This window comes from Melanostigma gelatinosum (assembly GCF_949748355.1).
Source record: "Melanostigma gelatinosum genome assembly, chromosome: 2".
Classification (NCBI taxonomy): Eukaryota; Metazoa; Chordata; class Actinopteri; order Perciformes; family Zoarcidae; genus Melanostigma; species Melanostigma gelatinosum.
The window spans coordinates 16,295,595-16,439,773 of record NC_136635.1 but is presented as its reverse complement, the minus strand read 5'-3'; the positions used below and the strand labels follow the sequence as shown (position 1 = coordinate 16,439,773).

General features: G+C 42.0%; 3 protein-coding genes across 13 annotated transcripts in view; 1 reads left to right on the top strand and 2 right to left on the bottom strand.

Moving 5' to 3' along the window:
* The window catches only part of fam189a1 (family with sequence similarity 189 member A1), a gene marked incomplete at both ends in the record, with an annotated part of 81,378 nt that extends 25,644 nt beyond the window's left edge, over positions 1 to 55,734 (bottom strand). Inside the window, 2 exons of the mRNA XM_079284131.1 lie at positions 22,726 to 22,782; positions 55,486 to 55,734. Of these exons, the coding sequence (XP_079140257.1) occupies positions 22,726 to 22,782; positions 55,486 to 55,734 (306 nt within the window). The remainder of the gene's footprint in view (positions 1 to 22,725; positions 22,783 to 55,485) is intronic.
* On the top strand, positions 10,237 to 11,125 carry LOC306791002 (uncharacterized protein; the record flags this gene model as incomplete). The annotated part of the gene is made up of 2 exons (XM_079287590.1): positions 10,237 to 10,252; positions 10,647 to 11,125. The coding sequence occupies exon 2, from the start codon at positions 10,718 to 10,720 to the stop codon at positions 11,123 to 11,125; it is 408 nt and encodes a 135-aa protein (XP_079143716.1). The 5' UTR covers positions 10,237 to 10,252; positions 10,647 to 10,717.
* Positions 55,735 to 58,180: 2,446 nt separating the features above from the next.
* tjp1a (tight junction protein 1a) lies at positions 58,181 to 101,262 on the bottom strand. Of its 11 annotated transcripts, none has more exons than XM_079291191.1 (30): positions 100,976 to 101,262; positions 85,014 to 85,070; positions 83,885 to 84,009; positions 83,659 to 83,761; positions 83,199 to 83,541; positions 82,915 to 83,021; positions 82,068 to 82,236; positions 81,791 to 81,926; positions 77,552 to 77,691; positions 77,033 to 77,138; positions 76,682 to 76,832; positions 74,740 to 74,848; positions 74,409 to 74,628; positions 73,033 to 73,217; positions 72,733 to 72,828; positions 71,782 to 71,808; positions 69,717 to 69,799; positions 69,172 to 69,382; positions 68,321 to 68,421; positions 67,885 to 68,235; positions 66,726 to 66,977; positions 64,717 to 65,529; positions 64,472 to 64,554; positions 64,203 to 64,376; positions 63,904 to 64,010; positions 63,448 to 63,692; positions 62,774 to 62,910; positions 62,467 to 62,687; positions 62,145 to 62,288; positions 58,181 to 59,906 (listed from the first exon to the last, which is right to left on the bottom strand). In XM_079291191.1, the coding sequence occupies exons 1-30, from the start codon at positions 100,997 to 100,999 to the stop codon at positions 59,812 to 59,814; spliced, it is 5,115 nt and encodes a 1,704-aa protein (XP_079147317.1). In that variant the 5' UTR covers positions 101,000 to 101,262; the 3' UTR covers positions 58,181 to 59,811. The 11 variants fall into 11 exon arrangements, with proteins under 11 accessions (XP_079147317.1, XP_079147322.1, XP_079147323.1 ...); XM_079291196.1 differs by having other exon boundaries at positions 62,184 to 62,288; XM_079291197.1 differs by having other exon boundaries at positions 62,205 to 62,288.
* Positions 101,263 to 144,179: the final 42,917 nt, after the last annotated feature.

Below are 144,179 nucleotides of genomic sequence, written 5' to 3'. Positions count from 1 at the left end.
TCAAGAGATAAAAAGAACAGCAGGATTTAAAAAGCTTCCCAAATTGCCTCAATGGACATCTTTTAGTCGATGTGGAAAACAGCAGAGTGGAACCAATTTTTTTTTTGTTTTTTTACAGTGTTGAGCAAACCACATCTCATATTTGTTCCTTTTATTCATATTCAATTCAGTTCTTTCAATGCCATTGCTTGAAACAGCATTTCTTAGATGTGCAATCAAATAAACACAACACAACGTTAGAGCACAGTGATGAGATGCATTTAATTATCACCACGCACAACACATACACATACACACAACAAAGAGTTGAAAAATGGGTTGAAAAAAAACTGTATCTGTAATCCAAATTACAGCCACAAATAAAGCTTTTTTTTAATTATTTACACACCTCATTTCAATGGTCTTCTTTCAAGGACGTGATGCTAAACAATATAGGCACAAAAAAAGATTATAGATCATAAGATGTGATCAAAGAATACAAAATATAGAAAACGTAGTAGAAATGTAATGTAAGAGTCTCAGTGAAGACGGGGTGTAAATATAAATAGTGATGTGGACGATGATATCTTCCCAGTAAAAATGTATAGCATAGCACTTTTCTCGTCTTCCCACCACTCAAAGTACTTTAACACTACATGTCATCATTCATCACCCATTCACACCAATTCATACACTGATGACAGGGGCCACCGTGCCACTTTCCCATGAGGACATTAACCAATCATTCATACCCATTCATACACCGCAGGATCAGCCTCCAGGAGCAATTTGTGGTTCAGTGTCTTACCCAAGGACACATCGACATGGACTAGCGGAGCCGGGGATCGAACCCTAACTAAGCTGAGGGGACCTTTGTCATCATGCTTACAATTTGATTGGTTGAGGTCAGTTGGAAATAAAGAGCAATGTCCCAAATAAAAGCTGCAACTGCAGCAACTATACTGTAATTAGACACAAAACGGAAGGAACAAACGGTAAAACAAGTCAGAAATTGCTGCAGAAATCCGTCACATTCATGCCATGGTCAGAATACGGGGGCAACGATCAAAACCATCAGAAATGACAGAGGTATTGTAACGATGCGGCAAAGTAGCACCACACCGCCTGAAGCTGAGTCACTTAGCGGACACAGTTCACAGTGAGTGAGAATCACAAAGAAGCTTCTTTAATCACCCGCATCTTCGTTCTTCCAGCTGTTAAGAGTGAAGTTGGTTGATAAAGCAAAGAAGCTCTGCTCTCACTCTCATTTGAATGCCTTCTTGGCAGAGACACAGTGTGAGAGGAGAGGAGGTGATCGGAGGAGCAACGGGGACGCAGGGTGGCAGTGCTAATGCAAACTGACCAGAGGTGACAGGCAAACTGTGACCAGAGCAGAGAGAAAACACTTATGAAGCACACACACACGCACGCACACACACACACGCACAACCTTGCTCTCTCTCTTTCAGCTTGCCTGGTGTATAAAGAAATAACACGCACACTCTTTTTTTCAGGCTGGCAGCGATGTTGCATTAGAGAGGCCACTTTTCAACACTCGGGGTGAAGCCTCCATGTTGGCAGGCATCATCCCTGCCTAAGTGTCCCCGAGCAAGACATTTCAGCCCTGTGCACCAGGTTTGACACGGCTCACATTAGCAGCTCATGTTGATGGTTAAGTATACAACATTTACTGCTGAGTTTATAATGAAAGAATAGTACTTGTACCTGCCTACTTGAGCAAGTCTCTTTGATTTGTTTCTTCACTTAATTAACCAATTTCATAGAATTTGTACTTGCCAAACAGCTTTCACTGCAACAAAGAAACAGCCAAATGTATAATCGGCAGACAACGTGGGATTGCATCTGAATTTAGATGCTGTGGTAGTTATGACAACTAAACGTGCCTCTAACTTCTGTCACATTTCTGTCACCAGAAACACAGTTGAATCACAGTTGGAGTTAGATGAACTCGAACACATTCAGATAAGCATCCACACACTGAGCCAAAAATAAACTTTAAGATTCAACAAAGGATGCTGGAAAGATGCAAAAGCAGGTTGCTTGGCAACGGGGAGATATCTTTTTCTTGGCAGAGGACCAAAGAAAATGTCTTCAACCAAACCCAAAGCTTCTGTCTTTGCCTCTTTGTCCTCCGTGCCTACAGCCACATCACAGCAGTGCCCCAATCTCATGGCAAAAATCTGATTTTGTTTCTTTTTTTCTAATCCATTTAAAATGTGGAAATGCCCAAAACACCAAATACACAGTTCTGTGTGAGCTCGCTGGTGGAACTTGGGTGAAATAGCAGCTTTATGAGGAGGGAGGTAAGTGTGAGGTTTTCACTGCAGTAACTAATTCCACAGTGACGCTGGATGAATTGAAAATGCACTCTTTCAGTTTTCCTTTGGTTACAATTAAAATATCTGAGTTATAACATCATGTGAAGAAATACTGAAAATGAGGGCTAGTAAGCATTTCAATAATCAATCTACAGGGTGAAAAGGTTGCATCAAGCTGATTTAAACCCACATTAATATCTTTTAACATTGAGCTAAAAACTGTAATGTACAGGGACGCCCGTAGTGCAAAAGTCTGTAGCTCTACAGGGCTTTTCAGCCTCTTTTAGCTCATTGTTTTGGTTTTGTGGCCTGCACATTTATTGTTTAAGTCCCAGCAACATCAATCAGAGGGCTTCTATGTCCAACAATAAACCCACAGTGTGCTAACTAACGAGGTGAAGCATCTAGCGAGCAAAAGACCAGAATTATTTTTCTGAGGAGTTGGTGGAGACCAAACCGGAGTTAAAACAGAGTGGCTATTGGACTACAACTGAATCCTAGTGTTGGTCTGTTTCTGCTGGGTGTGTAAGTGGGTCGGCAAGTTGGTGGTGGTTATTTATAAGTCAACTTGTTTCGATTATTTTGTATCCAAACATGCTGACTCCAATATTGTGCAAGAAATGACCTCCCAAAAGTTACAGGTAATGTTACGTTGAATTTTTTTAGTCTTCTTTCGTCATGCCTGCCCAAAATGTGAAGCACAGTTTGATTACATGCATGGTGACTGCCTCTCCATCACCTTCCTCTCAGCCTTCGTCGGCTCACACATTCGCAAACGTATGCACTTTTGTTTTTATCTCTGTCTGTCTGTCTGTCTGACACACACTTCCTGTCTGTGTTTTCCTTTAGCGGCTCCTGACAGGTGGTCCTGCGGGGCCCATCTCTGTTGGCAGTCGGCTATATCTCCCACAAAAGCCTTTCCATCTGGGTCAAGTCAGAGATTAACAGGCCTCTAAGGAAGAGGAGAAGCACACACACACACACACACAAAATGCAAAGCAGTGGCAGCGCTGGTGTGTGCCAGTCATCTGTGCATCTGCGCATGTGTGTTTGACTGCTGGCTGTATTGTATGTGTGCATGGGTTGTGCATTTGTGGGTCTACATGTGCACTTACAGTTCTAATAAAAAGCAAGAGCCTGGAGCAACAACAGTCTCTTAACCGCTCAATTACACAAGATGGTAGACGGCAGTGGCTTGAATTAACAGAGCTGTATTGATGCTCCACAGTACAAACTGCTGATGAATAGTATCAGAAAATCTGCTGCTGGATTGTTGCCAATCACTGAATGAATCATCGTCATTTAATGAAAAGAAAAATGTAAGACGAATGCTCGGCTTGAATTCTATGTACTTTTGCTCTTGCTGTTGGCATCCTCAAGGATTTCAAGAGAATAAATGGAAATGAATATACCCTGTTTCTCAGAGTGCTTTTTAATTTGTGTTTAATAAAATCCTAATTCAAAAGCATAGTCTATAGAGGATTTGATTTTGCTCTTGTGGGGTCATATGATCAACATGAAAAGTTGAGTACACACTATGAGGGAGTTTAGGTGCTTTCCATTAAGTTATCATGGTAGAATGAGACAATGACAACAAAAGGAATGAAATTAATGAATGACAAAAAAAGGATTTTTGAATTGTGTGTTTATGCAAATAACCACTATAGATTATATCAAAGACTATAACAAAGTGAAAAGGTAAAATGTATAATTGCTGATGGCCTACACTGACTTCAGAGCAGTTTAAATCATTTTTGGGAAAAAATTGTCTGGAGCCTTGTATACCAGCTGCAACAACAAAAACATCTGTATCGGCCAATACGGATCATCAACTATCGACAATCAGTATTGTGAAAAAATCGTGATACCTTTTTGAGCAAAAGGGAATACCATCGCCCTATTTCTCCGTTTTCTCTTGTCATGTGCACCAATTCTAAAAAAAAAACAGACAGCCTAGTTTCATGAAAAATCCACCTTTCCAGTCGCAATATACTCCTTTAAGTTATTCATTATAATGATCTACATTGCGTCTGGTATTTTGGGAGATGAGTTGCTCTGATATCTCTGTACACCTTCACTTGTCAAAGGGATCAATGGCTTCAAGATTGTTTGTAGCTTTCCCGGACTACTTACTCTTACCAGTCTCACGGGAGCTCTTCCTTTATTCATCACGAACAATCAATTCATGGAAGATGAAAACAAACTTCAGCTCGAATATTATTTACACTTTCAGCTTTCATTTTCTCCTGTCAATGCGAGACAGGCAGTGAAAATCAATGTTGCGAATCACTGCTGCCCTATGACAGCTTCTTACTTTGTTTCTGTGTCTACCTTGAGAGATATCCCTCAGAAGCTAACTGTTCTTCTGAGACTGGCATGCTGGATGTGCAGTATGATGAAGCCTATAGTGCTCTCGGACGATGTTCATTCAACATAGCAAACATTGCTATACTCTCCGGTCTTCACATCGTGTCCTTCGCATGAAGATAAGTCGAGCAGCAGCAGTAACAGTAAGTAGTACATCTGCTGTGTTTTGTTTCTTATGCCGTTTCTGAAGCCAGCACTATAGGAACAAAGCATCACGCTCAGGTTCATGACCATTGCAGTTTGTTGTGAATTAGACGGTTATGGTATTATGCACAACTTTGGTAATATATTTTTCCGTCAGGGAACTGAACTGCAAATTAAACATATCCAAACTGTTTTTTATTCATGGAGGCTGCCGGCGTTGAAGAGAGAATAGATACGTTTCCCTTTCAGTTCAGTTCCACGTCGGAAAGGGTTGTCTGACGCTGTTGCTGCTGTGCTGGTCCTCCTGTCTGCTTGTCCAAATTGGAAAACGCGCCGACCACCACCTACTGTAGCAATCCACTGTGGGAGCATTATGATCAAAACCGCTTTCATTGTGCTTCTGTTTCCTATAAGCTATTCATGAATCGAATATTTATTTCTAGCCTCAGAGGGCATGATAGTGGTGGGTGTATAAACCACAGAACATCCCTTATGTTCACAAACATCCAAGCCAGATATATTTTCAAAATACTTCCTGATATCATGTACCTTGCGTCTAACTCCTCTGTTTACACCAAGAATTACGGTACATTCCACACTTTTGTTTGAATGAGATTTCTATTAAGTCACAAATGATTAAATTCACTTAAAGGGGTGAGAAGCGGAGAAGGACATCAAAATGATTTAGGATTAAGGATGAGTCCAACATTGTCTGTCTGGGGCCAAAACACAGGGGCCCAAAACAATAAGTTAAACCACTTATTGCTCAGAAACACACACGCACACAGGCACACACACGCACACACACACACACACACACACACACACACACACACACACACACCTACACACACCAATATGTTTGTTCTACAGAACCAGGAACAGAGGCTGCTAATGGGCTACTTTCATTCCTAATTACAGGATGAATTTGTCCATTTAGGCCTGTATGAAAAATGCTCAACTATTAGAGGGCAAAACTGGGTTGGACAGACGTACCGTCTCCGCCTTTGCTGGTCTGACAGACAGCCTTGTAATCAATCAATCATTTCATCATCAATCAATTAATGATTTAATAAATTGATTCACTCATTAATTGAATGCTAAAAAAAAATGGCACGAACAAACTGTCGTTTTGATTTTTCGTTGTTGTGGTGTCTGACCATAAATATTTACTCAAGCAGCATAGAGATCTCAGTTTCTTCATCACAATCAGTCAGTGTGCCATCTCTCTCTCTCTCTCGCTCTCTCTCTCTCTTCCTCCCTCTTTCATCAGCTGCATTCATATTTATGGCCTGGCAGGGTCACAGGCTGTCACAGAGAGCACCTCATAAAGCCTTTCACCGCTGTCCTGCCGGCCCTGCTGTAGTTATGTGATCGTAGTGGAACGTCTACGGTTATCATGTGTATGTGCTGTCAGTGATTTGTGTGCATCGTTAGGGAGATATTTGGAGATGTGGGGAGCATGTGTGTGTATATATAAACGTGTGCCGTGGTTGTTAAAACAAAGAGGGAAGCTGTTGCCCTCCTGACCATGCAGTGCAAGCTCTGTGATGTGTTATAAGCAGGCAACAGTGTGACGTGCTGAACAGACGGGCTCTGGACTCAGATTTATCCCCAGAACATCTCCAGCCATCCGCATGTCACTGAAATGGTCCTGTAAATCACACACGCTCCTTTTGTATCCGATATAAGATAAACAAGTGCACACACAGGCATTTGTCAAATGAAGCTGTCGTGGAAGTTCAACCAGGAGGGCCAAAACATAGCGCTACTCACAGATATGCCAAATATTTCTCCACAGCCAGTTAGTTATATCCACACTCTTCCTGAGTTTATTCCAGAATCAGTTACTAAATATCACTTTCTTTATATCTTTATATATTTCACGCACAAACAAACTAAATTCTTACAAACTAGTTTTGTGTATTTTTGCATTTGTTGGACAAATGTCAGAAAGGTGTTTACGGGGATGAACAGATATATAAATATGATGCCTGGAACACATGAAACTACCCTCCAACCATACAGAATGTAGCTCAAATTTCTATTTCAGTACAGTACTTGAGCAAATGTACTTCGTAACATTCCACCATTGGTTTATTAAATGTGATCTCATGGGAAGGAGTAGAATGTTAGTTATTTAAGGAGGGACAATATCCATTAATGAACATGAGCACTTGAGCCCATCATTTAAAAGTGCCAGATTTAGCCAGGCACATTTTCATCTGGCAGGTATAACCAGCGTGTGATGTCATGCATTTTAAGCTTTTTGCATGTCATTAAACGCAGTTCTCATTCGCAGTTCTCATTTTGTCCAACCCATCCGTCCCGACCTCCTCCTTACACACATTTTCTCGCTCTTTATACATCATCTGACTTCCAGAGCACTCGCTCTGAGCGTCTATTGCAGTGACATGAAATGACTCACGAAAAGCAAAAAATGTGTAATGATGACAACCCAAAATGACTTTAGACAGTTTGGTGAGACCAGGCTGGTATATGCTGAAGGAATCCGTAATAAATCATCTTGTTTGTCATTAAAAAGGGCAGATCACTCAATCATATATATCTCCCCATGCAGTGGTGTATAGTAACGAAGTAGAAATACTTCGTTACTGTACTTAAGTAGTTTTTTTGGGTATCTGTACTTTACTTTACTACTTATATTTCTGTTTACTTTTTACTTTTACTTCACTACATTTTGCAAAGAAAACTGATACTTTTACTCCGATACATTTCCCCTGAAACCTTCGTTACTCGCTACAAAATCAAATCTATCTTCAGAAACAAAATGAATCACGAGAGCAGCGTCGGGGACTGTGGTGGAACACAGACTGCAAGCCAGCAGGTTTGGTGAATCAGTGGTCCTAGCAGCAAGTTAAATCATTGGTTAATCACGTTAATGCGCAATTGCAAACAAGTGCTCTCAAAGCCGCGGTGTTTTGATTCCCAGTGATGCCCAGGATGCTACATGCTATAAGCTAGCGAGCGACTACATGAGTAGAATTCCACTCTACGATGACTGATTTCATGATGGAAGCAGAAATGGAAGCACCTGCTACTCCCGCAACAAACGACGGTGGTGACGAAGACCAACACCCGTGGATCGCTAGCGAGTTAGTGAGCTGAGGAAGTGTTGACAGTTGTGCAGCACTAGTTGGCTAACGTTAGCTATAGCTGTATACACGGATTGACAGGAGCCGCGAGAGCGCAGCATTCGGGGAATTCTTCGCAGCTGTGTGCAAGCTGTCTGTGACGCTGAACACACCTCTACCTGCCTCAGCGGCCTGTGAAAGGATATTTAGCATCGCAGGACGAGTCTTCACCCAAGAAGAGAGAGACTGAATTCTCGCAATTTTGAAAACCAACTTCTTTTGAAGATGAACAGGACATGTTTCAGTTTCAAGTAATGACTGTGTTGCTGCTTTAGTATTGATCATGTTTTGATATTTGAGTCATGTTGTGGATGATCAGATGGAGTTATGATGGTAGCAGTCGCCCAATTGCAGATTCAGCTTGAGCAAAACCTTTGTCTATTGTGTTTAAATCAGGCCCATAGGAGTTTACAAGGCAGGCGTCCTTTCTCTAAACACTGACCTGATGCATCAAGTGGATATGTTTTGCTGAACATAATATTATGCATTGGTCCTCTACATCCTCTAGTCTAATGAGCAGACTTATAAACGCACTGTTACAACTCCTTCATAGTGTCATATTGCTTTACGGAGAATTATGATGATAAGTTCATCGTAGATGCAAAAGTATACTTATGTACAATATATTATGTTGAACATTGTTGCTCCTGGATGGATCACAGCCAACCCAATTATGTTCAACACAGCTCCATGTCCTTGGTCATGGTGCCACAGAACTTAAAAGAATAAACTTCATCATTCTCACAATTCTGACCCTTTGCTTTTTTATTAACAGCATTTACTTGTACTTTTACTTTCAATGAACAGGTTATGATGTTCATTTAATGTTCAGGTTATGAGGTACATTTAATGTCAGAAAATTACTTTTGATACTTAAGTACTTTTGTACTTAAGTACAATAAATATCAGATACTTTAAGACTTTTACTCAAGTAGTATTCTAAGAGGTGACTTTTTACTTTTACTTGAGTAGTTTTCCAGTAAGGTATCTTTACTTTTACTCAAGTATGGCTTTTGAGTACTTTATACACCACTGCTTTTTCCCCATCATAGAAGTGCTCCTGTTAAGTTATTTAAAAAATATGAAATTACAAAGGTCACTCATTGATCTGATATAAAAAGGCAATTATGGGATTGTGAATGAATGACTTCATAACAATGCCAATCAAATCAATATATAGAATATATTGTGTGTTTGTATATCCAGTCTTTTGATGTTTTGAAGAAAAAAGAGTTTTTGTGCAAAACTCTAGTCTGTAAAACCGGTGTGTATTGTGGAAGTAATCCTTTAACACCAATTAACACTCACACCAATTTTGCTGTGTAGTAGGAAAGGGAAGCAGTACATGCAAAGAAAATGGTCCACCAGCTGCCACTGTTCTCTTATATACAATATGTGTTTTATTTGGTTTATACTCTAGTTATTTTTATTATCTTTCAGTGCTCTATTATTCTGTACAGATATGAGTTGTAAACATTCCACAACCTGTCTCTGCTTATTCTAATGTGTATGTCATAATACATACTTGAGAAAATAATTCATATTTCTCTCTTTCTGTCTTGACCACGCGCTCACGCAGTCGCGCACCGCGCGTGACTAAATGCCATGGCAACAGACGCGACCGAGGTTACTTAAGGCCTCAGAACTTTGTGATCGCTCACTCTGCACTTGGACCTGAGAGCCGTACTGTGGAGAGCCTACTCTTTGAGTTTCTAACTTCTTGAGAAAAGCTACTTGATACGAACCTTGTTGGAGAACTGAACTACTGTCGCTGAACAACAGAAGCACCTGAAAGACCTCCAGCCGTCTGACAGCAATGGCCCCGCAGCTTCCGCTGGACTGGACGTGGGACATCGACATCGCCGACCTTCCAGGTAAGATCACTTTGAGATTTATTTTAGCATTTTTCTGTTGATACGTCCCCTTAAATCCTTAAAAGTGTTGTCAGTTTTGAAATCAGTGAAACGTTTTGAGTTTAAAGGTGAACAGTTGACACTATATTATCAGGCCTGTTGGAAACAGACACGACTTAACGACGTTAAGTCACGACGTTAGTCGATCGTCGTGTAAAATGATTATTTAAAAACACTGTTATTTTGGTTATTTTAACATTAAAATGTATATTTCTGAAAATAGAACGTTTTCATACAATGCTAAATACATGCTTAAATTGGGCACCATGGTAACGTACGTTAAGACTTAACTACGTATCGTAATCGGACGTCATGACGTAATACGTAATCAAACCGGGACACACTGCGACGCTGAGTGGGTTTATTTTCACTGTTGAAACATGAGTTATTGTAGAAAAAACATCTGCTCCTTTTCCTTCATCGTATTGCATCAAATATTTCTTTGACATTGAACATTGAGATGCGCTTTGCTCGTTGTTGTGGTGTTTTATTTTGGAGGGACAAGAGAGCGATCTGTTAAGTAACTGTACGGGACTGCATCTGCGCGTGCTGCGTCCTGCACTATGTTTGATATTATTGTTAAAATATTAAAAGGCACAGCCTCTTGTGTGTTGGTGACACTTGTAGTGCAGTCACAGTTGGTTTATAGATGCCGTTTTTTCTAATTTAATCTTTGATTATTGCTCAATGTAATCCAGAAATATTTCATGTGTTGAGAAATCCTTACAGTTTAAATGTTTCCCTCTCAGACCTGAACGGCGTCCTACCAGAACTTCCTCCACCAGACCCTCCTGCACCAGAGCCGATCTTCGGGATCTTCATGCTCTTCCCCTTCGACGAGGGAGTGGAAGGTGAGTTCCAGGATGGTGATGATCAGCTCTTCCCTGCAGGTCAGTGGCCTTGGCACATTGCTGACGAGGAGGAGGGAGGCGTCAGGTATGTAGAAGAGGAAGAAGAGGAATCAGAAGATGACGACAGACAGTCCCCCTCATTCAGAAGATACTGGCAGCCGGCTGAAGAGGAAGAAGAGGAAGAAGAAGAGGAAGAGGATCGCACGGAGCAGGTAAGTCTGAAGAGGCAGAGGGACGGTGAAGACGACCAAGACGACGCAGCAGCCTCCACTTCAGGCATCGGCCCCTCCCCAAAGAAGAGCCGGATAGATGACGACACACAGTCCCCCTCACACAGAAGATACTGGCAGCCGGCTGAAGACAGTGACTCGGATTGAGACCGGCAGCCTGTTTCCTGCAGGATTGTAAAACCTTTGTGTCTGGCAGCACTGATAAAGCACCAGACAGCCTTCCCTTGCGTCTGGCGGGGTTGGCGATAGGTAGCATCCTGCAGCAGGGCTTTAAAATATCTCTTTCATGGATTTTCCTTTTAACTAATTGTTGATGCTTGGAGAAGATGCGACGGCTGCTTCGTGGTCCCTTTCCCGCTGGCCATCGTCTCTCCCTCCCTTTTGGTGTGGAGCATCCTGAAGAGGCTCCGCCCCCGGTCTTCCAGGGGTCAGAAGAGTCCACCAAGAGGACCAGGGAAGAGGATCGCACGGAGCAGGTAAGTGTGAAGAGGCAGAGGAACGGTGAGGACGACCAAGAGGACGCAGCACCCTCCACTCCAGGCATCGGCTCCCCCTCACACAGAAGATACTGGCAGTCGGCTGAAGACAGCGACTCAGATTGAGACCGACAGCCTGTTTGCTGCAGGATTGTGAAACCTTTGTGTCTGGTAGGACTGATAAAGCACCAGACAGCCTTCCCTTGCGTCTGGCGGGGTTGGCGATAGGTAGCATCCTGCAGCACGGCTTTTAAATATCTCTTCCATGGATTTTCCTTTTGAGTAATCGTTGATGCTCGATGCAGAAACTAGAGGTAAGTTATTCTGTTGTGTATTTTTATTCATAAAGTCTAGATGTCTTTACCAGACAAAGGTAAGTCAACACTTCATAACAACATTAACACAGTTAATTCACAGTTATTCAAAGATTGTTCATTTTACTCACTCTCTCTATTTATAGTTGGGTGAAGGTGGCTGAACCAGACAGCGCGATGGTAAAAATTACTAATGTTGAGAAAAAGTTTTTTACTCAGGTATCGATGGCTGTAACACAGGAGGCAACATCCAGGATCTCCTACAACAGAGAGGATGTGGTCACTCTGGACCACAGGACCAGATGAGAAGGATGGATGACCACAGGACCACCACAGGACCAGATGAGAAGGATGTCCCACTCCTGAAGCAGCTGAGAGTGGACGTCTTCCAAACCATCATCCCAGGAAGACCCAGACCCACCACAGACCACTGAACCACTCTCAGCATGATATTTCTAATGTAATTCAAAATGTATAACAAATGTATAACAATTAACATACAATAAATATCGTTCAACTAATAATTGAATGTCTTTTTGATTTTCATTTGACTCAAAGGCATTACTGTTGGTACTGTTAAGTATTGATGATCATAACATTACATGTTGATATCAATAAAATGGTGAAAGCTTTAGATTACGGCCGGCAACGTGCAGCATTATTCTTCCCAATTTAATTCAAACCTAACCAGAAATAATTGAAATCTTAATAACGTATAACGTAATGATACATACTTGCAGCTGCAAGGGAACAAGATGTGACGTTAATGAATAAGGGGGAAACAATGTGGGAACTTAATGAATTATTATCACTTTTTATAACACTGCTGTAGTTTATTTAAAAATGATCAAATAGAATTGACCAACACTGGAGAGCCACAGATGATAACAAAATAAGGAACTACAAATAACTTCAGTGGTGTATAGTAACGAAGTAGAAATACTTCGTTACTGTACTTAAGTAGTTTTTTTGGGTATCTGTACTTTACTTTACTACTTATATTTCTGTTTACTTTTTACTTTTACTTCACTACATTTTGCAAAGAAAACTGATACTTTTACTCCGATACATTTCCCCTGAAACCTTCGTTACTCGCTACAAAATCAAATCTATCTTCAGAAACAAAATGAATCACGAGAGCAGCGTCGGGGACTGTGGTGGAACACAGACTGCAAGCAAGCAGGTTTGGTGAATCAGTGTTCCGAGCAGCAAGTTAAATCATTGGTTCATCACGTTAATGCGCAATTGCAAACAAGTGCTCTCAAAGCCGCAGTGTGTTGATTCCCAGTGATGCCCAGGATGCTACATGCTATAAGCTAGCGAGCGACTACATGAGTAGCATTCCACTCTATGATGACTGATTTCATGACGGAAGCAGAAATGGAAGCACCTGCTACTCCCGCAACAAACGACGGTGGTGACGAAGACCAACACCCGTGGATCGCTAGCGAGTTAGTGAGCTGAGGAAGTGTTGACAGTTGTGCAGCACTAGTTGGCTAACGTTAGCTATAGCTGTATACACGGATTGACAGGAGCCGCGAGAGCGCAGCATTCGGGGAATTCTTCGCAGCTGTGTGCAAGCTGTCTGTGACGCTGAACACACCTCTACCTGCCTCAGCGGCCTGTGAAAGGATATTTAGCATCGCAGGACGAGTCTTCACCCAAGAAGAGAGAGACTGAATTCTCGCAATTTTGAAAACCAACTTCTTTTGAAGATGAACAGGACATGTTTCAGTTTCAAGTAATGACTGTGTTGCTGCTTTAGTATTGATCATGTTTTGATATTTGAGTCATGTTGTGGATGATCAGATGGAGTTATGATGGTAGCAGTCGCCCAATTGCAGATTCAGCTTGAGCAAAACCTTTGTCTATTGTGTTTAAATCAGGCCCATAGGAGTTTACAAGGCAGGCGTCCTTTCTCTAAACACTGACCTGATGCATCAAGTGGATATGTTTTGCTGAACATAATATTATGCATTGGTCCTCTACATCCTCTAGTCTAATGAGCAGACTTATAAACGCACTGTTACAACTCCTTCATAGTGTCATATTGCTTTACGGAGAATTATGATGATAAGTTCATAGTAGATGCAAAAGTATACTTATGTACAATATATTATGTTGAACATTGTTGCTCCTGGATGGATCACAGCCAACCCAATTATGTTCAACACAGCTCCATGTCCTTGGTCATGGTGCCACAGCACTTAAAAGAATAAACTTCATCATTCTCACAATTCTGACCCTTTGCTTTTTTATTAACAGCATTTACTTGTACTTTTACTTTCAATGAACAGGTTATGATGTTCATTTAATGTTCAGGTTATGAGGTACATTTAATGTCAGAAAATTACTTTTGATACTTAAGTACTTTTGTACTTAAGTACAATAAATATCAGATACTTTAAGACTTTTACTCAAGTAGTATTCTAAGAGGTGACTTTTTACTTTTACTTGAGTAGTTTTCCAGTAAGGTATCTTTACTTTTACTCAAGTATGGCTTTTGAGTACTTTATACACCACTGTCCCCATGTTTCTTTCTTAAGATGTGAGTTCCACTGTGAGATCCAGGCACTATTTTGGGATGCCTCACATTTGAAGCAAAATTGTTTGCCTGTGAGGATACCTCTTTGCCTCAGGGTTGCCTTGGTGACTGTACGAGCTGGCGCCTGACAAACGCTGCAGCAGTGTTGGGGTGGCAACACATTCCAAAGCTACAAAACACCGTTGTGTATGCCTACTTAGATGATATATACGGTATTCTTAAAAATGCTGTATTCTAGCAAACACTTGTAAAAGATTGGATTGTTATTAGACTGGCAAGGCATATGCATTTGTTACTTACTGCCTTTTTAGTGATTAAATGTGCATGATTGTGCTTACGTACATAAGGGTTTAACAGTTTTAACAAAGATTGATTTGCTTATTTGGCTCACATTGAGAGAGTCTATTAGAAATAATGAAATCTGCTTGCTGTAAAATGTCCTAAATGTCCCCGTTGGTAGCTACGGGCCTGTAAGTACAGCATGTGCATGTTTATGTATCCAGCAGGAGGTAACATTGATAAATGGCGTGAGAAATATGGGGGTGACAGAACATGATGACAGCCTCTAATCTTTGAAGATCCAACATGGATGATTGTTTTGAGGTTCCCAGGCATGTACGAGCAGGCAGCAGAGGGATGAGCATATCCCTCGGATCAGGCCAGAAGCACTCTCCGGGTCCAACCTGTCACTCACATCTTCTGATGTGGGTGAATGCTCTGTGTTGGTGCTTCTGGAACTTAGAGCAGGTTTTGATACTGTAGATCACAGCATCCTTCTGAAAGGCTTAGGCCTTGATAAGATGACAGACATTGTTTTATATGTAATGTATGTATGTGTATATGTATGTGGATATAGCCATGACTTGCGCAGCTCCAGTGCGTGGCAGAGGACAGACAAACAGTAATTACTTTGCTTTACTTTCGTTTTACTGCATTGCACCTTTAAAAAACAAAGTAAAAAATTGATTTACAATAAAACTTGATGAAAGTTATTTAATAGTTACAATAAATGCTGTAAGAAAAAAAGCCACGTGAAAAAAGAGTCTTAAGAATACATTTAAAGAAGGTAGTGAGTTTGCCAGAATTCTAACACATTATCACATTAGCCTTGAAAATCATAATACCTTTAGAAGTAGCCCATAAGACTTGACTGCACACTTTACTATTTGGTGTCATTTAAGCTCATTGAGACTGAGAAGCTCTGGCTGTTTTGCACACTTGTCTGACTGCCTAGACTGGATGGCTTTTTACAGGTAAACCCAGATAAAACCAAGGTCCTTGTCATTGCTTCAGATAGCATAGCGTCCAAGGTTGCTCAGTGTATTGGGTCCCTCTCCTCCGCTGTTCAGTCTAATCTTGGAAATCTCTGCGTTATATTTGATTAGACTATTAACGTTACAGTATATCCAGCAGAAAAGGTGAACTGCAGTAAATGAGCTGCAGCCTGTAAAGGCCCGCCATTGCTGCTGCACACAATGCTGGTTGCTTCTTTAATCAAAGTTTGTTCATATTGAATGTGTTGTGTGTCCAAATTGCACTATTTCAACACTGCTCATCCTCAGTTTCACAGAAATACACCTGCCAAGTGTGATGATCGGTTCTCGAGATATGCGAAGGACGCACCCACATACAGACTCGGGCCTGTCGTATCACCACCTGAGCTATCGGGCTGATGATTCACACTCTTTATTTTGACTTCCCTTCAAGTTCAAGATTCATTTGAGCTTCTGGTTTTCAAAAATAGATCCCTGCATGGCCAGGCACGTGTGTATATCTCTGACCTGCTCCATCCTTGTATCACCGAAGTGATGGATCTGACACTGTGGGACGCTCTTCTTATAGACACGCAATGTGCGGCCCCTGCTGATGCCTTCAAACTGCAGCTGTAAACTGACCGTTGTCTCAGCTCCTTAAGGTCTTTTGTTGCTAATGTTTCAGTGTTTGTTAAAAAACAAGACCATAAAAACTGTAAAAATAAACAATGCTACTCTTTTGGAGCACTTTGTGACCTTGCTCTCCGAGAGATGCTACACTAAATAAAGTTTTCCATGTATACTGGACTTGTTTTGGCCAGCAGTTCTCAGTTCAATAAGTGCTGGTCATGACTACGGCAATAATTAAAGTATTCTCAAGGAGTCCGTGGTGTTATGAGAGCTGAAAACAGGTTGAAACACTCTTGGGAACGTACAACATAATCTCATTTCCATTGATAATACTGAACAAAAGAGGCCAGCACTGAAAAGAGATTTCCCCAGCAGAGATGCAGTTTTAATATTCTCGGGGCGTGCGGTATAGGTCGAGCATGAACTTGCCATGAACTTGAATTCATTTTCTGACTGTAACGCAAAGCAAAATGAAACACCCTCTAGGGTTATGAAGAAATATTTCCTCTGCTTGTTCCACAAGCTCTACTCAGCTGGTAGGTCTTCAGAGACATGCATACATTCACATGGTCTGTAATCTTCCAAAGTTAACTGATCAAAACAATACTGTAAATAAGAAATGCTCTGTAAACAGTGTGTTCTTATTATCCTAACAAGGTCAAAGTCAGACTAAGTATAATGAAGGTGAGACCTTAATGAAACTATAATTAGATTTTTCACTGCATTTTGCAAAACATCCACATGACATCTGGTCACATGTTAACGCTTTCAAAGCAGAACAATAACAAAGCACGAGAGGAAAAGTCTGTAGGATTCATCCTCGTGAAACAATGAATGTCTGTACCAAATGTCATGGCAAACCTCGCAGTAGTTGCTGAGATATTTCAGTCTGGAACAAAGTGGTGGATTCACTGGCAGACTGTAATACGTAAATATAAAAAAAGTATGATAGCCTGGCTAAAACGTGCAGCTCAAAATATGTTTTTTGCAAACATTTGCATATTGAGTAAACCCCAGTAGCAATGTAACAGAAAGCAGAAACAACAGCATATTTAACAGCGTTTGTCTCTATGTTCCATAAACAACACTATAGTTCCTTTGGCCATTGGAATAGTTTGATCAAAAACACTGTCCCTTTGCGAATAAGCTCAACAATCGCAGTCCATGCAAACAAAGTCAGTAGTGCAGACGAGCACTGTCTGACATCAAGAGCACGGTTCAGCTTCACAGCCCTGCTCAAAACACGAAAGGACAGCTTGCACTCACATCCCTGTGGAAACATGAATGTGAAGTAGCTGCTCGTGTTAGTCTCTCTCACTGCCTGGCACCAAGTGCAGTGACCGTTTCACCTCAAGACTGCTGTGCCTCTCCATTATTTAAATCTCTCCACGCTACACTTCAGTCCAGAGAGGTATCGGGTCAGTCCAGTGTACGCATCGCTTTCTTTTTCTGAATGAAACAGCCAATATATACGAACTAAACTGGGTATATATTCTTAAAGGAATAGTTTAGAGTTAGAAAGATCAAATACCCTCAATTCTGAGAATTACTAGAACTAGAGCTAGAATAGGTTGTGTTTGAAATCACGATTAACTAGTGGTGCAACGGATCATAAAACTCACGGTTTGGATCATCGTATCACTGATCAGAGTCACGGATCGGATGAAAGATCGAATCAGCACAAAAGAAAAAAGGAAGCAAATATAACTTTTTTGCCACCTATACCAATTTCTGATTGTTGATGATCCATATTGGCAGAACCAGATCCCTTTGTTGTTTTGATTATACAGCTGGTCTACAAGGCTCCAGACTATTGTTGTTGCCCACCGTCCATAATAAACATTTCAACCGCACTCTGAAGTCAGTTTAACCATCAACAATTCCAAATGTTCGATTTTATTTTGTTATTGTCATTTATAGGTTTTTTTTCTTCATAACAACAATGATGTATTATAAGCTGCTTCGAGCTAGCTACCTTTGCCCAATACTCATTTTCACTGAACAGAACCTGAATGCATCATAATGTAAGTAAACGTAACTTTAATTTGCGGTGCTGCTAACCTCACTAGCTCTTCTCCTGTCAATTTAAACACGGATTACATTATCAGATCGGCGACTAAAAAAGTCTGATTGCCAAAGTCCTGATCTCATATTTTACTGAATATTGGCGGATAATGATGGTCAGTAAAACTATATTTCACACTTCCGCGCCGAACCGTGAGAGGGGATCCGTACGGATCGACAGTGGTCCGTTACACCACTAACTGTATGGTACACTGCATTTAGCCTCTGCCATTTCATTTGATTGTAAAATGTACTTTATAATGGTCGCATTTCATAGATTCAAAAATGGCAGCTCGAGTTGAGCTCCAAACTCTCTTGAGTTTGCGTACAGATGAAATAGAAGAGATGCAACATGTTACAAGTTAATTCAGTGTTGTTGGTATGGTATGTGTATTTTTGAACAGAACCAATGAAAATGTTTCCCCCTGCTTCCAGTCTTAATGCTAAGCTAAGGTAATTGCCTCTTGATACTATCTCCTCGTACACTGCTCGGCTTGAGAGGGAACAAATTGTACAAAAGCAAAGAAAATCAAGAAGATGATGTTCTGCTACGGCTGGTAAGAGCTGCATTGGAGTTGCAGATGTTCAAATATAATTAACTGTAACTTAAACACGTTTAGAGGTATGTAGAGACATTTGCTGTGTGCACTGTACACACTTGCACTTCAATGTAGTAATCTCAAATAGTTTCATTGAATTAAATGTCTGTTAAGTCAGTGTATCGCCAAAGGATGTAAGACGATGGTGATGGAGCCTATGGGCCACTGATGAAATACTCTACACTGCAGACCATCTCTGTCCCGGCAGGGCAAACAAGGACTTAATGCCCTCTAACTGCCCTGTCTTTCTGCCATGTCTTTCTGTCTCTCTCTAAACACATAATCCATCACAGTCACAAACAGCAGCAGACTGCAGGTAGTCGTGTCTTTCTTCTGCCTCAGAGTGATATGGGGTAAACCTGCCACGGCATTAACGAAGCACACTCGACTGGCTCGGAAACTACAAGATAAGGTCGAAGAGTAGGATTTCCTCCAAACATGGACACAGTGTATTTTCTCATTCCATAGAGAAAAATATAGCAATTTATCTTTGATGTGGAGTTTACAAGGAAAGTTTGGGGGATTTCATATTCAACACATCTTCTCTCCCCACAATAGTGCACCTGTTTTTCCCACTCTGGCATGAAAGCATCCAGTCTCCAACCATCAAAACATTGCACTCAGTGTCATATGCTGACTGCAATGTGTCAAAACCAAAATCATATCTCGCATTTTTTATTTACAACTCATATCAGTATAACAGAAATCTCAGAGTGTTGTGGACACTTTTGAATATATTAAAATACTGACAGTATTTATTTCGATATTTTATCCCAATTGTTTTAGAACTGCAACTGAAGATTATTGTTGTTATTTGATGAATCAGTTAATCATTCTGTCTATAAAATGGCATCAAACAATAAAACATGCCCATCCAAACATAAGGAAATAGAAAATAATAGAAATCCCACTCTTACACCTGTCCTTTCACTATGAAGATACAGCTAGTAGCAGGTTAGCTTAGCTTAGCATAAGGACTGGAGTCTTGTCGTTTCTGTAAAGTTCTGTAACCTTTGGACAGATTCAGGCTCGCTGTTTTCTCCCTGTTTCCAGTCATTTTGCTAAGCTAACTGGCGGGCTCTAAATCCGCTGTGATGTAATGGACAGATAGGAGAGTGGTATCAATATTCTTATCTAACTCTGTGCAAGGAAGCGAATGGACATAATACAAAAAGCAAAATCCTCTGTCAACTGACTAGTTGAGTAATTAACTTATTCTGTTAGCACTACATTTGTTAATAGAGTAAACTCCTAAACTGCCCAGATGGTAGGACTAGCCCCTAGACCTTGTTTTTATCATTCAATACTTTGATCTTGAATAAGTCAGCAAAGAAAACCAAGTCTGTAACGCACATGCTTAAACGGTTTGGAGAAACTCCAGCTATTACAAATCACGATGCAGAGCATGGCCTCCCACAGTTGGCTGGTGGGTTGGTGCAGGATTGCCAGGCCTGAAAGCATCCAGCCGGTGTATTAGTCACCTGCCTGTCAGTGCTGGGTCCAGGCCAGATATGGAGAAGCTTGACTGTCAGCACTGAACATTACATGCTACAGTCACAAAAACCACACCAGATATTACCTTTTAGACCCCTCTTCAGAAAGGAAGCAGTGGCTACCGACTGACATCTCTATATACTAGCAGGCACACACTATTCTGGTAAATTACTCATGCTTTTTAAAGAAAGAGAGGTAAGCGGATTTAACTATTTTACAGTGCACACTGTGTGACCAATTTCTGCTCACACCTCCAATGATAGGATCTTTCCTTTGATCCACAAGAGCAGAAATGATTCCGATCCCTTTCTCTGTTGTAACATCACACAAAGGCAAAGACGGGGAGGGGGAGGGGAATATAACTGTGAAGGGATGCAGAAATGTGTAGCAGGCAAGCAAGGTGATAAAACTAAAGGGAGCGAGACAAGTGAGATGCAGTGAGAGGGGAGGGGTACAACCATGATGTGGCGAAGCAGTAGAAATAAGATGAGATTATTTATGGCATTAAGAGAGCATGAAATAGAATCAGGAAGGGGCTTGTTTGTGCTGCACCCACATCCTGATCTTTAAAGGACAAAAAGACTGACAGGATATGCAGTCAGAGAGAGATCATCTTCAGTCACAAGGAAACCACATTTGCCCCTCTATCTCTCTTTGTAGTTCAAAGGAGGGGAAAAGTATGATTTATGTAATTTATGTAATTAAAGGTTTTCTGGCGATATTGTGGCAGAAAAATGACTCTGGAAATGTTGGAGAGAAATGGAGAGAAACATTTCCCCACTCAGACGTAAAGCAACAGAGCAAGATTTTGTTATCTGGTTATTATCAAAAGTAAAAAGCCTTCACTTTCACTCAGCAAATTTAACATGACAGTTTCTTATGACTTTTCTGACGAAAGCACTCTTAAATTAAAAAGAGGTTTCTTAAGCTAGTTGAGAGAGTAGATCCTAGATGTCTGCAAAGCAGAGACGGAGCTGAACAGACATCGTCAGAGACATGTCTGATGAAAATACACAAGCTGAAGCAACATGTATGATTCAAAATAGGCTATTATTTGCATTTGATTTGACCATTTGACAGGATGTTACAATACGTTTTTGGCGTTCTTGTTTTTTTATCAGGTGTACAAACAACAACAGCGGTCACTTTCCATACAGCTTCACTGTCTTAATTGTCAATTTCGTACTGAGTTATTAATGGTATGTGATTTACAGCAGCAGCCGGTATAGGGAGGAGTTGAATATAATATCTAAACTGTCAGTGAGCAAAAACAATAATGCATATATATACATGATACAGATAATGGTCTTTGGTCAATTTCACCTGTTAATTGGCACTGCATACCTTCAGGAATTTGAGGGAGTATGAGGGCGTAGCAAAATAATTGTGTGTTATTGCTCACACCCAGCGAACAAACGTTTTTACTCAGAGAGAGAGAGAGAGAGAGAGAGAGAGAGAGATAGAGAGAGAGAGAGAGAGAGAGAGAGAGAGAGAGAGAGAGAGAGAGAGAGAGAGAGAGAGAGAGAATCTATATATATATATATATATTAAATATATGCAAACAAAAAGAAAACCAAACCAAAGCAGGAAAGAAATGATGTCTGCTCGTAGAGGAGAAACATCTGTCAATCATGTAGAAAGGAGAATTTAGCACCACATTGCATACAAATCAGTGCCAGCTTCTTTGTTATTTTCAGCCATGATAAATTAAAAAAGAGGCTTAACATCAGATGTCCGATCAAAAGCAAGTGGTGGGCTAAAGCTACACGGTAAACCATATTCTGAATTAGTAACACAGTTCAACGGTTTTTCATCTGTGCAAGCACTGAGAAGAAAAGTGTAAACTGCGAAGACTTGGAGCTGACTTTGCTCTTGTAGTTTCCAGTCCAGCGGCTGTGAAAACATACAACACTGGAGCTGTGATCCAGGGATTTTAACACAACCTGAACATGCCACAACTTTGAAACCGTGTTCACAGAGATTTACAGTTTCTATGGCTGCTAAAGTGTGACCAAGGTTGTGTTTAAGACATCTTTAGCACTCTGTCACATTGTATCAATAAACTGAGATGACAACTTCAGGTCTATTTATAGGCTTAGAGATACTGTATTAAATCAATGATTCATTTTAAAAAGTAAGTAATGATTGTAATGCATGTGTTTGCTACAGCATAGCAGGGTATCAAATACAGCAGGTAAAATGTCTTATCAGTGTCGTGATTTGTATGCTGGTGTAGTGTGTAAACTAATATATACAGTATGTGGTGATTGTAACAGAAAAGAAACAAAGTATCTGTTTCAGTGTGTAAATATGTGTCCCGTCACATCTCCTCTCTTGAGTATCTTGAGTGTGGGCGTTCAAAGGACACTCACCACAAGAGAGAGCGGCCTCTTCCATGACACCACTCCAATCAGTCCAGAGAGCAGCACCTGGGAGAGAAGACCCAACAACAGATGCTGTAAGAGGTGATTGATACAGACAAGTATACGAAAAAACAAAGATGGATATGTCTGACGAGAAATTCCTATCAATAATGATAGCATTGCAATCAACAAGATAATTACGGAGATCTTGGAAATGAGTTTGATGGTGCAAGAACAATGAGCAGTCAGGTGATCTTACAGGTTCCATATATTTTATGCTAGCAGCTCGGGATGCTAATGTCGGTCCACCAGATTGGTCTGAATCGATTGCCATTCAGTTTGGTATCATGACATTCACCATTCCCAGAAAATGTGCGCTACTGACTTTGGTGATTCCCTGATTTTTCATCTCGCAGCATCTGGTCAAAATGACGCTTTGCCCAACACTGGACCGTTCCCATCACCCATAGCTGAACTTTGTCTTTACTGGTAATTAGCAACGGTTAGCATGCTAACACAATAAACTAAGATTGTTGAACACAGTCAACAATGTTAACTTCTGCATATTAGCATTGTCAGTGTAAGCATTTGGTATGCTACGTTAGCATGCCACGCACAATTCACCGCAGTACTATGCATGGCTGGAGTGTGCAAGAAGGTGCCCACACAGGACGCATTGGCGCACAGCCATCGGAGAATAAATCAGGCACTAGACTTTCTTTCTCTAATGAAGAGAGAGAGCACAGTACAGTTGAAACGTCAGAACTATTGAAGAAAATCCCTTCCCTTCCCATCACCCCAACTCCCTCTTTTGTAAAAGTAAACAAAGACACATGGCAAAATGATTACCCAACTGTCTGTTGTAAACATCCTTCACAGTTTAAAGACCAACTTCCTGGCTTTGACATACGATACTCTCTGTAGATGAGCATGTACAAGGTTGAAGGTGAACAAAAAGTTAAATGAGGGATTATTACTAACATCTCAGGTTCCCTCACTTTCTGTTTTACCTCCAAATGAAGTGTTTTGCAGAATCTGTTGGCTTGCTTTAATGTTGTAATGCAATGAATGTTCTTAATTGTTTTTAAATCTCCTTTTCTTTTGCCTTGTGTTTTGATGCTTTTAATGGTTTTATGTGAAGCACTTTGAATTACCTTGTTGTTGAAATATGCTGTACAAATAAACTTGCCTTGCCTTGCTTATAGCCTGTGTGATCGTCTGAGCTCCCTCAGACCTCACTACTGTGCTGTGACCATGTTCTCATTTACTTTTCGTAAGTTCAATGTTATTAAAGCAACTAAAATCAAAATTGTCCTATAAAAATCAGGGCTAAAGAAAACTGAACGCAGTGAGCTCTTCTAGGACTGTAATGTGCCTCAGTGCCAAGTTACATCTTTTCACAGTTGGTTAGCTGTTCTAAAGTGTCTCCAGCTTCTTACAAGTGTGATTCACGCCTCACACAACTTGATACTCCATACAGGAAACTGTGCACGTACTTCTCATTTCATTTGACTGTCAGGGGCTAAAAAACATCATATAGGCTGCTAAAAGTATACAGTTTAGTTCCAGTGTTGACTTCATGGATATTCTGTGTTTCTTGACTTCCTGACATATGCCATTTGTTTGTGATACACATCACAGCTCAGACTAATAGGCTCCTTTAGTCACAATCTGAACAGGAAGATGAGTTCAGGACTCACCTCCCATATGATTTGTTAGTTACGGGAAAATGTATTCATTTAGGAAGTCTCACTAAGATCAATCGTCCTGTTACAAGATAGACATGAAAACAATCTCCATTCTCCACAAGACATCACAACAGGACAATGCAGTCACACAAAGCAATCATCTCACACACACACACACACACACACACATTAAAACAGTCACAAATATCAGTTCATTAAAACCCTGAGAGGAATTCATGTCTCCAACTTCAGTTTGTTTTGCAGTTCATCTCAGCCGAACGGTGGAAATCCAGTTCAGAGTTGGTATGACGAACTTTTACAGCTAACATGTGCAGTGACCTGGTGTCATGTTGGTTACGTTTTAGCTCACCAAATTCTTAAGTTTGTCTAATCGTACAATGTATCAATTCGATTTTCATTGACAGCATACAGTAGGAGTGCAGACAGCAAAGCTTTGTGCTCTGCTGAATATGCTTTGAGGAATAATGTACAGAATAAAATGTCCATGATTGCGACAGCAGTTGTACATTATACCTGTTTTCTATGAGATCCATAGATCTTCCATTCATCTATCACAGTGGGCTGCAGGCTATCCTTGCACACATTGGGCCAAATATTTACTGCAAGAATACTTAATCCACAGATATAAAAGAATAATAAAAGTACACTGTAAGAGCAACACACTTAAATAATTCCTGTTCGTTTAATGTCCTGCCAAGAAAATTGACATGCAAAAGACAACATTGAAAAAGCCCTGTAGCAAAGCGTAGTGATACAGACGGCAGCAAAGGAGGAAGTCAGGTGTCGTTACTATAGCGTGACAAAGTCCACAGAGGAGGTGGATGGTGACCGCTGTTAGTTTCAGTCAACGTGAGTTTCTGTTGAACGTGACGACAATCGTCCCCTAACCTCAACCAAGAGGTTGTTCTTGTAACCATGACAAGAGATCCCTGACTAACCCTGATTTCCCCCTCAACCTGTAGCCAAGTCCTTTCTTGTCCCTAAATCGAACCAACCCGTACCTATAGCACAGTGGCATAATAACACTGATTTATCTTCCAGCAGTGATTTGTAGCGGTTTTGAGAGCCACAGACAAACGATGCCGTCCTGCTGATGAGGGCGTCAGATCAGAAAACACTCCCATGAGTCCATCGAGCTGGCATGGACACACGGTGTATTTTGTCCTTTAAGTCGGAGGACTTCTTGTGTTATTACCATGGCGACTTCATCGGGCTGTCTCTCAGGACTTATTGACGCTCCAGGTTTTTCCATTAGCACTGATTTGCTTTTAGATTTTGTGCTCCATCTACCTGGAACCAGTTACCCTTCCGCTTGATGCGCTGGCTGAAATGAAACAATTCGAGCTATCTGGACTCATCTTGTTGTGATGTCTGAGCTTCCCTCTGATACGTATTACTCCCATGTTGTTATTGAGCTGTCCGTTTGATTTAGACCGTCTGTTTGACTTTTATAACTTCGTCACACTAACGCTTTTTTAAACGAGATGCCTGATTTAATTAAATTTAGATTAAAAAGAACAACCTAATGATTCTCTCAGCACGCTTCACTCTGGGCATGGTGTTGCATTTTTACAGTGCCTGCTTCTCTAGGTGTGGATTTGCGTATCATCGACATGTGTGTGAACAAAGAGTACCGGACCGCTCTATTCCTCCATGTTCTCTCTCTGTGCCTTTCACCCTTCTTCACCCTCCATTTAACGCCAACATGCTCTCCCCATTCCCCCACCGAGCTCTCCTCCTTCCCTTCAATTTTCTTGATATCTGCTCTCTCTCTTCCAGTTTTGCCATCTTTTCCTTGCCAATTTCTGCCTGTATTACACTCCATCTCTGTATTTCTTGCTCCTGCTCGGCGCCCACTCAATCACGGTGTATTTCTGCACTTACACACTCACTATCCAGACTTCTCACTTCTATTTCCCTCTCCATCTTGTTCCACTCTCTAGTCAACCGTCCACTTCTTCACTCACCTTGATACCCACAGGACCTGGCGAATGGGGTGTCAATATTTCATGTGAGCAAACACACACATTTTTAGGACACTTTCGGGGACATTACATAAACTTACATTCATTTCCTGGAGATTTAACCTAACCAGTGCTTGCCTGACCCTAACCCTTACCCAAACCTTAACCACTGACTCAAAGATCAGCAGTTTCCAAGTCGGGGACATGACTTCTGTCCTCAGTTAACTGGTCTTTAGTCAAAAATGTGTCCTCTGAACTATTAAAAAAAACATCAAAGCCATACATGTGCTGTGTTTGTCTTTTTTACTGAGATTTAATGATAATAGAAAGATAAAATTGATACAAGGGTGAGACCATATTCTTTATTTTCATATGTTAGTTGCAGTCAAATCCACACAGTCATGCTTAGATAGCAGAATAAAGCCCGTCACCCTCTAATGTCTGGTTGTGTTGCAACTGCCAGAGACAATTTGTGTCTATTCTGGCTGGTGTGCCAGTGTCCGCTGTCTCTTATTCTTGTCTTTGTCATTAAAAGCTAGGTCTATTTTTGTCAAAGAACTACTTTTTCCTTTGTTTTTTTTTATTTTAAACACATCTCCTCCAAAGTCTGTGAGGAGAAGGAGTGCTACAGTTTTCCTTTTGCTAAATACATTTTTTTGGAAATGTAGATACAAAATAAGGATTGCAAAACAAGCATAGAACAGCCACAAAGTAGAAATGCTGCTGCCTACATAAACTGCAGCAGCCAGCAGGAAACAGAGGCCTGCGTTACTGAAGGTATTCACCCTCTCCATGCAATGCGACAAGGAGTTCAGAGATGTGTCACCATTAGCCCTCTCTCTCTCTCTCTCTCTCTCTCTCTCTCTCTCTCTCTCTCTCGCTCTCTCTCTCTCTCTCTCGCTCTCTCTCTCTCTATCTCTCTCTCTCTCTCTCTCGCTCTCTCTCTCTCTCTCTCTCCTGGCAGCAGAGAGAAAATGCATTCAACAGTGCACAACCAAGGTTGAACTGAGCTCCTATCATATTGCAGTTTCTGGTTACTTGTCCAACTATTTCAGTCTCAGCAGAGATTTCCATAACTATGCAACTTGAGGTTGCTCAACTTATATTATTCCTTTTAGGAATTCAGAAGGAATACCTCAAGTGAAAGAGTGTGTCAAGCCCAAAGGGATTATTTCTTGTCCACCACATCTCACTCTGTTATTCTGTTTTTAACATCATGACTCTTATCGCATTGATGTAGAGGCATGGAGCAGATGATGTGCCCTCTTTTGTGAGTACGAGCAAAGAAACAGAGTTAACATTGAAGCACACTGTTCCTTCAGCCATGTTGTCATTTGTTGGCGATATCAAGGGTGCTATCTTACCTACAGCACGCATACAGCACACACACACACACACACACACACACACACACACACACACACACACACCCTCACTCACTGATGGTTGAATGATTACCAAGGCAGCAGAGACTAAATGTAACTGAAATGTGGGGAGGCTCTTTCTCTCTTTGTCTTACTCTGAGGTTTTTTTTTCTCATGCCATCCTTTTCTGTCCATCTCCAGTGCGCCCACATATACAGTGTGAAGGACTGTGTGTGTACCTGTGTGCACATGAGTTTCTGTGTGTATCTGTGGTTTGAGGGGAGAGACAATGTGAGAGCAGGAACCATGTGATAACTTTGCTGGTTGTCAATCATTGGAGGCTTTTCCCCTTGGCTGCTCCCAGAACAGGATTAACATGAAATACTTAGCAGCATTAGTCACTGAAACCTGGGCAGCACACACCCACTAACATAGTGAAAAAAATGCTGAAGCATCTTTCAACGTGTTCGCATATTTCCTGGTGTCCTATCGTCATTTTATAAACTTTTCACAAGACATTGACAGACTGATTAAAAACAACAGAAACAGGAGTAACAGGGCAACAAATTATGCATTCACAAGTCTGACCGTAAGCAGGACTATTTTTAAAGATAATATAGTAGAAGCACTTCCATAAATGGTTTTGAGCCTGGACCACAGAACAGCTGTTCATCAGTCGCTGTTGGTACAGTACAGTACATGAGGTTAAATGGTGATGAAAACGGTCAATAAAAGGTTTTTAAATACAATCTGTACAGTGTACCGTAAATATGTCAGAACTGAGGTGGAATGCTATCTAAATGTAGTAATAGTTGCATTCAAGGTGAGATGGAAATTTAAGTTGCCAAATCATGAAACGTGAAAAAATGGTTTGGCCATAAATAAAAATAAATCTGGAAGAAATGAAAGTTTGGTTGGATCTGGTATATTTTAAGGAATATCTTGAACGAACTAATATTTTCTAACAGAGGGTTTTATGTAATTAATAATTGGCTCAAGAAAAAAAAGTGAACACTGTGAGAAATGTGTTCAGGAACAACAAGCTTTAATTTCAGAGTTGGATAACATTTAATCTTTGATGGAAGTTAGTCAGCGGAGCAGGATGTTCACATCATTTAGCATATCAGCTTAAGTGACACATAGATGGAGGAAACAACTTAAAAATGACAGGCGATTTGATAAAGCGAGTGAAAGTTTTAACTGCAGCGCTTCTGGACCAATATGAAACTATTCGGATGCTCTCTGTGTATCTATGACTCTGTACTCAAACTGTTTCATTCCAGAAAAAAAGGCAGGTGAGCCTTGTTGGATTCCTGATGGGAGAAACCAGTAAGTGATGAGGCGGTGCAAATTTCAGTCACACACACACATTCACAACCCAGTAAACACCGCCAGTATCAACACCTGCATTTTGCTGTGGAAGAAGAAAAACATGGAAAGATGTTTCGATATTTGTTGTGGAAACTAAAACAAAAATCTAAATCAAACAAAATGTGCATGTGAATGAGTGATGTTTTCCATCTCACAGTACAGTACGTTATTTTCTGTCCCTGACACAGAGTTTCATGAGGTAATGATTAGTGTTGTTAGGTGCACTAATAAAATGCAAAAGTAGGACTTAGGAAACTTGTTTGAATTAAAGTTATCGAGTGATTCTGGAGACTTCGGTGACCGTCACTTGTGCACCGCAGTGGTTTATAATCAAGTATGTCATGACCAGGATGAGGATTAGCACCTCAAAGTCCCCTCTTGCTTAGGTCTCTTGAGTGACAAAAGAGAATGAGATTGACCACCCGTTGGTAAGTGGTGATAAAGCAGTGAGCTGAGCGGGTAAACAAAGCTCTCACTGTCTTCTTCAGTCTGTGTACCAACCCACAGATTTGGAGTATTGACTGAAAGAATGAGCTGCGTTTGTGTTTGGTCTTCGTTCAGAATAAGGAGCTCAGTGATGGAGAAGATCGATATCGACGGACTTCTCTTTAACTTTAAGAGGAGTCAGTTAAGGTGGCTGAGACACTTGTTCAGGCGGCTTCCTGGACACCTCTCTTTGAATATGTCCTCTACTCTACTACTGACTAGGAGGAGACTCCGGGGCAGATTCAAGACACAGTGAAAGGTCTGCATCTGGTGAGCTCTTAGGAAACCCCCTGAGGAGCTTCATGGGGAGAAAGACACGTGGGCCTCTCTGCTCTGCCTTGTTGTAAGAACTTGGCACTGATTCGAGAAAAGTTCAGATCTTTTCTATTTGTTACATATTTTCAATCACATTTTGGTGGAAATTGATGTTATCGACGACGGGAAAAAAGTTTCTTCATGATAAATAGGTTCTTCACCATTTGTTCTGTAGAAATTATTTTCTCTTTCAAATAGACATTGTCTCTGTAGTTTACACTTTGGCAATTATACAGTTCACTAATTGGCAGTAGAGTCGGTCATTAGTGCTGACATCTCCAAATTGCTGACTTGTTTGAATAAACTGATTATTTTGTCTGTTTTCTCAAGTAAACGTAAAAGTGCTGCTCACTGTGTATTTGTGATTCCATACACTGTTGTTCTACGCACAAATGACATAGAGAAACTTGATTCAGCCCAACTGCTATAGTATGCCAACAAATACAGCAGTAATTGGTTTACTGCAAGAAGGAGATAAAAACAGTGAGTTGAAGTATATCCAATTGGAAGAGCCAGTTGGCATTTCATAATTAACTCCTGTAGTCCTAATTTGGTTAAAGTCCACTCCGTGCAGGTAGACTATTTTAACAGTCTTCCAGATATGCAGACATGCAATAGATGTCAGGTAGAGAACAGACAATATGGAAACCTCTGTCAACAATTCATTTTTATTCTGTAATTGTTTCTAAGCTTTTGTGAAAATAATTTTCACATCTCATTACGTGTCGTTTCTTATGAAAAATCTATTTTCAAGTGGGTGAATAAACAACCTCTTCCTGCTAATATCCAAAGTGAAGACTTCCATAATAACCACACGACAGTGCAGGTGCTTGTGACTCCATACTACCGATGAGAAAAGAAAGATTATGCGAGTGCTGAAACTGCTACGGATTTTACCGAAATCACGGCCTCGACCCATTCTTATTCATTTATGCAGGGCGCCAATCAAAGAAGCCATTACTGGGAGTGATGGTTTAGAAAGCGGGAACGTTTCTCAAACATCATCATTGCCAACATGGATGGAGCCAGTGCGGTTGCCCTGGTAACCGCAAACTGGCCATTTGCCAGGATCCATAATGATTTCCCATCAGCTGCTGCTCTGAGAGGTGCAGGGACCCTCGCTGGTTCAGACAGACTGACTGCACATGAATCCCCACGCATCACACACACACACACACACACACACACACACACACACACACACACACACACACACACACAGATATGTTATACAAGCTCACATTCTGTAGAAACCCTGTCATCCATGTTAAAACTAAACACTGGAGCCAAAATAAGCAGACCTCTCTGATACACACAAATGCTGCACATACTGCCACGGAGTCAGCTCCTCTCCTGCTGCTCTTTTTCAAGTGAAACATCCCCTTTGATTTCCTTTCCCTTGCGCTTGATGTTGGTCAAGAGATGAAAGTCCTTTCTACAGAGTCAACCGTTCCGGTCTGAGCTCTTCCTTCTCCGCAGCCTCTTAGCACGGAGTAAAAACATGAGTGAAAGTGTGAGTGCACAGTTTGGTGTGAGTGCATGTGTGTGCTTCTGTACGGGGAAGCTCTCCATCCTGGCCTTTAATGAAATGAAGAGCCGCTGATGAAATGGACGTCTGTAAGAGAGCTGTCTTCTAAGAGTCTGCTACATGCGAGTGTACAGTATTGTTGTTATGATTTATCTCCTGCTCAAACAGCTTATATTTTCAAATTTCTTTTTAAAAATGAAACATCTCATTAATAGTCTGATAATCATCCTCAAACACGTGCACACATTCATGTTCCCCAGACGAATTTGTCCGATACTTAAGTCGACCGCCCACCTGTCTCCTGTTCTATTCTGTTACCGTACACATTAATATACTTGGTGATTGATTAAGAAAGTCAATCTGGGGGTTAAGTTTTGCTTTTGAGCAAAAAGGGCGATTTAGTTTTCCATCAAAGTCTTCATTGGTTATGTGAAGCTGCATCAAAGTCCACAAATTTAAAGTCCGATGATATTCTGACAAGTTCACAGCGGGAAAAATAATGAAGCTCTAAATGTGGAGAAGAATTGACCACTTGTGTTTAACCTTGAAGATTTTTTTTCTCTGTGTGTGTGTGTGTGTGTGTGTGTGGATGTCCCCAAATGAAGGACACATGGAGATGAAATGCAGCATCAGGGGATCTGAACTCCTAATACTTGTGTGACAATTTCAGCTTCCAGAAACCTTAAAGTAACCGTTGCTGGCCATGAATGAGCAGCACAACATGCGTCCGTATATGTGTGCATAATATACCCAGTAAGTGTGAATCTCAGAGCGCATGTGAACCACACTGTGTGGAGATCACGAGATGTTTGATGCTGCTGTACAGAGTCTCTACACTGCAGCCCGTCTAACTGGAGCTCATGCTGACAAAGCTAACAGACAGACATGTGCCTTTGGCCTCCTCGTGTTCCCGCTGTTTCACCAACAGCAGCAGTTTTCTTCCCCCAACATCCGTTTCCTACAGTATTCCCTTTTCTCTCCCACCCACCCATCTGCTCTTGCCATGCCCCCCTCCCCCCCATCTTGTATATCACCGCTTCGCTTCGGAGCTCAGCACCTCGCCGCCGTTGCCATGGAAACAACGGAACAACAGCAGGTTGGCTACTGCTGCTGCCTGGGGGGGGGGGGGGGGGCATGGCACCTCAGCCACCCGCCGCTCCTCTCACTCATGGAGGTCTGTAGTACCTCTGGGTCTGAATGTGAATCAGAACGGAACAATAGCATACCAGAGGGGAGAACATGCATTGTTGTTATCAACAGTGGTGTGCTGCAGCCTTAACAGCAAGACAGTCGGTCAACGTGGCATGAACTGGAGAATACAATATTTACAAGGTTCCATTAAATAAAAGATAAGCCCGTTAAATGTAATTTTAGCATTTGTGTTTGGCCAGTAAACGCCGGGTTCCTGGTTGAAATATAGATGCTTGCTTTCCATAAGGTGGAGTCTAACAGCCCCGCCATCATAATGTAGATACTCATTAAATCCATAATAATGCATGTCAGCGCCACTGTAAAGGGACAGATGAATTGTAAAAATGCATGGTTCACACTTCACCAGGATAAAGCTGAAAGTATCCTTTGACCACGTTATCACTGTCATCATCATCATCATCCACCTCATCTACACGGAACATGTTTCAGCCACGTTTTTCAGTTGTTCACCTCATGCAAGTTCTATTTCAATCAATACAGCCGTCTTCAAGTTCATATTCTTCCGTTTTTACCTGTGTATACCTACAATGATTATGTGTCCTGCGTAGACACTCATGGTGCTGCTGCTCTGCCGAGTGCGTCACTCTGCTTTTGCTACGTGGTCTGTGTAAGCAGGGTGTAAATATAAGGAAGAGGGTGAAACCCCTGATATGCAACCCTGTGTCTTCTTTTGCATTCATTAGACAAACGGTAGGTAGCTGGCAGGCAATAAGAGGAGAGAGGGGGGCGTTGTGATAACATGGTCTCTAAGAACTCTACGAGCACATGCTATGATGGAAGCAAGAAGACAAACTAATATATTTTGCATTAACAACATAGTGAACCTCATGTTTATGTTTTGCAAAATCTGTTCTCTGTTATAGGAAGATATTCCAGTTTTAGCCAAAGATGAGTATGTGTTAATCTGCCCCAATGCATACACTTATCGATCTTCCAGGTACACACACACACAAGTGCATGGGGCTGCATGTGAACAGTGCCACTTGTGTTGCAGAGAGACAAAAGAGGAGAGGCTGCATGGCGACTGTTCCTGATTTAGCTCTCTCTCCGTCAGACTCTCCGTATCTTGCACACAGGCCCGTCACACATGCATGAGCACAACACAGTTACACACGGAGTGCCACTTGTCATTTCACAAGAGCTTCTTTGAAGCTGCACGAAATGAATATGGAGTATGGAAAAAAACAAAAAAACATCAATGTCTTCCTTTCAATTATCCAGATATGTTTGCACCTTACTGGCTGCATCACGGGAAGGAAAATCGACGCAAGACACGTTTGGTTGTTACATTCTCACTGTAGAGAAAATCAACACAACATATCTACACAGAGAGGGTGTAAATACTTACCGTAACTACAAAATACTTCAAATGACAGACAGATGACAATATCTCAACCGTCCCTTCTGATGGTATGATGCACTGCTCAGCTTCAGAGAGAGGTTTGTAATCTATACTTCACTTTGAGTGCCATGAGACAGTGACAAGTGTTGACTATCTGCTGTATTTCACCACTCTGGTAGTGAAAATACCTCTCAGGGATTCACATAAAGCTGTGCGTGTGTCCCATGCATGAGTATTAGGCTGCTATATTATGCAGGAACTTGCTTTTCTTTTTTTTTGTTGTTTTCTTGAAGACAAGTTGTTGTGACAGTTGCTGTTGGAAATGCCTCGCTACACCTGGGATCACAGGCCTCCCACTCACTTTAGCATACGTGTGCGTGTGTAAGTGCATGGATGTTAAGTGAGAGACAAAGGCACCTGGATGTGACACTTACTTACCAAAATGTAACCTTAATCTTGTGCTCAAAGTTGTGGATGGGCACTTTTTGGGGCCTCAGCGGTCATAATTCAGGAGTAAAGGGCTGCGGCTCTCAGCAGTCTGCAGCAGTGAACCGGCCATGCATCCATCCTGGATACAGATGCAGTGACACCAACAGCTGAATCAGGCTTTCAGTTCTGTGCTGACGGGATAATCTGGCCCTGCAGCCAACCACATTTGAAAGGAGAGCGTGGCAGACTGAGTGTGTGTGTGTTGAGTTGTGGTTTGGTGGGTGTGTAGATTGTAACCTCTCATCTGCATCAGCCTGGCTCAGAATCTGAACAAAATAGCCCACAATCTTTTCCTAAATATTTCAAAGTATTGTTCATGTACACTGAGAAGTTATGTCCCAGAGTGCAGCTGCACATCTTTGTAAATCTTTGACTGAATCTAAACAAAGTTTTTTATCATATTGCAAACAAAACCTTCTGCTAATGAGGGATTTCTCTCACCCGCTCACAGACCAGGAGCTTGAAATATCCTCAAATATATCTCTCTGTCTGAAGCATTGCAGCCCCAATAAATGGTGTTTGGCCACTGACTTACAGCCAACAGCACAATAACTTAATTCAGCTGTACCTCAACAGGATTTACAGCACACATACACACAACTAACACCTCTTCTTTTTACACATACTGCAGCTGCCCTTACAAAGTATATAATGTTGCAGGAAGTATGCATTCAACTGGGACATACTAAAACATGGCACCTTGAACTTTGACCCTTGTGCTCCTTAAATGAATCAGCTGAGCATGTATGCTCACAGATTTAAATCATATAAATGAAAACAGAATGAGTACGGTCTTCATTTTGTTCTATAGGATCTGAAAGAGTTTTCCCATCTGGTGAACAAATTCTTGACTGAGGCCGGCTCATCAGACACTTAACTGCTATTCTCAGTGCTGGTGGGTAACCTTGATGTCTCTGCAAGCACAACACCCTCCAATCATTCGAATGAACTAAGACAAACACCAAACTGTCATTCACAGGGAGGCAGCTGAGCAACACTTTCAAGTCAAGAGGCAATTAACGCTGTGAAAGGCCTCTGTGAATGATTACAACCACAAGCTCCGTTCAGTGGCTTTTAATGACGATGATAGAACACAGAGACGAGTTCTCCGTGATGCGCCTTAAGCTCATTGTACCGGGTTGACTGTCTGAGTGTCTCTGGCCATGATTTGAAAAAAAAAAAAAATGTATTCGGGTGACACTTACAGGATGACTGGTTGGTTTTAGATGCTTCCATTTCTGGGCACAAAATTCCCACTACAGAGTAAACACATGTAAATAGGGATGACTGTACTGAACGGAGGCAGCTGGCATCCGTTGGTTTGTTTCACCATGATTAAAGCTAAAGGCTGCTACTTTAACCAGTTAATCAGGCCTTCATGAGCACACGTGTGTCGTGTTGGTTCCGCTACATTATAGAAAAAGCTTTAAAAAAGCTAAAGAGCTTTAAAAGAGTTTCAGCTCATTGTCAGGCCCAAAACTTCACTGTTTTGGTTTACGCATTTGCATTTCGTTTTCAGCAATTTTGTTTTGCATGTATTCACGCTGTACAAATGTAGACATATTTCTGAAAAAGCAAATTTTCTCAGTGAGCAGCGGTCAAGCCTTGAGCCCCAAAAATGCATTTGTTGGCACCATGTACATCAGCCTGCTACATGCATACGTACACCTGCCTTGTATTTTAACTAGGAAGCTAGCATCCCCACGACATGCTCTTTGATTCATTTCAGAAGCCGCCACATTGTTTCTACATACACAGACTGAAATAGCTCATGCAACTAATTTATAGCAGTTTTTCACTTCAAATGTTCTGAAAAACTGATTATTTTCAAAGATAAAAGTGAGGATAATCCTTTAAAGCAGTTTAAAGGAGGCAAAAACCACATACTATACAGAGACATGCAGTCATTTTGAGCAAACCCTGCACACTTTGTCTTTTTTTTTGGAAACACAAATAGACACAAAATAGAAGCTGATCGAAATGTTGCCAGAGTTTTAACAGCCAGCTCTAACAGAGGGGGTTGTGAGATGTTTTCCCAGCTCACTATCAGAATAATTGTACGACAACACCCAAGAAAAGCATGCATCACACGAATGAACACACTCAGCTTCATGTGACCGCATGTTCTCCACACAGCACATTCATCATTTCATCAAGGAACGCGTGATCAAATGAGGAACGCTGACTCCCAACTCGCTGAAGATGTCCAAGCACAATTATCACCCAGGAATGTTAGTTACACAGCGTTACACACAGCTGAAGGAAGATTAGAAATATAACAAAGAGAGCAGCTGAAAGCAGACGAGCAAATGTCTGCCTCTTAGATATCTCTATATTTGATCCACTGGGATGTATCGGTGTGAGTTTGTGTTTGAATGCATATCTCAAATGTCCTCCGAGAATAACTGGAATCATCTCTATTTTACCCTCCTGCCAAGCTCTCAGTTTTACACAGAAATACATCCCTTTAATAAATCTGCCATATCATATTGCTTTGAGAACGCCCTGAGGGCAAACATCCTTTGCCAAGCAGTGTGATTTATGGGTTTTTTTCTCAGGGGCAGTTTTTATCGAGCACAAAAACATTTTGGCAAACTCTCATTTGTACTGCTGACATTTGTTCTCGTGGTAAAACTTCAGGTTACAGCCCGCTAATTAAAGTGTAATTATTCAGTATATATGGGGTATAAACACTTAGTGGGTATAATGTGCAGGTAGAAGGGACACTTAGAAGGGCTATGCAGACCGTAAAATAATGTGCGTTACCTTTCCTTATTCATTGTACTTTTTCCCTTTTACCTCCTAGTATGTGCAAAATATTTTCACTGTGATTTGATGGTCGTAATCAAAAGTATCATCATTTTCTTTACTATGTACAGCTTGATGTAAAAGGATGATTCGGTTTCCCCCTCTCTCTGTCCCAGACCATCCCCACCTTCCACCTCTGAGGGTTTTAGTTGGATTCAGTCGCTGTTTAGCTGTTTTGTTTGTTGTTCATGCAGTGCGGTGCATTGTGTGGAGTCAGCATTGTGTTTTACTGTCTAGCGCATTTCTGCCCCCATTCATTTCTGTCCCACCACAATGTTGTTCCCAAAACACCCAAATAAAGCGTTACTGAATGCGTAAGGTAAATGTCACCTGACTTGCACACACACACTGCATCCGAGAGTATTTTAATATAGTCAACACCTCACTGCTAATGGAGAGAAACAGCAGTTGGCTGCAGCTGCACTGATGACAATACTAATATATCCCACCTACAGGAACTCCAACTGAATACCTGGACAAACAAAGTACAAAGAATACATGTACGTGTACTCCTGCTGCTTTGAATTATGAACGGCATGTTGGTAAATGAATGCACAAATGAGCCCCCACACTTTCATTGGTCATACATTTTCATTCAATATTAATAGGCTTTCACCCACACACTAATCATTAGCATATGAAAAGAATTGATTAACAGTCAAGTATCCTCGAAGTGAGGACGTCCTCTCTTTTTTAGAGTCAACAGCTTCAGAATACAAAATCTGAAAAAAGGTTAAAATTAGGGATGCAAAGATACTAATATACCAGTATCGGCTATCGGGTCACCGCATGCACCCAATACCACTCCGGCAACCTGACGTGAACCTCTGATGAATTCAGCCGCGCAGCTGCAACGATAACCGGATGCACAAAACAGGTTAAATCCATGACAACAGATTGTCCTCATAGTCTCCACTCCATCATCTAGTTGAGCTGCGAGGTTGTCTGCATGCCATACTCATACCCGCCCGGTAATGTCAGCGAGTGTGTGTCAGTGAGTATGAAGTTAACAGTAATGTTACAGCTGTGAACAAAGCAGTGTAGTGTGTGTAAAGTGTATTTGTCGTTAAATAAATGCCCCTGTGGAGACCCAAGCTTAGTTTCCCAGTCAGCTGATGATCAAAGTGAAGATAATTAACGCTTTTAAGGTGGACTGACCTTTAAGGTGGACCAATGCTGTTCTCCTTTTGGTGACAAGCTGCTACTCAGAGTTTTGCTCTGCTTTTTTTTTAATATTTATTTTCACTGTTTAACTGACAGTTAAACGGTTAATTATTAACATCCATACTGCAAACTGTGCTCTGTTTGTACCAGGAAACACAACGTTGAATTTCAAATCGTCAGCATCAGAATCATGTTGTGTATTTGATTTGTTACAGACATAAAGTGACGAACATCAGATGAAAATTAAACATGTTTTCAAAGTTATTGTTAAAACTGTAGTATTAAGTACTTATATTAGTACTTGGTATCAGCAAGTATTCAAATAGTCTTGGTTTGAAACAAAGTTTTATCGGAGCATCCCTTGCTTAAAATACAACATTTTATCTGATTTAGGTACTTTTTCACAGGGCCCTGAATGAGGTCGGTGTTAGGTATAGATTCAAACATCCATTCGCATAACACAGAGGGAACCGAGCACCGTGCAATGGATCAACACTAAACCTAAAACCCCCTCAATTGATCAAAGTGGCCCCACAAATCAATGTGGATTACTTTGGGAGAGAGCATTGCTCACGTGGCAGTGCATTTCCATTACCACACAACAATATTGGCCTTTTGGGAGGCTGTGGTAATTTTATCTATTGATCAAATCACGGGCAAAGATCATATAACTGTGTCTTGGTTTAGGCAATAACTCACAACAGAGAAAAGGTGAAACCATCATCTCTGTGTGGAAAACAGCATATAAACACAGGCCCGCACACAAACTCCGCACAGCGCAAACAGACCCTGGGCACACAATCACATCACTGTAGAGGTCAGACCAGACTCAGGTAACATATTGTCAAATCATAAAGGGATTATCCCTGTAATCCAAATGGTGAACACCTCCACCACAGCAGTGGGTGTGACCTTGTCTGATGTCAGTGCAGCCGTCGGTCTGCTGAAAACTTCGAACCATCTGTGAAATTCGGATTAAGGCAAGCAATTTAAATGTATACACTGTAAGCCTTAAAATAATAGTTTGACATTTTGGGAAATATGCTAATTCACTTTCCGGCAGAGTGCTAGATGAGAAGATTGAGCCCACTCTCAGAGAGTGCTTTCAATCTTCTCTTACTTTGCAAAACCTTAAAAAAAATCTTAAATCAATCTCCCCTTGTTCTTTGTTTCTTACAAATACAGACCTTTCAGCCTCCACTCGCCTGTGAAGAAAAATCCAGCGTTAATCACATTGAACCCCAGAGTCATTTTGAGTATGCACTACTCAAATATTCCTCACCTTGACATCTCACTCTCTAACACAAACAACACCGACTTAAATCATGTGGGAGTGCCTCCTCGGTGCGAAACTCAATAAAAAAAAGAGGAGGGGGGTAGTTCTTCCGAAACCCCAGCACGGCCTTGGATGAAGAACAAGTCAATGCCACATGAAGAGAATCGATGCATTGAGCGGGCGTGTTGGAGACCTGCTGCTCTTCATTTGCACTCCTCAGACTGAGGCTGGGTACAAAGAAAAGGCAGCCTTGTTGTTCAGTGGAGAGCACATTTCAAAATGTTGCTGGAGAGAAACAGAGAGCTACTAGGAATTTAAAAAAAAACACTGTGGATGCGAACATCAGCTGACCTTGGAAAGTGTCACAGCGGGGAGTGCGAGAGTCCGACACACTGCGATGTGAGGCTGCTAATAATGGGAGTCCTGTCGACATGTCTTACACTCTCCTGTTATTCATCTCACGCATGAATACACATTTGCTCCTCTCCACTTAAAAATCAACGACAGTTTTAATGAGGAATATCTACGATGGATGCTGCCACAAGTGAAACATCTTTTCTCTCTTCTATTACTAAACTGTCTTATTGCAAGAGCGATAGTAAGAGGGAAAAGTCGGAATTGACATGACTGGCACAAACATTATTACCCAAAAGTCAACACAAAATCCTGTGCGTCACATAGAGTATAAAACACATAATGCTGTGACAAAACGTGAAGACCCCTTGTATGTATCTGCTGGGACTGAGCAGTGCTCGGGGTGTTGCTCCACAGCAGAGTTGCACAACTGCTCCTGCTGCAAGTTTTGTTTGAGTAATTTGTGTTATTGGAGTAAGCACTGCAGGGCTACGCAGACAGCACCCTAATTAAAGGTGCTTTAGCTCATCCCCTCTGTGTTCTGCAACACAAGTACAGGAAGGTGAGATATGCAAAGTCTAAGCTCCTAATGCCACATTGGTGTCATATTGTTCAGACCGTGATTACAAGCAGCCATATCTGAAATAAAGTGTCAACGAAGCCACCGTCACACTGGCAGTTATATCTCAATAAAATCCAATATTAACTCAATTACAACCCATTCATCTCAGTCACAAGGAGCGGTGCAGTTTGTATCTGGTGTCTCTTGTTAAACTGCTACACAAACGCAACACAGCAGAAGTAATTCAGGGTTTCTAAAGGGTGTGACTGTGGACATGATGACCATCATTAGATTATCGACTTGTCTTACGATGTATGGACATGACCATCATTTTTTATGACCTCGCTATTGCCCGTTGTGTTTACATGTTTGTTTGTTTACGTAAGAAAGTCACCAACATTTTAGCCGACATGATGCCAGAATAAAGGGTTTTCACAGCCGTTATAAGACTTGGACATTTCGAACACGTGTTGGACATTTTTTGTGAAAGGAACCAGAAGGTCCGGTTTATTTATTTAGGAAAATTTAATATTTCTTCACATTCCAATTCTAATGTGAGAATATTTTTAAGAATTAAGTTCTTTGCTCTTTTAAAAAGGGTAGACTTCTTTATTATGCTATTCTATCATTATATTATAGTGGAATAAAATAGTCTTCAAACGACAATAACAATATTTTTGGGACAATGTATCATCCAACAAAATGAGTTGCTGTCACAGGCCTACTGGTAACCATCTTGGAATAATGTGCAAACACTTCCGACCTGGAATAACGGGAGGTTTTCCTGTCGTTCCCATCCTGTGTGAATACAGCATCGTTCATTTAAGTTCTAAATGTTGAATATTTGGATGAAAACTCAAAACCTACATCCATAATGTTGCACTGAGGAGTACATTCTACCCAAATGTAACAGAGCAGATTCACAATACAAACACATACAGTGTGTACATTTTCATCCCCCTTGAAAAGGTTCACAGTTGAACCAGCCTGAATAAAACGGGGGTACAGATACTCGTCTAACGGCAGCTCGTTGATTGAAGGGCCCGGTGGTGCAACGCTGCAGAGACCAGGGTTCTGTCCCCGACAGTGGTGCGTCCAGCCTCATCGAACACAATTACTTTTGTTCACTGGTGAAGCTCGTGCTGCAGCACTAGCGACTTGTTCCGGTTGGTCAGTCTACAACACTCTCTGCTTCTGTCTGTTCCCTCCCCAAGACAAGAGTGGGAGTCTGCAGCAACAAGGACTGCAGTGCAGACAGAAGTGATCCCTCCAAACTCAGGAGCAAAGATGACAATGCAAATAAAAGAAAGGAAAACATGCTAATTTGATCATTGATGCCTAATCATATTAGAATTGTTTATAAAGTAATTTACTGTAATGCTTCTGTAGAGGTTACTGCAGCAGCAACAACCTTTCGTTCAACTCTGCTCTGCCTCTTTCTGACAGTGTGACATTTGGATCAAATCATCAATAATTGTCATGTTTCAAAGGACTGCTGCCCTGCAATGTTTGAAGCCCACAGGTTCTCTGTTGTTTTACAACTCCAGCTGTTCAACGACGCAGGCTGCATCATCCCCACAAATACAGACTCATCAAACACGCTCCGAGGTCTCCTTTCATGTGTTGGAACCTCGATCCAGCACCACGTTGATGTTGGACGATTCTGCAAAACCACAGTACACAATTATTCCTGTTTTATGTCTATCAGGGAAGTGACTCATAAGTCGCTATTGCACAAATGAAAGAATCCAAGTTAAACTTTGCCCATACAGCCAGACAACGAGACTTTATCATATTTTAGTGCGTTCGAATATTCTTCCCATATGAATAAGATTAATTTAACTTTAAATGGACTAGAAAACTCGTGCAAATAGACAACACACAAAAAACATCTTAACCAGGAAACAACAAAACCAAAATACAGATACAGACAAGTGACAAATCACACAGAACAAAGCAGAAGTGATTCACAAAACAACACGACTTTGCTGGGAATCCGTTTCTGCACATTGATGCACATCAATTGGTGAAGATGTTTTCTTCATGTCCTTGAGTGTTTTCAGTGTGTTGAGCTCGGTGAGAAATATTGAAAAACAAATTATCGGTCTGAGAAAGGACGCAAACTTCAGTCTCAGGCATCCATGCCACAGAATCATCCAATGTCAATTGAATTCATAGAGGGAAGTGTTTTTTTATGCAGTATCTCACACTGACTAAATATCTGAACATATTGCTGGGGGCAACCAACAAGTCCCTCTCGAATGACGATGGGGAACAAGCTGTACAGGAAGACCGGAAGAAACAAGTAGCAGCTCCAAAGATGGTGCTGAATACAGGCCCGGCCTCACACTGATTTTTTTGTCCGGACTAACTGCTGTCCAGGTGCTCAGAAAGTGCAGGAGAAGCCCACGAGCTGTTGCACACAAACACACATTTAAACTGGAATTGTCAAAACAGTGTTTTTGTCCTCCAGTACCAGCTAATGAGAGGGATACATAAGCAAGAGACACGGCCAGACTCATTACTCCACAGAACCACAGCTGTAGTCGACTTCAACCAAAACATTTCACTCGCCCTCCTCGTTCTGCTAACAGAAGTCGCTCTTCGGAAGCCTTTGTTGTTCCTGCGTTTTCATATTTATTGTTCTCCCTCTCTCAGCAGTCATCTCACCCATGAAGACGCTCTTATCCTCATGTGCTGCAGCTCGTTCCCTTTCTTACACTCGTTTCTTCTTCCCCTTAAATCTTGTTTCATTAGGCAGCAGAGAGAGCGAGAAAGAAAGAGAGAGCCACTCCCCCATCCCCCTCATTCCCTCACCTCCCTCAACTGATGCTGACTGGTAACAAGCTGTCTCTGGCTGCCATAGTAACCAACCATGACGAGGTCCTAATCAAAGTCGATATTGAATTAGAGTACTGCTTCTATTTCCACAGTTAGAGATAGCTTGTCATCGTATCAAGATGCTTCCATTTCCATCCGGGATCAAAAGCTTGATTTGTTTCACTGTTGCAACAAGTGATTTTGTAGGTGTTAGGCCTCTTGTCTGTCTTCATCCTGTTGCTGATTGTTGACTGTTATTTTCTGCAGCACTTGAAAGGATCTGTTATGTGATTGCTATCTTCATTGATTGGAAGCATTTTGACCTCTTAATGTCCTGCAAGCTGGAGAACTGTCCGATATCATGTCCACTACTTATTTTATGACGGATATAGGATTTTAAAAAGAGTAACACTGTAGAAGACGAATTGAAAATGTAAAATGTGTTAATGTGCAAACATCACCTCTAGAATAATGTTTCTCACATTATTATCACATCACAGAGATTTGTTAAGATGTATTACCGAACTTTGCACATCAGCACAGCACACTTGGGGATATTATGTGCTCATTTTGAAAAACAAAATGAAAAAAAGTACTTTTTAATTATCGTTCATCTGCTGATTATATTCTTGGTGAATCGTTTATTGTACAACACGTTACGATTTGAAAAAATACTCTTCTACAATTTCTACGAGCCCAAGATGACATCTTCAAAATGTCTTGTTTTGTCGCTCAAACAGTTTTAGACCCAAAAGAGAGTTTACAAATAAGTGATACAGAGACAAGTAGCGAATCATCACAATGGAGGAGCAGGAAGTGTTGCCTGAAACAACGAATCGATTGTCACAACAGTAGCTGACTGATTCTCTGTCGATCAGCTGAGCTTTTCAGTTCTAAATATACCCGGACACAGTTTTCATGCAGCGGGCTCCCTGGTTCTCCTCCCTGCTAAGCACAGTTGTCGGGTATTGATCACTGCAAAAAAGCTTGTATGCAGCATATTGTTAGGTTTTGCACTGCAGTGCTTGGGCCTGCCCGAATAAATAAGGAGGTATTAAAGTACAAATGGTTTGCTGATGTGTTTTTCTGTGTTTCACCAAACATTAAGATGAAACATGGCAGTTAGAAAGTGTAGAAAGAGGAATTTGTGAAACAGAAACTCGGAGGGGAACCAACCAAAAAAACTCATTCCAGGTTTCTACGACAGACGTGTGCAAACTCCTGAAACCTGAAAGTGCCAGAGACGTTGACTCTAGTGCCAGCTGAAACATGGATCCCACAGAGATGCAACCTCCAGGGACAGAAATGGGCAGCGAGTCGGATCAAAAAGAGTGCAGATTATGTGAGGGTGTGTGGGGGATGAGGCATGCTAACCAAGCTGAAGGGATGCCAAAAGAAACACTCTGAGCTGGAGAGGAGGAAGAGGGAGCTGAAATATCAACCTGAGGGAGGAGCTGATGGCCCGGGGGGCGGCTGGCCTCCTTCATGCTGAGCAAACACCCACAGATTCCCCATCATCCCCTGCAGCGTGGGATCCAAATCAGCAGCAATGCCCCTCTTACTTTCTACTCCACTCCCTTTTTCCATAAAGTCTCTCTTCTTATTATTTTACAAAGCATATTTCATCAAATCCAAATCGAAAAAAAAGAAGAAAAATCAACTTGTGAATTAAGAGAGAAAAAACAGAAACTCCCTGAATCCACTCCTGCCCCAGGACAGTTTGAAAATAAATGAGCTTGTACTAATGTTTCCTTCAGCAAGAAACTGATTTTTCTCTGCAATATCATTCCAATGCACCACAGCAAAGATAACAGATATGGAAAGATGCAACAAGGCTAGTAAAGCACCTAATAAGGGGATTGATATTGTTATTTTCTAAATCTGAAAAAACAGTAATGCAATCCCTGTTGATAACGCAGTGATTATAAAGAAAACCTATACACGCGAGGTGAGCACAGAAAATAAGCTCCCCTCCTGTCTTTTCTGGAGGCTTGTTGCATTTATAAAACTCCCTCTGAGGCTCCACATAAAGGCAGATGTGTTAGACTGTCAGATCAATCAGTCCGTCCTCTCCTTCATCATTGTTTGTATGTCTCTCACACTCACACACACACACAGAGGGGCATGCAGGCATACAAAGTCCTTGGAAATTGTCCAGGGATTAACTATTTGGCCCGTCTCCCTGTTGCCAGTCTCATCTGTATCGATGAAACAACAGGCAGAGCAGGCCACGACGAGGAAATGCATCATTCAGGCTATTAACAATGAAAAATGACTTTAAGATTATGCTGCCGCACTCCACCAGGAGACAACAGCGACTACATTACAGGTGACAAATCTGATCACAGCTAGCCGCTGACGGACTGTTTGTGTGTAATGTGCAATGTGTTTTCTCCTGATCCAGTGACCTGTCGTTGGCCATTAACTGCTGTAAAGGTTTGACCTCTGACCGGGCTCGTTTATCCAAACAAGACATTTCATCCTCGTTACCCACTCCCACCAGGAAATTGGTGTATTTGTCTCTTAATGCGGTATTGTCGCTGTACTTCAGATGATATAGAGAGACGAAGTATTGACGTAGCCTCCGGCCGTTCCAGCAGCTTCCAGCTAATTCAATGAAATGTCTTAATATGGCTTTTTTCTTTTCATCAACCTTCCTGAAAGAGTGAGATGTGTTCCTTGGTATTCAAGGTCTCAGTGGTTCATACAATCTGGTTGAACAGCATCTAAGACGTCTGACGTTGAGAGAAAAGCGTTTGTATCAGATGGCAACAATCGAAGGTAAGGGGAAAGTCTGCTCTCACAAAGTGTCACGATGTCTTTTCAATTGATGCATTGATATAAACTTAGGTGGAAACACCAGATATTTAAATGAAAAAGTTGCAATATTGCAAAAGCACGTTCTAGGCTGAAGTGGAAAAAGTTGTCGTATTGATGAAACAAAGCGCAACGAATAATAAAAATAATGTGAAGCCTGCATGAAGCATTTGACGTAAAGATTTTGCTCCGCTGAGGAAAGAGATGCAATGAATCTGACATCTGGACAAGCACTTACCGTAGTTATATATACACTCAGGGCTTTACTGTGTTCTAACTTATATGCGTATCTATTCTTGTTATTTCAGTTTCAACACTTTACCTGATTTGACAAAGTTAAACAAAGATAAATTTGTTAGCATTTAGAAAAACCACAGCTCCCATAAAATATCATCCATAATAACCGCTAATGCTCTTTATTCAACTTTTTGATCTCTGCTGTCTACAACTCTCCTTTCTGTCTCTCTCCGTCTCACTGCGACAGCCACTCAAAGTCTGCAGAAAAAGGCGATGTGTAATCTGAGCGATGGTTTGGAGTTTCATGGAAATGTTAAAAATAGAAATGTTATTAATAAATAATATGAAAATAACAATCGGAAATGATGAAAACATTCATCATCCCTGTCTGGACAGCCACATGTTGTTGAGCAATGTTGCGCTGCAGGGCTGCATTTTTCATTGACTTCATTTAAATTTTCACAAATGTCAGTGTGACTTTCACTCTGGTTCTTAATGTTTAAATAATTTTTTTTTTGTGCTCAGACTAAAATTTCTTGTAAACAGAGTTTATGTATGAGCTGAAACGCCTCTCAGATTTGTCTTTAGGCTCTCGATGTATCTTTTCTCACCGCTTGATTCACCTCTTAAAACAGCTTTCAGCTCAGCCGTCGGCTACATTCCGAGGGACTGGGAGACAAACCGAGAGTAAGATGATGAAAAACATGGAAGAAATGCTGTTACACTCTTCTTTCTTTCCGTTTCATTACAACGGTGTGCATCTGTCTTAATACACACACACAACCACCTTGTTGCTCAGCAGTGGCGGCTGGTGGAACATGTTCTAGGTAGGGCCATCTTATCAATTTCAGCAAACATCCCAGTATGATTTAATGCAAAAAAAAATGTAAGAATCAAACGCGCATTATTACTTGGCAGTCAAATATTTAACATGTATTCCAACACGAAAACAATCAGTAAATAACACTTATATAATATAATATAACATGTTCATTTATTGAGATGCCCCTATGGACCTTGTTATAGGAGGTAAAGATCAGGAGAAGTAAACATGAAGTGTAATTATGAATACTGATGTTAAATTAAGCTGTGATGAGTTTTCACTGTTAATTTAACATCTCTATTACATGTTGATGCCTCCATGACCAAGTTAAGCAGATGAGACTGAGGACAACTATGTAGAAGAAAAGATGTTCACTTTGCCGATTATGTAGCTTGACAGAGTTCTCATTTGTGTCCTGGTGTTCTCATGTTTCCTTACCTCCTCATCCCTCACTCCCTACCCTGGTGTTCTCATGTTTCCTTACCTCCTCATCCCTCACTCCCTACCCTGGTGTTCTCATGTTTCCTTACCTCCTCATCCCTCACTCCCGTAACTGTCCGTGCTGGATCCGTCCCCGTTGTTTTAAAAAGCTAAATAAATTATTCGCATAACGTCATCAGCTAGCCAAACCTGTCTTGTGTACAGCTAGTAGTGAAGCTTCGCATGTACTGCTTCCCTTTCCAGCGAGTCTGCTGTCTGATTGTGAGGTCAGGCTGATCTGATATCAGCTCTTTGGCTGCAGAATCTCCGCCAAAGTTATCCTCTCAAACGGGTCTTGGAGGAGGAGTGCTCGCGCTGGCGCGGGCGCACGCCTGTAGAGACTTCTCCTGACGAGAACGCGCAGCTATGTGGGCCTGATCGTTCTGGCCCCACTCTGAATCTATTTGAGGGCGCTGATTGGCTAAATTGTATGTCACTCATTTATATCTTGAATCAGCAATTGGCTAAACTGCTTCATAGACCCGCCTCTTTTGGGCCAAAACGATTAGGCCCCCCAAGCTGCGCGTTCTCAGAGTGTCGTGCACAGACAGAGAGCACGAGCAGAGAGCACACAGGCAGAGAGGACGAGCAGGAATAACATATATTTTGCGCAGATATCATATTTTACACACATTACTGGGTACATTCCATAGTTCAAAAACACAAATATTGACAATTTGTATAATTTATGATTATTATAATTTTTTTTGTGTGGCTCATGGTGGGGCCATGCCCCATGGCCCTCTATTGACCAGCCGCCACTGTTGCTCAGCTGTCGAGGGTGTGCAACCCTCCAGCTCCATATATACAATTAAATACACAGAAGCACACACTCACACACCCCTGACCTGCCCTCCCACATGTGCACACACATAAAAGCACCATCCAACACAACACAGCTGCTAATCATAGAACAAAGGGAGGCTCCAGTCAGGCTTTGCCATTGATCGGCTGTAGAAAGCAGCAAGGAGGCATGACAGTCAGCTTTGTTACATCAGGAAGAAGTTACGGCTCAATAGCAGGTACGGGATGGAAGTCAAACACTGTCTCTTTCTGGTGATGGCCTGTTGCGGCACGCCACTGAATAACTCTTAATATATCTATATCTATATCATAAAGGAGGAGGAAGTGGATGTCTGCCATTTCACTGGAAACTAAAACTCTCAAAACAGTCCAGATAAAAGACAAGTCTGAGTCACAAAGCTTCTCTTTTCTGTTGGATTTGACATGAACACACAAAGGCAGAGTAACTGTGATCACAGGTGCTGTACAGTTGCAGCACCTGTGAGTGTTTTCCTCAATGCAACACCCTCATCTTCAAATAGCTAAACCTCATGACAGACGTTTGTCTCTGGCCGTCTTCCTCGTTGCCCTGTTGTCTCTGCTCTGGTTTCCCTGCCTCCCTCTGAGCTCAGTTCAACCCTGTTGGCCTTTTCTGTTCAACAGTCTGCAGGCAGACCTGCTGGCGGCCTGGTCAGGGCTGTTTGTAAAGAAGTGCAGCATCAAGCATTCTGTCAGACACGTCCCGGGCTGCGGGTCAGACCAACACACAGACACACCATAAACAAGAGCCGGCAGAGGAAAGAAAAGGAGGATTCATGACAGATCAAAGAATTGTATCATGCATTCAACACATGAACAAATGTCCCCAAACATGACCCATCCTTCTCTTTCTCTCTATATCCTCCTACGTGTATTTTCAGGGTCAGTTCGGGTCTAAAAACGTCCATAAAAAAAAAAAATCGACTCACATCAACCAGCTTCACTCTTCAAAAGATCAAAAATAATTGTGCTTGTGTTTTTGTGTGTGTGCATTAGGGTGTGTGTGCGTGTATGAAGGCGTCTGTGAATACAAATGGGCGAGTGTGCAGAGATGCAATGTGTATGCACACGTTTGGGCCATTGTGGGGTATTTAAAAGATCCTCTCTAGACATGTTTTCAGTGCTCTGCATGGAATAATAATTCATGTCCGGTATGGTTTTTCCACAAAAAAGTTGAATACATTTTGTAAAATCTACTCCATCTACCTCATTGAAAAAAAACCGAGAATATGATAAAAAAAAGTATTGTTCATTAACAAAAGTTAATAGTAGATTGTAGGTTGCATATTTTGTGTTTTGGGACAAAACAAGATATATGATGTCACCTTGTGCTCTAGCTCAACAAGATGAACTGTTAAACAAACAACAAAAAATCAATAACAGAAATAAGTGTGAGTTGAAGCTCTAAATTTGTCCTCTGTCTCAAATATCACAAGATAAACAGCAGACTTTCATTGTTCACACAAAGTAAACTCAGAGGAATATGCCCTTGCACTGATTTGACTGGCCAGCACAATACTCTGCAACACACCACCATGCTGCAACGGTTTTTTTCGATGACCCTGCGTATGTTTTCCCCAGAGCCGTCAGCGCCAGGACCCCCGCGGTGTCACTGCAGACCTTCCACAAAGAAATACAAGCTCAACATTCATCTTTTTTTTCTTTGCATTTCACCAAAGACTGCTTTGCCAATCAGGCGTAGTGCACAGCCAGGTTTTCAGCGAGGTTGCTTATTTGCTTCATTAGGTAATTTGTAGCGAGGAGAGCAAGAACAAGAAGGAATGGCATGTAATAAAGGGACCTGAATCTTTTCACGAGGCACATTCCGAAGAAGTTCAGATCCTCCTGTGTACCCCGGTGTTGAACATGGAGCATGAAACACCCCCAGAAAATATCAGAGCACAAGCAGCGGCAACGAGATGAGGCAGAAAGTCTGGATGCATCTCCAGCTATAACAGCAAAGCACAGTGAGACAGGGAATTAAGTGAGGTTGACAACTTGAAATATTAGAGCCTCTCTCAAAGTGTGTGTGTGTGTGTGTGTGTGTGTGTGTGTGTGTGTGTGTGTGTGTGTGTGTGTGTGTGTGTGTGTGTGTGTGTGTGTGTGTGTGTGGGAGCAAGGATAAACTGTTCTTTCCATCATTATGATGCTTACTGGTAGCACTGGAGTGGGGTCAGGATGCACTGGAGGGTCCTCAGAGTAATGAGTAGCAGCAGGCTGAGTGCCTACTTACTTATTATGGAAAAGGTGCAGCGGGAAAGTGAATTACAACTGTTCGGCGACACCTCGGCACGGACTGAGCGCTAAAACCACATGACATCATCACACTCGCTTTAACCGCCATTGAGTTCACTGCAGAGATGTTTAAGAAAAGTAAAAACAATGATGATTGATGGAATCCATCTAATTAGTTGATCAATACGAGATTGAAGACGGGCCGGTCCGGCCGTGAGTGGTCTGGTCTGAGCGCATGTGTGCTGACTACACCTTCCATTTAATGTAAACTGACAGGATGAGTGAAGCGGCTGAGGAGCCACGGCCTCTATTGACAGCTGGGATTAAAAGGATGCATCAAAGCAACAAGCGGCCCAGAGAATAATGCTTTTATCACAATGTGCACAACTGGACGGTCAAACCATCAGATACTTTGAAACGTGTGATGCCATTGAAGAATGTTGATTAATGTCACATCCCAAAAATAAAATGTCTTATTTTTCAGAGGAGAGTTTCTTCTACAACCTGCAATTGCTGAAAGGATCAATTCACCGAAAAAAAAAAATGAAAAGACACTTCTGTAACACGTCTTTTTCTAGACATGCAGGTAGTTTTTGGTTTCATTTGTCCGGGTTTAGGGATACTTGACATTCTCATGAAAAGAAAACGGTGTGAGCTAATACGTGTAACAAACTGATTCAATGATTTATTTTCGCCGCTCTCTGAATCAACCCACTGACTCAATACGTTTTACGAGAACAGAGTAAATTATTACCGAGCACGAAATAACCTCGAGAGAGGCGAAGAAAAGCAAAGCTCCTCGAGTGCAGGGACACAAACTACTTCATCGAAATAGAAATAAATGTCAAAATCCTTAAACACCAAGTATTGACACAAACATGTATTGGCTATTTGTGCACAACAGTACATTGTTAGGAGTTTCATTGGACCTGAATCTATGACTCATATCGATCTTTTGTAAAATCACACAATTAAAGTCAGAGATATAATTGATTGATTGATTGTAACATTACACGTATCTCTCTTCACTACACCAAAACCTAAAAAATAAATCATCACAACAGCAACAACACCTGAATTGACTTTATTCTTTCTCAAACCAACACTGAAGCGTATATTTGTGTTCATGTTTGGTGTGTTTTTGTCTACAGATCTGTTGCCAGGAGACCAGCGAAGCCTAATAAACCAGTTAATTAATGATGATTCGCACTCCCCTGCTGCAGAAGAAGCAGAACCCAGCAACTAAACAATCAAATCAAAAAAATGTCACCTCTTTGTCTTCGTGTAAATGCTGCTTTCTACTCAAGACAAAAGGGTGCAACATGCAAACAAGAAGAACCAGTTTAGATATGCCCAAATCTAAGGTCTTTCCATTTCTCTACGAGAGGCCTCATAGCACTAAACTTTATTTTCCTGGCTTTCCAACCTCAAGACAGCACAAAGCACATTAGTTTTTGTACACAATGTCATGGTGACCCATTCCATAATTGTTGACAACATCGTAGTCTGGAACTAATAGCCGTCCCTCAAGAGCAGCTCAAAAAAGAAGCTGTTAAAAACTTTACTTCAATGTGGACCTTTGTCCTCTTTCAACAAACTCACCAGCAAAAGGCAGAGAGCCTCCCAATATGTCCGCCACACACAACACACAACACAACACCCCCCCCCCCCCGCCCCTACAAAACACTTCCCCAGCCTTCTACACAAACACAAACACGCACTCCGGCAGATTAGTGCAGTATTTGCTGACGGGTTGTGCTGGAAATGCGGCGGAGAGATCTGCCTCACAACAAATACCCAGAATGCAGTCTCAAGCCGCCTTTGTCACGTCGTGGTCTGTAGATTTGGGATCTTGGAGTGTTACTTTTAGAAAAATGTGCCCTTCTTCCACACAACCAGGAGGGAAGCGAGGAGAAGTATCCTTCTCTCGTGAAGAGAGAGATGAAATGTCATGGCGGTACAGAAAGAGAAGCATCAAAATCGAATGTGAATTTGTAAATGATGCCTGCAGTAACTCCTTCTGATGGATTTACATATTTTGTCTACAATGTTTTTATTCTCCGTGACAGGAAATGAGAAAGGAGAAGAGAGGCGGTTTGTGCGTTGGTGCACATGTGTTTGGACACTTGGATCACTTCAGAGCTTTAATTCATGGAGATGCGAGGTGAACGGTAATTTGTTCTGCATGTCAGAGGCCCTTTGGCTCACTCGGCCACATCGCCACATCCATTCGCCAAACACGGCAGGGCGGCGTGATTCACAGCCAGCAGGTAAAGCAGCAGGTAAAGCAGCACGTACTGTTGCCTAAGGAAGCGGAGGTGGAGGCAACTATCATATCGTTCGAGCTCTGCGTCATTTTTTGTCACAAACAATGACATCGACTGGACGTGACTGCGGCTGGCTGCTTGTGTGCCGAGCTAAAGGGTTACAGCAGCGGTGTGGGCTGATTACAAGCTGGGTGCGAGAAGGAGCAATATATTTGTAGGATTAGTCTCCGTTGGTCAGGCAAGTGTGTGTGTGTGTGTGTGTGTGTGTGTGTGTGTGTGGGTGTGTGTGTGTGTGTGTGTGTGTGAGATATTGCTTTCAAACATGCAACTCTTGACATCAAAGCTGTAAAACATGTTTTTCTCCAGAGTGAGAAAAATCAGGATGAAGGAGACAGGTCCATTGATATGCACTACACTGAAGAGGGATATATTTGTTTGAGTGTGTATGTGTGTGTGTGTGTGTGCGTGTGTGTGTGTGTGTATGGGCTCTACAGTGATTGCACTGTATGAGGTAAAGATTACGCCTTCTCTCGCTGTGAGCATGATGAAATCCCACAATGCCAGTCATCACACAGAGATCCATAATGACGTCCCACCGTGACCACACACAAACACACACACACACAAACACACACACACACACACACACCCACACACACACACACACACACAGATAAGTTGAGGATTTTTTTGCTGTCACTTTCCTCATTAGCTCAGTTCACCAACATGGCAGGAAGCTCAACATAAAGGCTTCAAGGTTCAACGCTAAACTACATTTACGGGCTGAAAGAGTCACGTTGTCGAGAAGCTGGTTTACTCCTCGTGACAGGGACACTTGTCTGCAGGAGATCAGAGGTTCAAATCAACAACTTGAACATGGATACACTGCACTAAAGCGTTTCTAACAGATATTCAGGATAACCACCTTCTATCACGCTACACTCACACGGAGCCAGAGAGATAGAACACTTTCCTTCTCTAAAATGAGCAGATTAGCTCTACAGAGTCTTAAAACTACACAAGGCAAGCTTTTGTGTACAAATACACTCGTCTTATTAGACTGAATTACAGAGCGGAGTTGCAGAAGGCATCCCAGAACACCTAATTGAGATGCTTTCAATTTGTCTCATTTACACAGACAAAATCCTTGACAGACAAGGACTCAAAAAATCAAATCAGCTCCTGAAAGCAAACAAATGCTGTTTTTTCTTTTAGCATAAGTCAACATCAAAGACCAAATGTAATGAGCCATTTTACAAAAGAAGATTTTAAACATATTCAACAGTGCTTTCTGCAGGTCGGAGCTCTCGGCTTCAGACTCCCACAGTCTGATTGCTTGTGGGCAAGTCACCAGGGTTTGGTGCACAAGCATAACAGAAGGTAAGATGAAGCACCACAGGCTGACAGACCTCAGATCAGCCCGAGGCACTGATGACGAATGTGCATTGACCTCTGACCCCTGCGGTTACCGACCATTCCCCTGTAACTATACACTCCCACACATACGGGCACACACACAAACAAAGAGATGGCCCTTGTGCCACAGACCTCCCCACACCCCTGCACTCTGCCCTGCTGCTTCTATAATTAATGGAGAAGCCATGCATGGGTCTCTGGCAGGAAATCAGGGATGTGTGCATTCATAAATATTTACAGAAATCACCATGAACATTTCACATGAAGAAGAAAAACACATCTCAAATACAACACATCCCACAGCACAAAGAGGAAGGAGCACTGTACAGTATTTCAAATATCCTCCTTGACTTTACTGTATCGTGTGTGTGTGTGTGTGTGTGTGTGTGTGTGTGTGTGTGTGTGTGTGTGTGTGTGTGTGTGTGTGTGTGTGTGTGTGTGTGTGTGTATGCGGTATCACTGATCACCACATGGCTCTGCATCCTCACAACTATTTACCATTAAGGATTGGCTCCAAAATTCATTCAAAAACCTAATTTGCTCCTTTTAATGCAGTGGCAACCAATGAGTTCAGCTCTCTACCTGAGATGAAAGAACTCTGTGTCTTTGAAATCCAAAAACCACCATCAAGATATATTTCTTAAAAAGCCTACTCAGTCAGTGTCCATATCAACATTTTATAAAACTGTAGACAATACGCCATGAGATCAATGTAGTGACAGGTGACAAAATAATTACAAAAGTAGGCTAATTAAAAAAAAATGTCTATCCATAGTGTCTCAATAATATCACTCTCTTGGTATTAGGATACTACTCCATGTTTATTCTTCTTCAGGAGGTGGAAAACTTGCATCATGCTTGACTCATGCCATCAAATACAACCAGCATCGTGTCATTGTCGTACTCACAGAGAAACCTGCCCAGAAGGGACACGAGTGCCGGACTCTGGGGGATGTGGTGAGAGCCAGAGCCGCGAAGCTGACGGCCAGGATGAGGCTCCCGAGCACCATCTGAGAGACTCCCAGAGCCAGCATGATCCTCGTCCGGGTCCGGTACTCCCTAAGCCGGGACAGGCTGCGGGACAGCGACGCGGGGCTCAGGGACCCCGGGCCCCCGATGCCGCTGCTGCCACCGCGGTGCAGCGCGTTCACCGGCATTTTCACTGAAGGGTACGACAAACACAGCAGCAGATAAAGGGCAATAACATCCACAAACAGCAGAGTCGTTGTGTGTCCGCCTGCGGTGCGCTGGTAAACGGTCTAACTCGAGGTCAGTGTCCGGTGTGGATGATCTCCACGCCTCGGAGTCGCTCCAATTAGAGACGCGCTGCGACGGATGGGAGGAGAAAGGTGAGCAAAGAGCGGACTGGACGAAGGAGATGTTCAGCAAAACACGCTCAGAAACTGTGAAGATTTTCAAGTCGCAATACAGAAAATAGACCTCTGGAGTTTATCGGCGACTGCTTCGGTAAAAGAGCCCGTTCCTCAAAAAGTGCACACGCAAAAAAAGGCGAAAACAAAACAAAAGCCGCATCATCCCGCTGTCAGCCAGCCTTGCACCATTGTCATGCTGTCATGCTCTTCTCTGCAGGCTCTCCAACTACTCGAAAGCGAGAGACGGAACGTGGTTCAGACGCGTGTAAAGAAAAAAACGGTGCACTCCTTGAAGATTGAACAGAGACAAATGTTGGTATCACACAGAATCTGTCTTTTATTTTTCTTTTGGTGTCTAGAAATCCGCAGTTGTGAGCGAGCAGCGTTTCCCCCCTGTGTGTGTGTGTGTGGGGGGGGGGGGGGGGGGGGGGGCACCAGCAGTGATTTTCACAGACGACAGCAAATCTAACAGCCAGGACAGGAGATGCACACTGCGTATTGGAGATGTGCCGCTCTGCGCGTCTTCATGGCGGAGTTGTACTACGATAGTGGAGGTGGTGGTGGTGGTGGGCTCGCTAGAGGCAACATCAAAAAAACCTGCGCGTGATTTGTTACTCGCTGGTGCTGGTGATGTAAGTGCTGAATGAAAACGTGGATCATCACGAGCATATTAGCCTACCAAGAAACGAGGTTCATTTTTTATTTCTTTTTTGAAGGAAAGAGCGCACGTTTTGGATGCGTTTTGTGTTGCGTGAAATTAGAGCGTCAGTCTTACAGCTTCTTTGTGTGATCAGTTTTAAGTTGAGGTGGGTTTACCTTTTCATGAAACCAAGTGACCGTATTGACATCAGCTCCAGGCGCATTGTCACTCCGTACCATGTGTCCTTCATCGTGCAGGCCGCAACGGTGCAGGCAGGTGGACACTGCGACACACCTGGAGAGGGTTTTTCCTGAAAGAGCTCCTTGAAATCAGGTTGGCTGCACATCATTCAACACTCATGACAAAATGTGCAGGCAGGTGTAACGCAGTGGTTTCTGGCTGGTCACCAGTGCTGGAAAGTAACGAAGGACATTATATTATTTATTAGGTACCATGTTTAATTAAAAGGTACTTGTACTTTGCTTGAGTATTTTATGTTACTTTATTACCCATACTGTAATGTAATTTCAGATTTATAATACAAAATCAAAATGTTATGCAGCATTATGTATTATTATAGATTAAGCTACCTGGCAGGCTACAAAATAAAGTAGCGCCACCTTTAATGCAAGATTAGCAATGCTTAACTATCATGCATTCATAGAATAACCCAGTGATATAACATCTTATTCAGGGCCATTCTGCTTAATGGCCACTTTTACTTTTGGTACTTTCAATATATTTTGATGGTAATACTTATGTACTTTTACTTCAGTAAGATTTTGAATGCATATATTGTTTTACTTGTAACAGTGTATTCTTACTCTAGGTAAAGTAGTGCTTCTTCCATCATCTGGTTATGATCCAGTTTAATTTAAAGGGAATTTAGAGGCTATATTTCACAAGAAGAATAAGAGAACAGAGTAAAAAACACGTGCAGTCGCTTTTCCTCTTTAGAGTCCCGACCCTCTATGTTGAGAGCTACTGGTACTGTGCAAATGTTTCATCATTATTTTCTACCACCTGGCCCCAGACTAGGGAGTTTTCTAAAAGCATCTTATTAAAACGCACATTTTAAAGGAATACTAGGGTATACTTACCATATCTAGGTCGTAGGGACTAAAACTAAGTGCAATATTTAAATGCATTAAAATCACAGCTTAAGGACTTTTGCATTTCTGACCTTGTGCAGCACTCATACTGCTCATACTGCTCCACTGCACCATCTAGCTGTGAGACCTGAGCCATAATATCCGTTAATGAAGGGATATACAGTCACAAGCACCCATAGAGCTGAAATAAACAGTTCAGATAAGTTAGCAACAGTCAAAAACGCCCAACATTCACTGACTGACGCTCCAGAAAGATGAGAATTTGACATTTTTCTTTGTCTTGCGTGATGGTAAACTGAATATCTTTGAGTTTTACAGTTGGACGGACAAAACCTCGCAACCTGAATATATATATATATATATATATATATATATATATATATATAAAGACAAAGTGAGGTCGTGATCATCAGAGGTAAAAGGAAAGAATACAGCAGTCACAATCTTATATAAAAAAAAACCACATACACTATGTGTCTTTACTTTAAAAATGATTTTATTTATTAATACAGTGGTATACTTAAAATTGTGTTGCAGAGGAGGAAAAAAAAAAAGTCAGCCACAAGTGAAGAGCCAATATCCAATTAAAGCCGTGTTATATCTAAAAATAAAATGGTACTGGTGTGCCATACATCATATATTGTCTATTAGTACAAAAATACATTTAAGGGCACACGATACAGCAGCCAGTATCACAAATCAGTGAGGGGGACACTTTGAGAGCACACCCTTTTTAAAAGAACATGTTTTAAATGTATTTTAGCCCAAGCACTTTCCTGATCCTCAAAGAGCCATAAAAAGAGCTTTTTTTGTGACCATAACGTAGTGTGAATATATCGGTAGAAAAGATGTGACGTTGGGTTACAAGTTCCAAGGCTCGAGGTTATATCCAGAATACAAAGACAACCACGTTCACGGGTCTTCCACATTTTAAAACATGTTTTCTCTAAGTTTTATACAAAAAAGGAGGACATACAAAAAGTTCATTTACAAACAAAAGAAACAAGGCAATATGCTAGCTTTATTTACAGCCACTTCTTTTCCATTTGTTTTTTCTGTTTTGAGTTATGCATAGCAGATAAAAGAAGAGCATACCTTTGTTGTCCTTTCGAAATTGTTAGTGTGCTAAACCCAGGTTCATTTATACAGAGGGTTCACCAAAGAATGGCAAAACAAATGACATACCATAATTTATCACAACTTATTTTGTTTTTTTCTTAATGAAGATAAGGCATCACTGCTTATTTGTGTGTGAGTGCACGAGTGCACAGAGAGAAGACGAGATAGAGCGAGCGAGAGCGAGGAAGGAACTGAGGAGGCTACTAGACCTGAGTTAAGAACATGCATAGATCTCCCTCAGGCTGGAAGGAGAGACGTGTTACTCTGTAAGACGTTAAGCTACAAGATATCACTGCAGGAAAAGGAAGGATACAGGAAGAACGTCTCTAGAAAGTGTGCTGCTTGGGTTCATGTCCAGCTCATGTTTTGCCAACTTCTTCCACCGATACTTCACCGTCTCTGGTTCAACCTAACCTCACTTCTGTCTCAAACCTCCATTACAATTTCCTCAATGTGGAGAAAACCGTGGAGCTACACGTTCGTATTCAGTCACCTGAACTGAAAAACAACAAGATGTTGACTTGTAATTGACTTCACGAGTAAAACGTTTAGTAAATCTTCTCTATGCTACTATATATACTGTATGCATATATAGCATAAATATACCAACACAGACTTTTGAGGCATTTATGCTGCCTCAAAAGCCTCATCTATATTCATGTAATAGTTACATGAAACATCGCCTTATATATATAGTGTCAATCCTCAGTGGCATGGTGCATGCATCCATGGTTTCATTTCACATCAAAACTTCAAAAGGGGGAAAGAGTTTAAAGAACAGCTTGTAACCATCAGTGTCTTCGCCTTCATCCAAGGGTGCAGTTAACAGCACTGACTAGATCTTCTTCTTCATACTCCATTGTATAGTGTGTGTGTGTGTGTGTCTGTGTGTGTGTGTGTGTGTGTGTGTTTATGTCCATGTGTGTCCATCCTCTTCAGTTTACGCCCCATGGTTCCACATTCAGTAACATCACACCTGCTGGTCCATCCTTAAAAGTGGTCAATGAGCACAGAAACACAGTTGGCTCCCACCAGGTAGTTGGGGTCACCGGGGAGAGACTTGTTCTGCCAGCTTTTAGGGTCACCTGTGGACAGACAGACACACAGTGAGCGATAACAGCTGCTTGTTTGTGCTAATTTCAAGCTGTAATGCATTTCATAAGCACTATACACCTGCAAAGTCCTGTTCACACCACAACAATCCAACACAAACTCAAGTCTCATTTTAAAAACAGCACTCACTGATTCTATCTATTGTCTGTAAGCCATGTTATGTAGTATCACAGGGTTTTGTGGCCCTTTTATTTATTAGTTTTATTGAATGTCCCCAACCTCAGTCACTGTAGGGCCGCAGTATAATTGCAATTATAAACATTCAGGTCTGTGCCAAGAGGAAAGGTCCAGTGATCAATCAGAGTAAGCACAGCCAGAGGTCCACTGATACAGTACAGACCGACTATAAATACAGCCTCCTCCTCCGTCTGTAAAGGGTCAAGCTTGTGCTCAAATGTGGGTGACATGTCAGAGATAAATGTGACCCAACGACCATCTCCCGGTCAGTTATGCAAAATGAAAGGCAGAGGGAGAAAAAGACACACACTTTATAGTAAGTTGTAAAGATGTTCGATGTTGTGTCACTCTGTGAGGTTTAATAGTAGGCTCATATTACTGGGCTCTCAACAGTTTCCTTCTTTGGCTGGTTGTTGATCACAGGGTTGGTAGTTTGATCCCCAGCTAAATAATACAATACTGGTTTGTTTGACTTTTGCTGAGAACTGTTAAACCAACTACCGCAGCTAGGTTTCCTTTTGGATCAACTGTGAAACAACTAAACCTGGACAAGCACCTCGTCACCTGGGCTAATGTTTGCAGGTGCATAGCTCAGAATGTTGGAACGTCACTACCACCAGAGGATCAGCGAAATAACGTCAAGCAGTCATCAACAATGGGTATCACGTTACCAGGATGCACATACAAGAGGTTGAGCGTGCAAGTAGAGCACGCGATTACTCTACAGCTGCAGTAGTGGTCAAAACCTCCACAGGGTACAAGCCCTGAACAATAACTAGATGATGAGATATTGCATATTTTGATGTCAATGTCTGACATTTCATTTAATTCTGTTGCACACTAAGATATTTGCGGTTGCGATGTCAGTCTGTGAGTTCACACACTCATCTACACTTTAACACAGTGTACACAGAAGAGATGCAGTCAGAGGCATCGGAGGGAAAAGGAGAAGCGAAGTGAGAAAAAGCAGAGAAGGGCCGGGAGGAGGCCAGAGAGCGGCCTTGCTTTACAATAAGAGGATTAGGACTCAGCCCGATAATCCTCCCACAATTGAGCAGGACAACGGAGTGAGCTCACATCTCATTCAGCCCTGAAAGTCTCATCCTTAAAATGAGGCTAATTAGCAGCTAATCCTCACCACTGCCAAAATGACCTGTTTTAGAAGACGTGAGCTGTGAGCGGGGCAGTGTTGAGAAAAGGGAAAGAAGGAATTAGTTCTTTTTTATTTTTAACTTTCTTAGCAGGAGCTCAACTTCTCGTCTAGCTTTTAATTTCAACAGTCTCTCTTTATCTAAGCCAGTGTGAAAGACCAATTCATTCGGAAGATCATATTGTCACCTGAGAACTACCTTTGATAAGAACAACACTCCGCTAGACAGAAGCTAAATTTGGAGAGCTATATTTTGACACGATAACAAGATGTCTTGGTGCAATGCTTTCCCCCTGCAGGATAAAGACAGGCGTTATTGGTTAGTGTCCCAATTTCCGGAGAGATCTATAAAAGCTGTTCTTCAGGTCAGGATTTGGGTGGCTATGTGAGACGAATCTATCCGAGCAGAGCGGCATGCATTATACTTCTACCTGGTGAAATTAAAATGATTATACAGCCGAGCGTCCGATGAATGAATGTTAAATGAAATCAGAGAAACTTGTTAAAATGACTCGAGGTGAAAAATAAGAGAAATACTGCAATTCAGCATGTAAAAATAATGAGGAGGGACTTTGATCTGAACACCAAATAGAAACCCAGTGATAGTGATTTAGAGATTGAGTGGGTGAGTTAACTAGAACAAATGATGACAATGAATCAATAAAAGCAATAAATTGTGAAAAAAAGAGATTTTTCCCCCTAGATTGATTCTCAGACATGTTTTCAGATTCAGTTCACATTTTTCTCATTGCTTTTTGATGAAGAGAACCAAAACTAGGGGTAAAATCTTCAAACAATTGTAATTAAACAGTGACCCACAACCCTTAACACAGTCACAATGCCAGCCCAAACGACCCCGAAGAACAGAGAGAGCACAGCATACCCGACGAGGAGTCGGAGGATTTTAGAGCAAAAGACCAACCATCAGGGGTCATAGACGCACAGTGAGGTAAGCGCAGCTCCACCGGCTTTAAAAACTTGAGGCCGTGAGGTCCACACATCACCAGAGGGCTGAGCAGAGTCTCTCCTGTAAATACAAACACAGGATTCAGGATGATTCAAAGCAAACATACAAAAGAGGGTTTAAATGCAAACAGTGCTGGTGCCATGGAACAGTTAGTCGGTCTTAGCAAAGTATCCAATCATTGAAATATGACTCAAGAAAACCCCGTGGCTTCTGTGTCCCTCCATCTTTGATGAGTTACCTTTCTCCTTGTCGAGCGGCGGCAGGATGCTGTTGTCTCTGCAGACTTTGAAGTAGATCTCCTGCTCCACACCTTCAGGGATGGCACCCTGTGGGATAATGATGCTGACACCTGTCTCAATGGAGCTCAGGACGCCGCCGTTAGAGTTGAAGATACCTCGAGCTGTTGCGACCACTGTGTGGCCCTCATCTTCATCCTCGTCATCATCCAGGGCACTAGGACTGAAGAGGAAGAAACCGTTACTGTCACACTCTCGTGTTGAACAGAACACTGTAAATTGAATCCGTGGTCAGGCTGAGTTTGTTACCTCACAGGGATGGCCTTGGGCACAGCGTTGATGTTGTTGTGCTGCTGTTTGGCGCGGTGGTCCATAGTGCGCGTGAAAGTGTCCAGGCCACTGTCGGGGTCTGTGTTCTGGGTTCTGGGTAGCTCTGCTATCTGAGGCTTCACAACAATCAACAGATAGAATAAATAGCGCCTAAGAGAGACCTGAGCAGATTCAGTGTACATTGACATCAACCAGGATGTCCAAAATCAAGTAACGGTCAGAGGAGGAAAGAGAGCGAAGGAGCAGAACCACTCCGAGTCACGGTTTCTAGCGTGATCCATTACTATCATGTTGTCGGTTGTTGTTAAACCTTACACAACAGTTATTTCAGATCAATCTGCTCTTTGTAATTTAGCTCAGAACAGTTTTAAAAAAGTGAACTCAAAGTAAAGAAATTCCTGTAACCAATTACAATAAACTAAATATATAGGGAGGTCAGTATGAGAAGTATTACTAAGAATATAAGCGACCCAATCAGTTAATTATATAAAAGAATAATCACTGAACTGGAACCTATTACTAAGAGATAATCTCTTTGCTTTCACAGTAACAGCTTAATAAATACAGCAACATAGCTTACGTCCCCGTCCCCCCCCCTTGTATTTCTAATTATCTGACCCTCTTTAGAGGGCTGCACTACATCGTCCGCTTACCTTTGGAGCAGGGTCAGGCTTGTCATTGGGCAGAAGGTTGTGGTTGAATTTAGGACTGTCGAACATGCGTGCGAAAGGCTTGGCTGACGTGGTGTAGGGCTTGGGCGCGTATCGGTTGTAGCTGGTTGCTGGTGGAGCTGTTTTTGGAGGATGTTCACTCGTGCCGTTAACTGGAGACTTCTCGGGGAAACTCTTTTGAGGCAGGAAGTTGGTCTGGACGGTGTCGTCCCGGCCAGGAGGTTTGGCTGTGGAAGAGCCATGAGGGTCAGCCAAAGAGCTCCACAGTGTGCGTCACTGAGCGTATGTTTGTTTGTATGGAATCATGTACGTTTTGGCATACAGGTCCCTCAGTAGTACAGTGTGTGATACAGACGCATCTTTACGGGATTACAATCTAGTGTCACATAATAAAATCCCCACTACAGGTTATTTTCCTTTGATAGAAGACATTTGTACCTTCAGGTGCGGGTTTGGGCAGTATGGTTGGTGGCAGAGAAGGCGTCACCTGGGGAACTGGTTCATACTTTTTCTCCACTGGAATGGGTTTCTCCACCGACTCCGTCCTTAAATCACAAGACCAAAACCATCAATTCAAGAATCACAGTGGAAATGACGATATTTATAAAAAAAACACAACTGATGTTAAAAAGGTAGATTTGATTAATGCGTCTTTTTTCAACTTTCCTTCCAACTAACAGGAAAAAGAAGTTTCATAACAACCCTATACGCTTGTGAATGTGTCTGGCGAGCCTCACCTGGGGTAGTTAGTCGTTTGTGCTTGAGGCTGGGGTTTGGTGGGACCGACCTGGAGCCTGTCAAAGTAAGACAGCTGTTTCCTGTAGTAGTCCTCGTCCTCATCAGGGTCGTAATGGTTGGAGCGCACAATGTCATCAGCAACATTGGACGGAGGCTGCTGAGGCCCTGGGGCTCTGGGGTTCAAAAACAAGGAAGATGTGAAATTAAAGTGACTAATTACACAATTTAATTTAAATATTTGTACAAAATTGCATAAACATGGGCTGACCTAAAGGTCTTCTCTTGATCCAGGTTGCTCAGAGAATTTGCCTTCGGGATTATTCCGCCTGCTTTCAAAGGTAAATCGGATGCCTGTGATAGCAAAAACAATTGTTATAAATATGAAATATTAAGAATCGGCACTTCTGATGTGCTTATTTCTGAAGAACTTGAAGAGCAAATATCCAAGTTAAGTACACTGGTAACAACTATAAGTGCATAAAGTGCATTAGGTAATAAAGCTAAACAGTTCACCTTGTTTCCAGATAAGTCCCCTGCATCTCTGGCTCTATCCACGGACACAGAGCGTTTGTTCTCGAACATCTTGACCCTTGTCAGGACCGACTGTGGCCGCATGGCGGGGTCCTCCTGTAGCTCATTTCTGGCGGGGAAAGACTTTGGCGCCTCTGCAGGAGACGGTGACGGGGCGTCTGCTTTGGGAGGTGGTGTGGGGCTGGTTTCAGAGTTCACAGGAACAGGGTCGTACTGCTGAGGTTTGTAGCTCTTTTGTTGTGGCGTTGGTGCCAGGTTATACGTAGGCCGCTGGGCAGCAGGGTCTGGGGAGTGGCCAGCTGAAGGGTACCCGCTCAGGTAAGGATCCTGGTTATAATGCAGGTCTGGCCCTGAAGCAGGAGGATCGTCATAGTGGACGGGACCCGGACCTGTTGGTTTACCGTAGCGAGGCCGTCCGTCGAACCCCTGCTGAGGTGGAGGCTCATCGTAGCGGAGAGGAGGGGAGTACTGGGAGTCGGGGCCATCGGCGTACGGCAGACGGGGATCGTAGCCCTGGGAGTTGGCAGTAGAGGGCGGTTGGCTGTAGGGGTTCCACTGATGCTGGTCGTAATGAGACACACTGTTCTCGTAGGGCGAGTTAGAGTCATAGTTTCTGTGCTTTGGTTCTGGGTAACCACCTCCGCTGCTGACATCATACCGACTGGGTGGGTGGTCGTAATCTCTGTATGGCTGCTGGTCAGCATGATATCCCTGCTGAGGGCTGTAGGACACAGGCTTCATGCTGTGATTGATTCTCCCCGCGTTGTCTACGCTATATGGATCCTTCTGAAACATCTACCAAACAAATACACAACAAAGAAAAATGTTAACAACTGCACAGGATCCACGAACATATTGCACAGACAGAAAATATGTAATATGAAAAACTGGACATCCAAAAATCCATTAAAAGATAAGAGAATGAGAATATTAAAAAAACATCTGTTAAATTAATTGCAGAAGAAGAAACAAGAAGGGAAAGACCTGAAATAGAGAAACTGAGAGGGAGGGTTACTGATCAGATGATATCGTAGATTCAATAGAAACACTTATTGCAGCTGAAAAACATCACAATGTAACACTGCAGATCCAAATTAACATTGAAAAATGAAAATACAAAGTAAAAAAAAATAAAAAATACAACAAAACAATGGGATGCATTTTTCTTGTCTAACCTGAGAGAATATGAATTTGGTAAAAAAAAGTGTAACACAAACTAATTACAGAATGCCTCTTGATAATTTGAGTAATACTTTTAGGGTTTCTCACACATAATGTGTGCACCGCTACATTCACAAGGGAAAATGTCACCCACTGTCTTGGTGCAATTATTAACATAAACATCCACAATAATAATTAACATTACAAGCACAGACATATTATACAAAAGCAAATATTTGAAATCCTGATCATCGGGAAGGAACCATTAATTTTCCATCCCAATCAGCAGAACATTTGTGTTGAGCTGGTCTTTGTTACTTCGCCATGGCGACATTTAAAACGCAGGGCAACAAATAAAATAGAAAATTGATGGGAAATGAATGGCTACTTTTACAAGGAAACAATTCAATCTGCACTGATAAAGACAACGAGATCTACCTCTAGTGGTTAACAGAGAACGAGGCAAACATGTTGCAGCCATGCAAAGAGGATAAGCAACAGTGAGAGCCGCAGGATTTCCACCGCTCCGCTACATGTAGGCATATCAGCACAGCCATCACCTCCAAGCCCACTGCTGTTTACCAGCATTTGCTCACACGTGCACACACACACACACACACACTCTTGCACGCACAATAACGCCCACAAACATCTTGGTCTCTTCCGGGCAGCGGACATGCAGGGCGGCAGGAGAGAGAGAGCGAGAGAGAGAAGCGTGGCAGCAGGAAGTAGGTAGGTACACAGGCAGCAGCAGCACAGCAGGTCAGCCGGGTCAGACCGAGCTGGGCTGAGTCAGTTCACGGGGCGTCCAGGGACGGTCAGATGGATACCTTTGTTTCTGAACTGGCCAGTCCAGATTGTAGAGGTTCTGGTGTGACGCTCTGAGGAGCTAGCTCAGGGGTGGGCCTCCTAAGTGAGCCAGCCTCTGGGTTGGGGCTTGGCTGGCTGTGAGGAGCTGCAGGAGCCTCGTCAGGGCTCAGACCCCCTACAGTTTTAACAGTAACGTCGACAGCAGGGGGCACTGTCTCAGCCAGGGGCTCAGGCTGCTGGGGGATGCTAGGGACGGCAGCGGCCTCTGCTTTCTGTGAAGTGGTTCAGAAATGTTTAATAACACGCGCAGACACTACGGTGCAGTACCAACAAGTGCTACTACCGTCACAGCCCCACTACAACGGCCTGCTCCTCACTTGTGCCTACAGCTTACACGAATCAAACAGCCAATCACCCTCCTCCACATTAAACAGTAGCTGTAGATCAACCAATGTCATGTGAGAGTTAGGAATTAGCAGCAGGACAAGTTTTCATTGTTAGAGTATACTAATTTGATTTTAATGCTACGGTTACAATACAGTACTTTCTTTTCTTTCCCCTTTTATGCTCATTAACACATCACGAGACGACAAACACTTAGATGTGGGTGTCACAACGGCCAATTGGGTGTTGATAAGTACATTTCACAGGTACACTGGATTAACACTGGCATTGCCAACATGCACATAATACTTTCTTGTGTCGTATCGTCCGGTCCCGATCACAGGTAAAACAAAAGGTAGGAAGTGCACGAAGGTGAGTACTGGTACAGACACTTTGACAAACAAGTTTCTTTTCCCAGTGACATCAGCAACAGTCACTCCAATAAGACAGCTTGTGGATATAGAGTACAAGAGTAACAGTAGAACTTATCAAGTTCTTCTCCTTTTCAAAAATAAAAAAACACACTCTCACAAACACCAATCAACAAACAGATATAGGCAAATAGATAAAATAAATAGTATAATAAATATATATATTATATAATATTTATATATTGCGATAAATACCTGACCACAGAAGTTTTCACTTTTGCACTGATATTGTTTGGTAACAGTAGATAGACAGTAACTGCAAAAATAACCAAAAGTGCCTTCAATAGCGCCTCCAGAAAACCCTTCTAACGCAAACCACGTCCTCCAGACAACAGGGAAGACGTGCCGCTCTCAGAAACGCTACCTGCTGCGGAACTGGTGCCTTGAATCCAGCCGGGTCGATGCGGTTCAGGGGGTCCGGCTGCACTGTGTGCTGGTAGATAGCGTAGCCAGGGGGCTCCTGGATGACGGGCAGCTCCTCCCGAACAGGCTCAGAGGAGCGGGTGATGGCCGGCTCCGTGGGTGGTTCCACGTCATCATTCAGCGTTTCGTCCAGCTCCTGGTCGGTGTAGGTTCCGCCCTCTGTGTCCGTGTCCTCGTAGTCGGAGGTGTGGCGGCTGTCGGTGCTGTACATGGAATACTCACTGCCCGGTGCCGACAGATAAGACAGGCGGTCGTCGTGGATGTCCAGGTCATCCTCAGCTGCCCCATCAGCCTGGGAAACAAGACGTAAAGACCATTTAGAGTATACGCGGCTGTTTGCGTGCGTGTGTGTGTGTGTTTGGGTGGGCGTGTCTCACCTTGCCCTCTGAAACCCACACCAGCTGGTTCTGCTGCTGCTGGATTGTCTCCTTCAGCGCTCCAAACCAACCATCATTCATGTTGTTCAAGTTAATGGTCGCTGAATACAGAGGAAAGGGCAGAAGAGAAGAAAAAAACATCTCTCCAATCAAATGAGTCACAAGAATGTTTCCCAAAATAGCAATTAAATAAAACAACAGCAGCATCATAGTGCACAACAGACTAGGAAGAGATATTTTAAATGCAAAATGAGGGAATTGCTCTCCCTCACTCTCAAGGACATGCAAAAAGGCAGCTGAGAGGTAACTTGCCTCCTCCCACGTGCCAGATTCCCAACATAACAATAGTCCAGTTGTATCAGTTTCCTAGTTTTACATAAAGTAATTATAGTTGAACATGATTGTGAGGCTTGATTCTGAGAATAACTTTCAAATGAGATCCGGTGGATAAAAGGTGTAGAGGTACAAATGCAGCTTGTTGTGTAATAGTTATTTGGACTGAAGATTATGGGAAGAATCTTCGCGTGTGCTGCAAAGACTGAATATGAGCCGGAGAAGAATACTCTTCACGCTTCTCTAATATCTGTATCACCAACAGATGCTCCTAAAGCATAGTCACACCCCAACCCTTGACAGAAAGAGTGCGTGCAGAGTAAGGGCCCTGTGGGTGCTCTTGTGAGACAGCCAGTGCTGAACAAGCGTTTGTCAGGAGTGTGACAGCCTCTAACACTGCGGCACTCAATTGTCAACTTCCTTTGAAATGTGTCTGTGCAGCCTGTAAGATATCCATCACTCCCCTCCGCTGGTTTGGAGCCCCCGTCTAACCGCTCCCTCCTTCCCACTAGACTCACTGGTGAAGAGGTGGTGGTTGTTCTTCCTTAGTTTGAGGGCTCGGTCAAAAAGCTTCCTGGCACTCTTCCTAGACTCAGGGCAGAGGCGGGTCCTCATAGTCTTCACACCCTGCTTCGTGTCTGGGTTGAGAAACACCACAATTGGATACCACTGAGCGTAGTTCAGACGGTCCACTGCATTAGGGGTGATGTCCAGCACTGCATGCTTGTCCTTCAGACACAGAGAAAAAACATAACTGTTTATCTCCATGAAGGTGAGGATTGAACACTATATGACCAACACCATGATGATTGTTTCACATATTGTGTGCAGCAGATCTTGAACACGGGCAAGACGACAGCTCATCAGTCTGGATTAGTTTCGCAAGTGAACATGCCACAGTACAATCAACCACTTTGTCGAAGTTCAGGCACTTAATAGCATTAACGAGTACAGAACAGCAGAGGGCAGCAGCGAGCTGCCGTCGTCTCAATCTGTCAAAAGATGTTTGTATCTCGACCGTTTGTCTGTATTTCTAAACACGTGTGCACATCTTGCTTCTTACCCGGTCGATTATCTGTTTGATGGTGTGCAGGCGAATGATGCCGGAGCTCTTCTGGTCGGTTCCTGCATCCCTGGGTTCACTCCCTATAGAAGACAAACGTACAGAGTTACTGCACATCACATCAACACAAGTGACAAATAACAACAAAACATGGCTGTGCCCCAGTTAGATATTCTTGTAGCGCGCATTTGTCGACTCCCATAAATAGAGCTGTTGAATACGGAATAATGATCTCCGTACGGGAGAGGACAAGTGTACGTTTATGAAAACAGCTAGAGAGTAGCAGCCAATTCATGCAATAGCCATTAGGTATTTTGGAGAGGTTTAGGGAAATTGTATTCAGTGTTGAACGACTGTGTGCGTGCAACTGCGTGTAACAGTATAAATTATGGTGCAGGAAATGTGTTATGTGAGAAACACAGACATGAAATATGCGCATAAAAGAGCATGAGGGTCATTTTGGGATTAATGAGAATACAGTGTCATTGTAAGCCTCGGGGATTTAAGCAAGGATGTGAAGAGGGGTTTATGATTCACATTAAGATAAGCAATGGTTTCCTGCCCAGACACACAAGGTTCAAAAGGAGGGCAGTCATCTCACCAGGGTGCAGTCTAGTAATGACTCAAACACACCACAGCACAGGGCTTAATGTCGAACATTTCTCATTTCTAATAGGATCTATGATCTGAAATCACTGCTCTGATCTACCCAAAGACGTTTTAGGGAGAGCAGATAAAAACAGCCATGCAACAAGTCAAGATGTAAGCGTATGCAGCAATGCTGAAAACATTAATGTTGGGATTCAGTCATGTCTGTTCAATCAAAAATTTGAAAGACCAATTTTGTCTATCCATTGACACGAGGGGCTTTATACCAATACACACACAAACCGTCAGTTTGGTACGATACCTAATACGCTCTATGTTTTCGTACAGTGGCATCACAGAGGTGGTTTGTTGTAGTCCGAGTTGTGAGCCGTAAAATTACCCATTTGATCAGATTTAATACGGATACATTGGTTCAGCTCGTACATGGACCCCGACATCAAAGCCATAGATAGATTTTTCAGCTGACTACTGAGATGGTTGGAGATGAGACCATTTCATCTCATAACTCATTTTTGGGTGGTATTGTGGGCAATTTTTCAAGAAAATCTATCCATTTATTTTTCATGGGCAAAGCTTCTGGTTGGTGAGTGAATGCCATGTTGATTTGGTTAATTAATTAATTATGTGAGATTTCATGGGCAATTAGGGATAAATGTAGTAGAAAAATCATACAAATTGGGGGACAACTTTTAGAAGCCCAAATAAACTCAACCTTCCCAGTCTATTCTGTATTATTTATTAATTTCCTGATGATTTTATTGGAAAGCAACTCCACACATCGCAGTTGTCATGACATATTAAGTGCACAGCTCCACGTGCTGCCTTGTCGTTGTCTTTCTACACGATACATTAAGAGGGGAATACCACTGAGTCTAGCTCTATAATATACTACTGTATTCATTCAAGGGTAGTGGACATGAATCAGCATTCACTAATCTCTAATGATCAACATGCAATATCACAATGGCAAACAGCTCCTTAGAGATTTAAATTTGGGCAAAAAGTGTAGAATGGAAAATTCATTCTCAACAATACTTTTTTTTCATATCTAATGTAAGTGTTTAGATGTGCAACATGTGATCCATGCTAATGCAGAAGTGCTTTTTAAAATCTTATATATATTTTCATTGATAACATTTCATTGATAACATTTCAGTCAATAAGTCAAAATTACATGGAAACAAAAAGAAAAATAGCTTTGTGTAAATATGATATTGCATTTCTTCAGTGTAAGCTCTTCTGTCATTCATTTTACAGTCATGCTAATATTCAGCAAAACAATCATTATTGCCAATTGTATTGACAAATGTGAATTCCAAAATCAAGTGCTATTGCCCTACACGCATTGTTGAAACATCGATCGACCAGATTGCCACCAAACACCAGTTTACAGATTATCTGCCATTCACTGAATTAATAAAACAAAACAAAAAAGTTGATGCACTAAGTGACATACTTTCCCCTCCTTGTTGTTGCTGTGTTTCTGAAAAGAAAATACAGTTACACAAACATCACTGGAGTTACGCAAATAAACATCAAGGAATGGAATCACTTCTGATGTGTGTGTGTGTACTGAATGTGTGTGAGTGTTTGTACTGGCATGTGTTGTTGTGCACTTAAAGTCATTGAAATTCAAGTGTTAAAATAAAAAACACACATTAAAGAAGGTTGCAATCTGTGATGTAAGAGGCAGTGGATGCGGACTCAAATAAACGAGTGTATGTGCAGCTCTGCCTGGACTGTAGAAGAGTGAAAGATAAAGAAAGAGAGAAGCTATATAAACAGAGGAAATAATTGACACAACCTGACGAACTGACCAACTAAACTTGAATATCTAGTTTCAGTAGCAGTAGTATTCTGGAGTTAAGCAGAAGGAATTAACATCCAGTGAATACAGACTCCTTGCTGGAAAAAAAACTACTAAAATAGAACATAGAACCTTCTGTATGTTATGAATACGTAGAAACAGCAGAGGTTGTTGCATTTATCCACCTACAATCTTTCAGTTTATAATGACTTTGTCATGTTCTCATTCTGGTTCAACAATTTAACACCTAATAAACAATTAAGTCGGTGTCTTTTTAAAGACTTTTGATGAATCAAAATCGGGTTTGCAACCTAAACAAGCATTGTTAGGGCAATCTTTACGGCAGACCAACACATTTAAATGAAGAAAAGAGAGTCACAGGCAGAAGTATTTTCACTGGATACAAGTCAAGAAGAGTTACAGTTGCAAATCACTTACAGGAGGATTGACCACTACTGTGAATACTTAATGGATACTAAGCAGTTAAACAGCCCTCAGCTGTAGTGTGTGGTGCGTAAATTAAGTGTGTGGTTTCCTATCAATGCAAGACACACAGTAGGTCACAGCACAAGAGAGCGTGAGGGGTACTTTATCACTTACTTGCTAGTTCAAATATGTCTGGTTCTTCCCTGGCCAGTTTCCCTCGGCCCACGTCTGCTATCGGCCCAAAGAGAACCACCGGCCTCAGGAACCCAGCTAGAAGAACACGACCAAGTCATGGAAAGCACCACCGGTTAGCACCATGTATCACTTACAATACTAAATCAGAGCGTACAGTTGTTACCATATAATATATCAGTAATAGACAAATGAACAGCTTTGCAATGCTTAGAAGCATAGAAACGTATAAAGAGATGTCGGAGGTTATTGCTGTTACGGTCGTGGCGGACGTGCTCTTACCTTCCCTCAGCACCACCCTCTCATAAGCAGGGAACTTGGTCTGAACTGGTTGGGCCGACAGGTCTTCCCTGCTCTTACGCAAATTCCTCTTGGAGCTTCTCAATCCTCTGAATCTCCAGAAGTCCGCTCTGTCTCCCCCTGGTGTTTTGGGGAGGGTGTACTGCACGCTGGATAGCTGCTCAGCTCTGGACAAAGAAGAAAGTAGGAGTGAGGTCAGCGGTCAGGACTTCAATCAATGGCACTTTAAGACAGGTCAGGTATTCAGCTTTTCACTTTACTCCTGTTGGAGAGAAAAGTCGTGGTGATATACTGGCACTGTGACTGCAACGCCATTGTACAGTACTGAGTTGTAAATGGCTGTCAAACTGATTATTGAGTGCATTATTGGCTGAAGAAATGCTGATGAAATACTTAGGCCATTTTATAGATAGGCTAATTGTCTTGAGGGCTCGCACAATCTAATTTATGGCTCAATGATCACATTATGAAGAGCTGACATATCATTTAACTCTGATGTTTCTGTGAAGTCTTGATAGCAGAACAGTCAGTATTTTGATACACATAGACACTATGTATAACAGAAATTAAGACTTTGCAGTGAAACGACTAGTCTTATTTATAAAACATTGCAGATTTACAAACCACTAATTTAAGTTAAGGCCATATTTTGCATTATCCGTTTCCTAAAGTTCATTGCAGATAGCTCAATATATTTAATTACAGTGGTAAGCAGTAAGGTGAGTTAGGCAGTTGGCCTATGGGAGGAAACTTTGAATAATAAAGGTCTTCCTTTGATGGATGTTTTTAAAACAATAATATTGAATTGTGAGTGTGATGTTAGGGTTTTATGTTTTGAAAGAATATTCAGGGGGGCAGGTTTATCTTGGCTGAGAAGCTGACACTCTGTATAGTTCACCATACTTCACGTATGTGATATAAATGCATGCAGCATATGGACAGCTATGTCTTTTCTGTGAGCAGAACAGAGGAATCTGTGTGTAAACACTGCCAGAGGCTGTTGAAGGCGGTGGAGACAGGCCTAGATAAAACCATGCTGTTGGCTGGATCATCATCATCTATACTACATATCCTCAGACACTGTTAAATATGCTCTACATTAAAAACACTTCCACTTTATAACAGGCTATAACACAGACCTAAAGCTTTTTTTAAACATTAAATAATAAACATTAAAATAAACATGATAAATGTGTAAAATACAGTAGATTAAACAAATGAGGAAATGGAAATATGCTCGCAAATCCTTCCTTGCTACTTGCAGATCAACCACAATTATTTTATTCCTTTGTCGCCACCATAAAGTGCCAAAACAAGCTGTACAAGTATTAAAAGGTGTGCCCTGAATCTTCTTTTACCTGTTCTTGTTGGGGATGATGCCCCTTTCCACTTCCTGATGGTTCTTGCCAATACGGATAGCGAGCCAGGATCCTAATTTGCCATTGTAGAGCGTGTCTACTACGCGAAACACCTCGCCCTTGTTGAAGCTCAGCCCGTACGGTGACTCTTTCTCGTATTCAAAATGTGTCCGGATGTAGAAGGAGTCGCCAACGTCTGATTCCACTATTCTCCGATACACTAAAGACAAAGAACATAGCGAAATGATTACAGCAACCTTTTCAATGTGCTGGGTTTGATACCTGATGCATTTACACGACTAACACAATGTTTCATACTGCCACCACTCACCATCCTTCTTCTTTTGGGCCAAAATATTAACTTCTTCTCCTTTTGGGAGATCCAGCAGAAACAGCACAGCCTCCTCCCGGATGATGTTAGCAAAGTCCACATTGTTCACCTACGGATGCAGAACAGAAGACGTACTTACAGTCTCATCAAAGGACTGGTGGACTAGCACACAAAACAGCAAATTATAAGCTCTTGATCTGATGTCCCCAAGTTTATCCCACTAAGTTTTTAAATAGTAACTATTAAATGTAGAAAGCTACTCGGTTAAAGTGTGCTCTGTTCCTGTTTTTTCCTCAACTTTTGTATTTTTTTATTTTGACAAAACACAAAAAACTCTAGCAGCTATCGCTCATTTTCTCACAAAACAAGAAGAACATAGAAAAAGTCAAAAGTGTTCCTCAACAAAAGCAGGGCCATGAATTCCCCTACAACGGAGCAGCCTCCTCCGCCTCCTCCTCTCATGCTGCTGTCCCAAAAACAATAACTGCTGTTTATTGACTCTGCTTGAGGGGCAGCAGGGCAACCAGAAACACATGGACGGAATCACTGAAGCTCAGAAAGACACCTTTATCCTTCCCAGAAATAGGAGGGCTTGATGTCTTTATCTCCACATGCACACCATGACCAAAGGGAAACCATCTAAAGATGGAAAACAATGTCCTGGAAGTCTGAGGTGTGTTCGTACAGTGGAGAGAAAACACACACACACACACGCACACACACAGATCTATGCTGTGGAGTGGGAAGAACACAAGCCATAGTATATTCATTAAGAGAAGGAGATGCGGTAATGGACAGATTTGTCTGTAAGATAAATGCTGTCCATGAATGTCTGTGGGGAGACAAACTGTGCGGCTAAGTACTCAGCCTCTTCTGTGCAGTGCAACACTACACAGATTCACAGTTCGAACATTAAACAAAGCAGGTGTAATGCTTGGCTGTTGTTTCAACACGTCTGAATGGATCCAACACTGACATCAAGAGGGCTTCTATCATCCCATCAACAATGTTACTCTAGTGTTTAGTGGAACAGAAAGTCAACTGTTCCGAGGTCAGAGTGGAAGAACGACCATTGTGTCTTCACACTGGAAACAAGGGGAGTTTTGACACGAGGCAGAGCCCAGCATGACTCACAGACTGACGGATACATTGTACTGTATTCCCGAGATCACTTTAGAGAGAAATAAAACTATTGTGTTCTTGGGATCACATAGTTTCACCACTGAGTATCGAAGTCAGTGTGGGCAGCTACTGCTCGTCTATTTTCACAATAACACCAGATGTTCTTCCCACTTTCAACATAAGTAACAGCTAATACTTGCTAAAAACAAAAGCCTGACTAAACTCGGACAGAAAACAATACCTTAAAGTTATCTTACAAGCTAGGAGGACAAAGAAGTAGCATGTACACCACGTTTACATGTGCACAAGATCAACAAGTTGGGAGAAATCTGGAAATCAGAGAACACTGTAAATCCTTTGTTTACTTGCAGCAGATTTCTTCACCATCACTTAGGCTGGCATATTTGATAATGACAGTGTAGCCTGAGGAGTTATATTTCTGTGACAGACAGCGCAATGAAAGGACAGAATTTTACAAATAGTCCACAGACCTTCAGCTGTGAAAACCAACTTAGATCTACTTTTCAGCTTCAGTTGTTAGATCCAGACTTTGGGTTTAATTTTTCCAAATAGACTGATCATTTTTCCTTTCAACCCACTAAACTGCTGCCTTACACGCTTGCTTTCTGACAAACACCAGTGAAGCATATACAGTACATGGGCAACAAATCAGGTTTCTCCAGCAAAAACGTAAAGTTTAACCGTAAAGTGTGATTCTTTAAATCCCTCGCCACTATTTCAAAAACTACATTTCGTGTTTACATGTTACTGCAGAAAGCAAACAACAGCCATGTTGCTTAAGTGATGGAGTGTAGCGTACCCTGAGAATCTGGTCTCCCTCCTCCAGCCCTTCCTTAGCCGCAGGACTGTCCTCCAGAACACCCGCCACAAAAATCCCCACGTCGTTCCCTCCTGCTAACCGCAGACCGACACTCTCTCCCTTCTTGAACTTGACCAGCTTCATACTCGGCCTGCACAGGTAGACAGATACAATCAGGCAAGAGGAGTCAGCAAATCATGGATCTAAAAACAATCATTCTAAGAGACACATGTAGACTGTGGTCTGACAACAGCAGGAAGGCAAATTCTTTAAGAGAATGATATATACACTGGATATATATGCCACAATCAGTCAATACTAAGGTTGGACGAGAGCATCGAGGACATTTACCTGAGGATGCTGTCATCATGAACAGCGCTGGGCACGGGGGCATCGGAGGGGCTGACAGGCAGATCCACGTCAGGCTGACCAGGCTGTGCATAAACTGGCTTTGGTTCTGTATCAAATACAAACACACTAAGTCAAATAACACACACACACACACACACACGGAAACTAGTACCCAGTATATGCTGAACAGCATCCGTTTCATCATTCGGTAAGGCTTGACACAAGATAGTCTGCCAAGTGTTTGGTAACAGTGAAACCAATTGTAAAGTGAAGTGAAGGCATGCTGTTCGTCTTTATAATTATTAGTCTTCAGGCACAGGAAAAAACAATACTTGTAGAGTGATTAAAGTAAACTAAAATAAACCAAGCGTGAGTGAAACTCTCTTTGCTGTTCAGACACAACTGAAACTTTACTGTACTAATGGCAATGAAATGTAGAAACAAAAAAAGGTGGTAACAGCTGAGGCCAACATGAGAAAGCACACTAGTCCGTAGGGCTGATGGGCAGAGGTTTCGTACCAGGCAGCGGGGGTAACAGTTTGTCATCTCTGGAACTGGTCTGGTCGCTGGCCTGTGACAAGACGCCGTCATCAGAGATTTTGAATGGTGTGGCCATGGATCCTGGTTTGGATACGCGTTCCTCATCTCGACTTCGATGGCTGAAATAGACAAAAAAATTCGGTACGCGTGGCCCGTCAATGCCGTAACCAAGAACATTCTCCATTAATGCATTCCTTAAATAACTGCAGAATCTTTGCTCGTGTGTGGAAGAATGACCCGGTGTTTTCTGTGACCCGGTGTTTATATAGTTCTGTCCTGTGCTGACATCACCAGGAAGACTAAAATAAACCCAAAAGGAAAAAGCATGGACCATGGATGACGTGATAAGGGCATGTGGACAGAAAATCAAATGAGAAGACAATCAGCTTTTAAAAGAAGGATGTGCGGCCTTTGTTAAATAAGACCCTCCAAATGGCTAACGACACTCCCAACCACTAACTGATAGAATGTAAATTGGAGCAGACAGGGTTCATAAATGTTTTCATTTCCAAATGAAACTGTTCTGGATGATTGATAAACTCCCATTCTATCAGCCAGTCCAATAAAAGCACACAGGCAGAGAAAGAAAAATCAAACCAAGTCTCCCAACATAAACTCCTGAGTGAGGCTACTTTTCAGTCCAAGTTCCTGTTTAACCTGGATAGAATAAACAAGAGGAAACGGGGTGTGTGTGTGTGTGTGTGTGTGTGTGTGCGTGTGCCTGTCTGTCTTGTGGGCTGTGACTAACAGAGTAGAAAAGGCTCTGCTGCTTAAAACAATGGTTGAATTCCAATCTGGTCACATGACTGCCTGCTGGCACAGTACTTGAGCTGCATTCAGAAGCTTTAGCACCAGAATGTGAAGGTGCAGGCAGTGCCACCAGCTCAGACGAGGCCACTTCTCCCATTCTCTCGTGTCGGGAAAGAATACAGTACAGTGTAGTCACCCATAAATGAAATACAGTAAAATACAAATGTATAACCAGTACATGTACAACCAGTACATGTACAACCAGTACATGTACATGGCATCAGTGAGTCCTGCAATGGATTTTGTTGTGCAGGGAGAATGGCAAATGAGAGCTGCAGCCTCAGGATAAATAACATAATTGTAATAAGAGAGAGAGAGAGAGAAAGAGGGAGATAAATAACAGAATTGTAATAACAGAGAGAAAGAGACAGACAGGGAGAGAGAAATAACAGAATTGTAATGGGAGAGAGGGAAAAAGAGAGTGTGTATGTTTGCATCTGTGTATAACAGATGAATGAGAGTGTGAGAGAGGGGAAAAGAGAGAGACAAGCACAGCAAGGGACAGAAAGAGAGAGCGAGAGAGAGAGAGAGAGAGAGAGAGAGAGAGAGCGAGAGCGAGAGGTTGTGGCCTAAATCTGTTATTCCTTGCTGCAGAATAGCGCGAAAAAAGGCTTCACACTAACAAACTCCATTTGACAGACGCCTTTGTTCAATCCCCTCACACATTCTTAGAGTATGGGTACAGGCAAGAGTGAGCGAGGGAAGTGAGAGGCAGAAAAAGAGAAGGAGCAGGAGAGACGTGGCTGCACAGATATAAACAAACAATGCAAAATATGGTACTGCTACCAGAGCAGAATCTCTGCACTGCATAACAGTCCCGATCCGTATACTTTCATCCAGTCACAGGCTCACTAGATATACTGACCACTCTTTGCAAAATCAACGAAATTTGCAAGAGCAAAATCCCTGTAAACTAACAATGAAGCATATATCATTAACAAGAAACATTTTTAAAAACTAAAATGATTATTTACTCACACAAATGTCTCTGTAAGTTGAACCATGATGAGCATTTAGAGGACTTTGAGTGTAATTCCGTGAGAGACAACACAGAGTTTAAAACAGCCGTTACCCACGCTGACGAACATACACTTTGAAGGGTGTTTCTGATGATGCGTTTTAATTCTAAAACACGCAACAGCCTCGTGCCCTAGGGAAAAGAATGCCTCGAAGGGAGATAGTAAATAAAAACTCCCTGACACCACAGGCTTGGGACCGTCAGACTGTTACTTCCTCACTACGTTCTTCAACCACAAACAAACGTTAGAAGCAGGTGGAACTCCTCTTATGACAATGCCTTGTGCTTACCAGATTAACCAGTCATACAACATGTGAAAATGGTGCACACAAATATGACACAACAATTGGTTTTCTAACATCTGGACGGACACACATTTTAGTGCACAAAGATAAAAGAGGGATCGGGGAGAGAGCAACAGAAGTAAAGGGTGCAAATACACACTGGTCTGTTATCAGAGGGATGCATTCACTTACATTGGAAGTAATCTGTGCAACAGTGAACCTGCCCTCATCCTGCATTGAAACAATTCAGGTTACTCCACAGTCTGACATGATGTAGCATCTAATGGAAATGGCAGCATTGGAGGCTATTCTATTGTGATATCAGTGACAAGCAACGAGGCCAGGAAAGCCAAACTAGCAGCAGCATGGTGATCTAACATCCTGCAGCTACGACAGCTGGATGTGTGGGTCAGTGCAACACAAGTAATGCAAGAAATAGCTCAATCCTGCTATTGGTTTTCCAGCTAAATTTGGGTTTTAATACTATAAAAATAGCACATTTGGTTAGTTTTAGTCAAAAAACATGTTCTCTTTAACATAGTTTTTTATATCATGGTTTGGAGTACAGACAGCCTACTGTGTCTGCGACTCCAAACTCATATAAATAGGATGAAATGGAGATCTGGTTTTACTAAACTCTGACAGTTCAATCCAGAACGAGTGCTTAAAGGCTGCTTGGATTTGGGCCCGATTCAATACCCTCCCCTACTTCACATTATCAAACCCAGCCATACACTTACTCATTAGAAACCAGCAACATGGCCTCTGTCTCTTCTCATTGCAGCCAATGATAGAATGAGCATTAGGGATGCACTGATCAAACTTTTTCAGTCCCGATATGGACACTGATACCTGGGTTAGGGTGTCAGTAGATACCAACAACCAATCCGAGACCAGTGTTTAATTAATAAGATGTATGGCTCTCTGTGTGGAAGGCAACATTAGGTTGTCTTAAACATCGTTTTCTAAACAAAATTTCAAAAATAAATACATAGATATAATGGACTGACTTGCTGTTTATCAAAATAATGGTACCCGATACCAGATCGGCATATTGTAAAATATACCTGATCCAGTGATTTGAGTCCGTATCGGGCCAATATCAGTATCGGTGCATCTCTAATTAGCATGGTCTGATCCAAAAAGTGCCAAGCCTGTTTAACTTAACAGTCCTGTTATCAACTGGATTAAAGTCTGCAAGAGCTAGTCATCGCGCCGCATTCAACTACACTCAGTTACTTACAATGCCTGAGCTCCACACTGACTGAGAGTCACTACAGTCACTTGCATGACTTCCTCTAGCTCTCCTTTTTGTCATGCTGGTCAGCTACAGGAGGCTAGAAAACCACTAAACTACAACAAAGACAACTTACTGGAAGCTCCAACTGGCAGTACGAAAAAGAGAAGGATAGAGAGACATTATGGGCATTCAAATGTAGTGAAAGAAAAGCTCATCATGTGTACAGAGTATATGCAGAAAATAGCTATGCAATGGCATTGCATTAATCCAGAACGCATTGTGAAATAAAGACTTTATTGCGAACACTAATGTTCAGGTCATAATCATGAGTAATGGCAACAAGAGTAACATTGGTGTTGAATATTAAATGTACTTAGCTTTACAGGATTTAAGTGAGGGACAACATAAAGCTGAGACAACTGTATACAGTTTGAAGGAGATTCTCTGGACAGGAAATGGTTAAAACGATCTAGTATACTTTCAAATCAAGACCTTTGGTCCACCAGGAGGAGGTGGGTTAATCCCTCCTCTCTTCCCAAGTCCCCTTCCAGAGTAAGGCTTTATTGGAACTCGGTGATGGCGTGATGTGATGGTGTATGCATGCAATGACTTTATCTATTGATTTATGCATTAGTGGTGCAAGGTACTTACTCTGCACCCACTAACCCGTGGGTGTGAACATGATGTATGAAGTTGGTATGAAGTTGGAGTGGTGGGAGCATGGATGCATGACTGTGGCATGTGTGACAGCTGCGTCCCATCACCAGATTTGCAGTTAGATGTGTGTGTGTGTGTGTGTGTGTGTGTGTGTGTGTGTGTGTGTGTGTGTGTGTGTGTGTGTGTGTGTGTGTGTGCAATTCGCTTACCTGCCATTGCTGATCTGCCGAGGTGAGTGACGGAGAAGGTCCGATGGTTCAGGCCTGTCAGGCGAACGTGATCGACTACCTCGCCCGTGGGATCGATTGGAATGGTCGGATGTCAGTGAATGTATTTCTGAAATGTCTGTGTAATTGAAATTAAATATGTATAAGCCTTTCATCAATGACGTAAATCAAGATCAACTCCTTTCAAATTGCAGATTTGTCTTTTGATCAAATGCTAGCTGCAACCCAACAAAGTACGGCGACACGTCGGTTGTCTCACCGTCTCTGTCGGAGTTATTGGCTGATGGGTTGCTGTCATCGAGGTCGGGAATGTTGAGCAGCGTGGCTCGCTCGTCTCTCTGCACCACCATCTTCAACTTGCCCTTTGACCTCTCGATCAGCTTCTTGGCATCTATTAGTGATAGGTTCTCTGTGACTGTGCCATTGATCTGCCAGAGGAAGAGGAGAGGGCCAGCATGAGAACCGAATAGACAAGTCATCTTCACTGGGCAATGTTTCCTGTTGACCCCACGATGGGCTTTTAAAAACGACGGGATCATCGCAAAGAAGAATTGTGAATTCACCTCACATCAACAATAACAATGTACAGGAGGCTACAAAAGAGTTTAAAGACTTATATAATTGGGATTACAATGCGTTTAGTGCCGTCAGAGACACAAACAGTCCACAGTATTGAATCATATATTGTATAAAAGCACAACTTTATTATCTTCATTCAAGTATTCATGTCTGTTGGTCTTTGTCCTGCCTCACTTCAGAACACTTGATACAGTAAATTGGATTTTGAATGCATCTCTGCATTGTGAGGGAGGATTTTACCCTCCTCAGTGATTGAATAGATCAAAATTCAAAGGAATAATGGAATGTGTGGTATTCCTGAGGGTGAGTCTGCATACCAATGAACTGTGACCTCCACTTTCTCAGAGGTTCCCACAGCAGACGAGTTCCAGTAAATCTGGCCGATACCCTTTTCTCTTTCCTCCCACCTCATTATTTAAAGCTACTTCTTAACATATTGATATTTTATGTGTAGTCTAATAATCTTTTATCAGTACATTTCCCCGTTACTTTTAAATTCCTGCAAACACTGCTCTCGTTGCTCTCACCTTCAGCACGACGTCTCCCTCCTGGATGTTTCCATCTCTGGCAGCGAGGCTCTCGGGAGAGATGTCCTTCACAAAGATGTGGCTCGCCAACCGCAGTCCATATTCTACTTTCAGAGTTAAGAAGCACACAAATGAATATCAACCAATTATCAACGAATAAAATACAAGCCGTTAACATTAAAGTTACGATTGACCTTTACTTTGAGTACCAGAGAGTCTAGAATTAGTTTTATCCACGTTCTGCACGGAACATTTTCCGGTGGTTTGGACATTGCGTTGCTCACCTTCATTTTTGCGGGACTTGACGAGGGTCACCTTCGCAGGCCTCGATGCAGCAGAGGAGGCTTGTGATCGGCGGTCGGAGCGCGGCGAGACGCTCCTCTCCCGCGAGGCACTGTGATCTCTCCTGCCGCTGCTGCTACGCTCGCGATCCTGACGCCTGCCGGTGCCCGTGCCGCCGCCGCTCGCTCCCGCATAGGCACTTTGGCTACCCTGCCCACTGTGGTGCTCATAGCCGCCGTCCTCCTCCTCCTCCTCATCGCTGTCCTCTTCCTCATGCTCCGACATCGTCTCCCTGTCCCCGGGTCGAGAAACAGGGAGCTGCACTTTCCTTTTACGACGAATAGTCTTTGGAATAGACGGGAAGTGTTTGAGTGTTACTGGCAATTATTAAAGGGTTCACTGTGACGTACACGATGTCACACAACGTCAGGTTTGGTAAAACATCTTCAGAGTCCGACTTACTATCTTTGCATTTTTGCCACTCTTTCTGAGCTGCTGCACTGCGTAGGCATGCTCCACGTTGTCCATAGACACCGCGTTGACCATCACCACTCGATCATTTTCTCTGAAACAATGAAAGTATATAGAATAAATGGGAACAGGAAACATTCAATAAGAGCTTACATTATCTAATTCTGAGGTCAAAGAAACAGTGCTCCACTATTGATGAGAATACTCAAAGACTTACTGCAGCAGTCCCTCTGCAGGACCTCCTTTCAGCACATCAGATATCACAATGGACGTCTCCCCGCTCTGGAAATGAGGGTTGTCTCGCCCACCTGAGATTGCGATACCAAACCCAAATCCTGGGGCCTACACACAAAGAAATACATACACACTGACTGATACAGCATAAATGGCAGTTACATAAAACTCATCCCAGACTTTAAAAACAGGCTAATGTGCCCTTTGAAGACTAATTAATAGTGAAAATGCTATTTAAGTAAAATAATGTGACGGGTTTTAAAATACGGGGACATTTACTGCAGACAAGAACAAAGCTATGTTATTTTTTGCGAGCTATTATGACAATTTTCCAAGAAGGTTTCCATGGGGGTTTTGAGGACATGTTTTTCAGCCAGCACCAAGGGAGCAAGCCATGTGATGCAATCTTACAACCACAACAACAACACAGGTAAACCACAAGGCAGAGAACAGCAGGCAGCACCGGTCTGCTCCTTCAGCCTCGATAAAGCCGCTGCTAATTAGATTACAGCAAGCTGGCCAGTCTAGTCAGGTGCTCTATACAATCCCACTTGCACAACAGCGCCAACTAACTGGTACTGTTTCACTGTCTCGAAGCAAAGTACATTCAGAAGCTCAAGACAATGAGTATATGTATTTATCAGCCATCTCTGTGGCGTTGAATAGTTTGATAATTAATCAAATGATGAGGGGTTATCAGTTATATGCAATCTATCACAATCACATGTGACTTAGCACAGGAAAAACAGTACAGGGTCTAAAGCGATCATCTCTCTCTTTCCCTGGAGCTGTGTGAAGGAGAGGAGAATGTTGCCAACGGGAAGGAAGTGAAATGAAGTAGTAAGGATGTGGATGCTGATTCCTGTCTTCCTTAGCATTGTTTCCTGCCATCTGGGTTTCTTGACTATTGTTTCAGTAGCACACATCCTGCTGCTACAGCTGGCCGGCACGGTACAGAGCGAGAAGAGAGATGGATGGTTCAGAGAAAGACAGGGAGGAAAAAGTGAAGAACACACCAGACATACTGCAGGATTAGAGAGGCAGAGAGGGGAGGGGGGGGAAGGCAAAGGAGAAGAAAGAGGAGAGTTGATTAAAGAGTTGTAATCACTTGCCCTGTGAAGGGTTACTGTGTGCTGCTCCCATATGACCGTTTCCTCCATCGCTGCACTCTGCAAAGCAAGAAACAACAAGGAAAGGGTTAACATCTTGGGGCCAATTTAGTATGTACATCAAGTACAGATGTGTGTCCTAATGCAGCCTATTACAATAATGATGCAACAAACTTTGTGAAGTTTATAATGTCCTGTTTAGGAAGACGTTGAGCCTGCATGATTTTACCACATCGCTCTTTTTATTGGGAAATCCTTCTGTTCCCGTCAAGAAAAGTATTAACTCAATGAGGGCACATTTAACCAGTGTGCAAGACATAATTATACAAACACACTCAAAATGTCAATGACTCATAAAGTTCTGCTAAGAAAACATTGTTTATATGTAGCTTTAGAGAAGAGTGAGTCAGAAAACGATGTGCATGCTTCATGTTTCTATATCCTGTTTCAGTAGTTGTTTGGCTCCCGGCAAGGTAGACGCTTATTTGCACGACTAAGTCCTAAAAGTGTACATGTGAAAAGATTATGACTGACAGCAGCATGAGTAAACAGCCAGCAGAGACTGACTGAGGTTCAGAAGACTGAGTGAACATTCCTACGTTATTTCTGACGAGGTCATCTGAGAGAGCTGAAGCAAAGGAGATATTTAGCTGCTCCCCTGACCTGCCACACTGGATTAAACTCATGCTCGGCATGCATCTTGTGCTTTCGTTCATTCTCAAATTGAGTTACATCACACAGGTTTCTCTCGATGTATGATTCATCTTTAAGTATGGGCTTCTTTTGCTTTATTTACTCAAAATGAAGAATGGAAAATGCTCGAAAACTCAGAATATGAAGCTATAATAATGTGACTGTTACTACTATTAGAACCAACAGACACTCTTTAATTTGTGTCTCAAATCACTATTTATTTTTAACTCCCAGTGTCCCCAGCTTTAAATTACAGCTTTTACTCTGCTTCCCTCCAGCTGATAAAGCAACACTGCTGTCCTGTCTGTCTGTCTGCCTGCAGGGAGTAATGCCACAGCTGTCTGTGGCAGAGTGCTGATGAGCACAGTCTAACGTGGCAGATGAAGGAAAAGACAAACACCACCACACGTGGCAGGGTGCTCATTTACTACAACTTCTATTATCAGCTCTTGTTACAATAACACCATGTCATCTGTCCATCCTACACCCTATCATTGTGATAATCTCACTCCCTCACCCCTTAATCATCATCTAATCCCCGAACCACCTCCCCCATCATCATGATCATAACTGTCATCACCTTCCCCTAACCTAACGACAAAGTTCACAGCAGGTTGACACTGCAATGCTGCCGACAGCATGTGGTGAGGACACAGACCAGGAGCCAGCTGATGAGTGTGTCTGCTGTTTTTAGACATGGCCAGACAGATAATACTGTAGGTTTGCTGGGAAAAGGACACAAACGAACACAAGGAAGGAGATGCTGATTTCCTTGATGCTTTACTCAAAATATTAGTCGAGTCATTTTCCAAGCAAAAATGCAAAACACTTTTCTGTTTCTCAAAAGTGATCCTTTCTTTACCTTAAAAGATAATACATTTGGGGTTGTGGATGACCATTACAACTAACGTCCGACAAATTTGTGACAATTTACAGAAAAAATTATGGATTGATTGATTCGTCCAAAAACATTTAACGAAAACAATCCGTTACTACAACTGGACATCCTGGATCATATATCATTGTCTCACTGGTACCCATACAACACACAACCAACCTGCTGTTTACCACAGGGCTGTTTTCAGCTTATGGCCCTGTAGGTAGTAACTTGTGTTGAACTTACTGTAGGTCCTATTCTGTGTCTGTGCTCCTCCATTCACTCTGTTCAGTTCAGTTGGTCTGAACCTCTTGAAAACACAGTTAACCCTTTGACCCTAATTTCCATCGCAGCGCTGTGTGGATGTTATTTATGTCCATAATTGGGTGTCCCCCCCCCTCTCTCCCCCTCCGTTGTCTGCCCCTACGACTCCCAGTTATGCCACTATTGTGTGAAGGGACCTGACCCATTTAACCATGGCTCCTCCCGGCATTCCCAAACACATCCATTCCTCTAAAGTGCTTTGTGATATATTCATCCATCCGTTCATTCATATCCAGGTGGACAGAGGGGGGGGGGGCTACACCATGAGAAGAAACTGCATGCTGGGGTCATGTGACCAGGCGGTCAGGCAGGCAGGTGGCCTTGTCCTTGAACTGTGGGTTTTACTGATAGGTAGGGAGAGGGAGGAGGGAGAGAGCTGTGGGCTGCTTGTACAGCTTACATAGACAATACCAATTGAGAGGATACATAATTGACATAAATCTGTCTTCAATGACATCTTCCTTTTTATTCTCTGCTCCCTTGTCTCTTTACCGTACCTCAAATGAATGCCAACCATTCAACTGAATCCTTATTGAAAAGCAAGCTAAGACAATGACGTACTAGTAAATCTTTGGGTTAAACGTATTTTGCTCAACCAAACCAGATTTAAAACACTCTGGAATCATTGAAGTCCTACACACCCAAACACCCGACACACTCGCCATAGGCCTTTCAAGGGAGGACTTCCAGTAAGTGTGAGTGTGAGCCTTAAAGGCGTAGACATACTTGTAGCGGTAAGAGGTCATAGATCAGGTGTGAGTCACAAGAGAAACAGGAGACCTACAGAGTAATGGCACTGCACAATTTAATCTATATTGTACATTTGAGTTGTATCAGAAAAAGATTGTGTTAAATATACTGCATGTTTTATCATTGTAGTCGCACTTCCCCCTGATTAACAGGCTGATCGAGTGTGAGGTATACGCAGGGTAGAAAGCAGACAGCAGCAGGCACAAGCAATGTGTTAGCTTAAGCTTGAGAAGGAAATACAACCCCACCAATTTATCACTATGCTCTTTTGTCAGCAGACATTGACCGGTCTTATTTTTTATTCAATGCAAAAATAAAGCTGTGGTAAAGCACTGTAAGAGCCTGTCGACTGCCTGCTGGTGTGATGCGATGTAAATAATCAACATACTCACACTTTCCTCCCCTGTGACAACCATCATGTCACTCATATTTTAACTCCTAAATATCAGTATCGGCCCCCAAAAAATATATTTACTTAAACAGACTGAATTTAAATCGGTAATTGAACTGTGATATGAATGACGGACGGCCATGTGGTCTCATCTGTCATAAACAAGAAATTCAGAAAGAGTAATTTTCTGTGTGGAAAAGCTGGAAATGGTAATTTGGTTATCTCATGTACTTTGTTACTGGACCATTCCACATCGTACAAAAGCAAAGATCACAGAACATGTCCAGCCAAAACAAACATGAACAAATGTTTCTGCAGTAAAGTAATAATAAAAAATACAGACGGGAACAATGGATGCGGTTTATCTCTGAAGTCACAGAGTTGTGTGAAACAATGGTGCGCTTGATGTAGCACAAACTGACGGCAGCCTAGTGTATATTTATACATCCATATTAGTCAGGCCTGAGCTTTGGCCAGCAAGGCCCAGGGCTGGGAAACAAAAAGCAGCCACCAAACACGTGTACTTGTCTGTGAGACACACACACACACACACACACACACACACACACAAAAGGGCCTCTTTGTTCAAGCTGGAGCCAGCCTGGCTTGGCCCTGCCAGGCACACTATAACACAGAGTCCAGTACAGAATATAACAGCTCACTCAAGCTCTTCAAAGGCAGAGACTAATCCAGTTCTTTGGGGCATACTGATGAACAGACTGGAAAAATGAGCGATGAAACGGACAATAATAACCTGCCTCAGAAAGCGTTGATAAACAGGGTCAGGTCAAGTCTTCACACATGCTTCTCAGTCGCCAGAGTAATCAAACGTGTTCACATATACAGAGAAATGGCACAGAACAGAGTACGCACTGCCAACATCTTAAGAATCTGTGAAACTAAAGAGTCAGCAGATCACTGGACTTCTTGGGAAATGGAGGCACTCAGACAGAAACAGCCACAAACATGTGGACCCACGTTGGCAGCATTAAGCACAGAACAAAACCACAGAGAAGTCAGCAGTCAAGCTCATCGCTTACCTCCTCATCCAATATAATTAACTTTATTAAATGACAAAGGCAATTGATAAAGCAGCAGGTGACAATGAGGTCATCTTCTCAAGATTAATGTCATGAGCTGAGAGGTTTGGAAGAAGCATAACACAAGCTCTTTATCGGTGCTTTGCCAATGAAAATGTTGTCCGTCGGGCCATTACTCACCACCTCCCTCCACCTAACTCCCCTTCATCTGAGTCAAAGGAGTACTTCACAAAGTGGGCGGATCAAACACAAAGTTTAAGAAGCAGTTTTTCGACAAAACAGGACAGGATGAAAATGTAGGAAGAACAAAGATTAAAGAATGCATGAGGACTCACATTTCTGCCCCTGAGAAAGAACAATTCAGTATTCACACATCAGGTCATTCTGAGGTAAAGAGGGACATACTGAGCAATGGTGCTACAGCAGCAAAGATCTCGATGACGACAAAGTGTGAGGTAAAATCCTGACAAAGCTTTCGGGTCAGTGTGCCTGCTCTTCTCTGATAGCCTGAGGCAGGATGTAAGAAATAGCAGCCACATCACCCACAGGAAAACACTCACTTCCTGTTTGCAGGAAATAGCTTCAGCTTCCAGAGAAGAAATCCCTGTGCACACTATTGAAAATTCCTCCTGGTATACTCACCTCATCTTACGACTCGCAACCTAAGCTAAGAAAGTCTTACTCCAGATTTCAACTGTTCAACTACGCCTGTACCAGCAGCTTTCCCCGTCACTGGGGCATTGGTATCCATGCTAACTGCATCTTCCCTTCTTACGGGACCCAAAGGAAAGAGTTGGGCAGCAGTACACTCAAACAACACATAATTAGAGACACACGACGCACAAGCTCTTTCTGGAGGGCAAGCACTCAACAGAAAACACATGCAAATGCATTAAAGCCTCTAATGTAAGCTTTTACATGCTGTCTTTCAGGATTACGGTACTATCCTGTGAAGTGCACAGGAAATAATAAACCGAAGGAAAATGTCTGTCGTCACTTTCAGCCTTTAACAGATGAATTCAGCAGGAGTCATTTTTCGGGTTTGGGTTATTATTACTGTGATGAGAGGAGAGAGGGCTGCAAGTGTGTGCACACACACACATGGGTGTGCAGATGAGGGCAAGTAGCCAATAGGCAGATGACGATGATGATGCAGAGCCTCAGTCAGCAGTGATGTACTGTTGTGCTGACATGCTCAAATATGCTTGCGTTAATTAGTCTCAAACAGCAGCTCTACTCTGCCAGACAGCTCCCTGAAAACCCCTCCATCAGGATCCTCCTCAACATATCGAATGCACGCGCACACACGCACGCGCGCGCTCACACGCTCACACACACACACACACACGAGGGTAGGAATAAAATACAAAACCTGTAATCCAGGCTTTTGGATTAAAACGTTAATCTGAGCCATGCTTCCCTCTGAAGTCGACTGCTGCTGTCTCATGACAGCAGACAAAGTGAAATGGATCGTTGGACAGACGGACGGACAATAGCAGGATGTAGAACTGAGACCAGTGTGATGTCAGCAAACAGGTTTCTTACAGCATGGGTCTTACACATGTCTCTATCTTACTCTTATAGAGGCCATGATGATATCCGACAGCTATATATATATATATATATACTTTTAATATAATGTGTAATATCCATTTGCAACTCCTTTGCGTGATCACAGAAATGTAAATCCTTCAGGTAATTTATTTCCACTTGAATAAAGTGAAAGCTTCATTGGAGCCTGTGGGCCAGGTGCAGGCTCTGATTATTTCCCCTGACCCCAGAGCAGCTCCGCAGAGCTGATGTTCAGCGGGCTGTTCCCTGCTACCCGCTGACCCAGACACACAGCTAGGCTAGGCTAGCATCTCATGTGCAGCTTAGCCAGCAGCAAAGTCATCCGAGCTCAACCACACCAACCGTCCTCTGCCTAGAGAGACAGGCAGTGTTGAGGTCACAGAGTGGGGACTTCTGGTGGGATTCGTACTTTCAACTTTTTACAAAATCCTTCCCGTTGGTTTCGTTCGAGCTTTTGGATTTCTCACAAACGTCAAAGTTTCAAATAGCCTCTTGGGCAGCGCTTCTCACTCTTTGGATTTGCGGGCCCACCCTCACCAGAGCAAGGAGTTTATTTCAGAGCTGGAAGATGTTTTGCTTTTTTCCTCCTTTGGGGTGTGCTGTGCAGATGGTGAAAGGTCCAAGGCTGGATCTGACACCCAATAACATAAATCTAACGCATGAACATGTCTCCACGTACTGTGACCAACTTGTGCAACAATGGTTATTTTCCTCCTTATAATAATAATAATAATAATAATGAATTCAAACTCAAATAACTTAAAAGAGGTCACATTTGGTTGATGTTTTGGTGGATTATAATCATGAGCCTGATGTATCCAACAGACACACTTATTGGCTTATCACACTTTTACTTACTGATATCAGTTTACTTAGTGTGTGTGTGTGTGTGTGTGTGTGTGTGTGTGTGTGTGTGTGTGCGTGTGTGTGTGTGTGTGTGTGTGTCACACACACACACACACCTTTGTTTTTGTGTCTGTGGAAACAAACTGTGAGCCAAAGCCTTGAGAAAGATAACCAGATCCAGCACTGGAACCTTTGGATTCAGCCACTCAACGCTCACACAACTATCAGTATTCCCACCCTAACCCCTCCCATCACACACATACACTCTACAGGAATGTGCAGATAAGGAGACATGGCCCAGCTTTCTCATTCCTAATGGCTTCCCTCACTTTTTCCTCTCCTCAGACTCTGGATCTTTTTGCCTCAATCCGTTTTACTTTGAAACCGTCTCCCTTCTTTTGTCTCACTGGGAATGAAAGCAAGGCCGGAGAACAACACAACAGCGGAAATAAATGTGATAATATGATGTGACAATTTAATATCGGAGAACCAAAAATGAACAAGAAGCAGTGATGTATCAGTGATGGTGAGGATTCATGGTCTGGTTGATAATTACAGTGATTACCGTCATGTGGCCGATAAAGTTTCAGAGAAATGACCGCAGTGTAAGTTACCAACCCTATGAATCCCTTACTGGCCTAAATTAACTGTAATTCAATCACATAAACCTAAACTGATTAGATACAACAGCTATTGACATCTCACCAGAAGGGTCCATTAACCCACAGTGTTGTACAACACCTACTGATCATATTTAGGTCATGCTGTCCCAACACACTTACATTTCACCATCAGAGCAAATCAAATAAAGAACGATACATCCACACCACTCCATCCTCATGCTGAAACACCCACGGTTTGCTACAAATCTGGACAGTTACGGCTAGTATCAGCATGGAACTTCTCATGGAAATGCTAACTTTCATTGCTACATACTACACCAAGTGAGCATAACAAGTTGTTAAAGGAGATAAGACAAGAAGCTCTGTGTTCAAAGGGTGATAGGAGTGTCCCTGTTGTGTTGCGAGTATGGGGAAACCAAAACATTGGTATCCTTGATGTTTATAAAAGATGCTTTACAGTGGTGAAACTCACTGTAGCACACAGGCCAGCAGTCACTACACACACATGTTAATCAGAGGGAGATTCAGCAAGGGGTCGAACTGCAATGACAACACATGATTATTGTATTAAGAGCATACACTTGGAGCAGACAGTTGGAATATTTGACACAGAAATAAAAACATTATGACTTTCAAATTTAAAGTTGCACAACATCTTTCAAAACTGTGCAACTCCGAAGATCAACTCATCGTCCGCACAATCACATGGTGCCATAAAACAAGGGGCCAAACCCACTCAATGGCATTCCCAAGCCTTCTGAGGACTTTGCTACAATAGGCATGTTGTGGGGCAGAATCTATGGTGAATTAATGAGTTACTGTTGGAGCGGCCATTTTCCCAGCATTTAACTGGCAACATAATTACCATTCCCCCAAGAGATGAGAGATAAGGGGGGGTGGGTGCATTCTTCAACAGAAGCACAGAGAAATAATACACAAATGACTTCAAATGGCATCTAAAAAAAGAACTCCTCAGCACCCCTATTAGAGAGGAAGCGCACACCCTCAAATATACCGAATGAATTAATTACAATGTGCACAGGAAAGTCTGTAATGAAGCCTCGTTATTCAGCAGCGTACATACAATGACTGAAAATCATAACGCTACTTTCAGAAGGCTGGCAACTGAAGGCCACAGGAATGAGGGGAACACACAGAGTCGTTGTTGTTTAGGACTACAGCTGCGCAGTGCAAAGTTACCGTATGCTTTTCTAGTCGCCAATCGCTGATGAAGTTACATTGTAAACCACTGATCTGTGTTTAAATCCTAGACTGTATAAGAAGGTTTAAATTGACAGGACGGTGGCGGCATTGCTAACGGCTAACGAACGAAGTACCGCTCAGTTACATTACGATGCGTTCAGGGTCTGTTTAGTGAAGATGAGTATTGGGCGAAGGTAAATTATAACATATACATGGGATCTCGAAAAATGTAGTTTTGGTGAACTTGGTGATAAATATCCATCACCCTTGACCTGTTCTCAAGGCACCCAAAGGTGCTGCGGCACCCACTGTGAGAAACTCTGCTCTGAACGAACTGCATTTACTGAGACTTTTTCCATTAGAGATCAGCCAATAATAAAATACAAAAAAATATATTGTTATGTCTGGTATGTAGTCATCCATCTCAGGTGATGTTTCATGATACAAAAAGGTAGTTGAGCACACGTTCAATCCGATAGTTAGGCAGTAGAGCAGAAGAGCAGATTTATGATGAGTATCTGCACTTAATTTTGCATATCTGGCATTGACTCATAAATTTGGGACTATTCTACATCATGAAAAATAAAAATGTTAACGCCCTGAAATCAGACCCCCCACATCATCCATCATTTTTACTCTCAGTGACTGTGTAACATTACAATCACAGCCCAGCACAAGCCTGTTCTCTCCTTTCTGTGTTCTGGAAATTAACTAGTACATTACAAAATCTGGTGACTCACAGCCAATGATTATCTGACGATAGCAATGTGCTTTCCTATCCTGTGACAAGTGTGTCGGGCGACTGTGGCTCAGTGGTAGAGCAGGGTCGTCCTTCAATCAGAGCGTAACTAGCTAGCCAACGTTAGCTAGCTTGCTATTTCCACCACGTTTTCACACGGACGTTACACTGGCTACAGAAGAGGAGAAGAACAGTGGGCTGGTGGCTACAGAGGCGCGAGAGTTTCACACTGGCTACAACTGGGACGGTCAGTCTGCATAGCTGGTGCCTGCTCTCCTCTTGGAGAAACTCACCCAGTGGCGTGGAGTGAGGCAGCAGGGTGTGATACTCGTCTCATTTAGGGTCAGTAACTTAAGTCAAATCTCTCAGTCCCTTGCCCACTTTTTTCATTTTTCAAAATGAGCACAGAGTTGTTTATTGAAAACACCTAAGGGAGGGAAGTGGACGGATTTCAAGATGTGCATATGGACAATATGTATATTAAGGAGGAAAAACAATTGTCAGAAAAGATGATATTGTATGAATATAATTGTAAAACAATGTCTAAGAAAAGAAAATGACATCAGGAAATCTACACAGATACTGAGTGTGATTATTACGCCTTATATCATCTTCGGGGGCGCCCGTGGCTTACTGGGTAGAGAGGGTTGTCCGCCAACCGAAAGGTCACCAGTTCGATCCTCGGCTGCACCGTGTCCTGTGTCGAAGTGTCCCTGAGCAAGACACTGTACCCCTAACTGCTCCCCGGGCGCCTGTCATTGGCAGCCCACTGCTCCCTATATATACAGGGATGGGTCAGAGAGAATAATTTCCCCACTGTGGGACTAATAAAGGAATGTTTATTATTCTTCTTCTACTTAAGCAGCAGACAATGTCTCCCACAGGGTGATGACTGTTTCCCAGACAAAAAAAGACCACCAACACTGCGGAAGATAAGCAAACGAACACACAGCAGTGTGTGTATGTGTGTGAAGGCATGTAGGGCAACAAGCCTTGGGATGAATCTGTTCCAGCCTTTCTCTCTTCTCTAACCAGCTGAGCCACGGCTGCCACATGCACTCTCTCTTGTCCCTTAGTGTCGTAGTGTCCTAGCTTTGATAGGCTGGCTGTTGGATAAGGAAATGGACTGACCCAAGACATTTCCATCCACTCATCTCAATCAACAACATCAGCAGCTGAGCGAAAGGTGGTGGATCATTTTATTCCAGCAGCCCATTTGAATCCTCAAGCAAAAGTGTGGGCAACACTTATAATGCAGGGCTAATGCCAGGCTGGTCTTCCTGAGTGAAATCCGCGAGATAATATTTAGACTTCAGGTCAATATCAGAATCAAGCCACTCACACACCAGAACAGCGTGTTATGGACTTCCTGGGCGTTCCCATGTGTTTTGGTTGTGCTGAAACATCCTGCTGGACTAGCCTCACTCAGCCACACTATATCTGGGAAGCTCAGCTTTCACTGATAGATTCAAGTCAAGATTTGGGTGAAAAGATGAAGGCAAATTTTAACAATTCAGAACTACACCCATGTTATTCCAGACCAATGACAGCCAAGCAAGTGGTGCGCTCATCCTATAAAGTGGAAGAAGGGTTCATGTTGATGCCTCAGAGAAGCAGATAAACTGTCAATCATCCATTGCACAGCCTGCTTTGAATAACGCCCCCCCATCCCTCTTTCAATATGCAATGCCAAACCACAAAGAGACAAATAATATTTGTGGATTATTTTGCAAGACTACTGCTAGTCTTTTCCACAGAAGTCTTGGCCTCCAGCTGGCAAGGAAATGTACTCCACCATGTTGCATTTGAATTGAATTGAATATAAATAGATATTAATGTGCTTTATAATATGCGTTTTAAACAGGAAAATCCCAAGCGCCATAACGCCATGATTATAGGAGAGAGAGGAAGTCTTTAAGATCTGCCATGTGATTCAGATTATAGCCGGTGCATCTCTCCCTCCCACTCCTTCCTTACTCCATCTCACCCCTCCAATAACCCCTCCTCACATCACCTCCTCCCTCAGAAGACATTTTCTGCTTTCCTTCTTTCTTTTTTTCCTCTCTGCGGTGTGTATCTGCCCTGGATTTCCCTCCAGGGATGAAAGGATAAGCAGGTCAGATGTCCTTGATAACTGCCGCACTCCAGTCTCCTGGCATTGAAACAACACAAACAGCTGCTTTCTTTCAATGTTTGCATCCAGACTCCAACAGAAGGCGATACCTCAGTAAAAACAAGTACCTCATTATCATCACAACAGTCCACTGCTTTCTTGTTTTCAAATTTGGGCGACAATGAATCCGAGCATCTGGACATAATGGTACTAAATGACACAATTGTGTGTTACAGCGGCCTAAAAATTTGCCAAACTGAAGCCCAATTGAAGCAACACAGACCCCTGGTTGACGATATGATCGACTGGCAGCCCTCTCATCTATTACACAGAGACAGCCTACACCTGCCTTCCTTAATGAGAGTAATTTGAATCAAAGGCTTAAATCATCAATATATCAAAGAGTGGCCTGTTAGTGTGGAGCATGTGGTGCAATGTGAGGCTGCTCAGCCCTCTTCATACTGTTGGGCAGTAGATGCTGTTCTCAAAATCAGCTGCATTGTGCCCAAGAGTGTTTCCTGGGAAGTTTTCAACCCAGATTTCCTGACATTTAATATCAATAACCCTTCTCATACCGCCCACTGCCCGCAAGGACATCATTGAAGAAGAGTTTATAAGACTTATAGGTTACATTTCATGTGTTAAAATGCACCCTGGGGAGTGTATCAACAGAGGATTAGGTAAATGAACTATGATCAGATGGTGGTCTCAGACACTAGCTGTTCCATCCTCTGTTTATCACGAGTCCCATCAGCCCCAACTCTCAGTAATCATCAAAGCAAAGTGGAGGCTGCTCTTGGCCCACTGTGCAACTCTAATTAATACAACATCCTTCATCCAAATGCATTTCCCCCTTGTTTCAGTCGGTCCACTCAAACAGTCTAAACCAGGGGTCTCAAACTCCCGGCCCGCGGGCCGAATCCGGCCCGCTACGTCATTTTATGTGGCCCGCGAATCCAACAGCAAAAAACAAAAAACAAAGTTAAAACTTTTTTTCTTCTTTTTAAGTTAGACTTGATAATAAAAATATCCCCATAGTCGAAATTATGAGATAGAAAGTCGAAGTTATGAGATAGAAAGTCATAATTCTAGATAGAAAGTCAAAATTCTGAGATTGAAAGTCAAAAGTATGAGATTAGAAAGTCAAAATGATGAGATTGAAAGTCAAATTTATGAGATACTTAAACAGTCATAGAAGCAGCTCTTTGGCTGGTTACTGTACATTTAACATGGAAATGTATTGTGAGTACATTGAAGACTACTTTAAACTGTGAATGCAGAGAGTTATTTCACAATATGTTACGAGTGGTGACATTTACAACCGGCCCTTTGTGGGCGACCATGATGCTGATGTGGCCCGGAGTGAAAATGAGTTTGAGACCCCTGGTCTAAACGCTAGAGGGACTGCTGATGCTCCTGATTCGGTTTCTTTTTTGTGTAGCATTCACAAAAGTAAACAGAAATGGCTGAAGGCCAAACGCAAAGACGAATAAGACTAGAATGTACCGTAGTGAGGCTCTTCTCCACTACAGTATTCAACCATAACAAAACAACAACAATCTAATTTAGAGTTAAATTACACTATTAAATGTCTTTGTTTTACTCCACTGCTGATCTGTCATCAAATGTCTTCCTACCAGCACAGTATTGTGCAATTAATCAAATTCTAATTTCAAGGAAAACAAGAGACTCAGCATGAAACGATTCTTTTTTTCTCGTGTTATAAATCCAGCCCACCCCTTTAGTGCGTAGCGGGGGGCTGCTCGGTGTGGGAGGATCCCCTCGTGATAACTCTTGCCGATGGGAACTGCGACTAGTCCTGCTTGACTCGTTCTTCATAGATCTAGCCTCTTCATTTTGCTTTCAAAGTAAACTAGATTGATGCATTTAATTATAAAATGTGGGCTGCTTTTCTTTCCTAAATGCATGACATTTCCAAAGTAAGTGAGTAATTGTGTTAAATAATCGTTATGTCAATATTGACCATAATAATCATGACTATGATTTGTGCCATAATCAAGCAGCCCTAAAGCACAGCCAGACTGTCTTCCTCCCTCCTTGGTGCCAGAGCAGGAAGTCCAGCACCAAACAGAAAGATCTTTCCTTTTCCGTCTTCATTGGAACACATCCTCCTCTAAACAACAATTAACATTCACTGTTATTTTGTAGTGTCGGCCTGTCATGACATGAAACTGAAAGCAGCTTCAACTTCACTCAGATTATGTTAAACAGAGTGCTATCTTTCTGGTTTTGCCAATGTTGTCACCGTTGAGTGAATGCTAACACAACACTAACCCAATGACACACTGCTGCTAAATATAAGCCATACTGACCTCTGAGACACTGTGTCAACATGCCTGGATGCTACTCTATTCCTGAAAAACATTTTATTACAGTTGATCATTAACCGTAGCGTTACGTGATATGTGACTAATACCGATGTTATGTCCGTTTACCACATCTCACCCAGTGGGAGTAAATACTTGGTCAGTGAGTGATGAACAAAAGAATAACACAGCAGAAGGCAAGTCATACTCGTCTTACAGATTATTCCTGACAATGCATCATGGAACCTGTTAGCACACAATTTAGCTCGGGTAAGGCTGTCTCCGTCAGTAGGAGCAGCTCTGGATGCTTAATGTGACTACTGTCTGCACAGTTAGCTCATCAGTGCAGCGACCCCTGAAAGGAAGTCACTGTGTCTTCTGTGTTAAAGGAGACACGAGGCCTTTAGGTTTGGACAAGATGGAAAGATAAAGAAAGAAAGCTAAAGGACCTTCCTCTGATACCGAGATATTTGTTTATGTAAGAAAATCTCCACGAAAACCTCACTGGTCCAGTAGTTGTTGAATGCTAACAAAATACTTTTGTTAAACACTTTAATTGTAGTACTTTTTGACAATTTTCTTGGAATGTGGTTTTTTGGGGGGTAAAACAACAGCTAAATATAATTGTATTTTGATTCCACTGGCAGACAATATTGCCCAGCTTTAACAATAACAAGTTAGCTTGAAATATGAAAACAAATCCTCACGTCATGTTTCTGCTTTTCAAAGGTTGATGAAAGAAACCCTTTATGAAAATATACCTTGAATGAATTAGGCTAGTGGAACAGAGGTTAGCCTGAAAAGAGGACAGCACTTTAAAAATATATATACACACACTTGTATGAAAGGTTGGCTATAACTGACATATAGCTTTCCTATCCTTAGAAAACGCTGAGCTATATGAAAGAGACAAATCAATACATTCTTCACCTGAACACTAAACTCAGAACTTTTTTTTTTTGTTCAGGCTCTGATCACCATTGCTCATGTTTCCCCAAGGAATGCATTCACACCCCTCTAATCCAGTTCTTATGGTTTCACTTTTCATTTTAAGCAAACAATGCTCAAATGTCCAACAACCTGTTTGTAATAGAAATTGAAAATACTATGAAACTGATGAGCACATGAAAACGTTGGCTCATTACCAACTGCCAGCATAGTGTAGTAGTAAGTTTTATTAATGTCAAGGTGTGACAAAGGCCGTCAGATACAGTACAGTAACGTCACCAGCTGACACGACAGAGCTGGTTTCGTCTGACTGGCGCAACCGACCAAACCTGAATATCAACACCTCTGTTAGACAAACACTGCACATTCCTCACTTGTCAAACTGAAAAAATACAAGGAGAGTAACTATGGAATACATTGTAAAAATATTTACGTCAAATTTGAGGATTGACCTATTTCTCTATTAGTTCATTTATTCAAATTTTCTATGTGATTCATGTATTTCATTAAAGACATTGCAATCACATGGTGCATATGTGTACATGTAGGGGTAGGTGTCTCATAATGATGAAAGCATGAAGTTGTGTTTGTATGTTCAAGACCTGCTGTTAATCACCACCTGACATGACACAGTTTTCAAATATTTCTGTAGGAATACTTCATTGGCGGTAGAAAATGTTAGGCTTGACAGATATTCATCCAGCTGTTTGGACTGATGAATAGACAGCAGTATACACAGCTGATACAGTAAGCTAGCGGTTGTCAATAATGGATTTGAAAGGGTGCCAAATGGTAAATAGTTCACAAGTTTGAATTCATAAATAAATAATAAAGTTAAGTATAAGTGTAAGTGAATTTACTTAAAGTGAAGTCAAAAGTTAAGTACGCAAAAATAAGATTGTAAAGACTCCACTTTTGGGTAACAGGTGTCTGTTTCTCCCAGACTCTTATCATTTTACTTAAGTTTTTCATAAAACACAACAACAACAAATAACCTAAAACAAAAATATCCTCAAAATAAACTTTCATAAAGCAAACTCGATCAAATGTAGTTCATGGTCCACTGTTTTCTAGGATCTCTGGCATGTAAAAAGTTCTGCCTCAGTTTTTCCTGCAACTTTTTAATAAGGAACTATTAAGACTGTGACTTTAGATATCAACAGGTAGCTGAGCTGAGGCCTGGTGTGACCACAGCAGGGGGACTTTTCAGCAACAGAGAGTTTAAATCAGATTATTATGAACCTAGTCACGTACAGTAGAAACAGCATGGCAGGTTGTAGGTCAAATTATGCTGCTAGGTGTAACGTTAGAACACACTCTCTCTCTCTCTCTCACACGCACTACCAACAACAGTCTACAAAGTTGTATACCCCAACTTCAGCACAGTTGAGCACTTTTTAGCCAGTGTTAGCTCTTCAGTTTATCACACACGTTAGCTAACGTGACGTGAGCTAGCAGAATAATGTTGGAACAAAACACTTAAGCTAACGCTGGAGTTTTATCCGACCAGGTTACCCACCTTATTTGAAGCTTTGGAGGACATTTTACACTCTTATTATTCCGCCTCAAAACTGGCACGTTAAAAGTTGTGGGTGTCTTTTGTTTTGATAATCACTTTAGGGTGAGAGCGGTATTTCCCTTCCAGTTGAATTGTCGCCCAGCTGCCGCCACGCCGGGCTACGTTGTTATTTTATTTTATCCAGGACGACAAGGAACATGTCACGAAAAGCCCCGTGGAAAGTCCAATGTCCATTATCTTATCTGAAACGTTAACGTCAGTCCGGTCAGGTGTCGAGTCATGGGAGAAACTCGAGTTGAAAAAAAGAGAAATAAAACCACTTTGCTTTGACGTTTCGTTGCCAACCTCTGGATGAAAAGTTGTGAAGAGTCGGCATCCCTCGGACGGTGTGCAGCAGCAATGGACTCTCTGGGTGAACCTCTCCCTGCTCTCGGCTCTGTGAGCAACGGCCGTGTCGTGTCTGGGCGGAGCGAACCATTACATACACAGAGGGGTGCAAGACTCTGGAAAAACAGGGACACTGTCCATTTAACCCGAAAGTTCTCCCCTAATAACGATTTTGTTTTTTCTCAAGCAGCCAGCGAGTATATATTATGACTAATCATTTAGTTTACTTTAGGTTAATTACATATTTTTATCGGGGCTATTACAATTTCCGCCCCTGTTATCCCAGGGAATAAACAGTCCGGGATACAATAAGGAGAAGCGACGCCGCCGCTGTCCCCGCTGATGCTGAATGCTCACTTTCACTGTACGATGATGGCTAATGTTGTGTTTGTTGGAATGTTACACAAGTACTACTATAGTAGCCTTTAAACTCTGTAGTTTGAGGGGGAAAACAGTGTTGTTAGTTCAAATTCAGCGCAAATCTAAAGCCTGTCTTCATAACAAAACAGCCGACTATGTGTGTAGAATATTATAAAAAGTTGGTTGCACAAGAAGTGACCTAAACTATTTCCCTTCTTGGTGATTATAAGGGTTGTTTTGTAGATTCCTTATTTGAAAATATTTCTCAGCACAGAGCCATTGGCAGTGTTTGTGGCTGGTCATCACCTCACATAAAACCACAAAAGCTATTCAGTTAAATTCCCATGACTTCCTAAACCTGACCCCACCCACAGGATGCAACAATCTCAGCTTGTATTGTTTCACAGTTTACCTCTGTTTTCAGCAAACAATATATGCAACATTACAAGTGGGTCACAGGAGAAACCCAAAATCGCGACTTTACAGCAATAAAGTTTTCAGTGTCTGTGGTTACAGTACATGTGATTGCGAGCATACAAACCCAGAGACACACACTATCTTTTCCAAACAAACTGAGCAATCACATTCCCTAAATCTAGCTCCTCCAATGATTACCGGTACTTCCTCTGTGTCTTTCGCGGTCAACTGTGGAGGAGGGCTTTTCGGCAGTGTAGGGGGTTGATTCCCAGCAGACATAATCCTACAAGGCTAAAATACCGGCAGTCAGGAATAGCAGACAGGTCTTGAGGGTTGCAGAGGATGACCTCCAGAAAGGCCAGGTCACGCCGAAAAAAACCAGCATCAAGACAGATGAACCACTCTAAAACCTGCAGCCATACTTCAGCCAGGGAAACACATACTCGTTTCTAAAGTATGTCTGGAGAAGACTTGGACATAGTTTTCACCACAAAGATTCACCAAAACTTTGAGAAAAAAAACACGCATATCCAAAACAGACAACAATATTTAGCATGCCCCAAGGATGATACATACTAGTATTGATGCAAGTCGCTCGCTCCTTCTGAAGCTCCTCAAACGCCTGTCAGGATCGATCAGTGTGGACAGTAGGATGTTTAACATAATCATTTCGGGTTTTAACTAATAATAAACAATAACCAAAATTGAGCTAATCACATCTGAAAAAGAATAAACAGAAGCTTTTCCTCTGCTGCCTGTTTTTCGCTCTCGTCCACACCTGTGATGGTACCTCAGATGTTCTAGCAGTGAGGTGCAAGACATTAGTGACACTCCAATTTGATCAAAGCTATCTTTGTCCTCTATGCTTGCATCCCTACTCTCTCTCTCTCTCTCTCTCTCTCTCTCTCTCTCTCTCTCTCTCTCTCTCTCTCTCTCTCTCTCTCACACACACACACACACAAGCACAGAGTGAGACATACAGCTCTTTCGGGAAGCGGGCAGCTTCAAAGCTCAGGTGCGCGCGCTCATGGAAGAGCAGGCACATTTGGTTGGAGAGCATCACAAGGTTCACTCAACCCATCTTCTCCTGCAGCGAAAAAGGCTAACGTAGAGTGAAACAGCGTAATGTGCACACCCGAAAAATGTAAAGCTGGCTGTTGATGCGCATAGAGGCGTTTATGTAAGTAAACACAAAAATGACATAATGACGAATAAAGAAGAATGTGAGACGTTTGATGTGAACCATTGGTTTTGATTTGGGGAAAGTTCTGAGGCAGATGTTGTTTTCCTATTTGCATCTGTCCTGCATTAGGTGTCTGTGAGACGCTGTGTGATCCCTCTTTTGCCCTGTTGACTCAGGGCTGCCCTGCAGGTCCAACAAAGCCTCTTTGTTGCTACATAATAAAAACCTTCTGGAGACATGAAGTTCTCAATTAATCCTTGTCACATTTGGTAGACCAGGCAAACTATGGCTACATTGAGAAGCCATTCATCTGGAAGTATTATATTTTTTAAGTAGGCAAACATTGGTAAACAATTATCACTTATTGTGTAGATCTTTGTGGTGAAATAACCAGTTTAAATGATAAGGCTGGTGTTATTCTGTTTTTTTTTGTCTTGTCCCATGAAAAGATCAAGACCATTTGCTCTTACTCAAGACATAAATCTGTCAACAAATAAAAAGGGTGGCAAATATGCTGTATACTTTTATTAAAATCATACAAACAGGTTAAGGTAGTTTCCCTGAACAGCTGGGTACTGTAGTTTTATCAAAATGTGCTCAAATAGGAGTAAATAAAATTTTCAGCAACAAATTTGGTGCCCTAAAGACTCAAGCAGCAGAACAGTGTCCATGAGATTCACTCAGTTTACAAATAAACTAAACTAAACTAGTGCTTCAGCTCCATGGCTCAGAAGAAGCGGTGATATCAGGCTTTTAACGATGATCGATACATTTTTGCTTTTGGTATTTTAAATGCAAGTGTTAACAATAAGAAAAATACAAAACGTCATCAGACTTATACTTTAAATATACTTTTCACCTGGATTTTATTTTGAGAAACTTTCACTTAAAGAAAAGTAATCTGTTCAGTAAAGGTCACAAAGGGTTGTGGTTTAACCCGCTAATGATCAGTATACAAATCCCACCCACCTCTGCTTAAGAGGCCAACTGTTTCTGACCAGATTAGTATCATATGACAGGATTAGCAGGCATCTCTCAAATTCACCCCCCTACCTTCCAGGTCAATATTGTTGAGGCTTTTGTGCAGACTTAAACAATAAACACAAATCTGGTTTCTGGATGGAATAAACTCCAGACATGGTTCAAGGTTCAAATTATTCAACCATGAAATCAGGGAAATATTTTCCTTCTGTAATATCCTGATTACAGCAGTAAAACAATACCCATAAACTAAAACCATATATTTTAAACAACATTAAACGATATTAAATACACAATAAACACTAAATAGAGAGGCTAAAAAATATTCCAACAACACCATACCGTCCAACGCCTTTAACATGCATCTTACTTTCCCCATATCAACTTAAATATCAGCTAGAAACACACTCTCTGACTGCTGCAGAAAGGGTTTTTCAAAAGATGCACACAGTCTATGCATATATCTTTATAATCATAACTCAGGTCTCCATCAGAGACCTGATCTTCCTCTAAAGTCCTTCTCTTCGATATCCAGTCACAGCGCAGGCGAGTCGTCAATCTCACCCTCTTACATCGTACAGCAAGCACATCAGTTTACGGCCGCACTATGCAGGTGAGCTGTTGGGCAGCCTCTTTGTGAAGCGACGACCACTGCATGGTCAACATATTGATGGATTAAAAAAGAGGTTTCGAAAACAAGGCTGAAGTCCCTGCACAGTGCTGCTGTGAACTGGTGTGCTTACAGTACGATGAACGATGCAACCCGTCAAACAGTTGTTGAGATATTTCAGGAGAGCTATTACCAAATCGGCGATTCTCTAAGTCTAAGGTATCGTCTTACTCCTTTTTTTTCTCTTGCAATTAACTTCAAGGATGTCAAACTATACAGCAGTGGGGAGCACTGCAAGAAGTGCTTTGCAAAATGTTTCATGAAAATATAAAAATGTCAGCTTTGTTCTTCCGTAATTCAGTAGCCACAGAAATGTGTGTAAGAATAGTCTGAAGCGCTGTTATTGGGAGCTCATTGAATTCTCTTGATGAAGAAAAGAGCTTTTGGAGTATACTCATTGTACCATAGAGGGTTTACAGTCACTGATAGGGAACAAGGCTACTTTTAATCTTCCGAAGACATTTACTCCAAGAGGCAGTCTGTGATCAACCAACCAAACAAATCTCAAATTTTCCTCTTTCTCTGCATCTCTCTTGTTCGTTCTCTCCTCAACAGACAAGGATTGCTGAGCCCTTTTTAGCCAGAGAATAGAGACTGCAGTGAACCTGGTTGACTCCACTCTGCTTCTCAGCGGTATCTCAAGTAGCTTGGAATGGCCCACAGGGAGTTACAGAGAGCACCAGGTCTACTTCAAATTCACCCCTTTCCTACTTCTGTGATTATTTGTCATTGAAGAAAATGCAGTTAGTAATTTCCTCTATCCCCGCAACAGATCCAGCCTGAGCACTGAATGTTGAATCTCTATTTTTTGTGGAGCGTGAGACCTGCCCCCATTAACAGTCAACGTACTGTGTAAAGCTGGTGAGGAGAAACTAACCATTACGTCATGCTTTCCATTCACGTGACGACCCCATTGTTTGCTGCAGAATAAGACTGTAAATTAAAAATATCGCAAATCCCAAAGGACAATCCACTAGGCACTTAGTTTAATCGAGTGTGTGCGTGTGTGTGTGTGTGTGTGTGTGTGTGTGTGTGTGTGTGTGTGAGTGTGTGTGTCTTTTACCAGTAAATACTTCATGAAAAAAAATGATATATTTTCCCTTCATTGTTGTGATAGCAAAGCACAGAATTAAAATGTAACTTCAAGCAGCCTTTTAGCACTGCCCATTCCTACTCGTTTACAAAGATAAATGTGTTACAGTGTGTCTGTGCTGTGCCAGTACAGACTGTTCTCCAAGCTTTCACGTAGAACATGATACATTTTTTTGATAATGGTACACTTTTTTTAGACTGATAACAAAAAACAGACAGACATTCATTGGAAAAAAAAGTGCCATGGAATAAAGAAATAAGGGAGTTTTATCTGTAAGGAAAAGGGGAGAATCTGTTGCGGGATGTGTGAAATAACTTGCACCCAGGCTGCACATATATGTGATTTTTATCATCCAATTACACCAAGGTGCCATTAAGTGACAGGCGGGTGCATGGAAATATTTAGCAAATATGCTGTAGGATTTTCTTCAACCTGCTGAGTTGCCTTACTTCACCTGTAAGCAGTTCAGCAATGTGGGAAAAACAGTGAGGATAAGTTAGGCAGACATGAATTAAAAGTGTCAGAGCTAGAATTACTGCCCTGCGATTGTATGCTAACCAATCATGTTGCAGTTTACATCCATGTCTGTCCAAAATGTCATCACTTCATCATTTTACCCTGTTAGACATTTGTGTGAAATTACTATTTGAATTATGGCCAAAAATATGTTTTGTGAGGTCACAGTGACCTTTGACCACCAGATCTAATCAGTTCATCCTGGAGTCCAGGTGGACGTTTGTGCCAAATTTAAAGAAATCCCCTCAAGGTGTTCCTGAGATATCCTGTGGGTCAGGATGGACGTACGTACGTATGTACGGACGGATAACCCCAAAAAAACAATGGCTCGGGCCACAGCTTTCACCGGTGCGAAGGCATAACATCTAAAGCAACAAAACACTGACACCGATGGCAAAGACACATTATCAGACACATATGAGCCAGCCACATAGAAACACACGGCAATTCAACTTCACTGTTACTTCGCACAGGTTAATGTTGCACCTCAGAGAGGTTACGAGAGGGTGTAATAAAAGCAGCAGTTAAACTGTCTGGCAACACGTGCAGTACACTACAGTACACCTTAGGCCACATGAATAATAACAGTGCAGAAACACAATCGATACACGTTCGCTGATGAAACCTTGAAGCATATAAATCACCATGAATAATTTATGTCATCCATAGTTGTGGACATAAATAGGTACAAAGTTAAGTCGGAAAGGAGGACAGTGAGATGATTTCTTTTTGTTTCAGCACATACGATTGGAGATGAAATAACGACGATGGGTCCTCACACGTTGTTGAGCTAAAGAGTAGCTTAATACAATTGTAATTGTAAAACCTAGTGATTCACTTCCCTCTCTAACATAGGGCCCTATCTTACAAACGGTGCAACACTTCTTTTTTTTGCATGTCTATCCACTCTGTTTAAACCAGGTATTTCTGCACAGTCTCAGATAAAGATTCGGCAACACTAATATTATTAGTATTATACAATGTGTGTGACACATCAATCTTCTCTGTTGATGATGAAGACAAACAGCATTACAAAACAAAGCTCCAATTATACCCAAAAAGGAACAAGAGGTCTCAGTGCATTTTGTGCTGACGATGACCCTGTAATCACAGGAGAAGATACAGAGTATAACGTAGTAGCAGACTCAATCAGTTTTCATGAAGTAATAAAGGTTTTTCTTTGTCGTACAGTGCGGAATTCTGGTTGAGATAACTGAAAACGGCCTTGCAGATCCCATTTAGACCCCCCCCCCCCCCCCTTCGCATCAGTGACTCTTTCCATGGTACTGCCTGTTACCGCTAAATACCAACAGTATGAAGCTGCTCTCACAGAAACAGGGCGGTTGAACAGCTCAGGCTGAAAAGTGTCAGACCAAAGCAACTGTTATTCTGTAAAATGCCATTATGTTAACTCCAAAAGCAAAAGCAGTAGTTTGTTGCTGTGCAGTGAATGTGCTTCAACGGGTCAGCGATAATGAGGTAAATGTATTACAGGCAACTGTTATTGGCAGACAATATCACACAGGGTCAGTCAGTGAAAACACCTCTTGTCCTCTCTCTATATTCAATTTGATTTTTGCACGGTTAAATGTGATACTGAACAGCTGGTTGTGTATTCAGTCACCTTATCAAAAAAGTCGGTGTGAGTTCCAGTAGTTAGACAAAGTGTATGCAGCTGAAATTGTGTTGAAAATATGTAGATAAATGCATGTGTCAGATGTGTTTCACTGCATGAACACCTCTCTGAACTCCACTGAATTAGGCCCCTCCACTGCAACTTAACCCACCCTGTCCTGAGTGTATGACATCATATGCTCTTGATGTTGTGTTTTTTTTGGCAGAACGGAGGAAGGAGAAGCGGTGGAGGATGGGAACCAGAGCCAGCCAGCCAGCCAGAGAAGCGGATGGAGACACGGCAGCCACGGGGGCTGCTTCAAGCCTGGTGGTGATGAGATGCGATGGGACCCGACTCTGCAGAAGCCCGCTGCAGAGTGTGTTAGCTGACTAATCCTAGAGCCGTCCAGTGCCAGGATCCAGACTCATCAGCTTTGGTGTTCTCTTGTCAGACTCATTTTTATAACGTCCCACTGGTCAATTCAAACCACTAATGCCCAATACAACGGCCCCTAATGCCAAGTGATTACGGAGTGCTGTTTTAGCACATTTGTCGCCTGAAAAGAAAGAAAGAGACACAAGGCTGTGGGCTGGCTCCCTGCTCAAAGGTCCAGTCTGATGAACTCAGCAGAAAGGGAGCGGACCTAAAAGCCAGTCTAAGCCACCTCTCTCAGTGTGGGCACTGTGGGGCCTGAGCTGGGTCCGGACTGAGCTGAGCGGTGGGCAGGGATTAATAGTGCCCTATTCTACAGTGTATAGACAGTTCCTGTGAGCTCATACGTGAGGAGACACTGAATGTGCACATGCAGACCTTTCCTGTGTGCCGGGCAGAGAGATGCAATGGTGTAGGTTTAATTCTAAAGCTGGTGGGGACACAAGCTTGATTGAGGAAATGTCAAGGAGGCAGGAAAGTCCGAGGTCATGGTGGTTTGGTTCTGATTTGTAAACAAAGTATATTTGCTTGCTGTGAACTGCCACAAAGGGTGTAACAAAGGAATGTTGAGAAATATATGTACAAAAATGTTACGGCTGCAATTTACGATTATTGTTGGAATGCTGTTTCTTTATTCCACTATTTCTTCCGTCCCCCCCATTTTTCGTTGCAACTCTTCTTCTTCTTAATTTTTTAAGCTACAGAAACCGTTCAACGATCAAAATGTTCAGCTCCTTCAGCTCATCTCTGCGATGACTTTTTCTATTTCTAACCTTTAAACTTTTTGAATTATTAAGCTTTTAGCAACTTTATTTTTGAATGGGATGTCTATGGAGAATATTTTAAATCCTCTTAAACTTCTTCAACTTTCAAATCCTTCAACTCCCTCATACTTTCAGCTAAAGACACCATTTAAACTTTCAAATGTTGAGAAAACCCTGAATTATTATTATTATTATTAATTCAGCTTTCTGATATCTTTTCAACTTTTTGAACTGCAGCAATTTAACTTTTATGATTTTTCAGCCCTTTTCTGACTTTATAATGGGTGTGTATTGCACAGCTTAGAGTGCGTGATGTCACCGCTAGAGTGAAGAGCAGCTTGAGATTCTTGTGAAAAAAACATTTGTGTTTTGCCACTGTGTCCACAATCTTCACTCTTCATGCATAATTTCTGGATGTAAAAGTAGCTAATCTTGTGAAATATTACTGTGGAATCCCACAGATTTCCAAATTTGACACAGAAGCCGTTAATTGAGAGGAAAACCATCTTTCTGCTCCATAGAGACCAATGTTAAATTTTGCTTCAAAAACATCTTCCACAGAACACGGTACCCCATTTCTAGATCGCCAGATAAGCCACATTTTTTAGACTACAGACACAATTTTTACAGGATATGTTTCTCAAGTCATCCTTCCTCTCAATTATTAATATCTGAGCAATAGGAGCTACGGTTATGGGAGTTTTGATGATTTGTTTGAGAGGTGTTTCCCTGTTTTATCTCCATGAAATGGCTTCAGGCACACAGGTGTTCGCGATTGCGCCAATTAGTGATGTTGATCTCTCTCTCTCGCTCTCTCGCTCTCTCTCTCTCTCTCTCTCTTTGGAGACTTTTAGACACAACAAAGGAACAACAAAGGAACAACAAAGACACACCAAAGGAACAACAAAGACACAACAAAGGAACAACAAAGACACACCAAAGGAACAACAAAGACACAACAAAGACACAACAAAGACACTCTTTCAGAGACGAAGAAAGATATGGCAGAGCAGGACAATAGTCATGTAAGCTGTAAAAGATAAAACATCGTACAATCTCCAAATGAGAAAGTTTGCCAGAGATATCAGTCTCTCTCTCTCTCTCTAATTCTTTCTTCACTCTCTCGCTCGCTCGCTCCCTCTCTCATACAGTCATTCAGGTCTTAGAGACTTTTAGAGGACCCCCCCCCCCCCCCCCACACACACACCCCATTTCAAAATAAAAGCCCAAAAGAGTGAATTCTAATTGAAATGCTACCATCAATATTATTACTACCACTACTGCTATTACTACCACTACTACTATTACTTATATGACAACTGGTACTACTACTGCTATTCATGCTACTAAAAGTAGTAATACTACTACAGCTATTAGTACGACTGCTACTAGTACTACTACTGCTACTTCTTCTACTGCCAATACTATTACTACTACTTCTACTACTACTACTGTTATATTAAATACTACGACCAATACTACAGCTATTACTATGACTACTGATACTACGTCTTCTACTACTTCTTCTAATTACTAATACTTCTACTACTAATAATATTTCTACTACAACTACAAATATCACTACTGCTACTACTAGTACTTATTCTAATGCTACTAATAATACTTCCACTACAACTTCTACTACAAATATCACCACTGATGAAATGTTTTAAGCCACAGAAACCGTTAGAATATCAAAATGTTCAGCTCTTTCAGGAGAGGGGTGATATGACTTTTCATAGTTGGAATCTTCAAACTTTTAGAATTATTAAGCTTTTTGCAATTTTTTAAAAATTGGATATCTATTTTCAGCAATGTTTTTGCAATTAATTTCAAATTTCAGCATTCCAACGCATTTTCAGCAGGAAATGCATTTTCTAGTTATTGTTACTGATTCATTTGATGATCTTTTTTTTTTGATTAATGGCAGGAAGTACTAAAACTAAAACTAAAATGAACTTTCACAATTACAGTTTCCTTCATTGAAACTGTCTGATTAACGATATGAGTCCCGGAGAAATGCAGTGCACTTTAACATAAGACAAAAAAATAGCAGCAGATCCTTACAATTGAGAAGCTGGAACCATCGTATAATCGTTTCAGCCATAAAGTTTCAGCCATAAAGACATATACAAACAGATTATTTTTCAAATGTCAACATAAAGAAATACAGAGCGCTTTATCAAAGTGCTAAAAATGGTATGAGATATCATGAGTTTTCCCCATAGAATGTATATAAGAAGGTTTCCCCATCTCATGACCTATACTTGGACATTACAATTACCAACTGACAGCATGGAGAAGATAAGACGATGCAAAGTGATTCTAACTATCATAGCATGACCAATACTGGATTTTTGAGGGCGATACTGACATTGATATTTGACATTTTAAAAAATGGAATTGCGGCTAATTGGTATCTATACAGATACCAATATAACAGCAATGAGTTATTATTATCTATATTCACAGGTCTACTATAGCTCTAATAACTATTTACAAACTACTAACTTTCAACCCATAGAATGTTTTGATTTTCTTTAAGGACTAAACAGAGATATTCCTATCATCTCTACTTAAATCTACACTTATAGAGAGAAGTGTTGGAATAAAAATAGGCTACTATATGTGGAGTTCAGACCACACAATAGCAGAAAAGCTAGAGGTTGTATGACATGAAGAGTACAAAGCAGAATAATAGGCAAACAGAAGTTTTGATGACTCATCTTTTACTCCCGGTATTACCATATAATGTTGGCATCACACATGAATGCAAACAGGATGTCCTCAGTTGGCTGAGGGACAAACCGTGCTACATGCAAATCCTGTGTTCACATTCGGCTGTAATGTCAGTTATATGTCATCTGCATATCTCTTGTCCTCGTCTTTTTATTTATATTAACTGCATAATAACAGCAAGATTGACACAACAGAGAAAATAAAATGTAAATGCAGAGTGGGTATGTTGTATTTGCCTTTGCTGTACCAACAGGGAACAGAGTGTTGTGTAGAGATGTTATCTGCCTCTGTTTGCCTACAGCTTTTGTATCACCTGGGGCCCCTCAGTTGAACTAGTGCCACTGGTCTATCCATTTGACATGTATAGCAAACAGCATATGGAAGCAACACTGCTGGGACAACAACACCAGGGAACACACTAAAGACACAACACCTTTAACGCTGCACTAACTGTTCAAGTAATGGTGATACCACGCAGTCAAGGCAGTGTAGTCCTGCTGTCATTTATATGATATACTCTGCTGAGCCGAGCCAAAGTCAAGCACACAGGACAAAGCTGACGAAGCTTTGCATATTGGGATATGATTGCAGGTATTGTAACAATGATAACAACCTTTAATGAGAAGCTGGTTCACTGCAGCTGAGTACACACAGCAGCTAGCTAGTAGCTGCTAGGAAAGTAAAGATAAATGTATGCAATAACCATTTTAATTCTTTCATTTTCATGTTTTAACAAAGAATAATTAGTAACATCTAAGAATTACTGTTAGTTATGTGCTGCAGTTGCCTTTAAATGAGTACTTTCTGATTTCTTTAGACGACAGAATTTTCACTTATGAAGATTAAATACACATTTTTTCAAAAAACAATTGGAAAAACTAGATTTGTTAAAAATAAAACTTGCTCCAAAAAATAAACAGTACATGTTAGCTATATATACATACATCTCGACCTTTTTAATTAATGTTTAAGACTTTGACAAACCTTTGATCTTTGCTTTTCTGGGACAAAAGCAAATATTAAACATCACCTAAATAAGCATTTGGACTCGTTGCTTTCCATTCCCTGTATGCCACTAATGGAACATGCATATCTTTAATCACACAGTGTATCAGAGGGAACATTATGCAGACCACTACAAGGCTGTGATTAGTTCTGTTGTCATGCTGTTAGTCAGTGTGCAATGTGCAAGAGCAGCAGTCCCGAGGGAAGGTCAGACCATATGACACACTAGGACTCTGCAGGACGACAGTATTTTAGACCAGAATGTTTCTGAATCTCTACAGTTAGCGCAGGACCCAGAGAGGGAAAGATAGGTATAAACCTGACCTAGAATGATTCATCTTCACCTACACTTAAACCTACGCATAAATCCAGCCACATTTAGCCCACTGTATGGTAATTGACTTTGAAGAAAAGGATTGCTGCCTGCATATCATATTCAGGTGTCTCAGGTTGACATGGTACGTGGTAAGCTTCTGAAATCTACAACAGGAATAGTAACAAAAGGAAATAATCCCCTTTATATATAGGCGACACGACATTATGCATGGACAAGATTAAATGGATTTCACTCTGAAATCCCTTCATTGGAAGTTCACATGGACTGAACTGCCTGTGAGAAAAAAACACACACAGTGTGTATATGTTTTTTAAATGAATGCTAAATAATGCATTTTTCTTGAATCACAAAAGAAAAATACATTACAGTGGCAAAAGTCCAACATGAAACCATGAGGTTCATTTTTTAAATTCAGATTATTGTCAGTTGAAAATTGAATTTTTAAGTTCCAACTTTACATTTTCTACTCGATATCTAAATTACTGCCATCAGTAAATCCCAAGACACAGATACAATGATTTTAAGATGATGCAAATCAGTCAGCACACAAAATGACATACTGATTTAAAGTTACAGTTCAAACTATAGAGAGAACACTGACGGCCCTTTTGTAATACTTGTTCAGAGCAGAGAATGATCGACCAAAAAGAAATACCCTTTGATGTTGCAATAAATATCTACCTTAAAAAAAACATCTCCTTTCATCTTTCTGCAGAGGACCAAACATTTAGACCTGATCAGCATTAATTCAAAATATTAACATCAAACACTAACAAATACGGTAATAAATCAAGCCTGCAGCATAAAACCACTCTGCTTAACGCTAACCTTCCAAAAACTGGCATTTGATCAGCTCTGTGCTTGTCATGCATTATCAAACTGTCGCACTTGTTCACTCACCACACATGCGTGCATATGCCTGCACGCAGTCTGACTCCAGCAACGCTTGACCCAGAGGGATGCTTTTGCCCGCGTACGTGTCCCTCCGCATGCACGAGTGGCATGCAAGTGAGTGAATGTGTGGTGATCCTCAGCAGCTCACACTGTGGACTGAGAGCAGAGCCAACGTGGTGTGACATCTGTGAAGGCCGTGAGATAATCTACATGACAATGCCACTGACAGGAGTGGAGATATTGATTTAAAAGGCGCCAGCTCTAAAATTAGATTCCTATGTGTTCCGATTGGACCAGAGGCATGCACCTCTGTGGCAATATGAGCCCATGGGCAGAGCTGTGAGAAGTGATCAAAGCTTTGAGGGGGAACCCCTACAAGTACAGCAGTCCTGACTAAAGTCAGCCTAACAACGCGGGGCCCTCTGGCCTGACCTCCTGTCCCCTACCTCCCTCCATCCTCTCTTCCTGTGATAACACAGACATTCCTGAGCTCCTTCCCTGCCTTGCCGCAGGCCTCTCCCTTAATTCCAGTGGAGTGTGTGGAATGTTGGACTGGAGAGCCGAGCAGCCAGGCGACTGGAGGTGTACGGACGAGAGGAAATGAACAACATGAATAAACTCAGGTCTGTTATGGCTGCGGCTGCTTGAAGCACCTGCATACCCCACCACAGGATGGGCCGGCACGCACACATGCACGCACACACACACACACACACACACACACACACACACACACACACACACACACACACACACACACACACACACACACACACACAGACAAGCAGGGAGAACATCTGCCATACAATTTGCAAATCTGGAGCAAGCCTATATGTACCTTTGTAGTTGGATTAACTATGTCAGTGATACAGAGGGTTGGATTACAGGAAATGATGGAATCTCTTGTCTTCAACTTGCAGCACGATCTGATGAATGTGCTTCTTAGAATCCCAGCAATAAAATGAACCCGCGAGACTAACAATAACGTTTGAGTTTCATGAGAATATTTTATTTCTAAATTATTATTTAGTATTTAGGCATGTCTTTTCTGCGATATGATCTTTCTGATGAGGTACAGTACTGTTACCATGATTCTAGATGCATAACCTGAAGGAGGAAGCTCTGCTCTAAGACTGCTCTGATCTGCAGCCTAAGCCGCTCAAACAGAATATCAGCAAAATGTGCAAATTCCAGAAAGTCAGAGGCTAGTCTGTTCGAGTCAATTTCCCTCGGACAACTAAAAGGTGTGTGAGAAAGAGAGATGGGGAGATCAAGAGCAGAGAGAAAAATAAAGATGCTACAGGCCAGGTGAGCAGAGCACAAAGCAAGATCAAAGCGAAAAAGACAGAGATTTGGCAAACGGTATGATCTAAAAAAAGAAAGAAGAGGGAATGCTCTGTTCTGGGTGTTACATCCGGAGGCAGAGTGATGGGCTGGGCAAAAAGATGAAGGGCAAAACATATCAGAAAGAGTGATAAACGGCACTGCAGCGGAGTCCGACATGCATAAATCTCCACCACTCCTCAGCGCTTCTGGAAATCAATTCTCTCCATTGGTTACTGCTTTATTTGTGGGTCACCATTAGGGATAAACCATCAGCTGCTATGATGACTGAGTTGCTGTCACCAATACATCCAGCTGCCTCCCTTGAGAATCACATGAGCAAGCATGAGCTTAAGGTCGGACAGAATTTAAAACTGCTGCAACCAGGTCTACCAATTACTTCGTGGTCCTAAAGTGTTAATTTGTGAATTGGTATTTTGAGGAAGCCAAAAGCAGGTCGATATTTCCCGATCTGACTCTCAGTGTGCATGTGTGCTTGTGTAAGTGCCCACTTGGACGAGTGTGTCTGGCTGCCAGTCTCACTGACAAGAATGAGGCTCCTCACTCAGAGAAGAGACAATCAAAAGCGACAACGTCACGGAGCTGTCACGTTCACTCTGACTGCACCAAAGAGTGTGTGTGGGGGGGGGGGGTTATAGTGCTGCGACTTCTCCTTCGACCTTTTCCAGCACCTTGACACGTCCTCTCTGCCCAGTTTGTCTCCCACCACGCCATCGCTACCTGTTATTGCTGCCCACCTGCTTGGCTCCTTGTCTGTTTGCCAGCCCTGCTTCAGGACTACGGAGGCCTGTCAGCCTTATTAAAAGAAAACAAGCAGGAGAAATAGCTATGGGATGCAGGGATATGAGGACAGTTAATCTGCTGGCAACAGCACTGAGGCTCTGAGGGAGCTTCCACTGAAAACAAGCCAGAAATATATGCTGTCTTGAGGGCATACCTCACTGAACAGGACTCCTCTAAAGAGGGTCATTGGTTTGAAGCTAGACATAAAACACCACCTTTATCCTTTGCAGCCCCACTGAACCGCCAGTTTAATACGGATGGCAGCAGGCAGACTACATTCAGTTCGGCTATGATACATCAGAATAGGATAGAAGGAGAAAGAATAGAAAGGAGTAGAGGACTGTTTTTGTCTTAGAGCTTTTTTCAGGCTCTGAGAAAAAGGCGCTGACCCATGGATGACAAAATCCCTATCACCTGACTGATCAGCCATCCCCCGCTGCTCTCCTCACTGCCCCCCTCTCTTATCCTTAACGAAATATCTCCAGCTAAGACTCGACACCACCTCGTGAAAATGAGCAGCTGTGTTGGGGAGTTCATATCTCCCTTTTTCTGTTTCATCAACAAGAACAAAACACCAGAACATTTTGTACTTGTTGTCCACGCAGTCTTCATGCCGCTCCCTGCACAAACATCTCTAAACACTTTCATTTCAAGGGGTCATGCTGATGTTTTGGCTCCGACAACGACATTCAGAATCAAGCCAACCACAGCTGTGAAACATAATGCTAAAAATAGACTTTCTAACTCCTTCGCATCAGCCAGTAGATGAGATATGATGACATAATTATTATATTGGAGATCTTTAAGAGGACACGAAAGTGTAGAAGGATCTGGGCCCATCTCTCTGTTTTCCCTCTCTGGTGCTACACAGTACTGCCACTCTGCTTGGCAGGGAGATCCCCAGAGAGCCTTTCTGGAATGTCGATTTCAGTTAATTACATTTTCTGGCATCTGCTTTGCCCATGGAGTCACCGGGGGAGCCACGGTATCTGCAGAAGATCTGTCACAAGTTTTACTGGAAGTTAAATACATGTATTTAGCCGGCACATGAAATTAATGTCGATGATTATCTTAAATTCAGCGACTGCAGACATTCACACCACATGTTCAAATGTCCATCAACGTATTCACCTGCTTTTGACTCGTCTTTACGATCCACTGTTTTTGTCTCTCTTCACACCAGGACATCGGTACACAAACTGCTTGGAAATTACTTAAAATATATGTTAGAAACATGACAAGTGTTTAAGAGTGTAAAGACGTGTGTGTAACATATGAAATATATCCACTGATGCTGAAGAGCAAAAGCATCTCATTCAGATAGTTAAAATGGAGACCAGAGCTGAGGAGGTCAGTGGTCCGCTCGTCGGTGGCGTTCAGATGTTTAGTGGTGAAACTCTGCCCTCTGCAGGATAAAAGCTCTCATTGACCTGTTTTCAGACAGGTCGACTGGAGAGGAGCTTCAGCTCTCTTTTAATCATTTCAGTGTTGCAAAAGCACTATTGGTGGCCATCAAGGTGTACTGCACAGTCAAAAAACAAAACAATGAATAGAGCTGGCACATAGATACTGGAGTATCCCAAAGCCTGGAGTTCTTTGATTCATAAAGGGAATGTGATTATAACACTATTAAGATGCTAAAAAGCGCCTTTATGTTCCACCTTTCCAAAGAAAGAGCATTACAGTGGTTTATAACTAGGAACACGGAAAAGGTTTTCTGAGTGTAACTATGATTTATGTTTATTCCATAAACCCTGACTCTCATCAATATACCACTTCAGCGTGCTTTATAGTAGTATATAGTAATAGCTATACCTTATGTGTGCTGCCATACTAGCAGCCGTTCTGTGTGTGCATGAACAAAAGATCTGGCATTCCTACACCGTCCTGCATCTGTAAATGGGAAATACACAAAGCTGCTCGGGCCGAGTCACACAGCACTGTTGGAAAAATGTATCACACTGTTCTTCTGTTGTCTTGTATCGCTAAACCTGCATATAATCTCAACCCTCTTCCCACGAAAAGGCTGGGAACCGGGCCCTGTTGTTCTTCTCCGGACAACATCTGCGAGGGTTGAAGGGAGAAGAGACGAGATAACGTGCATATACACGCTGTTTTGTTTTACTATTTTGTTAGACCTCCAAACCATTCGTGGGGAAAGAGCTCGATCCATTCAGCTGAATTTTGATTGAAGTGTCTGTTCATAAAATTTGATTTTAATACTTTAAGAAATTCCATGGTGATTATTTCTCACAGAGAGGTTAAAAAGACTTTTTTTCCACAACAAGCACTACTTCAGTCAATCAGCTACAGAGGGCGTTGGTGCTCGTGCACAGGACAGGGGAAAGGCCATGGATGTATGAAGAGGAAGGTAGTGCGAGAGGGACGGAAAATCTGGATGGTGGTATTTCTTTGGGTGTTAAGTGAACAACATATTTGTACAGAATCACTGACTCCACTTTTAAGAGGGCAGTACGTCTTTATCGAATAAAAACAAAATCAACGTAATGCAAGTGTTAAGGATGAATGCATACATCTCCTGTAACTAAAAACCTGAATAGTCTAAAAGCAATGAGTCAACCAATTGCACGCCTGCTTAAACACACATATAAATCTGCAGAAACTTCACAGCGAGATGAGACCTTTAACCCCAAAGGTCCCAGAGGTCACTTTGAGTCTCTGTGCTGTGGAAGTCAATCTGCAAAGAATGCTGACTCATTTTCCTCACATTCTCTCACACACACACACACACACACACACACACACACACACACACACACACACACACACACACACACACACACACACACACTGTTTTCTGCAATCTCACTATTAGCATTAGCAAGAGGATGTAGCTTCATTCTCTGTGCTGTTTTTATTGCCCCACCAACAATATGTGGTTACTGATGTAAACATAAAATGACTGGTCAGTTTCTTGGTCCCATCCTAGGTACTCAGCAGCAGAACAGGCCATCTCTGCCTTGATTACAGTTTTTCTCAATTGCTAAAACACTGAAACCCATTGGCTGAGCAAAGTTCTCAGTTGCCTGAACTCATTTAGCTAATTGTGCAGTCTGTTGTCAATACCTTAAACTGTTTCACATGGTAAAACACAATTTGCAGATCTCACTTAGACTTTTCAGCAAAACTCTAAACACATTCTCAGTCTCAAAACACATTCTGCACTCTAATGCACATGTCATCCATACTGGTAAACACAAGTGGCAACAATCAAATACAAATAGAGAACACATGTCATTGATTAAACACAATCACTCAAAATTGATTTCACTTGTATCAAATGATGTGACACAACCAATATAAGCCGGTTTAGAGAGCAAACAGGTGGTTGAAGGTGATGTCGACGAAGTGCTCTGGCCTGACCCAGCCCAAAGACAAGAAGAAGCACATTGATGACATGTTGACTACTTTGATTTTTGTCCCTTTTACTGTGGTATTGTATACTGTAGTAGGCCTACAGTGCATTGTAGGCTGTATAATGTACAATAAACAAATTGTATGGCCTTGAACATCGTGCTTTCTATTTGTTACAGTAACAGTACTGACTGCTCAATAGATTTTGACTGGTTGCAGGTTCATATCAAGAAAGAACAAGAATTACAGTATCACAGAGACAAAGGACATGTTTGTGAGATGCAGGGTACAGCACTGTAAAAATAGGGGTACAAGGAGGAGGAAGAACAAAATAAATTTCAAAGAGCAAAGCACAGTAGTCATTTCTGATCAATTTTGAGCGACTGTAATAGAACATGTTTCGACTTCTCCCTGAGAACTATATGTTTTGAACAATGTGCTTTCTATTTATTGGTGTATTGTTTACTGACTGCTTGATAGTGTATATTATTTTGATCACTTTGTTTATGATTTGAGAGCAGTGTTTGATTTTGAGCACAGGTAAAACTGTTTTGAGGCGAAAGTTTCATTTTGCAAGAGGATTCAGAGGTTTTGTAAATCGTGCTTGAAGATGAGGTTTTGTGTTTACAGTTTTGAGAGAATGGGCGACCGTTTCAAGAAATGTGTCTTAGCAATCGAGAAAAACTGTAATGGACTTGGGCGGAGGGGCCATCAAAACTGGGAGCAGAGTACATCCCTCAGCAGGTAGCATCCTGAAATAGCAACCTTGATCCTAATGGTGCGCAGCATTGCCCCTGGCTTCTGACAAATCCATCCTGAGAGCCCCCCTGTCCCCGGGCAAGTAGTCCTCCTGAGACACGCACACACAAAGACGGACGCAGACACACACATGCAGTGACAGACAGAAAGAAAGACGCACGCATATCTCCATATCACTTTACAAAGTTTCACATTTCTGGTCGTCAATTTAGTTGAGAGGGAACATAAAAGTCAAACCTCAAATTAGAGCCCCTGGAGGTGCATGCACAGAGGGAAAGGTTAGAGAGAGAGAGAGAGAGAGAGAGAGAGAGAGAGAGAGAGAGAGAGAGAGAGAGAGAGAGAGAGAGAGAGAGAGAGAGAGAGAGAGAGAGAGAGAGATACCTGCATCACTAAGGAGACTGAGATTGCTAAAAGAGGGTAAAGTACACAGGCGATAAAGTAAAGTACAGGGACGGGGGTGACACTTTAGTCTGCACTTCCACTGATATGACAAAGACATCAAATGAGTAGGAGGTATATTCTGTTTAAAATTTGATCGTATTTCAAGATGTATCTGCCTAAGATGACGGCCAAAGACGGAATAAAACATTTCCTCGACATACTTTCAGCTTAATCTCTGAAGTGGAATCTGGGATGCTGCTTCAGGAGCTGCTGAAGACAAAGACTTGTGACAGTAATATGGCAACTTTATTGGTTCATTCGATGGTGAGGAGTGATAAGAAGAATATCAGAGAGAATAAAAACACTTGAAAAATGCACTTGATCATTAAAAAATAAGTCCCATTTATCAACAAGTAGAAAATAGTGAAGGCTAGGAATAAAGAACTCGTCCAACATGTATTCTGTGGATACTGAGATGCAGTGTTTGTTGCATTTTGTGTATCCATACATATATATATGAAGATATAATTGTCTTGGGCCTTTGCCGTTTTCACTCCTTCATTGATTGTCAGTCGCAGTCTGTGGCTTGAGTACAAGTTTCTTTCATATTGTGAGTGTAATGGTTGAAATGTTGCTGTTTAAATGAACTTAATGCTCACAATGTGTGTACTGATTACTGTTAAACCCATTGGCTCTGTTGATATGAAAGCTGAACACTAATCTCATTGATAATCTTGAGTGTGTTGAATTAAACCAACAAAATATAGGTTAATAGTAACATATGACTATAACAAGGCTAAAAACAGATGATAATATCTAATAGAAGCATTAATGGAGGAGCAGAAAATAAACTCTCCTCTAGAGCTACGATTAGACTTTAAACCAACAGATTCACTGAAATAAAGAAACAAAATATAAAATATAAAAGTAGTTGAGTAAAAAGTGTAATATTTCTCTCTGAAATATAACGTAGTGTATAATATATAGTATATAATAGAAATATTCAAGTACAGTTCATGTACGTCAACACTGTACTGAAGTACAGTACTTGAGTAAACGTACTTAGTTACTTTCCAACAAAAATAATAATAATATTAATGGTAATATTAGTATTAACAGCAGCATTAGTAGATTTGTTGTAGGGTTGTTTTGCAGGAGCACTTGAACTGAAAATAACAACACCCTGTGAAATCAAATATATGCAGTAATTACTCTCAATTATTCGTTTTTAGGGAAGGTGGCAACAGCGGAATTTATCCATGTAGTACTATCGTTATTATTACCTCCACCAAAGAGTTACACATGAAACTACTGGCCCTGTTTTCATGAAATGTGGTGTAAGGGTGTAGCATGGGCTGTCTATCCAGAGAAAATGTATTCATCTAATGGGAACATCCTGCACCCTGCTGTCAAACCATTCTCTCATCTCTCATACAGCCATCCATGTCATAACCTCCACCCTCACGTTCATCAATCTATTTTGTAATCTCTCTTTTCTACTCTCTCTGTCAGTCCTGTTTGAGTGTTTGCCACCTTTAGTCAGCACCCATCAGCCCAGCAGACACCCTGAGTGGTCTGCCTCAACAGGGTACATGATGAAGTATGTAACACTACACTCAAAAAGTCTGCAAGCCAGGTGTAGAAAATGCTACTCAATTTAAAAATGGCATAATCTGCTGTTTCCATCAACAAATCTAATGTATAAGTAGCATCACCACTGGTTTGTTTTCAGTGAACATATTCCAGGATTAATCTCAGTGCTTACACTAACACTAAATAGTATAGATTGTGGAGATTGTATTGGGTAGCAGCAAAGAGAAGCGACCTTGTGTGTAATAATGATTTTACTCTCTGAGAGCAAAAAATAACTTTATTTACAACACAAACAGAACACTTAACCACAATAAAGTAGAGGGCATTGTGTTACCATCGTACAGGAAAGCTCAAAAGTGGGAATAGCTGAATGAATAGAGATCAATATGTAGGTGTGGAGAGACACAAAGCTGCCGAGGGCTGTTGGCCTCCACACACACACATCCCTCTCCCATGTTGTTAGATCAGGAGGAGAGTAAGAGTGCAATCAAAAAATTAGACCTCAACCACAACCTTTGGAAATGGAGGGAGGTTTTTGTCTGAAATCAGAACACGTATGATATTTTTCTGCTTGCTACCTGTCAAGTGGGGTTCTATTTGATGGGTGGCGTCAGCTAGTCACCTCAAATCACATTTGATTGGATAACTGTATCAAGATGAGTCGCAAAACATGTGTACATATATTTAGCAATTAACTAGATACATGAATAACTAGGAGGGCACTCCCTTCACCGAGGCCAAGCCGCTCCAAAATGTAGTGCGCTCTTCCTTGGCCCACGCTAACCCCTTCCACCAAGTTTCATGAAAATCAGACCCGTAGTTTTTTCATGATCCTGCTGACAAACAGACAAACCGAACCAAAAAACACAACATCCTTGGTGGAAGTAATTAAAACAGGGATAGGGGATTCATTTGATTGAGTCTTTGGGAATAAATGAGTTGTAGTTGGCTGAGCTTAATCAAACCATAAACATATGGTGGCATGTCAGTAAATCTGAATTTTGCATTGGAACAGTAACAGATCTTTGGAAGGTACTGACCTGATTGAAAACAAAGAGATTTCACTTTAGAAAATGAGAAGTATTCACCTTTAATGGTCCACAGTTCCGTATTGAATTATATGTGATTCCGGCCTATGACTCCATTTCAAAGCCCCGAAAACACATGGTGGTCATTGACTAATCCTTGAAACTTTTCTGTGCATTCACTTTGCCTTATTTCGACAGACCAAGTGGAAAATGAAAGCCACAGTGCAATCCAGAGCTGTGCCTCATTGATCTCACCAAAATAGTACTTTCAGCTCAAGGACAAAGAATATCAGGTCACACTTAAAAGCAACAGACACACAAACACACACGCACACACACACACACACACACACACGTCTACCCAATGACACTGTTATAAGGAATCAATCCTCCACGTTGCATTAGAAGACAAATAGAGGAGCCATCGGTCTGTATTAAATAAAAGACAGCTATAATCCCAGTTGAACCACAGAGTTCAGATTATCTTCTTCACAGCCTTCACAGTATTGTTTTGTTTTTTATCACACAAAAATAGCTCCAAGTAAAAGAAAGAAAACACTGCATTATGAAGTAGATAATTTCTCCCATCTATTATTCATGCTTCAGAGTTACACTCATGCACATCTCGTGATGGCCCACAGCAGTGTAAGAGAAAACAAGCTCATGTATTTCTGTAACATGCTCCGAGCATCTGATACTGCTGCATAAAGTGAGATGAAAGGCCTTTTATAGTCTGCATCTTCGATGATGAAAAAGGAGGCGCGCGGGAGTCCTCGACGGTCATATACAAACTTTGACCTCAGCTGAATAGGATGTAAGATGTTGTATCTGCACTGAGATGTATTGATGGTATATCATGTTTTAGATGGGAGGGAGAAAGGTTGAAAAGACTGGAAGAATGGAGCTTTGCTTCTTAAAGAATGAATAATAAAAATAGTAATAACAGATAAAACTGTGAAGCATCACTATAACTCTGACTCTTCCTCCAACGCTGGCTTGTCTACAGTGAAGCCTGAACCTGAACCAGTTCTGCTGTATTCACATCAACATCAGTGCAAGGAAGGTTTGTACCAGAGCAGCAAAGTTGCATCTAACTTTCATTCACCATCTGCCTCTATAGCTCCAGTGCAACCCACCTCTGCTCTTACTGGAATCATGTCTGCAAAGGTAGGACAGTAAAAGTTTAAATTTAGGCCAGACAACTCGCTGCCAAGGATTATGGAGCAGAGCACTTCAGGTTGTTCTAAAAATCTATGAGATATTTTCGCCTCTGTCACAAAATTAGAAACTGACAGGAAACTTGGATGTGTGTGCGTGTGTATGTGTGTTGCATCATTCAGTTTGACGATGCTATGCTGTTTCATCCCTGACAGTCAACCCCACCCTGCGACTTCCTCTCGCTACCTTGAACCCTCCTACACATCAATAATGGGGTAACTTGTCCCACCCTTTCTCTGACAACAGGCCGGCTGCCTTGGAGGGGAAGAATAATGACTCCTTACACAGGCACACAAGGCTGCTCTCAATTAATGCCAACCCAATTAATGCACACCCAATGAGCACAGACACACATTGTAGACTGTCAACATGGAGAGGAAGGACGGGGGCAGATGAGGAAACATCACACTGTGGACATGTATTAAAGGAGACATCTACAGAGGGTCAAGACACAAAGAAAGTAGTAGGAAGAGAGTGAGAGAGACATCCAGTAGTGCGGAGCAGGAGAGAGATTTATCTGTATCTGTGTGTCCACTGTGGTCCCATGCCACAAAAAGCAGCCTCACCAAGCATGCATTAGTAGCAGGTTGGCATGATTTTACATCATAAACCGTTGGTTGCGTTCCCAAAAGCTACATCACCATAAACAAACACACACACACACACACAGGTACGAAAACAAGCACACACGCACAAGTACACATGAGTTGACCGGTGGCGAGAGTGGGCCAAACGCAGTTCTCAGCTCGATGGCAATCCCAGAGTTCGTAAGGGTTTTTAGGTCCAAGCAGCTTACCCAGTCATTTATCAGATTAATACTTTTCACGAGAATAAACCAGTCATAGAGAGAGACATATGGAATGTGTTAAAACTGTGCTCATCTGAAAATCAAAGATATATTGCATAACTAAAGGTCACACTGTGTGTGAGTGTGTGTTTGTGTGTTTATAGTGCGTGTGTTTGAGTGTACGCGTGTGAGTAATAGTGCTGGAGCTTGTGTAAATGTTAAATCTGGAGAAAACAAAAATGTGTTTGGACTTCTCTCACATTCATTCTCCCTTGAAATCACAGTGCCTGTACTTTAGTCAATATCATCGCAGCTTATTTTTAATGCAGGATAATAAAATATGATTGCTGCAGGAATACAAAAAAAACCCCAAAACAATGGATTTGGTATTATTTTAAATGAATGGATCCAATGAATAAAAAAGTGAGTTTCTTCGACACTCTTTGTCTCCATAGAGATAGCACAAAAACTACAAACACAAATTACAGTTTCTGATAATCAAATAATCATCCGTCCCATTTTAAGCCCAAATGCCAAATATTTGCTGGTTCCAGCTTCCGAAATTGAAGGATTTATTGAATAAGCGAAGAAAATAATCCCCAGATTGATCGACAATCATTAGTTGCAGCCTTATTATCCTGAACTCCTCCTCTGTGTGTACTTGTTAAGTTGGTGGCATCCGGCGGTGAGTGAGCCTTACGTTGGAGTCGAGCAGATCCATGCTGTCCAGGCTCTTGCTGCGGTGAATGCGGCCTTTGATGCGACGCAGGGACGGTTTACCCTGGCTCACGGGCAACGAGAGGGTGGAGGTGGCAGGCATTGCCATAGCACCAGCGCCCCCGGTAGCACCTGTATGCCCATCTGAACACCCGGGAGCACCTGAGGGGGATGTGTCTTCATCTTGGGGGGTCACCCTGCAACAGAACAGACAGAGAAACAAAGAGGACATTAGAAATGATGCAGGCACAAAACTGCCATTCACGGCCTCAGCCACACTCTCCCTGTCTGAAGTCACACAGCGTTAAAAAGGTCATGTGGTCTGACTTTAAATGAATGCTAATATTGCTCTGTATCTGCTGGACGTTATAATAGGTGACTGGTTACGAACTCCATAACAATGCCGTGACAAAAGTGGACCAAAAAATCAGTCAATGAAGATTGAAGTGCATGTAAATGTGCTGTGTGCCACCTGAATGCACCTGTTTCATTTCAATCAAGCTTTGACTGATTGTACAAACACATCTGAGATGTCTGTGTGTGGCCTCAGCTCTTGAATGTTCCTGATGTTGTGTCGCTTGTGGGCTCAACAACTTGACGTGACCACATCTATTAAATACCACATGATTTGCAATGATCATGTTTCATCAAAAGAACAATCCGCACTGCTAGAAGGCACTGCTGCGTATATGAGGGAAAACATAAAGATGCCTGGAGGATCGAAGTGACGTAACTTTCCTCTTGCTGTCTTCACTTTTTAAAGGACATCCTCTCCTGTTGGCTGTGGTTGCATTGCAGCATGTGTGAATAATTGTGTTGAATGTCAGCGGGTAGCTTGCAGACGGAGACTAGGTATAAAGTTTCCACTTGTCTTCTATTATTAAGCCGCAATGAAGCTGCTTTGCTTCTCACATGCAAAGGGAGGGAATTGCCAAGGTAACTTAAGATGAATTGATCAGGAAAAAAACACTCAGTAATTATGACAATTTTCAACCTCATGCCTTGAAGGAGCAAGATCCACACACATGTGGTTTAAAGACAGCGAGGGCTAGCAGACAGAAACATGGACTGAATGTCGATTGTGTAAAATCATCAACAAACTCAATGGAGCGAGCTGGAGCTGAAATCACCAGTCAATAAATACAATGGTCAATCAACAGGAAGTGAAGAGGAAACATATTTTGATGATCAATTTATCTTTTAGATCCCTTTTCAAGAAAGAATTCTAAACATTTGCGAGTCTCAGCTACTTAACTCTTTTCTCTCTTTTACATGATCATAAATCATGTAGTTTGGCCTATGATAAAATAGGTTTAGCCAATCAAGCAACAAGCAATATGGCAATGTAACAACATTGGCAGATCACCTCACTGTTTACGTCTGGCAGCAGCCGGTGACCTTTGGCTCAGTCCATAAAGCTCAGATATTGGCACTTCAGACCAAGTTAGCAGTAAAATGAGAAGACATGTCCATGGTTCATTTCGCATTCTGCTGCAGCGAACTCAACAATATTTTGGGTGGCCGGTTATGGCTGCCTGCTAAAAGAACAACCTCTTGTGGTCGCGGTGACTCACACTGTCAAAGTACACCTTTTGTTGCCTTGTATTATTTTGCCATTGACTGCCTGCTTCGTCCTCACTCACCTCTCTTCATTCAATCATACAATACATCAGTGGTCGTTGCAGACACTGAGACCTGCACCTTTCTAGTTTGATATTGTTCCAAACAATAGTGCTGACAACTCTCAGCTACATTACAAGATTACTTAATGGTCCCTAATATGCAATGAGTGCCATTCAATCCCTGTCCTCTACGTGACCTGTGCACAGTGTCCACACGCGTGTGTATTTACTAACTGCCAGGACACAAACTGAATCACGATAATCCCAGTGTTGCTTTTACAAGGAGATTCCATGCACACACCTAGCAGCAGCTTATGGAGCTCTGTGGGTTTTAACTTATAATATTACAGCAAAGAGTAACTGATCCAATCAATTTAAAAGAAGCAAAGCTGCATTGTAAACTAGTGTGTTTACTTTTGGCAGATGGCCAGAGTGCTATTTTTGACTTGACTTGATAAGATGGCATTTCTTAAATTACTGCCCTTTGTCCTTCTCTCTCCTCTTTATTTATAATTTAGATACAACACAGACTTGCAATATAAGTTACATATGAATCGAAAGACATCAACACTTTAGTTTTAATGAGGTACAGTTTGATCCACGAGCAGTTTAAACATCAGGGATCAAATAATAGAACTACACAGAACACCAGAAGTATGACTGTTCACTTGCTGCTGGCCTATGAATGATTTATCATCCGTGATGCTACAGTATTTTAGGGGAAATATATTGAGCCATGCTAGCCATTGGATCAGACACAGTCTGGCTGTCTGTGCAGACAGAAGTTAGTTTCACTTTTCACTGCCTCTGGAGAAATGTGGAGAAACTCACAAACAGGCTGGAGTGCACAATGCGTCCCCAAAGTGACCCCTTCAGTGCAAACATTGTGCAGCACAGAGAGAGATATAATAAGGAACATTAGGCATGGACTACAGTGAGTCGGTGAAGTTCATGAATATTACATGAGACTTCAGCCCAAAATAGAGAATCTCCCTCCTGCCCTGGATTTAAGAGGTCATTAGCAAAGCTTTACAGTTTATCTCATCCCAGCAACGGGTAAATGTTAGAGCCTAATTGGAGAACAATAGTTAATTGAGTCATAAATTAATTCTTAGTTCTTCAGTTGTAATATTGTTAGATATAAAAGCACAATTCCTCGCAGTTGTATGTTTTCCCCATTAATGTCTGTCCAAAATGTCACTTCATAATTTCATCCAATTAGACATTTGTGTGAAGTTTGTGTGAAATTGTCACAATAAGCATATTAATTCTTGAGGAATGGCCAAAAATCAGTTTGACAAAATCTAAACAGTTCATCCTAGAGTCCAGTTGGACGTTTAATGTCAAATCTGAAGAAATTTCCCTCCAGGCGTTCCTGAGATATCGCGTTCACAAGAACGGTCACACAGACACCGTGATAATATAATGCCTGGCTATCACCGGCGCCGAGGCATGAAAATAATAATGAATGAAAAAAAGGCAGTTGTTGCAGCACTACAGCCTAACACATCTTCCTAATTGGACGCGATGGGAACTGGAAAAATTCAGATTGTTTTTGACAATGAAGCGATCCGAACCTGCTCCGTGCTCCAGCGAACAGGCTAAGCGGCATGTCGCTCGTTCGAATAACCGCTCGCTCTGTTTTTGCGAAGTTTTGCACACTTGCTCCACCTCCGAGTTATTTTCATTGGTCAACATCATCGTTGACAGTAACTGACAGCTAACCAACATCTCTCTCGATGTAAAAGACATTGACAGCACTCGTAGTATATCGGGAAAACTTTTCACGCTCTATTTGCCGGAGTTTGCCCGCTCGCTGCATCAACATCAGAACATCATTCAAATATTATGAAAGTTCAGTTTGGGCTTTTGAAACTGATATTGATTTTTCTACTTGGGGCTTTCTCTCAAATTATATTTTGCTGCTGCGCCTTTCCACAGCGGTATATAGCTCTCTTGCCCGTTTCTCCAAACTGATGGCCGAACGCCGTCGATTGTAATTTACTAACGATGTTAAGTACCCCATACAACCCCCAGATATGATTATTTTGGCAAAATACTATTTTTAAAGTTAAGAACTAACCTTCATGTTCATATTTCCTATTCTATACTCTATACAGTGTGTATAAATTACATGTGAACAGATTTAAACAAACAGAAAGGCCAGTTATATTTAACATTTGTGCACAAATATTATATTTAAACCAGTGACAGACTTGTTGTGAGCTCGTAGACACCAGTTGAACTAGCCTGCTCTATGGGTATCAAAGGGGGTGGGGTAGACGTTGAGGGGCTACCAGGGTACAGCCTCCTGTTACCTCAGAGTTAATATGTTATGACAGATCTTCAGATGGAGAGCACTTTGCGGAACAAGCGCCGCGGTGACACTTCAACCTTAGCGGCAATGCTTCCAGTCACACACACAGAGACATGATCCCAGCACAGAGTTCCTGTCCTCCTCTGCCCAGGTGGCTCTGAGTGACATACCGGTACTTCTCCAACAGCTTATCACGTATAATAACAATGGACAGGGCTCTGACCAAAATGTTAAACAGAGCTCTGACAGGACACCTTTTGATCCTGTGGTTTACCTTCGCACATGTCTCCCAGTTCATCGAGCAACAATGGTGCATCCAAAATAGCTCCACTGACTTTTCCTCTTTCCTTTCCGAACAAAGCATGACGGAGCATGGGGCTGAGAGGCAGAGGGGGACGAAAAGGGGCACGAAGACAAACAGAGAAAGACCATGATGCAAAGGGACAAAGGACAGAGGGACACTGTCAGCTGGAAGTAATGGCAGCCGATGAACATGCATCATTCTGCTCACGGGTCCCCCTCCTACTTCAGGGGACAAGTGGTGACAAGAGGTGCCTGACACATCCTGCTTTATCAAGATAACCTCACTGACCCTCCCTAACAGAAGAATGAAACCAATGACTAATATGCTGTCGAGCTAATAACATGAAAAAAAATCGAAGAAATGGGAAAGAAAAGAAAACAATAAAACATATCGAAGCTTTTATTTACTAGTTGGAGTCTGTAAGCTCTTTGAAAACCACCTGGGCAGCGAGGACGCCACTGAAAATCTGTGGGCGAGCTCAAGACTCTGAGTAGGCCAGACAGGCCTGGCAGATGGCCAGACCAGATTAGGCATATAGACATGTATCAAACAAGGCGGGACGACGGTCATGTCCGAGTGCCCTCCGACCCCTGTGGAGAGGAGGGTAACAGGCAGGTCGATGGCTGGTTTCAAAAAGCAAGGCTGCTTCTCATATGTGCATAACAGACGTCAATAGAAACAAAAACTCCACTTTATGGCACATTAAAGCTCAATGTGTGAGCAGCAGAGATCTGCTGTGAAGACAAGTTGCGCTAAAATAAGGAGAGTAGCCTGAGATGCTGCCTTAGCGATACCACATACACCATCCCACCAGACTTAGGTAGCATGTTTTACACATTTCGCTTACAGATTCATTACCAGGACCGGCAAGTCCTAAGAGATACATAAACACGCACACAGGAAGAGGTGTCAGTACAGTAATGGCTCCATTTATTGCTTGAAAATGGGCATTTAAAGCATCAGCCACTTTTTAAGTTCTAGACAGTCTCTACTACACTACAGTATAATGCTAATTATGTAACATAGGAAAATATCAATGTGGCCACAGCCAGATGGGTATAAATCTGCCAAGCAGAGGGAAAGATTTGAAGAGAATAGATTGCGATCTCTGTCAGACAAAAGTGGATCCCCTCTGCAGTGTCCTTCTGTATTTGTGGGACGGCAGTGATGGATTCCATCTTGTCAGCCCCCTGTGAGCCATCGTGACAGTCGAGAGTCACCAGAGGCCGGGAACGTGTGACTCACAGATTCTAAAAGTCGTTGCTGCTCGCCGTCTGACTCTGACTTGAGACGATGAGTCTCTGATAGGCCTCTGCAAACATCGCTGCCGCCAACGCGCTCTTTAAGGAGTCATTACCAGACCCTTAGTTACATTACATGAATCCAGACCTGCACTGTGTCAGAGCTGCAGTCGGACTCAAAGAGGACGTGGCTGCAGGGTCACATGCGCACGCAGCCATAACAGAAAGGTACAGACAGGTCTGTGTGGTTCGTACCTTATCAACCAAATATGGCTCGATACCATTTCAAATATTTCAATACCGGTGCCAATACAATACATTCGAGTCGTGGTTTATGTCAAACTTGTATTTTTTATACCATTGTAAAAAAATGAATCTTACCAAGCAATTACTGCCAACTTTCTATACTTGCCAGGTTTCTTCAGTAATTAACAAGTGTAAAGGTTCAATACCCCGCGCTGCAGTAGTTATGAGTCTGATACTGTTTAAGTACAGTCTATATCTTGGCACATATGTTGAAAAATGCAATATGCACCCAAAAGGCTTTGGCGAGGTGTGTTTGGCAACCTCTCTATTACTGCTGTTGTTGTTGTTGTTTTAAGTCTGCTTAATAATGCTGACTACCATGTTGATGTTTATTCATATCGTTTGGAAACGTCTCTGAAAAGACATTTTGTGACGTCATGCACAAGAGTCTGTCTGTTAAATATGAGCAATATTGACATAAAGAATTGTGCTTGTTGTAGATAACTCACTGATTGCAAATTACTAGATTTGAACATAGATAACTTACTTTAGTCTAGGACTGTTAGGGTGCATATGACAGATGACAGATATCTTCATGACAATTCATCTCCCGCTATGTAAATCTGTCTCTTTAGCATTCAAAGCGTCAAACACAAAGCTCACAGAGTCTCACACGTCTTAGCCACGAGCTCCTATGCTACATTCTTATAGTATGGACGAATAATGACACTATTTGCACAATGCAAAAAAATGCATAAAAAAGACAACATGGCAGGAACTTAGCAGTAAGATATACAATGCCAGCAGTCGAAAAGTACTATGTGCAACATTTTGCCACAGAGTATCACTACAGGCCCAAACCCCATAGATAAAAAAATACACAGTCACACTCGCACTGGCACAGACACCCAAAAATCTGCACTCACACACACACACACACAAATAAACATTCACACCAACAAACACATGAACACACACCCACAGGATGCTCGGAGAGCGGGTGGGGGTGAGCCACGAGTCAATAAACCCTGTGTAATCTGTTCCCTTTAGTGGCATAAACCATCTGAGAGGAGATTACAACCGTTCTGCCAAAGTAAGAACATGCGAGTTCCTAATGGACAGAAACACTGAATACAAAAACACACACAAACTCGTGCGGGTGCACCTTCGCATGTACTGTGGAAAGTGTAGTGTGTTCAAAGACTCTCATGAAGTCAGGACTTGTGTTTTTAAGATCAGACTTTATGACTTTGATACAAAAAGGCTTCTTTTTTTTACTTCAGGGGGGCGAGACAGCGAGATACTAAGAGTAAAGGAGAGAAACACTGTATTTCTGCTTGTTTCTCAGAAAAGTACTGATTATCATGACAGGCCCATCCTGGACTTGGGCTCCCGCTGAGGTAACTAATGCGCGGCATTGTCAGTTTGTGTGCGATTACGCATCATGGCCTCCATGAGTTGAACTGGAAGAGTGGAGGGGGCAGGACAGGAGTCGTTGAATGTGTGTGTTCCTCCGAAGAGCTGGGAGGGAGGACGTGTGGACAGGAAAATCGGAGGGCAGAAGGGCTGCTGCATGTGTGTGTGTGTGTTGAGGGAAGGAGGACGCTGACTTTATGCATCATTAAGCAGGTGGACTGAGAACACCAGGCGGAGTTGCCACTGTGGACTGTCACCAGGAGCAGAGCAGACATCTGGCACACAATACAGGACGATACACCCACGTTAGGAAGAGCTGCGACCAGTTTAAACACACGTCATCAGGCTAATTATTATTTATGGGTCATCTGGAACTAATTAGTGTGGTTATTACAGACCACTGTGTGTTTTGTATCATAACAATGTGCTTTATGCAGTGCGATGGAGTCATATACTTTAGAGCCTTCTGTTTGTATTCGCTAAGTGCTTCATTTTTATGTTTAAATTATATCCAGAATAAAACAATAATGACATTATTACAGCTAAACACCTTAATCAATTAATCTGACATGGCGGACACGTAATCTATGGCGGATTTATGATAAATAAAAACCCCACACTAGCCACTGATCGCTCCAATACACTGGATAACGACAAATTTGGTCTCAGAGTGCATGTTTTTACCAGAGCCGGTCCGGTTCATTTGATGCTGACCCTGATCAGGTTACCTGATGAAGGTTTTTTTGTTCTGTAGAATATGGTGCAGAAAAAGATGCTTCTGTAATTTAAGAAATTGTGTCATCATATAGTTTGTCCAGCAGAGCGTACTTCTCGGGCCCTGTGAAATCTGTTTCATTTTATTCCGTTTAAATTTTTCTTAATTCTGTGTTTTATGATTTCGGCACATTTTGTCATCAGAAGAAAGTGTCTGATGATGTGGTGGATGAAGAAAAAAAATCAAAAGAAAATATTTAAAATGAATTATAATAAATATCACTGAATTTAATGTAACACAACATTGCACAATTTCTTAAATCCAAGAAAGTGATGCAATCCAGTCATAAAACAAAACATGACACCCTTTTGTGGAATAAAGTGCGTAATAAACCCCCCACAGGCACAGTGTACGTTGGTTCAGGGGGCACATCTAGGGATTCAAACATTATGTATTGTAACAATGATTAATCGTAGTGATGAATCATATCAACTTTGTTGTTTCTTCTTATTGACCCAATAAGAAATCAACAACTTGTTGTGTGATTACCCACGGGGTAGCCTATACTGTACTTCAACGAGCCTGCAAGGCTCATCTCTGTTTCAATGCCACTTTTGCTGTTTGTGCGAGTTCAGTTTCTATGGTAAGTTAAGGTGAGTATATTTGTAAAGCACATTTCACCATCAGGCATGATGGGAAATAAGGGTTTTCCCTTTCGCTACACTACTCTCAGCGGTGGCAGAGTGCGTATCACGGCTGAGCAGACGGTGGTGCGGAGTCAGACATTGTCTTCGCGGTTGCTAACTAGTTTGTGAAATACATTGCTGAATTGAAAGTTTATAAACAATGACCTCATCATTGATCATCGAATAAAATCCTGTCCCAAACACTCTGGGTCACTGCTACACTACACGTTCAAAAGCGGCGTCAGATCAGAATTAGAAAAAAGCCACTCTCTGAATGAGCTCCCTAAATACACAAGATTACTAAGATTGTTGTTTTTCACATTATTTGAATTCAACTAGCATTGCCTCAGGAACATTATAGCAATGCAAATGGTAAAAGCAGTTGGATGTAAATGCTAAAGTTACTGCAGATGATCTGCAAAAGTACCTGTGTGGTGACTAATTACACCTTAAAAGCAGCTGGTCAGGATAAGCACTTAACACATTCTAGCTTTATTGAGCTTACAAATACAGCAGAGATGGTTATCAAGTTTATGTATAGAAACCACTAATTGTCATTGGGCATGCATCAATACCCATAAATAAAAGGCTAAATACTCAAACATGTTACATTTCAAATGCATCCTCATGCACTTTAGTGTTTATTGCATTGTGGATGCAATAAACTGTTCTTTAAACATGATGGATGGATGGGAGTAGATTTTTAATCAAGGGGTTCAAGTCTTTTGGAAGATCATTATCTCATCTGGCACGCATTCTCCTCCTCCTCTATATTAAGTGATGTCTCCATTATGTCTCCTTGTTTGGTTAAAGAAGCAACTACTCTGTCTCCCTTTGTGTTTTTTGTATCTGTAAAAACATGACCAGAGTGAGTCCTAAATCACTCTTTGCTTCACCTCAAGCATTTATTTATGCATCACCTCCTTCATCATGACTCTCAACTCAATGGCTGGAAGGACTGCAGAAAGCATACTGACATTTACACCCAATTCAATTCAACAGCTTATTGAGAAGAAGCCACATGGACTTAGTGAACAAGAACACTTATTCAACAACCACTATTATAACACTGCCATTTCATCTGAATACGTATAATGGTATAAACTGCTCAGTCTGGTTTCTTTTGATGTTTTGATTCTGCTGATATAAATAGACCTAAAATCAACAAAGTCCTTCCAGCATTGATCTACTATATCCCTACTCCCATCAGCTCAAATGGCTACCACACATCTGGATTTAAACTTGAAGATCAAACAGTTCATGTAAACTTGGTTCTTCCAATTTAAAATCATGTTACATTGTTGGGTGTTTCCTCAATCTGGGTAGTCATAGTAATTGAGTTACTTGTGTGCATGCAAGCCTATGATTCGAGGCTCTGACTTCACCCTGAATAAAGACAGACATGACATGCGAGCGAATGCATGGGGTGACTCATGAAACACACACTGCAGGCACACGCTGGCTCAGCTTCCCTTCGTTAAAGTGGCTGTCGGAGGCAATACAGTAATCCTGTTTTAATGGCCGTGCCCCTTCCCCCACCATGATGTGATGGCCCCAGACAAACCACCGCGCCTCTCTTAAGGGAGAAGTGTCAAAACCAAGTCACCACTGTGTCCTTTGCAACACATTTGACAGCAGTCACGAGCTAAGAGGAGAAAAACATTTCCACTGTGTGATGACTTCTGATTCAGTCAGGTGTGTTACTACAGGCTTGTTGCTGTATAAAGGTTGAACTCTACAGTAACCAGATCAGACAGCCATTACAATAAACCAGTGTTTGTCTTCTCGCTGTAAAGTAATGCCAATCTGGACAGATTATACCATTGTGCTCAATGTTATCTATGTGGAATACAGAAGAAGAAGAACGGACTGTGCCCACTGTGTGAAGAATGAGAGCCTATAATTAGACTGAACACTACTCTGCTGTGCGATGCTTTTGGATTTTCTTTTTTTTCAATTAACGAGGCTCCTAATATCAATGAGCAAAACGAAGATACCTGTAACCACACTATAACCTGTGACCATAACACAGGCGACTGGTGTAACAGACTGTCACGTTGTCAAACGTCAAATAAGGTGACTGACATTAACATCAACCTCTTGTTCCCTGATAACAAAATGTACAAAACGACTGTTCAATTAATCGGTTCGTCAACTGCCTGAAAATGATTTAATTAGAATAATGACATTTTGAGATACAGCTAATCTGGCAGCAAATCATCAGACTGGAAAAGCAAGAACCAGAGAATGTTTCACATTTTTGCTTAAAAATTGTTTGTCAAAGCAGTTTCCGCAGATTTATTTTATTGACAAATTGAATAATCAGGTCTATATGGGTGTAAAATGAATATCAAAACATATCAAACCTTTTGAAGAAGTCACCTTGGATTCTGCAAATTCTATTGCTGTTGTCTACCATTTTATAGACAAAAAGATTTACTGATCATCTTAAAAATAATCAACAGTCTAATTGATAATGGAAATAATCCTTGTTTGCAGCCCTACAATGAACCGCTGACAAAGGAAAATTGATGGTAACATGTGTTAACAAAAGCTAAAGTGAAATAAGGGCAGCAGTCCATAAAGTAGAGACGTTTGGTGGCTGGGTGAAAATGTTATGGTTAGGTAAATGACAACAGACTTTGATATGAATTACACTAAGTGGAAATATTCATACATGGAAAACACAGATCCATGAGCAGCCAATGAGGGTAAACCACTTTAGCATCACTCCTCCACATGGTGATCATAAAGCTACTGAATAAGAGATGAGAGGAGCAACCAGCCAGCATTTTTCTTTTTCTTTTTTTACAACATCAGCTCAAAGAAATAGATCTGACAACAGATCCTTGCTGGGGAAAAAACAAATCACCACATTTACACTCGGAAGCTCCAAATGAACAATCGCGAAAAGACCCGAGGAAGAAAAAACACGGAGTTTTGTGAGCGACTGAAAGCAGAGCGTGTCGGACGGCGCTCAGCATTGTTTCATGCTGCTGTTGTAAATACACCTGCTCTCTCCGCTTCTCCGACCGCTGCATGTGAAACTCACCCGGATCACAACAAAACAAAGAGTCCACCAAGCAAAAGCACAGAGCACGCGCACGAGCATCACGCATGGTTGCACAGAAAGCTACTGTAGGAAAACGCCTGCTGTGCGCGGATATCACCAGCGTCTATATGAAACTGTTGTTGACGGCAAAGGGGGACATGGAGTCAGCCGACTCCCGCAAACAGCCGCTCAGCTCCAACTTACACGCGACACAGGGAAAGGCTGGAGTTTTATCATGACGACAAAGCCACGAGGCCAATTCTAAAGCCATGTTCTTCACATGAAAAGACACCACTGCCACTCTTTTTACGCACGCAACACACGCTCCCATCCACACGCGCACCTCCTTCTCTCTACTCACCACAGCTGCCTCTTAGTAGGGAGGCAGTCTTTGTTGGATGCTGTCACTCCCATGGCCATCTGCATCACCGTGATATATTTCTGGTACTTCATTTTGTCCTCCTTTACTACTACTACTACGACTACAACTACTACTACCGCAACTGCTGCTGCTTCCACCACTACTTCTACTTCTAGGAATCCGCGCGCCACAAAAGCGGCACAGGTGAGCGTGTATTCAAATGTCTGTTATTGTCCCCTGGCACCCGTGGCATCTTCAGTTTCAAAAACGCCATTTCCGCGCCCGGAGGACTGTTGACGGGGAAGATGTTCCCCGAGGAGCTCAACGAAAGGTACCACGCCGCCGCGACCCATGCCTCTAATCTCATTAGAGCTCAGAATAGATTGGCTAATCCATTCGATTTTAGTCAGGACCGGGTCTTTGTTGTGGCTCGCCCCGTAGCGGCCACTTTTATCCTTCTTTTTTCTTTTCTTTTCTTTTTTTAACCCTGTTTGTCTCTGTGGACCAACAGAATGAAGAGAAAGAGACAAACAGAGTCAGAGATATGATGCAGCGGCGGTGGCACCCAAACGTCTGAGGTAGGAACGAGAGAGCGCCTGTGTTCAACGAGGGGGGGGGGGGGGGGGCAGAGGAGGAGGAAGAGGAGAAGAGGATGACGAGAGAGGCAGCGATGCAATAGCTTAAGAGGGGGGAACCTACTACTGCTGAGTTCTCAGTGTCGTTAAATCGGAGGAAAATGCATGATATTCTTTTCTCAGGATTGGTTCATGAGGCACAATTAAAAAACACCAGGGTTTGGTTTGTTAGAAAACATATATGTGATGAAAGAGTGGAGAAAAGCAGCAGAGAAACCTCAGCAGTAAAGGAAAGCTACAACAATTCAATACCAAATCCGGGTTGAGACAACATTAAAGATTAGACTACATGAAACCTGCACGCTGAAGTCTGAAGAACAGTGAGAAAACAACCTAGTACACAGAATAAGCATGCTTTATTCATTTTTATTCTTACATACTTCATTCAGGGATCGATCTTTAGAAGTTTACCACTTTCCTTTTATATTTTCAATGCATACTGTATATTTCTTGTTTCGTGTATGTCATTCGTAACATAACACAGAGGCACCTTTCCCGTTTTTAATTATATGGGAACAAAATAACAAATGCACCTTTCTGTACAGATCCTTCACTGCGTGTGGACTTTATTTCATGAATGTGTTGCATGATTTGTTCTTTTTTCAGCTTCTACTATGATTTTACTTTATTCTAATATGTCAGTCATCTTCTTGATTTGTATCCGACATGAACCCGACTTGCTCTGACGTCATGAACACAAGGGCAAAGATAACCTCACGAGATCGAGGCGGCCACCGTTTATAGAGCCAGGCGCCACAGTTGCTCTCCACTGACTGCAAGACCCAGATGTTTCAGAATGGGAAACGCCGGGCTGTCGAAGAGCTGATTGGCTTCAAATTTTTACAACAAAATATTTTGTCCCAAATCCAACTTGATTCAAAACTAGATTGCCGGCTGTTAGTTGCATGGTCTGCAATGAAAGTTCTATCTGTCAGCAAACATAGCTTGTGTGGTTGATGATAATAAATGTTATTTATATAGCACTTATCAACACAAGTTGCAATTACAAAGTGCTTTACAATGCAAACATAGAATACAATATCAAATCCACGCACATTTCCAAATGTGGTCTGCAAACTACAAGTAACCTACAGATGGATCTAACAGGATGCCAATGTTTCTGTGGCTTCCTGTATATTATTTGAAGGCTTCTGGAAACTCTCCGACTTGACTGAAGCTTTTTGTCAGCTTCCCCTGCTGCTGCCGCCTGATCTCGTCCACTTTCCAGGCGAGTGAGCCTTGTATTTTTTTCTTTGTGAGTCAACCAACTCAATTGGCACAACAACCTCCGTTGGGATAAGTAAAGATTTATCTTATCTGAAGTGAAAACAACAGAGTTGTTTTCATCTACTACTCAACTACTGACCTTGTTGCTTCACTCTCAATCTCATTAAGTAGCCACACAGTCCTGCTCTGCAGGTTTGACTGAACGAGGAGGCGAGTCAACATGATCTCATTGGCGGCTCAGTGAAACTGAGCCAAGCAAAGCCCATTAAGAAACTGCTCCGAAAGTAAAACCAATCCAATTCATTCATCAGGTTTATAATGCTTAATAATTATGCACAGTACAAATAAAATATCCGCTAGCTTTCAATAAGAAGAATGAAAAACATGATGTATACTTAAGGGTTTCTAAGTTAGTTGAAATATTAGTAAACTATTGTTGTTGTTTTAAGATCTCTAAGAAAATGTGTGTTGCACTCTTTTTCATTTCTTGCATCCAACCCAGAGCAATGCAATTTAGTGATTCATTCAGTGTCAAATTTAAATGCCCAGTAAACACGAGTCTTTTGTGAGTCCTCAAGGACGAAGGGAGCATCAGCGGAGTCCATGTGCACAAGATCTGGGTTAAAGTGGGTCCCTGTGTGCGGGGCTGTTTATGTCTACATGTTCTCTGTCAAAGAGCAAAACAGTGTTTTCTTTTAGACTGTAGAGTGATTAGGAGATGATGTAACCATTAAGACTGTTCACAGACTCCTTACTTTATAAACCCTTGGGCACAACCATTAACCTTTGAACAAGTTATCAGTGAAGCTGGAGAGTATCCCACGCTTTTGACAATGAAACTGCAACATGAGGTGAGACGGCACATCACTGTCCCTGTATTTACATATTTGTTTCGGACTAATAAACAGAATGACGGAAGGGAGACCTGCAGTGTATAAACCACAGTCCTCTTGAGATGGCCCATGCACCGGAAAAGTAAATCTAGATATAAACTCCATCAGGAATGAATAACACCACAGGAGAAAAGTCAGACAGCATCTAGGCAGGTAACTCCTGTTGGATGGGGCAAGCTGGTGAGCAGCTGGTGGGGAAGGTCAGTATGAAACTGCTGTTATCAGCACTGTTTGATATTGGCAGCTATGAAAACAACAGAGAATCCACCAAAAAATGTCAACACAGCCTATCCCACTTCCCCTCTGACTCCTCTGATGTTTATTTACAGTTCTTGGAGTTGGAAAGAGGATTAAGTAAACACACACACACACACACACACAAGCACACCAGTGGTCTGAAGGAGACTGAGGATGGTGAGGTCACCACAGCAGTGTCTTCAGCCAGAAGGACAGTGGAGATTGAATGACGCACGATTCTCAGCAGACTGTCAATATTCTCTTTAATATGTGGTAATAAATAAAACGTACTTGGTGATACTGACTTGCATATCGTGAACATAGATTCTGTGTGTCTCTAAAATAACATACCATTACTGTTAACTTCACACACATTTGCTTAATAAAACTACACCAGGAGTCTATAGTCCATCATCTTTATAGTCACAGAAATGGCTGACATGCCCAAAACCCTGCTGTCACAGTTGTGATATGGTGGGAAAGATGGTGAAGAATACTGGATTGGTTTAAGAGTGAGATTTCCCTCTGGAGCAGCAACCATCCAAATGTGTTGATCCCCCCCCCCCCCCCCCCCCCCCCCCTCACCATAAATTACACTATCCCCTGGCCCCTGGCCACGATTAATCACATGACCACAGCAGCCAGATTAAATCTGTAGCCTTGGACTGTTCTCCTGTCTCACTCTCTCTCTCTCTCTCTCTCTCTCTCTCTCTGTGACTCCCTGTCATGCATGAGGCATACAAATAATCAACAAGCACACACACAGCATGAGTAGACATCAGCTGAGCATATAGTAACACACACACACAAAGATTTCAGCTATGTGCGTGTCATTGTAGAAATGAGTCACTGTGTGACGGTTGTGTGTCATCATCCACCTGTTATCTGTCACTACTCGTACAGTTATGGTCACCTGAACACTGTCTGTGGGCTACAGCTCTCCATCTTCGGTGCACCGTGGACGCTGCGTGCGTCCTGTAACTCAACACTCCGCTGCAGAGCTTTCATTTCTCAATGCCAGACCTGCATCGCCATGGCAACACTGGCTCTGGGTTTCGGCCGAGGTGGCCGCGACACACGATACGCCGTCATATTCAACAAGCGAAATGATGCTAGAGCAGGTACAAAACAACAAAATATGTGGACTCCAAACAAATCCACGATGTGGATGGTGAGTATTGGATGCTTTTCCTTGTCTTAAATTAAAGCAACTGAATATATCTGGGTTTTGAACTGTCAATTAAAAACATTTTTACTTTGTTCTAATGTCTTGGTAAAAATGTTGAAAAAAATCTATATGTGATATTTAATATGATTATTGATTTGAACTTTTTTCATGACAATGCAATGACATATATGTTGGGGGTATGAATGTAATCAGGCTTGCCTTTAATTTAGACTAATTTGGAAGGTGCAGCACAGTGTTGCTAAAATGGGACACTGAATTAAATAATATAAGCAGTGGCAGAATGTCACTATGGAGAACATCCTTTTTTAATTTGGTTTGTAAATGGTGAGCTATAATTAGCAAAAATTGCATGTGAAACGCACGAAACTCGACTCGATGGAAACACTTGCTCACGCACGCTATACTGCGAATCCCTGTCTCGGGTCAAAGCAGCAGAGGAGGAGGGTAGGAACGTGGATAACAACTGTTTTCAGTGGCAGCCATATGGGCTCCAAAGTCCCCCTGTCTGTTGCTAAGTAACAGGTAGAAACAGACTTTTTAAAATGTACTCAGCACCACCATACAGTTTTAGGGTAGAGCATGGAGGTGGTGAGGTGCTGGAGGTTGAGCAGAAGACAAACAGACGGAGAGACTGGAAATGAATGCCAGCAGCCCCGGATACTAAATGACCGATGTTGCTCCTCGGACAGTGATTTATGGTGCAGCTTCACTGGCGTGGGGGGGGGGGGAGGAAAACAAGGACGGTTCCACTTGAAGAGTACATGAGTAGGACATGAAAACAGATATTCAGCTTGATAGTCGCAGAAAAAAACAGATATTTCATGGTAACTTTGTGTGTGTGCCAGTATGTGTTTGTACACAGTAGACAGCGTTACCTGATGGTAAGGTGAAGCTTTGTGCTTCAGTGCCTCCAGTCAGCAGGGTTTGACACCAGCAGCCTCCTCCACCCCCTGCCCTCCCACTGTCACCTTTATTAACAGTCTGCCAGGTGGAGACTTTCTCTCCTCAGTGTCCCACTGTGGCGTCGGATTTGCTGAGGTAGGTGATGAACAGAGGCACAAAGAGCCTGCGGGGAGGGAGCAGCTCTCCCTCCCGTTAAAAAGCTCTGTTTACGGGTAACACACAGCAGCAACATAGACTGTTTACCACACGACAATACTAAGTATACCTCTACACTCTAACTATAACGATAAAACATGGCTGCCTTTTAGTCTGCCATTCAAACATTGGACTTTTTATTCTAGAAATGTTCGGAAATGAATGCACACACAGTGGCTACACGTATAAAAGTGTAAGCTTCACGCTTCTCCATACTTTTGCATAAAGAAATACTTTTACTATGTACTGTATTATGTAAACACACTTGATGTGACAACCATTTGTCGCATGGTGTCTTCAGATATCACTTTAAACAACTTCATTTCTGATTACGTCTCGCACTTTACATGTTTAAACGAAAGGTGGGGACACAACGTGAGTAAATTCAAACTTTAAAGGCACAATAAGTAGAACAAATTCTTTGCTGTTTGTAAAGTTGCTGTTTGTAAATTGGCCCCTCCTTCACGGCTCGACGAGGGTTACGATGCTCGCCAGCGGATGAAAGCCAACCCCAGATTCACTCTTGTTTTCATCAAGCTTTGTTTGCCTCGTTTTATTTGTGTTTTGACGCTGTGTCCGCCATTTTT

Excerpts from the sequence above, each read along its gene's own strand:
- tjp1a (XM_079291191.1), bottom strand. The coding sequence starts at position 100,999 with ATGTCCTCCAAAGCTTCAAATAAG. Across the intron at positions 66,978-67,884 it reads AGGCACCAGTTCCGCAGCAG|AAAGCAGAGGCCGCTGCCGT; the intron begins GTAGCGTTTCTG and ends ACCACTTCACAG. Across the intron at positions 62,289-62,466 it reads GCCGCTCGACAAGGAGAAAG|GAGAGACTCTGCTCAGCCCT; the intron begins GTAACTCATCAA and ends TTGTATTTACAG.